This window comes from Salminus brasiliensis, chromosome 17, assembly GCF_030463535.1.
Source record: "Salminus brasiliensis chromosome 17, fSalBra1.hap2, whole genome shotgun sequence".
NCBI lineage: Eukaryota > Metazoa > Chordata > Actinopteri > Characiformes > Bryconidae > Salminus > Salminus brasiliensis.
Window position 1 is genome coordinate 18,150,516 of NC_132894.1, and position 144,179 is coordinate 18,294,694.

A 144,179-nucleotide genomic window follows, 5' to 3' on the forward strand; every position below is an offset into this window, starting at 1 on the left:
TGCTCCTATAGATCCAGTGGGGGTGGGGAGGGAAACTCCAGACAAGCAGCTCCAGACAGGGAGCTCAGGACACGAGGGGAGAGAGAGAAAAAGATGACGATTAGAACAAGCTTTACGTTTAGTGAGAGACCTGTAGCAGAAATAGTTAGAGACACAACCACAATAATAGTGATAAAAAGCCTGTAATCAGAGCAGGACAGAACAGTGGTGAAATGTAATCAGAGCAGGACAGAACACAGAACTGGAGAGTTCTCTGAAAGCTGGTGTTAGAGAGAGAAGTTTTTCATCTAGATTTAAAGACTGAGAGTGTGTCTGATTCCCGGATATTAACAGGGAGCTTGTTCCAAAGTTGGGGGCTTTGTAAAAGAACGCTCTTCCTCCTGCACTGTTTTTTCTAATACGTGGGACTGATAATAGGCCAGCATCTTGCGAGCGGAGTGTACGTGGAGGGCTGTAAGGTGTAAGAAGTTCCTCCAGATAATGTGGGGTCAAGACCATTGAGAGATTAATATTTTAGAAGTATTTTATGATCTGTACTGAATTTAACAGGTAATCAGTGTAAGGATGAAAGAATTTGACTAATATGATCAAATGTCCTAGCTCTAGTTCGTACCCTGGCAGCAGCATTCTGAACAAGCTGGAGCTTATGAAGAGATTTACCTGAACTTCCAGCCTACAGCACTGCAGTAGTCCAGCCTTGAGGTTCTGAGGGTGCCCACATTTATGCACCTGCCTAATTTTGTTTGAATAATTATTGCACACTTTCTATAAATCCTATAAACTTCATTTCTCTTCTCAAATATCACTGTGTTCATAGGCTTCATGATATATTTAACTGAAATTACTGATCAGCACAACCAATGATTTATAAAGGAAAATCATCAAAATGATCAGGGGTGCCCAAACTTTTTCATACCACTGAAAAAGGTATTACCCAATTTCACCTTCACAGGACTGCAGAAATGTTCTCTGAGTGGTAAGCCTGAATCCGGGATCCGGGTTAAAGTAACCTCAAGGTCTAAGAATATGGCGACCCGTAATTCCTAAGACAAGCGGTCTAATTAATTTACTTAAGGTCACCTCGGGTACAGAGTCTCAGAGTCAGTAGAGCGCCTGAATTGACTCAGAATCACTCATTGGGATGACGGCGGCCGCCTCTGTCGCTTTCTGATCCTGTCTCTGAAAACTCTGGACCCAGAGGAATATTGGGATCTCGGTGGAACCTCAAACTGTGGTAGTCTGATTTGCTTCTCTGCGCATTGTTTCAAAGTAACAAAACGTACAAGACAAGAAAAGCAGATTCACCATTTGACATTTTTTGACTGATGGAATTTGGCTTCCCTCTGTAACCCAGCTGTGCTGTGAACACACGTGCCTGGAGCGGTGGGCAAAAGTACGTAAAGGTCTTGCTCAAGAGTGGCAGTTTGCCGAGCCCAGGGATCGAACACACAACACTGTCAAATAGCCAGGAGCTCTAAACGCGGAGCCACCACTGGCCCCTACAAAATCTAATAATATTTTTAAAGCAGATTTTCCAACGTTACAACTACAAACCATGACAGTCTTGATACTGCAGGATTTGTCTGAAATATTATGAGTGACACTGATATTACTTTTTAATACAAGCAGAAAAGTGACTGAATAAATGGGTGGAATCAAGTAAATCATGTAAATCACTTACCTGCCAACTACGCAGTTCACTAACCTGACAGTGTGAATGGGAAGGGTCAGTCAGTCCAGGCCTTAAACCTTCTTGATGTTCCCGGAGAGAACGATGGACCATCTCTGTGTTAGAGGACCGGACGCAGCCGAAAGCTCTTCCAGTTCTCTACAAAGTCAGTGCAGACGGACCTATCCCACAGCCAGCAGTGGCCCGAAGCCGATGGTCCGAGTGTCTGTTTTTTTCCGAAAAGAGGACAGAAGAGTACTGCAGTGCTTTTTCAGGGCCACGCTGCATCAGATGGAGAATAGTGGAGAACAATGGTGCCAAAGCCACCTGGCGACATCCAGGTGAAAACAGCTGTGGTGGTGGAAGAGTCCTCCAGACTTTTCCCAGCCACACTGACATTTCCAGGCCCTTTCAGGTGCAGGAGAGGAAATGATGACCTTCTGTGTCTGCCTCGCTGGTAGAGCTGGAATTAAGATGGTCACACCTCGTCTTCAGTCGGTGGAATTTGGACTGCCTCTACAACAGCAGCTGGGTCTGCCGCACAAGCTTGACAACCTCCTGGGTAGCTTATTCCTCTGTGGTTGCCTCTGTGTAAAAACACAGACAAAAACGCAAACAATGGTCAGTGAGAGAATACTGTACAGTAACAGGGAGCAGAGAGCACAAGCATCACAACAACTGGCTCAAATAAAGAAGACAAAGCCACAAAAGTGGTACCAAGTTCACCATTAAAGAGTACAATAGGCTTTATTACCTGATGAAGCATGAAGATCAAGGGTAAGATTGATGAACTGAACTGTGAAGTCTGCAGACAAGACAAATCTGCTCAGAGTAGAAACAGAACCTGATGCATGAGCAAAAGCAGTACTTGAACTAATACATACTGACCTAGCTGCTCCTATAGATCCAGTGGGGGTGGGGAGGGAAACTCCAGACAAGCAGCTCCAGACAGGGAGCTCAGGACATGAGGGGAGAGAGAGAAAAAGATGACGATTAGAACAAGCTTTACGTTTAGTGAGAGACCTGTAGCAGAAATAGTTAGAGACACAACCACAATAATAGTGATAAAAAGCCTGTAATCAGAGCAGGACAGAACAGTGGTGAAATGTAATCAGAGCAGGACAGAACACAGAACTGGAGAGTTCTCTGAAAGCTGGTGTTAAAGAGAGAAGTTTATCATCTAGATTTAAAGACTGAGAGTGTGTCTGATTCCCGGATATTAACAGGGAGCTTGTTCCAAAGTTGGGGGCTTTGTAAAAGAACGCTCTTCCTCCTGCACTGTTTTTTCTAATACGTGGGACTGATAATAGGCCAGCATCTTGCGAGCGAAGTGTACGTGGAGGGCTGTAAGGTGTAAGAAGTTCCTCCAGATAATGTGGGGTTTAGAAGTATTTTATGATCTGTACTGAATTTAACAGGTAACCAGTGTAAGGATGAAAGAATTGGACTAATATGATCAGATTTCCTAGCTCAAGTTCGTACCCTGGCAGCAGCATTCTGAACAAGCTGGAGCTTATGAAGAGATTTACCTGAACTTCCTGCAGAAATGTTCTGTGAGTGGTAAGCCTGAAACATCCACTGTTAGAATTGTGTCCCTACTGACGGATAGGGGTACTGAAATTTAAGTGTTTCTTTGCTGCTTTGGACATCTTCGTCCTTTGAGTCCGGATCACGTCAAAAAGTCAATGGTCTAAAACAAATATGAAACTTAAAATATCAAAAGGGATCCGGGTTAAAGTAACCTCAAGGTCTAAGAATATGGCGACCCGTAATTCCTAAGACAAGCGGTCTAATTAATTTACTTAAGGTCACCTCAGGTACAGAGTCTCAGAGTCAGTAGAGCGCCTGAATTGACTCAGAATCACTCATTGGGATGACGGCGGCCGCCTCTGTCAGTTTCTGATCCTGTCTCTGAAAACTCTGGACCCAGAGGAATATTGGGATCTCGGTGGAACCTCCAAAACTGTGATAGTGGGATTTGCTTCTCTGCGCATTGTTTCAAAGTAACAAAACGTACAAGACAAGAACACCAGATTCACCATTTGACATTTTTTGACTGATGGAATTTGGCTTCCCTCTGTAACCCAGCTGTGCTGTGAACACACGTGCCTGGAGCGGTGGGCAAAAGTACGTAAAGGTCTTGCTCAAGACCTGTACTGCTACAGGGTCTGTAATGAACCACAGAGCTTTAGAGAGATTCAGCTAAATCAACATTCTGGGTTGAGGCTATGAAAGAGGAGAGGACTTCCCTCATTGAATATGACACATTTACTCTGACCCCTCTCCCAGAAGCTGAGCATGCAGTGAGGGGAAGGAGGGTCTAAGATTAAAAACTGTAGATGGAGCAGAAACGTTCTCTAGATGAAAATGGCTTTACACTGAAATCAGGAGGATAACACTGATAATCTGGGTCCATGATCATTTACCAGTTTTCCTACTCTTAGGATGGAGGCAGCAGCAGCACAATCCCTGAATATCATTAAGAGCAGTAGTATTGAATGATGGTGTAGCAAAAGAATTTATATCAATTCTAATAAGATTTTTAAAGCAGATTTTCTGAAGCTCCAGTTATAAACCATGTGGAGGACAGACAGTCTCCATACTGCAGGGTTAGTCTGAGACACTATGAGGGACACTGATTTATTACTTTTTAAAACAAGCAGAGAAATGACAGAATAAATGATGATTAAATCCAGTAAATCATGTAAATCACTCACCTGCCCACTGTCCAGCTCACTAACCTGAACGCCGGTCGGAGGGCCGGTCGCTCGACGCTCTGTGAAGAATCACAGCTCGAGCTTCTAAAGCAGAACCGCGTCCAAACACGCGCGCAAACATACCGGAGATCACGTGAACGCCGGAAGTGACGCTTCGTTACGCAATCACGTTTCAAGGCGCGTCGGTTCCCCGGTCCCGCTGCAGACCCGAGCAACGAGCTAGCAGTGTGAAGCTAGCAACACTTGGACAGAGTAGCGAACGAAATCCTGTCAAAATAAAAGTCCCTCCTAAACCTGAATACAAATATTTCTGACTCTCTAAACTGAAAATGATAAACTAGTTTAAGAAAACAGTGTTTACAACTATTTAAAAGATTATTAAAAGTAACTCTAATTAATAACTGTAAATAATAACAGATATAAAGGAAAATTGCTTCTATACTGAGTGTTGCTGGGAATAGTTTTTCTTTCTCTGGCATTTTATTAATATAATCTTAATCAGGAAACATAAATCTTTAATAAAAGTGGCATTATGAAGGAAAATATACAGCTTTAGACACTGGCACCATGTTTATCCCGCAATGACAAAGTGAAAACAGAGTTTTCTAATAAATTTCTGCAAATTTATTTAAAAAAAGAAAAACTAAAATGTTGCAGTGACATAAGTATTCAGACCCTTTACTTAGTACTTAGGTGAAGCACCTTTGGCAGTGATTACAGCCTCCAGTCTTCTTGGGTATGATGCCGCAAGGTTTGCTCACCTGGATTTGGGGATTTTCGGCCTTTCTTCTCTGCAGATCCTCTCCGTAAGGTTGGATGAGGGCGTCGGTGGACAGCTATTCTCAGGGCTCTTCAAAGATTTTAATAGGGTGTAAAGCAGGGCTCTAGTTGTCCACTCTGGAGCATTCACAGGGTCGTCTCTAAGCCACTCCTGTGTTGTGTTGAGTCACTGTCTCGTTGGAAGGTGATCCTTTGCCCCGTCTGAGGTCCTGAGTGCTCTGGACCAGGTTTCCTTTAAGAATATATCTGTACTCCATTCAGCTTTCCCTCAACCCTGACCCAGTCTCCCTGTCCCAGACCCTGAAAAATACCCCCACAGCCTGAAGCTTCACTGAAAGAATGGTGTTGGGCAGGTGAGGAGCAGGGCCTGGTTTCCACCAGACATGACTCTTAGAACTGAGGCCAAAAAGTTCAATCCTGGTTGCATCAGACCAGAGAACCTTGTTTCTTATAGTCTGAGGGTCCTTTAGGGGCTCTCCTGTATCTGACCACTCTGCCATAAAGCCCAGATTGGTGGAGAGCTGCAGTGATGGTTGCGCTTCTGGACGTTTCTGTAAACTGGATCTTTTTGAACCAGAGTGACCGTTTGGGTTCTTGGTCACCTCTCTTACCAAGGCCCTTCTCCCCTGATTACTTAGTTTGGTGGGAGGTCAGCGCTAGGAAAAGTGCTGCTTATTCCAGACTCCTTCATTTAAGAGTTGTGTGATAATTATTCAAGCTTATTTAACTTTAAATATCTAATCTACTGAGAATGAGGCCACAGTGTGGGAGTTCACTTCATTTGACAGTAATGGACCCAAAAGAGGAAAAGACAGACACAGATCAGATTTCATTTGAAGGATTAACTAAAAATATTTTATGTACACAAATAAAATATTCATCAAATAACTCCTCACATTCTTTCAATCTTTTTTAAACAAGGACAGAAGTGTTCATGTTGAGCCTCCTCTCGTTGAGCTCTGGCAGCTTCCTCTCTCAGAAACTCCAGCACCTCTGCAGAGTCAGTACGCCTTCTCCTTTTAGCTGCTGGACTTCCTGAGGGGGGACAGGAGGCACTCCTGCTGGTGGAGGGGACTGACTGGCTCACAGGGTCGGACTTGGCACAGGAGGGCGCGTCATCTTCCCCTTTGTAGGCCCCCTCTGTGTCTGAGCCTTTACTGGTTGAGGCCACTGAAGGTTTGCCTCCCAGGATGGCATGCACTGCCCCAAACCAGCGCCATGTGGTTGCTGTGGCCTCACCCTGCTCAGTGTCCATCCCTGTAGGGGGACGTCTTAGCTCCTAAAAGACATACATGTGATGGTACAGTGTTGTCCCTATTAGCTGCCTTATGAGGGGTTCAGTGTCCTCATCTGTCCCCAAGTAAAATATATATATAATGAGAACAGCTTGTTAGAAATAGGGTGATTAATAAAGCTGAACTGAGCAGACAGTGCTTGCGGTTGTTCACTGAATAAAGATCATTTCAGCTCAGTTCCAGTAAATAAGCCAGGTGTAGAGAAGCAGGGGAGCGGGTTCGTCTCTCTAAACTCTACATTTCTAGGACTGCTTTACTGCTCATTGGATCAGATCAGTAATATTAGTGAATCTGAGCGTTTAGGACTTGTGTGCTGCTTCCTCTATTTGCCGTGGTCTCTGGGAGCACTCAGTGATCTCACTCCTAAATCTTTAACACTCTTCCTGGGTGGGATCCTCTCATGTCTCCTCCGCTGGAAGCCGCTTCTTTCGTCTCCTCCGGTTTTTGGACAGGCGGCATGATGGAGCCACAAACCCAGTTTCCGGGTCCCGGAGGAGAGGAGGAGGATCAGTAGGAAAAAGCAGTAAATTTGGGGGTTTCTGGAAGCAGCCCGAGGCTTTTTAACACAGTTAAGGTCAAAGTGCTTCTCAGCTCCTCAGCTCTACTGCGCCACCTGCTGTTCTAATAAAACACTACACCTCCATCGCCTGATTCACTTGTGTTCATCAGCTTCGTCCAGACTGAGACGGGAGCTCCATACAGTGATGTCTGCCTGCGTTTCTTCTCTTCACTGAATGTCATTTTATCTACATTTAACTGCATGTATTTGATCTGAGTGTGTAACTGCTTTGTTCTCCTCGTAAATAAAAATAGTCACGTTTGATAATATTTGATGATGTGAAAAACCCCCCTGTTTAATCTGCATGTAGACTGAACATCTGCTGAACACAGAAATAAACAGAAACACTTCAGTGTTTTATTAGAGCTCATTTCACATCGTCTCCAGTTAAAACCCTCCAATACGGAGGAGCTTTATCAAGCACTTTTATACTCTTTAGTCGGTTTGGAAACAACACCTGACCTTCAGAGAGAAACTGCTGCATGTTTTGTTGTGTTTTTAAATGAAAGTCCAGCAGATTCACACAGTTTCTACATTTCTGTTTCATTTCAGTTCATATTTCAGTTCATATTCAGCTCGTTGCTCCCGGGAAAGTGACGCGCCTTGGACGTCATTACGTTCAGTGACGTGCGAAGCGTCACTTCGGGCGATCACGTGATCTCCGGTATTTTGAGCGAGACTCTGAACCGCTGTTTGGATTCGGTTCTTCTTTAGAAGCTCGACTCGTAACAACCTGATTAAATCAACATTAGCGCTTCGTGTTTCCCGCATTAAGTTTGGGCTGTTAAATGTAGGATCTCTAGAAGCTAAAGCAGTCCCTGTCACTGAGATTATTACTGAAAACCTCCTCAGTTCACTGTGTCTTTGTGAAACGGGGGTTAAACCTAATGAATCATTGCTTTGAATGAATCGACTCCCCCAGGCTTGAACTCCTGCAGTTCTCCTCGCAGGTCTGGTCACAGCAGTGGAGTAGCCTCGGTCTCTGATCCAGTTCTGGACATAAACCCAAAACTCAGGTTCTGAAGTGAAATCGTTTCTAGCGCTGAGTCTGAAAGTGGCAGACTCTTCCCCGGCTTCTAAAAAGCAGCTCTCTCTTCTGTTTATTACAGTCTGTCGTCCTCCTGGACTTCATACACATTTACTGAGTGAATTTGCTGACTTCTTATCAGAGGGAGCTTTCTCTACTGATAAGACTTTAAATGTTGGAGATTTCAATATTCACTTGGAGACTCAGGACCCCTCAGAACTGGTTTAATCAATCTTAGATGTCCAACTCCGAGATGCAACCATACACACCTAGTTCTGACCCTGGGTATTGAGACAGTCAGCATAGTCAGCATCTCTCAGCCTGACTCCATCTCTGACCACTACCTAACCATGTAGTCTTAAACCAGGAGATCCTCCTGCAGCCTCGCTTTATGAGCAAGCGTACCATAGCAACCTCTACAGCCAGTGTATTTATTAATAACCCTCCAGATTTAACCATCTCCTGCCCATCTCCTCCTCTAGATCCTGAGCATGAAACAGATGATCTGCTGTCTGTGCTCCGCTCTAATCTTGACCATGTTGCATTAATTAGGAAAAGGTCAGTGTCTTGGTATGATGACCGCCTGCGTCCTCTAAAACAGAGAACTCGAATTTACTCTTTATTTGCTGCAGCTGGGCAACATAATCTGTAAAAGTGGCATTGACTTGACTTTCATTGCCACCCAGCTCTACTTATCCACCTTAATAAAATAACAGCCTGTCTGAAAGACATAGAGAGGTCTTACTTATTGATCCAAACATGCAAATATTGCTGTAGATTTAGATGGATTCTCAGTCTTACCCAGTAGCACTGTAAAAAGCCTAGGAGCTGTTTCTGACTCTGTCCTCTCGTTTGATGCACACATCTGTTACATGGTTAAAACTGCCTTCTTCCACCTACGTAATATTGCTAAACTGGGTAATGTACTCTCCTTACATCACGCAGAGAAGCTGGTGCAGCATTCATAACTTCTAGATTGGATGACTGTAAAGCTCTTCTGGTTGGAAGTTCATGTAAACCATTAAAAAAAAGCTCCAACTAGTTCAGAATGCAGCTGCTAGAGAGCTCACTAGGGCTCAGAGATTTGACCATATTAGTCCCATTCTCTCGTCCCTGCACTGGTTACCAGTTCAATTCTGCACTGATTATAAAATACTCCTTCTGACCTATAAGTCACTAGACGGTTTGGCCCTACAATATCTTGGGGAACTTCTTAAACCTACAAGCGGTCACGTACACTTTGCTCGCAGGACGCTGGCCTTCTGTCAGTTCCTCGCCTCAGGAGAATCAACGCTGGAGGAGGAGCTTTCTCTTATCAGGCTCCTCAACTCTGGAATAAACCTCCTGCTGCTGTTCGGGACTCAGACACACTGTGTTTAAATCCAGATTAAAAACCTACCTTTAAGCTCAAGCTTTCAGAGAATCCATCAGTGCACTGGACTGTTCTCCTTGCTGATGTAGCTTATATGAACACTAACAGGTTTGGACTGTTCTGCTCTCTGTTCACAGGTTCCTGATCAGTTCTGCAGTCTCTCTAATCTCCTTCCTTTACAGGCCGGACATCAGTCTGATCTGACCTCTCCTGAACACCCCTCCTCCTGTAACCTTTTCCTGTGCTCCTCCTAACCCTCTGTGTTTTCCCTCCTTTCTGTTTTCTGTCTCTTTCACATGTACTGAGAAGCCCGGGGCCAACTGCTCCATCCTGGTACCGCCTGACCTGACCTGGCTCTCCACTGCCCTCCTGCCCGCGGTCCTGCTCTGGAGCCTCACATTGACTCATCCTCACCTCCCTGCATGACTCTGCTTCTGACTGTTTACCTGCATGGACTTTATCTCTCTCTCACTCACATTCTCATCTTGTTTGTCTTGATGCAAAATTGACCTTTTTGTTTTGTTATTGTTTTTATTCCTGTTTTGATTTTTATTATGATCCAGTGTCGACTGGAGGAGGATGGGTTCCCCCTTTCAGTCTTGGTTTCTCATCAGAGAGCATTGAGCTGTTAGATTAGCTGTACGAATAACGTCCTCATCAGAGAGCTTCGGCCATGATATCTGTGTGTGTTTCTGTTCTGTACCACAGTGGGAAAGACGTGAGCAGGATTGTGCTTTCCAGGTTAAACTGATGAACTTCTACAAAAGCAGACATTCAGAGCTGTGGGAACGTCAGTGTAAATGGACTTGGTCTAAAATGAAGATCCTGATCCTGCTTCTGGACTCACAGCACTGCACATTTTAACCTGACCAGCAAACTGATGGACAGTGACTGCTGGCATGTTTCAGGGCTTGTGAATGATAATTGTCGGCTCTTCACACCCAGTTTCTGAAAGTTTCACTCGTATCTTTTTCCTCCTGAACCTTTTATTTAAGAAAGGACCGACCGTGTTACTTCTACAATTAAGAGTCACAGAACTGCACCAAAGGTAGCAGGGTAGGAGGCTGTGGATCATTGAGGCTGGTAAGAGATGCTCATTTAGGTTCTTTAGAAAACTCCTTCTACATTAAACAGCATTAATTACTGCTTTAGTTTATCACCTCAACATATAACTTAAAGCCCACTGACAGCCGTAGATTAGCTACAACTGCTTTCTGAAACCTGGGCTGATTTATTTGCAACATTAAAAGTGAACTTCTGACCCCGTTCATCACACCCTTTATAATATAGTGAAGTTGAGGTCTAGAGCTTTGGGGAGAGAAATAAAGGAACCAGCACAACAGATCTGATGCTCAAGTGAAATCTTTTATTATTTTCAACACAAACAAACAACATCAAATGAACATCATAAAACCTCAGGGTGAGAGAAGACCAAAATAAACAGAACCTCACATCCCATCTTACTAAATAACCTAGAAAAAGAGAAAACACTAAACACAGCGGTCTTACCTCCTCCCTCATATAACACAGCAGAAAAGACAAATAATAATAATAATAAACAAATAAATGACCCTCACCGCGACACTGATGTGACCAGAGCTAGACTACTGACCATCACCATATTTACAGGAAAATAACACAATTACCAGCTAAAAGACTGTCAGAGCAGCAGGAAATCCTCAGAGTCCCAAGCTGCCTCAGCGTGACCGCCATTGGCGTGGTTAGGTAAGGAAAGCAGCTGTTGACCGTCCTAAAGGTCGCTAGACGTCGCTAAATGACATCATCTCCTAATTTGTATGATTTGCATAATTGTGTACAAATGAACTCTGAATAAATGAACTTCTTAAGTTGATTCCTTTTTTTTTTTTGCTTTTGAAATAGGTCAAATGTCCCACATTACATAAATCATTTTACATAAATGACATAAATCAATGGAAAAGGAAGGAAGGAAACAAACTGGTCACCAGATGGCAGCACTAACTGTTTTAGCCATACAACACTAGATGAAACAGATCTTGAAGGAATCTTGAACTTGGGGGTTCATCACCACAATGAGTCTAAACGAGCTCAAACACTGTGTGATGTGAATCAGTGCATGACAGCTAATCATTTCTGAAAGATTGAGAATCTTGGTAATGGGCATGGGCGAGCTCTCTAGCTAGAACCTCCCTCCCTGTTGTGTTGTTGTGGTGTGTTTTGGTGTTGTGTTGTTGTGGTGTGTTTTGGTGTGTGTCCTCACAGTGCTGCCGGGCTTCTCCAGGTGAGAAAGAGCTCTGTGTAGAAGACAGATGACAGCATCATCCACCCCGACACCAGACTGGTAGGCAAACTGAAGAGAGTCCATGGATGGGCTCACCAGAGGGCGGATGTGGTTAAAAGACCAGCCTCTCCAGTGATTTCATCAGATGAGAAGCCAGTGCCACCGGCCTGAAGCTGTTTAGGTCCTTTGGGTGCAGTGTTTTACGCACAGGTACCACACAAGATGAGGGAAGAACGGCCTTGTAGCGTCTCCTCAGGGCGCAACAAAGAGCTGAGGACCTCGCAGCAGTTAGTAGATGTGAAAACTGGCTGTGGTGGTGGAGGAGCCCTCTGCTTTTCCAGGTCCTCTCCGGTGCGGGAGTGGAGATGATAACCCTCTGTGTCCGCTACGTTGGTAGTGCTGGATTTAAGATGGCCAGCGTTAGAGGAGTCTCCAGCCTCGTCTTCCGTTGGTGGAGTCTGGACTGCCTCTACAACAATAGCAGTAAAGCTTGATGACCTCCTTGCAGAGCGCCTGGAGATCTCACTCCTCCGCAGTCACCAAGTACCTCCAGAGTAAACACAGAGCAACGCAAACGACGATCAGTGAGACAGTACTGTACAATAACACAGGGAGCAGAGCACAAGCATCACAACAACTGTCTAAGATGAAGACAGAGCTGATACAGGAGAGAATAAGACACACTCCTGAACTGATTCTTTTTTTTTTTTTTTTTTTTTTTTTTAGACAAAAACGATCCTTCCTTTAGTGAGTACTTGTGAGTATCAGGCAATATTAATATCTGATCATCAGACTGCTGCAAAACAATTCCATCATTTGATGATGAAGATATGTCAAGTCTGAAATATCCACATCGTACACATCCTCATTTTTCTTACACTGCTGTTGTGATGTTGTGGAAACCATCTGAAGCACTACTGCATTTCCTGACATAGCTGTTTCTAGCCACCTGATCTGAGAATGAATTCACAGCAGGGCTTTTCTCAGAGGGCTATTCACCAGTGAAGATTCACATGCAACCATGGTTTCATTTTCCAAAAGGAAATTTATCCTTGTGGATAACCCTTCTTCTGCTTCCTGGGACATGGGACATTGAGCATGATGAGGCCTATCAGCTGTTTTGCTTGCAGCACTTTAACCAGAGATGCCCCCTTTATTGACCCAATATCATTCATTCTGAGACTGAGAAATGTTTTGGAATATCAACAAAAACTGGTAAGTCATTAGTTTCAGTCTCATTATTCTCACTTGGCTACAAACTAAATCTGGATCCCTGAAAAATTCTCTGCTTTAAACAACACTGAGAATCAAAATATCCCAAGACAATATCTTAGTTGTCTTCACTGGGATCCAGATTTGTTTTAAATTGGAAAATTCTGTGAGACTGAAATTATTTTAAGGCTTTGGACATCTTCGTCCTTTCAGTCCGGATCACTGCAAAAGGTCAGTGCTAGAAAAACACATTTGAAAATGAAAATATCAAAGGGATCCGGGTTAAAGTAACCTGAAGGTCTAAGAATACGGCGTCTCGTCTCCTCCCGTTTATTCTAAATTCGTAAGGCAAGTGGTCTCACTTTGGGTACAGAGTGTCGGAGTCAGTAGAGCGCCTGAATTGACTCAGAATCACTCATTGGGATGACGGCGGCCGCCTCTGTCTGTTTCTGATCCTGTCTCTGAAAACTCTGGACCCAGAGGAATATTGGGATCTTGCTGGAACTTAAATAGACAATATGGACTCTGAGGATTAATTGGCTGGTTAGCACCCAGTCTGAAATCTATTTCACTATTTAAAATTCTGCAGTCATTTACATTTACTCTTACCCTTTGTGTTTCTTTGGACACTTGTATGAGCTTTTATAACTTCATATTCAGAAATGACCTGTATTTTTACAGTTAGAGATTTAAGTTCATCATAAATACAGAAACACTCGGCTTCCAGGAGACTCTGTGTGAACCGATTTTATGACCCCCACCAATGTAATAAATAGACCTACACCCTTGATTTAGTTTCACAGAGAGAGCATCTTAAAGAAGTTACAGGTCTGTGAGAGCCAGAAATCTTGTTTGTGGGTGACCAAATACTTATTTTCCACCATAATTTACAAATACATTCTTTAAAAATCCTACCATGTGATTTCCTGTTTTTTTTTTTAATGAAAATTACAGACCTCTCTCATCTTTCTAAGTAAGAGAACTTGCAATCAGTGGCTGACTGAATACTTTTTTGCCACACTGTATATTTAACAGCCCAAACACAATGCAGAACTGCTTGTACTCTGAAAGATGGAAGAATTTATATAAATTCTATTAAAACGTTTAAAGCAGATTTTCCGACGTTACAATTACAAACCATGGAAGTCTCAATATTGCAGCTTGACGAACTCCTGAAGAGCTTGTTCCTCCGTGGTCACCTCTGAGTAAAAACACAGACAGAAATGCAAACTGCACAGTAACACAGGGAGCAGAGAGCACAAAAGGATCACAAAAGCTGACTATAATCTTTCATATCAGCTTTGTCTTCTTTATCTTAAAGTAGGGATGGTCGCTCGACCAAACTGATACCACTCGACTCAGATTTCTAATTCTGTTCTGCAGTTCAATTCAGCAGTGATCGGTTTCAGAGTACATATCTGTTCATTAAACCACAGTGCTAGGCTTTTCTACCAAATTTGTTGTGGAACAACACTGCCAAGGCTAGAACGGATCACAGTCTGCAGATCATCTGTTACATGCTCTAGATCTTTAGGGTGAAATTGAAAGGAGGTGGAGAAACCTGGAAGGTTAATAAGACACTAGCTGTCGAGTATTTAGCTTCAGAACCTGAGATTTGGGTTGCGCATAGAAGTGAACTGAATTGCGGGGACTCCGCCACGACCACTTCCACATGAGTAACTGCAATAGCTAAACCTTGAGGAGTTCAGAAGGAAACGGCGACAGCCTCTGAACTCTCACCAAGGACGTGATGAACAGCCAAAAATACGGTACCAAGTACAATAGGCTTTATTACCTGAATGTGGCCAATGATCACAGTGCTGATGGTTGCAGTGTGTTACAATATTCAAACAGCATGAAATCCTTGTTCACTGTAATTATGATGTTTCACATTATGCAGTAGAGAGCATGAAGATCAAGGGTAGGATTGATTAACTGAACTGTGAAGTCTGCAGACAAGAGAAATCTGCTCAGAGTAGTAACAACCTGATGCACGAGCAAAAGCAGTACTTGAACTAGTACAGGCTGACCTAGCTGCTCCTATAGATCCAGTAAAGGGGGGGAGGCTAAAGCATGGAGCACTGGGCATTAGAAATATGACAGCGTTATGGGTGAAGGATGAATAAGTGAGGAAGAATTGAGAACAGACTGATGAATAAAGACTCTGAAATAAACAGAATAAGAGCAGTAGTATTAAATGATGGTGTAGTAAAATAATTTATATCAATTCTAATAAGATTTTTAAAGCAAATTTTCTGAAGCTCTAATTATAAACCATGTGAAGGACAGAATCTCCATACTGCAGGGTTAGTCTGAGACACTATGAGGGACACTGATTTATTACTTTTTAAAACAAGCAGAGAAATGACAGAAATATTATTACCTGCCCACTATCCAGCTGCCTAATCTAGGGTCCTGTCTTTTTCCGAGTGGTGTCCAGAAGTGTGTGGCAGTGCTTCTTAAGGGCCTCACTGCATCGGGTAGAGAAAAAGTGGAGAAAGTTGGCAATGTCCAGGACTCCTGGAGGGAAAAAAAAAAAAAAAAACATTTTAAGGAAAAAGGTGAAGTTGAAGAACTGATAACCTCACGCCAGTACATTTAGATGAAAAGCAGCTGTGGTGGTGGAGGAGCCCTCTGCTTTTCCAGGCCACGACGACGGCCCCAGGCCCTCTCTGGTGCAGGAGTGGAGACAACAACCCTCTGTGTCCGCCATGCCGGTAGTGCTGGATTTAAGATGACCATCGTTGGAGGAGTCACGAACAGACTCCAGCCTCGTCTTCCGTTGGAGTTTGGACTGCCTCTACAGCAGCAGCAGCAGTCAAGCTTGATGACCTCCTTGCAGAGCATCTGGAGATCTCGCTCCTCCGCGGTCACCAAGTTACTCCAGAGTAAACACAGACAAACGCAAACAACGGTCAGCGAGACAGAGTACTGTACAGTAACACAGTACATCACAACAACTGTCTCAGATAAAGACAACAGCTGATATTAAAGACTATAAAGTAGGCCCTCAACTGTTCGTGTCAAATCAGTTTTAAAAGCAGATAGAATAGGATAGAATTACTGGGTTTATATGTCAATTATTTTAGGCATTCAACATGGTCACAGGTAGACACAGGACATTGAGCATGGTAAGGCCCATCAGCTGTTTTGCTTGCTGGGGGGGGGGATAAATATATCTCTATCTATAGCAGATACCTTTATGCTTAATAAAGCGCTACTAATCATAACTGTAACTATGTATTAATGTCACGTGTATAGTCTAAACTCTTTGGGTATTATAAACCCCCTTGTCTTAGAACCCTCAAAATGTCTAATTTGAACAGCCCTGAAAAACATTTATTTCCAAAACCTTGCTTCAGAATCTTTCAATTTTCTAAAAAATAAGTGCAGATCCCTTTACAAAATTCTCTAGGTTGAACAGTAATGAATAATTAAATGTCCTAAAAACTTAATTTGTAATAAATTTGGATCCCTGAAAAATTTAAACTGAGAATAAAACTATTTCAAGACAATATCTTAGAATCTTTCTAGAATCTTAGAATTTAAAACAAATCTGGATCCCGAGAAATTCCCAGTTCAGACCACTATGAGACTGAAATGATCTTAAGGCAATGCTTTGGACATCTTCATCCTTTGAGTCCGGATAGCTGCAAAAAGTCAGTGGCCTAAAACGAATGTTAAAATTAAAATATCAAAAGGGATTCGGGTTAAAGTAACCTGAAGGTCTAAGAATACAGCGTCCGTCTCCTCCCGTTTATTCTAAATTCGTAAGGCCTAATTAATTTACACAGTCACCTCGGGTACAGAGTCTCGGAGTCAGTAGAGCGCCTGAACGGACTCAGAATCACTCATTGGGATGACGGCGGCCGCCTCTGTCGGTTTTTGATCCTGTCTCTGAAAACTCTGGACCCAGAGGAATATTGGGATCTCTGTGGAACCTCCAAAACTGTGGTAGTGGGATTTACTTCTCCGTGCTTAAAGAATCAACTCGATCAGTCAGTCTTAGGAATGTAGAGAAACACTTTAATCCTGCAGTAAACGTAACACCGGAGGAAGACTTCAGGACTTCGTCTGAAAAACCTTGCTGTACAGTCAGTTACACTGAAATCTTGTTCAAAAGGTGCTGGCTAAGACTGCTTAGATTACTTAAAGGGAAAGAGGAAAAACCCAAAAAAACAGTCCAGCATGCCTAGTCTAATATCCAGACACAGGGAAAGTGCTTAAACACAGGCTTGCGAAATTTCATACAAAGGGTGTTAAAGAACAACAAACCCAGACTGACCAGTCAATGGCATCTGATGATCCCAAGGTGAGAGGGGTGTACCCCCCATTCCAACAGCCAACAGTGTTGATCAGACTCCAGAAGAGGTTCAAGAGTCTAAACCTGATGCTCAAGATGGTGCTCAGAGGGAGACAGACATAGTACACACTTTTCAAAGAGAGAGGAAAGCACCTCAGTACTTAGCTGACTGGGTGCGAGATACTGAAGATACAGACACTGACCAAATTAATTATTAATACAAGCAGAGAAATGACAGAATAAATGGTTATTAAAATAGAAAAAATGATGTAAAATTACTTACCTGCCAACTATTCAGTTCACCAACGTCAGGAACTCGCTGCGAACAGTAGAGAATGATTGTGCCAAAGGCATCTCGCTGTCGCAGTGTGAAGGGAAGCCGCCTGACGAAGTCCAGAACATCTGGAAAACAGGAGACTGTGGTGTTACTCTTTGGGCTCGATGCTTAAGTGGTTTCAGTAGAATCTCCATCAATGAGAACACTGCCCTGAGGGGTTGTCCTTGAGGGATGAAGCAGGTGAAGGCAAAGTAGAAGAGCTGAGGTGGTGACGCTTCGGTTTAAGAAGTCAAGCGCCTCAATTCCCCGGTCCCACTGTAGACCTGAGCATAACGAGCTGAATATAAACAGACATATGAGAGATTACATAAAAAAACTAACGTTCAATTAAGAGAACAAACACAGGCAGACATCACTGTATGGTGCTCCTGTTTCAGTTTGGACAAAGCTTATAGAAACACAAGTGACTCAGGCAATGGAGGTGAAGCTGAGAAGCCTCGACCAAGAAGCTCCCATAAAAGACTGAAATTTAGCGCTGTACAACATCAGAAAGTTTTCAGAGGATCACTAATTTGGATCTACAGCCAAAAACTCACTGGTTTATATAATGGCTAAAAATCTCAATTTCTATACAAGAGAAGAAACACTGCAAACAGCTTAGATGGCGAGGTTGATCTGCTAGGCCTAACAGACATGGAGGGATGAGGAGGTTCTCTGTGTTTTGAAACGAACATCTCCGAGCTTCTCGGTTCAGAACTCAAGTCCACACTCGCTGAAGAGTTCAAAGGCATAGAAGCAAAACCGCAGACGTAGTGAATAACAGAACTCTGCTCCGCTCCAACTTCAAGCACTGTGTAATAATCAGAAAAGGAATAACAATATACAGTTATGAAGAAGGAGTGTGAGTAGGTGCTGGACAGAGAGATAATGAAGGTCTGATTCCGGAACATAGACGAATGGACACCTCCAGACTGGACAGCAGGGCATCTCAGTACATGTAAAAGAGAGAGAGAGAGGGGTTAGGATGGTTGTGTTGGAACTCTGCTGAGTAGTGGGACAGGCCTGATACCAAGACACCGGAACTGAACCAAAAAAGGGCAACTCCAGGCAGGCAGCTCAGGACATGAGGAGAGAAAAAGATGAAGTTTAGAACAAGCTTTACGTTTAGTGAGAGACCTGTAGCAGAAATAGTTAGAGACACAACCACAATAATAGTAATAAAAAGCCTGTAATCAGAGCATGACAGAACACAGAACTGGAGAGAAGTTGTTCATCTAGATTTAAAGACTGAGTGTGTGTCTGATTCCCAGATATCAACAGGAAGCTTGTTCCAAAGTTGGGGGCTTTATAAAAGAACGCTCTTCCTCCTGCACTGTTTTTTCTAATACGTGGGACTGATAATAGGCCAGCATCTTGTGAGCGGAGTGTACGTGGAGGGTTGTAAGGTGTAAGAAGTTCCTCCAGATAATGTGGGGTCAAGACCATTGAGAGATTAATATTTTAGAAGTATTTTATGATCTGTACTGAATTTAACAGCTAATTAGTGTAAGGATAAAAGAACTGGACTAATATGATCAGATTTCCTAGCTCTAGTTCGTACCCTGGCAGCAGCATTCTGAACAAGCTGGAGCTTATGAAGAGATTTACCTGGACTTCCAGCCTACAAAAAGCTCTCAGATTTCAGCTGTCAGTCTTCACTGTGAGGAACATGGTGAGGAAACTGAAGACCATAGGCACAGTTCTAGTTACGGCCCGAAGTGGCAGGTCAAGAAAAATCTCAGATAGGCAGAGGTGAAGGATGGTAAGTACAGTCATAGTCAACCCACAGACCAGCTCCAAAGACCTACATCATCTTGCTGCAGATGGAGTCACTGCGCATCGTTCAACTACTCAGCGCACTTTACACAAGGAGAGGCTGTATGGGAGAGTAATGCAGAAGCAGCCTTTTCTGCACACGCCACAAAAAGAGTCGCTGGAGGTCTGCTAAAGCACATTTGGACAAGCCAGCTTCATTTTAGAATAAGGTGCTGTGGACTGATGAAAGTAAAATTGAGTAATTTGGACATTAGGGGTGGTATACATTGAGGAAAAAGAACAGCATTCCATGACTAACACTTGCTACCCACAGTACAGTCTGGTGTCTGTGTGGCCAGTGCAGAATTAAATGTCCTGAATATTTAGATTCTCAGGGTTGTTTAAACCAGAGAATTTTTCAGGGATCCAAATTTATTAAAATTTGCCAACAAGAGGTTGCCAAGTCAACCGTGAGACTGAAATGAATACGGCGTCCCGTCTCTTCTAAATGTATAAGGCAAGCGGTCTACTTCATTTACTTACAGTCACCTCGGGTACAGAGTCTCAGAGTCAGTAGAGCGCCTGAATTGACTCAGAATCACTCATTGGGATGACGGCGGCCGCCTCTGTCGCTTTCTGATCCTGTCTCTGAAAACTCTGGACCCAGAGGAATATTGGGATCTTGGTGGAACCTCCAAAACTGAGGTAGTGGGATTTGCATCTCTGCGCTTAAATAATCAACTCGATTGGTCAGTCTTAGGAATGTAGGGAAACACTTTAATCCTGCAGTAAACGTAACGCCGGAGGAAGACTTCAGAACTGAGTCTGATCAAGAAAAACCTTGTCGAACTGTCAGTTACACTGAAATCTTGTTCAAATGGTTCTGGCTAAGACTGCTTCGATTACTTAAAGGGAAAGAGAAAACCCTCCTACCTAAAATTGGGTGCAGTGGTAAATTTAATACTACTTGGCAACCTGTCTTGACTTAAATAGACAATATGGACTCTGAGGATTAATTGGCTGGTTAGCACACAGTCTGAAATCTATTTCACTATTTAAAATTCTGCAGTCATTTACATTTACTCTCTTACCCTATGTGTTTCTTTGGACACTTGTATGTGCTTTTATAACTTCATATTCAGAAATTACCTGTAGTTTTAGTTAGAGTTTTAAGGTCATCATAAATACAGAAACACTCAGCTTCCAGGAGACCCTGTGTGAACTGATTTTATGACCCCCACCAATGTAATTAACAGACCTACACCCTTGATTTAGTTTCACAGAGATCTAGTGAATTAAGGTGGTTCACGTCAGACGGGTCTGGACATGTACTGGCTTAAGCAGGTTGGAGGTTTGGAGTCTGACTGTTTGAGGCTGTGGACAGGTGTGCTATACAGATAACGAGGTCAAACAGGTGCCATTAATACAGGTAACAAGTGGAGGACAGAAGAGCTTCAATCAAGTCAGTGAGAGCCAGAAACCTTGACTAGTCCAGAAAAACTTACCATAATTTACAAATAAATTCTTCATAAATCCTACAATGTGATTTCCTGGATTTTTTTTATTTTTTGTTTTGTCTCTCAAAGTTGAAATGAACCTATGATAAATTACAGACCTCTCATATCTTTCTAAGTAAGAGAACTTGCACAATCAGTGGCTGACTAAATACTTTTTTGCCCCACTGTATATTTAACAGCCCAAACTCAATGCAGAACTGCTTGTACTCGGAAAGATGGAAGAATTTATATAAATTCTAATAAGATTTATAAAGCAGATTTTCCAACGTTACAATTACAAACCATGACCGTCTCAACACTGCAGAATTTGTCTGAAATACTATGAGTGACACTGACATTACTTTTTAATACAAGCAGAAAAGTGATAGAATAAATGGGTGGAATCAAGTAAATCACCTACCTGCCAACTATGCAGTTCACTAACCTGACAGTGTGACTGGGAAGGGCCAGTCAGTCCTGGCCTGGCACCTTCTTGATGCTCCTGGAGAGAACGATGGACCCCAGGCGGCACAGGTGAAGTATCATCTCTGAGGTAGAGGACCAGGCGCAGCCAAAAGCTCTCCCAGCTGTCCACAAAGACAGAGCAGACGGACCTGTCCCACAGCCAGCAGTGGAGCGAGAAGAGCTGAGGAAACGGCTCCCTTACTGGTCTATAAGTGGTCAGGGGGCTGAAGACGATGATCCTGATGTCTGGCTTTTCCCGAACAGTGTCCAGAAGCGTACGGCAGTGCTTCTTCAGGACCATGCTGCATCAGGAGGAGAACAGTGTAGAACGATGGTGCCAAACCCACCTGGCAACATCCAGGAAGCGAGCACCTGGTAAAAAAGGAGAACGTGGCGTTACTCTTTAGGGTCAATACTTTGAGGGTTTTACAGAAGAATCTTCAACAGTGAGAACACCGCCCTAAGGAGTCTTCCTCTGTGCCGGAGCAGGTGAAGAGCTGAGGTCCTTGAACCAGTTAGCAGAGGTGAGAACTTGCTGTGGTGGAAGAGCCCTCTGCTTTTTCCAGCCACACAGACAGTTCCAGGCTCTCTCAGATGCGGGAGTGGAGATGACGACCCTCTGTGTCTGTGGCGCCGGTAGTGTTGGAATTAAGATGGTCGCGTTAGAGGAGTCACGGGCAGCCTCCAGCCTCGTCAGCGAAGTTTGACTGCCTCTAAAACAGCAGCTGGATCGACCGTACAAGCTTGACGACCTCCTGGAGAGCTCGTACCTGAGCAGGCGGACAGAAACAGACAGAAACGCAATAACAGGTTTAGGATTACAACAACTGGCTCAGATGAAGACAAAGCCACAAAAGTTGTACCAAGTTACCCATTAAAGAGAACAACAGGCTTTATTACCTGAATGTGGTCAATGATCACAGTGGTGATGGTTGCAGTGTGTTACAATATTCAAACAGCATGAAATCCTTGTTCACTGTAATTATGATGTTTTATGCATCATTATGCAGTAGAGAGCATGAAAATCAAGGGTAAGATTGATAAACTGAACTGTGAAGTCTGCAGACAAGACAAATCTGCTCAGAGTAGAAACAGAACCTGATGCTCGAGCAAAAGCAGTACTTGAACTAGTACATACTGACCTATCTGCTCCTATAGATCCAGTGGGGGTGGGGAGGGAAACTCCAGACAAGCAGCTCCAGACAGGGAGCTCAGGACATGAGGGGAGAGAGAGAAAAAGATGACGATTAGAACAAGCTTTACGTTTAGTGAGAGACCTGTAGCAGAAATAGACACAACCACAATAATAGTGATAAAAAGCCTGTAATCAGAGCAGGACAGAACACAGAACTGGAGAGTTCTCTGAAAGCTGGTGTTAAAGAGAGAAGTTTTTCATCTAGATTTAAAGACAGAGAGTGTGTCTGATTCCCGGATATTAACAGGGAGCTTGTTCCAAAGTTGGGGGCTTTGTAAAAGAACGCTCTTCCTCCTGCACTGTTTTTTCCTAATACGTGGGACTGATAATAGGCCAGCATCTTGCGAGCGGAGTGTACGTGGAGGGCTGTAAGGTGTAAGAAGTTCCTCCAGATAATGTGGGGTCAAGACCATTGAGAGATTAATATTTTAGAAGTATTTTATGATCTGTACTGAATTTAACAGGTAATCAGTGTAAGGATGAAAGAATTTGACTAATATGATCAAATGTCCTAGCTCTAGTTCGTACCCTGGCAGCAGCATTCTGAACAAGCTGGAGCTTATGAAGAGATTTACCTGAACTTCCAGCCTACAGCACTGCAGTAGTCCAGCCTTGAGGTTCTGAGGGTGCCCACATTTATGCACCTGCCTAATTTTGTTTGAATAATTATTGCACACTTTCTATAAATCCTATAAACTTCATTTCTCTTCTCAAATATCACTGTGTTCATAGGCTTTATGATATATTTAACTGAAATTACTGATCAGCACAACCAATGATTTATAAAGGAAAATCATCAAAATTATCAGGGGTGCCCAAACTTTTTCATACCACTGAAAAAGGTATTACCCAATTTCACCTTCACAGGACTGCAGAAATGTTCTCCGAGTGGTAAGCCTGAATCCGGGATCCGGGTTAAAGTAACCTCAAGGTCTAAGAATATGGCGACCCGTAATTCCTAAGACAAGCGGTCTAATTAATTTACTTAAGGTCACCTCGGGTACAGAGTCTCAGAGTCAGTAGAGCGCCTGAATTGACTCAGAATCACTCATTGGGATGACGGCGGCCGCCTCTGTCGCTTTCTGATCCTGTCTCTGAAAACTCTGGACCCAGAGGAATATTGGGATCTCGGTGGAACCTCCAAAACTGTGGTAGTCTGATTTGCTTCTCTGCGCATTGTTTCAAAGTAACAAAACGTACAAGACAAGAAAAGCAGATTCACCATTTGACATTTTTTGACTGATGGAATTTGGCTTCCCTCTGTAACCCAGCTGTGCTGTGAACACACGTGCCTGGAGCGGTGGGCAAAAGTACGTAAAGGTCTTGCTCAAGAGTGGCAGTTTGCCGAGCCCAGGGATCGAACACACAACACTGTCAAATAGCCAGGAGCTCTAAACGCGGAGCCACCACTGGCCCCTACAGCCACCACTGGCCCCTACAAATTCTAATAATATTTTTAAAGCAGATTTTCCAACGTTACAACTACAAACCATGACAGTCTTGATACTGCAGGATTTGTCTGAAATATTATGAGTGACGCTGATATTACTTTTTAATACAAGCAGAAAAGTGACTGAATAAATGGGTGGAATCAAGTAAATCATGTAAATCACTTACCTGCCAACTACGCAGTTCACTAACCTGACAGTGTGAATGGGAAGGGTCAGTCAGTCCAGGCCTTAAACCTTCTTGATGTTCCCGGAGAGAACGATGGACCATCTCTGTGTTAGAGGACCGGACGCAGCCGAAAGCTCTTCCAGTTCTCTACAAAGTCAGTGCAGACGGACCTATCCCACAGCCAGCAGTGGCCCGAAGCCGATGGTCCGAGTGTCTGTTTTTTTCCGAAAAGAGGACAGAAGAGTACTGCAGTGCTTTTTCAGGGCCACGCTGCATCAGATGGAGAATAGTGGAGAACAATGGTGCCAAAGCCACCTGGCGACATCCAGGTGAAAACAGCTGTGGTGGTGGAAGAGTCCTCCAGACTTTTCCCAGCCACACTGACATTTCCAGGCCCTTTCAGGTGCAGGAGAGGAAATGATGACCTTCTGTGTCTGCCTCGTTGGTAGAGCTGGAATTAAGACGGTCACACCTCGTCTTCAGTCGGTGGAATTTGGACTGCCTCTACAACAGCAGCTGGGTCTGCCGCACAAGCTTGACAACCTCCTGGGTAGCTTATTCCTCTGTGGTTGCCTCTGTGTAAAAACACAGACAAAAACGCAAACAATGGTCAGTGAGAGAATACTGTACAGTAACAGGGAGCAGAGAGCACAAGCATCACAACAACTGGCTCAAATAAAGAAGACAAAGCCACAAAAGTGGTACCAAGTTCACCATTAAAGAGTACAATAGGCTTTATTACCTGATGAAGCATGAAGATCAAGGGTAAGATTGATGAACTGAACTGTGAAGTCTGCAGACAAGACAAATCTGCTCAGAGTAGAAACAGAACCTGATGCTCGAGCAAAAGCAGTACTTGAACTAGTACATACTGACCTAGCTGCTCCTATAGATCCAGTGGGGGTGGGGAGGGAAACTCCAGACAAGCAGCTCCAGACAGGGAGCTCAGGACATGAGGGGAGAGAGAGAAAAAGATGACGATTAGAACAAGCTTTACGTTTAGTGAGAGACCTGTAGCAGAAATAGTTAGAGACACAACCACAATAATAGTGATAAAAAGCCTGTAATCAGAGCAGGACAGAACACAGAACTGGAGAGTTCTCTGAAAGCTGGTGTTAGAGAGAGAAGTTTTTCATCTAGATTTAAAGACAGAGAGTGTGTCTGATTCCTGGATATTAACAGGGAGCTTGTTCCAAAGTTGTGGGCTTTATAAAAAGAAGGCTCTTCCTCCTGCACTGTTTTTTCTAATACGTGGGACTGATAATAGGCCAGTATCTTGCGAGCGGAGTGTACGTGGAGGGCTGTAAGGTGTAAGAAGTTCCTCCAGATAATGTGGGGTCAGACCATTGAGAGATTAATATTTTAGAAGTATTTTATGATCTGTACTGAATTTAACAGGTAATCAGTGTAAGGATGAAAGAATTTGACTAATATGATCAAATTTCCTAGCTCTAGTTCGTACCCTGGCAGCAGCATTCTGAAAAAGCTGGAGCTTATGAAGAGATTTACCTGAACTTCCTGCAGAAATGTTCTGTGAGTGGTAAGCCTGAAACATCCACTGTTAGAATTGTGTCCCTACTGAGGGATAGGGGTACTGAAATTTAAGTGTTTCTTTGCTGCTTTGGACATCTGCGTCCTTTGAGTCCGGATCACGTCAAAAAGTCAATGGTCTAAAACAAATATAAAAATTAAAATATCAAAAGGGATCCGGGTTAAAGTAACCTGAAGGTCTAAGAATATGGCGACCCGTAATTCCTAAGACAAGCGGTCTAATTAATTTACTTAAGGTCACCTCGGGTACAGAGTCTCAGAGTCAGTAGAGCGCCTGAATTGACTCAGAATCACTCATTGGGATGACGGCGGCCGCCTCTGTCGCTTTCTGATCCTGTCTCTGAAAACTCCGGACCCAGAGGAATGTTGGGATCTCGGTGGAACCTCCAAAACCGTGGTAGTCTGATTTGCTTCTCTGCGCATTGTTTCAAAGTAACAAAACGTACAAGACAAGAAAACCAGATTCACCATTTGACATTTTTTGACTGATGGAATTTGGCTTCCCTCTGTAACCCAGCTGTGCTGTGAACACACGTGCCTGGAGCGGTGGGCAAAAGTACGTAAAGGTCTTGCTCAAGACCTGTACTGCTACAGGGTCTGTAATGAACCACAGAGCTTTAAAGAGATTCAGCTAAATCAACATTCTGGGTTGAGGCTATGAAAGAGGAGAGGACTTCCCTCATTGAAAATGACACATTTACTCTGACCCCTCTCCCAGAAGCTGAGCATGCAGTGAGGGGAAGGAGGGTCTAAGATTAAAAACTGTAGATGGAGCAGAAACGTTCTCTAGATGAAATTGGCTTTACACTGAAATCAGGAGGATAACACTGATAATCTGGGTCGATGATCATTTACCAGTTTTCCTACTCTTAGGATGGAGGCAGCAGCAGCACAATCCCTGAATATCATTAAGAGTAGTAGTACTGAATGATGGTGTAGTAAAATAATTTATATCAATTCTAATAAGATTTTTAAAGCAGATTTTCTGAAGCTCCAGTTATAAACCATGTGGAGGACAGAGACAGTCTCCACACTGCAGGGTTAGTCTGAGACACTATGAGGGACACTGATTTATTACTTTTTAAAACAAGCAGAGAAATGACAGAATAAATGATGATTAAATCCAGTAAATCATGTAAATCACTCACCTGCCCACTGTCCAGCTCACTAACCTGAACGCCGGACCTCTTTGGGCTCCGAGGACCTCGAACCGGTCAGCAGAGGTGAAAACCGGCGGTGGAGGTGGAGGAGTCCTCGGCTTTTTCAAGGCCACGCGGACGCCCCCACAGGCCCTCTCCGGTGCGGGAGAGGAGACGACGACCCTCCGTGAGACAGAGGACTGTACAGCAGCACAGGGAGCAGAGAGCTCCAGGACCACAGCAGCTGTCTCAGAGGAAGGAGACAGAGCTGAGAGTAAAGGCTGTAAAGGAGGGCCGGCCGGTCGCTCGACGCTCTGTGAAGAATCACAGCTCGAGCTTCTAAAGCAGAACCGCGTCCAAACACGCGCTCAAACATACCGGAGATCACGTGAACGCCGGAAGTGACGCTTCGTTACGCAATCACGTTTCAAGGCGCGTCAGTTCCCCGGTCCCGCTGCAGACCCGAGCAACGAGCTAGCAGTGTGAAGCTAGCAACACTTGGACAGAGTAGCGAACGAAATCCTGTCAAAATAAAAGTCCCTCCTAAACCGGAATAAAAATATTTCTGACTCTCTAAACTGAAAATGATAAACTAGTTTAAGAAAGCAGTGTTTACAACTATTTAACAGCTTATTAAAAGTAACTCAAATTAATAACTGTAAATAATAACAGATATAAAGTTGAATTGTTTCTATACTGAGTGTTGCTGGGAATAGTTTTTCTTTCTCTGGCACTTTATTAATATAATCTTAATCAGGAAACATAAATCTTTAATAAAAGTGGCATTATGAAGGAAAATATACAGCTTTAGACACTGGCACCATGTTGATCCCGCAATGACAAAGTGAAAACAGAGTTTTCTAATAGATTTCTGCAAATTTATTTAAAAAAAGAAAAACTAAAATGTTGCAGTGACATAAGTATTCAGACCCTTTACTTAGTACTTAGTTGAAGCACCTTTGGCAGTGATTACAGACTCCAGTCTTCTTGGGTATGATGCCGCAAGGTTTGCTCACCTGGATTTAGCTGCTGGACTTCCTGAGGGGGACAGGAGGCACTCCTGCTGGTGGAGGGGACTGACTGCCACACAGGGTCAGACTTGGCACAGGAGGGCGCGTCATCTTCCCCTTTGTAGGCCCCCTCTGTGTCTGAGTCTTTACTGGTTAAGGTCACTGAAGGTTTGCCTCCCAGGATGGCATGCACTGCCCCAAACCAGCGCCATGTGGCTGCTGTGGCCTCACCCTGCTCAGTGTCCATCCCTGTAGGGGGACTTCTTAGCTCCTAAAAGACATACATGTGATGGTACAGTGTTGTCCCTATTAGCTGCTCGTACAGAAAAGATACCTCATCATTCTGTGCTCACCCTTTGCCCAGCACCAGTAAAAAGTTGGGAATCTCTGAAAACACACTTTCTAAACACTGTTTTTCTGGTTAGGACGATGGAACATAACAGACACCAGCGCAAGCCCTTATACCTACAGTCATTATCATTATGTGGAACATGACATGCACCTTATATATATTTAAGTTGTCCCTTTTTTTGGTCATTTGCTCAGGAGAACCCTTATTCTCCAGGCCTAAGTCTCTGTGAATTGTCCTGTAAACCAGGCACCCTGAGTCCGACATGAATAAAGATGCAGGTTATTTTTGGACAGGCGGCATGATGGAGCCACAAACCCAGTTTCTGGGACTCGGAGGAGAGGAGGAGGTTTGGGGGTTTCTGGATGCAGCCCAGTAGCAGCAGTGAGGAGACCGGCCTTAAGCAGAGTGGCTGACGTTTCCCTCATAATGCCGCTAAAATCATTTTCCATAGTGAATTACTTCTGCTCCACTTTATGAAAATAAACTGAAATGAAATAGAAATATAGAAAATGTGTGAATCTGCTGGACTTTCATTTAAAAAGACAAAACATGCAGCAGTTTCTCTCTGAAGGTCAGGTGTTGTTTCCAAACCGACTAAAGAGAATAAAAGTGCTTGATAAAGCTCCTCCGTATTGGAGGGTTTTAACTGGAGACGATGTGAAATGAGCTCTAATAAAACACTGAAGTGTTTCTGTTTATTTCTGTGTTCAGCAGATGTTCAGTCTACATGCAGATTAAACAGGGGGATTTTTCACATCATCAAATATTATCAAACGTGACTATTTTTATTTACGAGGAGAACAAAGCAGTTACACACTCAGATCAAACACATGCAGTTAAATGTAGATAAAATGACATTCAGTGAAGAGAAGAAACACAGGCAGACATCACTGTATGGAGCTCCCGTCTCAGTCTGGACGAAGCTGATGAACACAAGTGAATCAGGCGATGGAGGTGTAGTGTTTTATTAGAACAGCAGGTGGCGCAGTAGAGCTGAGGAGCTGAGAAGCACTTTGACTTCAACTGTGTTAAAAAGCCTGAAAGGGAGTTTTTACACTGTTTTTACACTGTTTTTACACTGTAACCGGACACACACACACACACACACACACACACACACACACACACACCATATAAAATGCTAAAACTAACATTTTTAAGAAACTGCTTCACCACTAAACATGGGATCAACATACAAACTCCAAATGTTGCATCATGATAATTTATCTTCAGACCTAGAAAAGATACAATTACACAGAGGATGATGATGGTGATGATGATGATGATGATGGTGGTGATGGTGATGATGATGATAATGGTGAGGATGATGGTGATAATGATGATGGTGATGATGGTGGTGATGATGATGATGGTGGTGATGATGATGATGATGATGGTGGTGGTGGTGGTGATGATGATGATGATGATGGTGAGGATGAGGATGATGATGATGATGATGGTGAGGATGATGATGATGATAATGATGGTGATGATGAGGATGAAAGGATGGTGATGATGATAATGATGGTGATGGTGATGGTGATGATGATGATGATGGTGTTGATGATGATGATGATGATGGTGAGGATGGTGGTGATGATGATGATGGTGATGATGATAATGATGATGGTGGTGATGGTGATGATGATGTTGATGATGGTGATGCTGATCAGGAACTGATCAGGAACCTGTGAACAGAGAGCAGAACAGTCCAAACCTGTTAGTGTTTATATAAGCTACATCAGCAAGGAGCTTCCTCTCCCCTTTAGATGATCTAGACTGAGATTCATTTTTAAAGTATGTGAGATATTTCCTCTGATTGATCATCAGTGTGACCTTCATTTTAAAACACAGTCTGAGAGAAAGCTCTATCCTCACGCTGCTCAAATACTCGTGTTACTTTCATATCAGTGCAGCAATATTTTCATTTCTGCTCCAATACTTCTGCAGCATTTTGTTCAAAAAGTCCACACAAAGCCTGCTATTGGGGGACATCTGCAATAGCGCCACCTTCAGCTGAGTTGTTAATAAACTGTACAGTTAGCCGTTGCTGTTTTGTAGAAAAGTGTTATTGTTTGTGTGCAGTGTGTAGAGTACAGCCTAAATAACCCTCATGGTTGGAGATGAAAGTGTATAAAGTGTTTAATATGTGTGTGTGTGTGTGTGTGTGTGTGTGTGTGTTTTCCATTGTAGGAAGAAAAGGGGCTGAGATCCAAACTGGAGAAAAGTGTTTTCCTCCTTTTCATCACAACTCGTCCACAGAAAAGCTCACAACTAATCAGTGAATCAGTTTCTGTCCCGCCTGTCCTGGTCTCCTCTGTTCTGGTCTTACCCTGCCTGTTTTATTTCTAGCTGTGCCGTTTCAGTTGTTCTAGCCTGACCTTGTTTTGCCCTGCCTCGTGCTTTTGTCTCTCGTCAGTTCTGGTCCCTCCTGTGCCTAAGTGTTCACACCTGTACCCCGTTCCTCGCCACGCCCTCGTCCTCGCTTGTGTATATCTACCCCTGTGTTTCACGCTGGCCTTTGTCTGTCTTTGCACATGGTGCACGTGTTTGTTTGCCCTGTCCTTGATGTGTTCCTGTCAGTCAGCGGTTTGTTAGTTCATTGTCCAGTGGTTGTCCAGTGGTTCCTTACCACTATCCCTATACCTTATATATATATATATAATGAGAACAGCTTGTTAGAAATAGGGTGATTAATAAAGCTGAACTGAGCAGACAGTGCTTGCGGTTGTTCACTGAAAATGAGCAGTAAATGTTGGAGTTTCTGGAAGCAGCCCGAGGCTTTTTAACACAGTTAAGGTCAAAGTGCTTCTCAGCTCCTCAGCTCTACTGCGCCACCTGCTGTTCTAATAAAACACTACACCTCCATCGCCTGATTCACTTGTGTTCATCAGCTTCGTCCAGACTGAGACGGGAGCTCCATACAGTGATGTCTGCCTGTGTTTCTTCTCTTCACTGAATGTCATTTTATCTACATTTAACTGCATGTGTTTGATCTGAGTGTGTAACTGCTTTGTTCTCCTCGTAAATAAAAATAGTGACGTTTATTAATATTTGATGATGTGAAAAATCCCCCTGTTTAATCTGCATGTAGACTGAACATCTGCTGAACACAGAAATAAACAGAAACACTTCAGTGTTTTATTAGAGCTCATTTCACATCGTCTCCAGTTAAAACCCTCCAATACGGAGGAGCTTTATCAAGCACTTTTATTCTCTTTAGTCGGTTTGGAAACAACACCTGACCTTCAGAGAGAAACTGCTGCATGTTTTGTTGTGTTTTTAAATGAAAGTCCAGCAGATTCACACAGTTTCTACATTTCTATTTCATTTCAGTTCATATTTCAGTTCATATTCAGCTCGTTGCTCCCGGGAAAGTGACGCGCCTTGAACGTAATTACGTTCAGTGACGTGCGAAGCGTCACTTCGGGCGATCACGTGATCTCCGGTATTTTGAGCGAGACTCTGAACCGCTGTTTGGATTCGGTTCTTCTTTAGAAGCTCGACTCGTAACAACCTGATTAAATCAACATTAGCGCTTCGTGTTTCCCGCATTAAGTTTGGGCTGTTAAATGTAGGATCTCTAGAAGCTAAAGCAGTCCCTGTCACTGAGATTATTACTGAAAACCTCCTCAGTTCACTGTGTCTTTGTGAAACGGGGGTTAAACCTAATGAATCATTGCTTTGAATGAATCGACTCCCCCAGGCTTGAACTCCTGCAGTTCTCCTCGCAGGTCTGGTCACAGCAGTGGAGTAGCCTCGATCTCTGATCCAGTTCTGGACATAAACCCAAAACTCAGGTTCTGAAGTGAAATCGTTTCTAGTGCTGAGTCTGAAAGTGGCAGACTCTTCCCCGGCTTCTAAAAAGCAGCTCTCTCTTCTGTTTATTACAGTCTGTCGTCCTCCTGGACTTCATACACATTTACTGAGTGGATTTGCTGACTTCTTATCAGAGGGAGCTTTCTCTACTGATAAGACTTTAAATGTTGGAGATTTCAATATTCACTTGGAGACTCAGGACCCCTCAGAACTGGTTTAATCAATCTTAGATGTCCAACTCCGAGATGCAACCATACACACCTAGTTCTGACCCTGGGTATTGAGACAGTCAGCATAGTCAGCATCTCTCAGCCTGACTCCATCTCTGACCACTACCTAACCATGTAGTCTTAAACCAGGAGATCCCCCTGCAGCCTCGCTTTATGAGCAAGCATACCATAACAACCTCTACAGCTAGTGTCTTTATTAATAACCCTCCAGATTTAACCATCTCCTGCCCATCTCCTCCTCTAGATCCTGAGCATGAAACAGATGATCTGCTGTCTGTGCTCCGCTCTAATCTTGACCATGTTGCATTAATTAGGAAAAGGTCAGTGTCTTGGTATGATGACCGCCTGCGGTATTTACTCTTTATGGCATTGACTTGACTTTCATTGCCACCCAGCTCTACTTATCCACCTTAATAAAATAACAGCCTGTCTGAAAGACATAGAGAGGTCTTACTTATTGATCCATACATGCAAATATTGCTGTAGATTTAGATGGATTCTCAGTCTTACCCAGTAGCACTGTAAAAAGCCCAGGAGCTGTTTCTGACTGTCCAGTTCAATTCTGCACTGATTATAAAATACTCCTTCTGACCTATAAGTCACTAAACGGTTTGGCCCTACAATATCTTGGGGAACTTCTTAAACCTACAAGCAGTCACGTACACTTCGCTCGCAGGACGCTGGCCTTCTGTCAGTTCCTCGCCTCAGGAGAATCAACGCTGGAGGAGGAGCTTTCTCTTATCAGGCTCCTCAACTCTGGAATAAACCTCCTGCTGCTGTTCGGGACTCAGACACACTGTGTTTAAATCCAGATTAAAAACCTACCTTTAAGCTCAAGCTTTCAGAGAATCCATCAGTGCACTGGACTGTTCTCCTTGCTGATGTAGCTTATATGAACACTAACAGGTTTGGACTGTTCTGCTCTCTGTTCACAGGTTCCTGATCAGTTCTGCAGTCTCTCTAATCTCCTTCCTTTACAGGCCGGACATCAGTCTGATCTGACCTCTCCTGAACACCCCTCCTCCTGTAACCTTTTCCTGTGCTCCTCCTAACCCTCTGTGTTTTCCCTCCTTTCTGTTTTCTGTCTCTTTCACATGTACTGAGAAGCCCGGGGCCAACTGCTCCATCCTGGTACCGCCTGACCTGACCTGGCTCTCCACTGCCCTCCTGCCCGCGGTCCTGCTCTGGAGCCTCACATTGACTCATCCTCACCTCCCTGCATGACTCTGCTTCTGACTGTTTACCTGCATGGACTTTATCTCTCTCACTCACGTTCTCATCTTGTTTGTCTTGATGCAAAATTGACCTTTTTGTTTTGTTATTGTTTTTATTCCTGTTTTGTTTTTATTATGATCCAGTGTCGACTGGAGGAGGATGGGTTCCCCCTTTCAGTCTTGGTTCCTCATCAGAGAGCATTGAGCTGTTAGATTAGCTGTACGAATAACGTCCTCATCAGAGAGCTTCGGCCATGATATCTGTGTGTTTCTGTTCTGTACCACAGTGGGAAAGACGTGAGCAGGATTGTGCTTTCCAGGTTAAACTGATGAACTTCTACAAAAGCAGACATTCAGAGCTGTGGGAACGTCAGTGTAAATGGACTTGGTCTAAAATGAAGATCCTGATCCTGCTTCTGGACTCACAGCACTGCACATTTTAACCTGACCAGCAAACTGATGGACAGTGACTGCTGGCATGTTTCAGGGCTTGTGAATGATAATTGTCGGCTCTTCACACCCACTTTCTGAAAGTTTCACTTGTATCTTTTTCCTTCTGAACCTTTTATTTAAGAAAGGACCGACCGTGTTACTTCTACAATTAAGAGTCACAGAACTGCACCAAAGGTAGCAGGGTAGGAGGCTGTGGATCATTGAGGCTGGTAAGAGATGCTCATTTAGGTTCTTTAGAAAACTCCTTCTACATTAAACAGCATTAATTACTGCTTTAGTTTATCACCTCAACATATAACTTAAAGCCCACTGACAGCCGTAGATTAGCTACAACTGCTTTCTGAAACCTGGGCTGATTTATTTGCAACATTAAAAGTGAACTTCTGACCCCGTTCATCACACCCTTTATAATATAGTGAAGTTGAGGTCTAGAGCTTTGGGGAGAGAAATAAAGGAACCAGCACAACAGATCTGATGCTCAAGTGAAATCTTTTATTATTTTCAACACAAACAAACAACATCAAATGAACATCATAAAACTTCAGGGTGAGAGAAGACCAAAATAAACAGAACCTCACATCCCATCTTACTAAATAACCTAGAAAAAGAGAAAACACTAAACACAGCGGTCTTACCTCCTCCCTCATATAACACAGCAGAAAAGACAAATAATAATAATAATAAACAAATAAATGACCCTCACCGCGACACTGATGTGACCAGAGCTAGACTACTGACCATCACCATATTTACAGGAAAATAACACAATTACCAGCTAAAAGACTGTCAGAGCAGCAGGAAATCCTCAGAGTCCCAAGCTGCCTCAGCGTGACCGCCATTGGCGTGGTTAGGTAAGGAAAGCAGCTGTTGACCGTCCTAAAGGTCGCTAGACGTCGCTAAATGACATCATCTCCTAATTTGTATGATTTGCATAATTGTGTACAAATGAACTCTGAATAAATGAACTTAAGTTGAAATAGGTCAAATGTCCCACATTACATAAATCATTTTACATAAATGACATAAATCAATGTAGCTCTGTGTTGTTAAAAGTTAGCATATCAAATTTAATCAGAAGACTGTTCTGTGGGGAGGAGCTGCTACTCTACGCTCAGCCCTCCTCCTTTATCTTGCCTTTGGACCCACAAAGTGACCCTAAAACAGACAGTTTGGCAGAGATACTTCGTTTTTTTGGTTTATTAATTTATTTATTTTGTGTCTCTCTGAAGACGCATTTATATTTACATCCCTCTCTGTAAACAGGGGGCGGGGTCAGCGGCGGAGAGAGAGAGAGAGAGAGAGAGAGAGAGAGAGAGAGAGAGAGAGAGGACACAAACTGGTCACCAGATGGCAGCACTAACTGTTTTAGCCATACAACACTAGATGAAACAGATCTTGAAGGAATCTTGAAGTTGGGGGTTCATCACCACAATGAGTCTAAACGAGCTCAAACACTGTGTGATGTGAATCAGTGCATGACAGCTAATCATTTCTGAAAGATTGAGAATCTTGGTAATGGGCATGGGCGAGCTCTCTAGCTAGAACCTCCCTCCCTGTTGTGTTGTTGTGGTGTGTTTTGGTGTGTGTCCTCACAGTGCTGCCGGGCTTCTCCAGGTGAGAAAGAGCTCTGTGTAGAAGACAGATGACAGCATCATCCACCCCGACACCAGACTGGTAGGCAAACTGAAGAGAGTCCATGGATGGGCTCACCAGAGGGCGGATGTGGTTAAAAGACCAGCCTCTCCAGTGATTTCATCAGATGAGAAGCCAGTGCCACCGGCCTGAAGCTGTTTAGGTCCTTTGGGTGCAGTGTTTTACGCACAGGTACCACACAAGATGAGGGAAGAACGGCCTTGTAGCGTCTCCTCAGGGCGCAACAAAGAGCTGAGGACCTCGCAGCAGTTAGTAGATGTGAAAACTGGCTGTGGTGGTGGAGGAGCCCTCTGCTTTTCCAGGTCCTCTCCGGTGCGGGAGTGGAGATGATAACCCTCTGTGTCCGCTACGTTGGTAGTGCTGGATTTAAGATGGCCAGCGTTAGAGGAGTCTCCAGCCTCGTCTTCCGTTGGTGGAGTCTGGACTGCCTCTACAACAATAGCAGTAAAGCTTGATGACCTCCTTGCAGAGCGCCTGGAGATCTCACTCCTCCGCAGTCACCAAGTACCTCCAGAGTAAACACAGAGCAACGCAAACGACGATCAGTGAGACAGTACTGTACAATAACACAGGGAGCAGAGCACAAGCATCACAACAACTGTCTAAGATGAAGACAGAGCTGATACAGGAGAGAATAAGACACACTCCTGAACTGATTCTTTTTTTTAGACAAAAACGATCCTTCCTTTAGTGAGTACTTGTGAGTATCAGACAATATTAATATCTGATCATCAGACTGCTGCAAAACAATTCCATCATTTGATGATGAAGATATGTCAAGTCTGAAATATCCACATCGTACACATCCTCATTTTTCTTACACTGCTGTTGTGATGTTGTGGAAACCATCTGAAGCACTACTGCATTTCCTGACATAGCTGTTTCTAGCCACCTGATCTAAGAATGAATTCACAGCAGGGCTTTTCTCAGAGGGCTATTCACCAGTGAAGATTCACATGCAACCATGGTTTCATTTTCCAAAAGGGAATTTATCCTTGTGGATAACCCTTCTTCTGCTTCCTGGGACATGGGACATTGAGCATGATGAGGCCTATCAGCTGTTTTGCTTGCAGCACTTTAACCAGAGATGCCCCCTTTATTCACCCAATATCATTCATTCTGAGACTGAGAAATGTTTTGGAATATCAACAAAAACTGGTAAGTCATTAGTTTCAGTCTCATTATTCTCACTTGGCTACAAACTAAATTTGGATCCCTGAAAAATTCTCTGCTTTAAACAACACTGAGAATCAAAATATTCCAAGACAATATCTTAGTTGTCTTCACTGGGATCCAGATTTGTTTTAAATTGGAAAATTCTGTGAGACTGAAATTATTTTAAGGCTTTGGACATCTTCGTCCTTTCAGTCCGGATCACTGCAAAAGGTCAGTGGTAGAAAAACACATTTGAAAATGAAAATATCAAAGGGATCCGGGTTAAAGTAACCTGAAGGTCTAAGAATACGGCGTCTCGTCTCCTCCCGTTTATTCTAAATTCGTAAGGCAAGTGGTCTAATTAATTTACTTAGTCACCTCGGGTACAGAGTGTCGGAGTCAGTAGAGCGCCCGAATTGACTCAGAATCACTCATTGGGATGACGGCGGCCGCCTCTGTCTGTTTCTGATCCTGTCTCTGAAAACTCTGGACCCAGAGGAATATTGGGATCTTGCTGGAACTTAAATAGACAATATGGACTCTGAGGATTAATTGGCTGGTTAGCACCCAGTCTGAAATCTATTTCACTATTTAAAATTCTGCAGTCATTTACATTTACTCTCTTACCCTTTGTGTTTCTTTGGACACTTGTATGAGCTTTTATAACTTCATATTCAGAAATTACCTGTATTTTTACAGTTAGAGATTTAAAGTTCATCATAAATACAGAAACACTCGGCTTCCAGGAGACTCTGTGTGATCCGATTTTATGACCCCCACCAATGTAATAAATAGACCTACACCCTTGATTTAGTTTCACAGAGAGAGCATCTTAAAAAAGTTACAGGTCTGTGAGAGCCAGAAATCTTGTTTGTGGGTGACCAAATACTTATTTTCCACCATAATTTACAAATACATTCTTTAAAAATCCTACCATGCGATTTCCTGTTTTTTTTTAAATAAAATTACAGACCTCTCTCATCTTTCTAAGTAAGAGAACTTGCAATCAGTGGCTGACTGAATACTTTTTTGCCACACTGTATATTTAACAGCCCAAACACAATGCAGAACTGCTTGTACCCTGAAAGATGGAAGAATTTATATAAATTCTATTAAAACGTTTAAAGCAGATTTTCCGACGTTACAATTACAAACCATGGAAGTCTCAATATTGCAGCTTGACGAACTCCTGAAGAGCTTGTTCCTCCGTGGTCACCTCTGAGTAAAAACACAGACAGAAATGCAAACTGCACAGTAACACAGGGAGCAGAGAGCACAAAAGGATCACAAAAGCTGACTATAATCTTTCATATCAGCTTTGTCTTCTTTATCTTAAAGTAGGGATGGTCGCTCGACCAAACTGATACCACTCGACTCAGATTTCTAATTCTGTTCTGCAGTTCAATTCAGCAGTGATCGGTTTCAGAGTACATATCTGTTCATTAAACCACAGTGCTAGGCTTTTCTACCAAATTTGTTGTGGAACAACACTGCCAAGGCTAGAACGGATCACAGTCTGCAGATCATCTGTTACATGCTCTAGATCTTTAGGGTGAAATTGAAAGGAGGTGGAGAAATCTGGAAGGTTAATAAGACACTAGCTGTCGAGTATTTAGCTTCAGAACCTGAGATTTGGGTTGTGCATAGAAGTGAACTGAATTGCGGGGACTCCGCCACGACCACTTCCACATGAGTAACTGCAATAGCTAAACCTTGAGGAGTCGATGCATTCAGAAGGAAACGGCGACAGCCTCTGAACTCTCACCAAGGACGTGATGAACAGCCAAAAATACGGTACCAAGTACAATAGGCTTTATTACCTGAATGTGGCCAATGATCACAGTGCTGATGGTTGCAGTGTGTTACAATATTCAAACAGCATGAAATCCTTGTTCACTGTAATTATGATGTTTCACATTATGCAGTAGAGAGCATGAAGATCAAGGGTAGGATTGATTAACTGAACTGTGAAGTCTGCATACAAGAGAAATCTGCTCAGAGTAGTAACAACCTGATGCACGAGCAAAAGCAGTACTTGAACTAGTACAGGCTGACCTAGCTGCTCCTATAGATCCAGTAAAGGGGGGGAGGCTAAAGCATGGAGCACTGGGCATTAGAAATATGACAGCGTTATGGGTGAAGGATGAATAAGTGAGGAAGAATTGAGAACAGACTGATGAATAAAGACTCTGAAATAAACAGAATAAGAGCAGTAGTATTAAATGATGGTGTAGTAAAATAATTTATATCAATTCTAATAAGATTTTTAAAGCAAATTTTCTGAAGCTCTAATTATAAACCATGTGAAGGACAGAATCTCCATACTGCAGGGTTAGTCTGAGACACTATGAGGGACACTGATTTATTACTTTTTAAAACAAGCAGAGAAATGACAGAAATATTATTACCTGCCCACTATCCAGCTGCCTAATCTAGGGTCCTGTCTTTTTCCGAGTGGTGTCCAGAAGTGTGTGGCAGTGCTCCTTAAGGGCCTCACTGCATCGGGTAGAGAAAAAGTGGAGAAAGTTGGCAATGTCCAGGACTCCTGGAGGGAAAAAAAAAAAAAAAAAAAAACATTTTAAGGAAAAATGTGAAGTTGAAGAACTGATAACCTCACGCCAGTACATTTAGATGAAAAGCAGCTGTGGTGGTGGAGGAGCCCTCTGCTTTTCCAGGCCACGACGACGGCCCCAGGCCCTCTCTGGTGCAGGAGTGGAGACAACAACCCTCTGTGTCCGCCATGCCGGTAGTGCTGGATTTAAGATGACCATCGTTGGAGGAGTCACGAACAGACTCCAGCCTCGTCTTCCGTTGGAGTTTGGACTGCCTCTACAGCAGCAGCAGCAGTCAAGCTTGATGACCTCCTTGCAGAGCATCTGGAGATCTCGCTCCTCCGCGGTCACCAAGTTACTCCAGAGTAAACACAGACAAACGCAAACAACGGTCAGCGAGACAGAGTACTGTACAGTAACACAGTACATCACAACAACTGTCTCAGATAAAGACAACAGCTGATATTAAAGACTATAAAGTAGGCCCTCAACTGTTCGTGTCAAATCAGTTTTAAAAGCAGATAGAATAGGATAGAATTACTGGGTTTATATGTCAATTATTTTAGGCATTCAACATGGTCACAGGTAGACACAGGACATTGAGCATGGTAAGGCCCATCAGCTGTTTTGCTTGCTGGGGGGGGGGGGGGGGGATAAATATATCTCTATCTATAGCAGATACCTTTATGCTTAATAAAGCGCTACTAATCATAACTGTAACTATGTATTAATGTCACGTGTATAGTCTAAACTCTTTGGGTATTATAAACCCCCTTGTCTTAGAACCCTCAAAATGTCTAATTTGAACAGCCCTGAAAAACATTTATTTCCAAAACCTTGCTTCAGAATCTTTCAATTTTCTAAAAAATAAGTGCAGATCCCTTTACAAAATTCTCTAGGTTGAACAGTAATGAATAATTAAATGTCCTAAAAACTTAATTTGTAATAAATTTGGATCCCTGAAAAATTTAAACTGAGAATAAAACTATTTCAAGACAATATCTTAGAATCTTTCTAGAATCTTAGAATTTAAAACAAATCTGGATCCCGAGAAATTCCCAGTTCAGACCACTATGAGACTGAAATGATCTTAAGGCAATGCTTTGGACATCTTCATCCTTTGAGTCCGGATAGCTGCAAAAAGTCAGTGGCCTAAAACGAATGTTAAAATTAAAATATCAAAAGGGATTCGGGTTAAAGTAACCTGAAGGTCTAAGAATACAGCGTCCGTCTCCTCCTGTTTATTCTAAATTCGTAAGGCCTAATTAATTTACACAGTCACCTCGGGTACAGAGTCTCGGAGTCAGTAGAGCGCCTGAACGGACTCAGAATCACTCATTGGGATGACGGCGGCCGCCTCTGTCGGTTTTTGATCCTGTCTCTGAAAACTCTGGACCCAGAGGAATATTGGGATCTCTGTGGAACCTCCAAAACTGTGGTAGTGGGATTTACTTCTCCGTGCTTAAAGAATCAACTCGATCAGTCAGTCTTAGGAATGTAGAGAAACACTTTAATCCTAACACCGGAGGAAGACTTCAGGACTTCGTCTGAAAAACCTTGCTGTACAGTCAGTTACACTGAAATCTTGTTCAAAAGGTGCTGGCTAAGACTGCTTAGATTACTTAAAGGGAAAGAGGAAAAACCCAAAAAAACAGTCCAGCATGCCTAGTCTAATATCCAGACACAGGGAAAGTGCTTAAACACAGGCTTGCGAAATTTCATACAAAGGGTGTTAAAGAACAACAAACCCAGACTGACCAGTCAATGGCAGCTGATGATCCCAAGGTGAGAGGGGTGTACCCCCCATTCCAACAGCCAACAGTGTTGATCAGACTCCAGAAGAGGTTCAAGAGTCTAAACCTGATGCTCAAGATGGTGCTCAGAGGGAGACAGACATAGTACACACTTTTCAAAGAGAGAGGAAAGCACCTCAGTACTTAGCTGACTGGGTGCGAGATACTGAAGATACAGACACTGACCAAATTAATTATTAATACAAGCAGAGAAATGACAGAATAAATGGTTATTAAAATAGAAAAAATGATGTAAAATTACTTACCTGCCAACTATTCAGTTCACCAACGTCAGGAACTCGCTGCGAACAGTAGAGAATGATTGTGCCAAAGGCATCTCGCTGTCGCAGTGTGAAGGGAAGCCGCCTGACGAAGTCCAGAACACGGCATCTGGAAAACAGGAGACTGTGGTGTTACTCTTTGGGCTCGATGCTTAAGTGGTTTCAGTAGAATCTCCATCAATGAGAACACTGCCCTGAGGGGTTGTCCTTGAGGGATGAAGCAGGTGAAGGCAAAGTAGAAGAGCTGAGGTGGTGACGCTTCGGTTTAAGAAGTCACGTTTCAAGCGCCTCAATTCCCCGGTCCCACTGTAGACCTGAGCATAACGAGCTGAATATAAACAGACATATGAGAGATTACATAAAAAAACTAACGTTCAATTAAGAGAACAAACACAGGCAGACATCACTGTATGGTGCTCCTGTTTCAGTTTGGACAAAGCTTATAGAAACACAAGTGACTCAGGCAATGGAGGTGAAGCTGAGAAGCCTCGACCAAGAAGCTCCCATAAAAGACTGAAATTTAGCGCTGTACAACATCAGAAAGTTTTCAGAGGATCACTAATTTGGATCTACAGCCAAAAACTCACTGGTTTATATAATGGCTAAAAATCTCAATTTCTATACAAGAGAAGAAACACTGCAAACAGCTTAGATGGCGAGGTTGATCTGCTAGGCCTAACAGACATGGAGGGATGAGGAGGTTCTCTGTGTTTTGAAATGAACATCTCCGAGCTTCTCGGTTCAGAACTCAAGTCCACACTCGCTGAAGAGTTCAAAGGCATAGAAGCAAAACCGCAGACGTAGTGAATAACAGAACTCTGCTCCGCTCCAACTTCAAGCACTGTGTAATAATCAGAAAAGGAATAACAATATACAGTTATGAAGAAGGAGTGTGAGTAGGTGCTGGACAGAGAGATAATGAAGGTCTGATTCCGGAACATAGACGAATGGACACCTCCAGACTGGACAGCAGGGCATCTCAGTACATGTAAAAGAGAGAGAGAGAGAGGGGTTAGGATGGTTGTGTTGGAACTCTGCTGAGTAGTGGGACAGGCCTGATACCAAGACACCGGAACTGAACCAAAAAAGGGCAACTCCAGGCAGGCAGCTCAGGACATGAGGAGAGAAAAAGATGAAGATTAGAACAAGCTTTACGTTTAGTGAGAGACCTGTAGCAGAAATAGTTAGAGACACAACCACAATAATAGTAATAAAAAGCCTGTAATCAGAGCAGGACAGAACAGTGGTGAAATGTAATCAGAGCATGACAGAACACAGAACTGGAGAGAAGTTGTTCATCTAGATTTAAAGACCGAGTGTGTGTCTGATTCCCAGATATCAACAGGAAGCTTGTTCAAAAGTTGGGGGCTTCATAAAAGAACGCTCTTCCTCCTGCACTGTTTTTTCTAATACGTGGGACTGATAATAGGCCAGCATCTTGTGAGCGGAGTGTACGTGGAGGGTTGTAAGGTGTAAGAAGTTCCTCCAGATAATGTGGGGTCAGACCATTGAAAGATTAATATTTTAGAAGTATTTTATGATCTGTACTGAATTTAACAGCTAATTAGTGTGAGGATAAAAGAACTGGACTAATATGATCAGATTTCCTAGCTCTAGTTCGTACCCTGGCAGCAGCATTCTGAACAAGCTGGAGCTTATGAAGAGATTTACCTGGACTTCCAGCCTACAAAAAGCTCTCAGATTTCAGCTGTCAGTCTTCACTGTGAGGAACATGGTGAGGAAACTGAAGACCATAGGCACAGTTCTAGTTACGGCCCGAAGTGGCAGGTCAAGAAAAATCTCAGATAGGCAGAGGTGAAGGATGGTAAGTACAGTCATAGTCAACCCACAGACCAGCTCCAAAGACCTACATCATCATGCTGCAGATGGAGTCACTGCGCATCGTTCAACTACTCAGCGCACTTTACACAAGGAGAGGCTGTATGGGAGAGTAATGCAGAAGCAGCCTTTTCTGCACACGCCACAAACAGAGTCGCTGGAGGTCTGCTAAAGCACAGTTGGACAAGCCAGCTTCATTTTAGAATAAGGTGCTGTGGACTGATGAAAGTAAAATTGAGTAATTTGGACATTAGGGGTGGTATACATGGAGGAAAAAGAACAGCATTCCAAGACTAACACTTGCTACCCACAGTACAGTCTGGTGTCTGTGTGGCCAGTGCAGAATTAAATGTCCTGAATATTTAGATTCTCAGGGTTGTTTAAACCAGAGAATTTTTCAGGGATCCAAATTTATTACAATTTGCCAACAAGAGGTTGCCAAGTCAACTGCGAGACTGAAATGAATACGGCGTCCCGTCTCTTCTAAATGTATAAGGCAAGCGGTCTAATTCATTTACTTACAGTCACCTCGGGTACAGAGTCTCAGAGTCAGTAGAGCGCCTGAATTGACTCAGAATCACTCATTGGGATGACGGCGGCCGCCTCTGTCGCTTTCTGATCCTGTCTCTGAAAACTCTGGACCCAGAGGAATATTGGGATCTTGGTGGAACCTCCAAAACTGCGGTAGTGGGATTTGCATCTCTGCGCTTAAATAATCAACTCGATCGGTCAGTCTTAGGAATGTAGGGAAACACTTTAATCCTGCAGTAAACGTAACGCCGGAGGAAGACTTCAGAACTGAGTCTGATCAAGAAAAACCTTGTCGAACTGTCAGTTACACTGAAATCTTGTTCAAATGGTTCTGGCTAAGACTGCTTAGATTACTTAAAGGGAAAGAGAAAACCCTCCTACCTAAAATTGGGTGCAGTGGTAAATTTAATACTACTTGGCAACCTGTCTTGACTTAAATAGACAATATGGACTCTGAGGATTAATTGGCTGGTTAGCACACAGTCTGAAATCTATTTCACTATTTAAAATTCTGCAGTCATTTACATTTACTCTCTTACCCTATGTGTTTCTTTGGACACTTGTATGTGCTTTTATAACTTCATATTCAGAAATTACCTGTAGTTTTAGTTAGAGTTTTAAGGTCATCATAAATACAGAAACACTCAGCTTCCAGGAGACCCTGTGTGAACTGATTTTATGACCCCCACCAATGTAATTAACAGACCTACACCCTTGATTTAGTTTCACAGAGATCTAGTGAATTAAGGTGGTTCACTTCAGACGGGTCTGGACATGTACTGGCTTAAGCAGGTTGGAGGTTTGGAGTCTGACTGTTTGAGGCTGTGGACAGGTGCCTTTTATACAGATAACGAGGTCAAACAGGTGCCATTAATACAGGTAACAAGTGGAGGACAGAAGAGCTTCAGGTCAGTAAGAGCCAGAAACCTTGACTAGTCCAGAAAAACTTATTTACCATAATTTACAAATAAATTCTTCATAAATCCTACAATGTGATTTCCTGGATTTTTTTGATTTTTTGTTTTGTCTCTCATAGTTGAAATGAACCTATGATAAATTACAGACCTCTCATATCTTTCTAAGTAAGAGAACTTGCACAATCAGTGGCTGACTAAATACTTTTTTGCCCCACTGTATATTTAACAGCCCAAACTCAATGCAGAACTGCTTGTACTCGGAAAGATGGAAGAATTTATATCAATTCTAATAAGATTTATAAAGCAGATTTTCCAACGTTACAATTACAAACCATGACCGTCTCAACACTGCAGAATTTGTCTGAAATACTACGAGTGACACTGATATTACTTTTTAATACAAGCAGAAAAGTGATAGAATAAATGGGTGGAATCAAATAAATCACTTACCTGCCAACTATGCAGTTCACTAACCTGACAGTGTGACTGGGAAGGGCCAGTCAGTCCTGGCCTGGCACCTTCTTGATGCTCCTGGAGAGAACGATGGACCCCAGGCGGCACAGGTGAAGTATCATCTCTGAGGTAGAGGACCAGACGCAGCCAAAAGCTCTCCCAGCTGTCCACAAAGACAGAGCAGACGGACCTGTCCCACAGCCAGCAGTGGAGCGAGAAGAGCTGAGGAAACGGCTCCCTTACTGGTCTATAAGTGGTCAGGGGGCTGAAGACGATGATCTGGCTTTTCCCGAACAGTGTCCAGAAGCGTACGGCAGTGCTTCTTCAGGACCATGCTGCATCAGGAGGAGAACAGTGTAGAACGATGGTGCCAAACCCACCTGGCAACATCCAGGAAGCGAGCACCTGGTAAAAAGGAGAACGTGGCGTTACTCTTTAGGGTCAATACTTTGAGGGTTTTACAGAAGAATCTTCAACAGTGAGAACACCGCCCTAAGGAGTCTTCCTCTGTGCCGGAGCAGGTGAAGAGCTGAGGTCCTTGAACCAGTTAGCAGAGGTGAGAACTTGCTGTGGTGGAAGAGCCCTCAGCTTTTTCCAGCCACACAGACAGTTCCAGGCTCTCTCAGATGCGGGAGTGGAGATGACGACCCTCTGTGTCTGTGGCGCCGGTAGTGTTGGAATTAAGATGGTCACGTTAGAGGAGTCACGGGCAGCCTCCAGCCTCGTCAGCGAAGTTTGACTGCCTCTAAAACAGCAGCTGGATCGACCGTACAAGCTTGACGACCTCCTGGAGAGCTCGTACCTGAGCAGGCGGACAGAAACAGACAGAAACGCAATAACAGGGAGCAGAGAGCACAAGGATTACAACTGGCTCAGATGAAGACAAAGCCACAAAAGTTGTACCAAGTTACCCATTAAAGAGAACAACAGGCTTTATTACCTGAATGTGGTCAATGATCACAGTGGTGATGGTTGCAGTGTGTTACAATATTCAAACAGCATGAAATCCTTGTTCACTGTAATTATGATGTTTTATGCATCATTATGCAGTAGAGAGCATGAAAATCAAGGGTAAGATTGATAAAATGAACTGTGAAGTCTGCAGACAAGACAAATCTGCTCAGAGTAGAAACAGAACCTGATGTTCGAGCAAAAGCAGTACTTGAACTAGTACATACTGACCTAGCTGCTCCTATAGATCCAGTGGGGGTGGGGAGGGAAACTCCAGACAAGCAGCTCCAGACAGGGAGCTCAGGACATGAGGAGAGAGAGAGAAAAAGATGACGGTTAGAACAAGCTTTACGTTTAGTGAGAGACCTGTAGCAGAAATAGTTAGAGACACAACCACAATAATAGTGATAAAAAAGCCTGTAATCAGAGCAGGACAGAACAGTGGTGAAATGTAATCAGAGCAGGACAGAACACAGAACTGGAGAGTTCTCTGAAAGCTGGTGTTAGAGAGAGAAGTTTTTCATCTAGATTTAAAGACTGAGAGTGTGTCTGATTCCCGGATATTAACAGGGAGCTTGTTCCAAAGTTGGGGGCTTTGTAAAAAGAAGGCTCTTCCTCCTGCACTGTTTTTTCTAATACGTGGGACTGATAATAGGCCAGTATCTTGCGAGCGGAGTGTACGTGGAGGGCTGTAAGGTGTAAGAAGTTCCTCCAGATAATGTGGGGTCAAGACCATTGAGAGATTAATATTTTAGAAGTATTTTATGATCTGTACTGAATTTAACAGGTAATCAGTGTAAGGATGAAAGAATTTGACTAATATGATCAAATGTCCTAGCTCTAGTTCGTACCCTGGCAGCAGCATTCTGAACAAGCTGGAGCTTATGAAGAGATTTACCTGAACTTCCAGCCTACAGCACTGCAGTAGTCCAGCCTTGAGGTTCTGAGGGTGCCCACATTTATGCACCTGCCTAATTTTGTTTGAATAATTATTGCACACTTTCTATAAATCCTATAAACTTCATTTCTCTTCTCAAATATCACTGTGTTCATAGGCTTTATGATATATTTAACTGAAATTACTGATCAGCACAACCAATGATTTATAAAGGAAAATCATCAAAATTATCAGGGGTGCCCAAACTTTTTCATACCACTGAAAAAGGTATTACCCAATTTCACCTTCACAGGACTGCAGAAATGTTCTCCGAGTGGTAAGCCTGAATCCGGGATCCGGGTTAAAGTAACCTCAAGGTCTAAGAATATGGCGACCCGTAATTCCTAAGACAAGCGGTCTAATTAATTTACTTAAGGTCACCTCGGGTACAGAGTCTCAGAGTCAGTAGAGCGCCTGAATTGACTCAGAATCACTCATTGGGATGACGGCGGCCGCCTCTGTCGCTTTCTGATCCTGTCTCTGAAAACTCTGGACCCAGAGGAATATTGGGATCTCGGTGGAACCTCCAAAACTGTGGTAGTCTGATTTGCTTCTCTGCGCATTGTTTCAAAGTAACAAAACGTACAAGACAAGAAAAGCAGATTCACCATTTGACATTTTTTGACTGATGGAATTTGGCTTCCCTCTGTAACCCAGCTGTGCTGTGAACACACGTGCCTGGAGCGGTGGGCAAAAGTACGTAAAAGGTCTTGCTCAAGAGTGGCAGTTTGCCGAGCCCAGGGATCGAACACACAACACTGTCAAATAGCCAGGAGCTCTAAATGCGGAGCCACCACTGGCCCCTACAGCCACCACTGGCCCCTACAAAATCTAATAATATTTTTAAAGCAGATTTTCCAACGTTACAACTACAAACCATGACAGTCTTGATACTGCAGGATTTGTCTGAAATATTATGAGTGACGCTGATATTACTTTTTAATACAAGCAGAAAAGTGACTGAATAAATGGGTGGAATCAAGTAAATCATGTAAATCACTTACCTGCCAACTACGCAGTTCACTAACCTGACAGTGTGAATGGGAAGGATCAGTCAGTCCAGGCCTTAAACCTTCTTGATGTTCCCGGAGAGAACGATGGACCATCTCTGTGTTAGAGGACCGGACGCAGCCGAAAGCTCTTCCAGTTCTCTACAAAGTCAGTGCAGACGGACCTATCCCACAGCCAGCAGTGGCCCGAAGCCGATGGTCCGAGTGTCTGTTTTTTTCCGAAAAGAGGACAGAAGAGTACTGCAGTGCTTTTTCAGGGCCACGCTGCATCAGATGGAGAATAGTGGAGAACAATGGTGCCAAAGCCACCTGGTGACATCCAGGTGAAAACAGCTGTGGTGGTGGAAGAGTCCTCCAGACTTTTCCCAGCCACACTGACATTTCCAGGCCCTTTCAGGTGCAGGAGAGGAAATGATGACCTTCTGTGTCTGCCTCGTTGGTAGAGCTGGAATTAAGACGGTCACACCTCGTCTTCAGTCGGTGGAATTTGGACTGCCTCTACAACAGCAGCTGGGTCTGCCGCACAAGCTTGACAACCTCCTGGGTAGCTTATTCCTCTGTGGTTGCCTCTGTGTAAAAACACAGACAAAAACGCAAACAATGGTCAGTGAGAGAATACTGTACAGTAACAGGGAGCAGAGAGCACAAGCATCACAACAACTGGCTCAAATAAAGAAGACAAAGCCACAAAAGTGGTACCAAGTTCACCATTAAAGAGTACAATAGGCTTTATTACCTGATGAAGCATGAAGATCAAGGGTAAGATTGATGAACTGAACTGTGAAGTCTGCAGACAAGACAAATCTGCTCAGAGTAGAAACAGAACCTGATGCTCGAGCAAAAGCAGTACTTGAACTAGTACATACTGACCTAGCTGCTCCTATAGATCCAGTGGGGGTGGGGAGGGAAACTCCAGACAAGCAGCTCCAGACAGGGAGCTCAGGACATGAGGGGAGAAAAAGATGACGATTAGAACAAGCTTTACGTTTAGTGAGAGACCTGTAGCAGAAATAGTTAGAGACACAACCACAATAATAGTGATAAAAAGCCTGTAATCAGAGCAGGACAGAACACAGAACTGGAGAGTTCTCTGAAAGCTGGTGTTAGAGAGAGAAGTTTTTCATCTAGATTTAAAGACAGAGTGTGTCTGATTCCTGGATATTAACAGGAAGCTTGTTCCAAAGTTGTGGGCTTTATAAAAAGAAGGCTCTTCCTCCTGCACTGTTTTTTCTAATACGTGGGACTGATAATAGGCCAGTATCTTGCGAGCGGAGTGTACGTGGAGGGCTGTAAGGTGTAAGAAGTTCCTCCAGATAATGTGGGGTCAGACCATTGAGAGATTAATATTTTAGAAGTATTTTATGATCTGTACTGAATTTAACAGGTAATCAGTGTAAGGATGAAAGAATTTGACTAATATGATCAAATTTCCTAGCTCTAGTTCGTACCCTGGCAGCAGCATTCTGAAAAAGCTGGAGCTTATGAAGACATTTACCTGAACTTCCTGCAGAAATGTTCTGTGAGTGGTAAGCCTGAAACATCCACTGTTAGAATTGTGTCCCTACTGAGGGATAGGGGTACTGAAATTTAAGTGTTTCTTTGCTGCTTTGGACATCTGCGTCCTTTGAGTCCGGATCACGTCAAAAAGTCAATGGTCTAAAACAAATATAAAAATTAAAATATCAAAAGGGATCCGGGTTAAAGTAACCTGAAGGTCTAAGAATATGGCGACCCGTAATTCCTAAGACAAGCGGTCTAATTAATTTACTTAAGGTCACCTCGGGTACAGAGTCTCAGAGTCAGTAGAGCGCCTGAATTGACTCAGAATCACTCATTGGGATGACGGCGGCCGCCTCTGTCGCTTTCTGATCCTGTCTCTGAAAACTCTGGACCCAGAGGAATGTTGGGATCTCGGTGGAACCTCCAAAACCGTGGTAGTCTGATTTGCTTCTCTGCGCATTGTTTCAAAGTAACAAAACGTACAAGACAAGAAAAGCAGATTCACCATTTGACATTTTTTGACTGATGGAATTTGGCTTCCCTCTGTAACCCAGCTGTGCTGTGAACACACGTGCCTGGAGCGGTGGGCAAAAGTACGTAAAGGTCTTCCTCAAGACCTGTACTGCTACAGGGTCTGTAATGAACCACAGAGCTTTAAAGAGATTCAGCTAAATCAACATTCTGGGTTGAGGCTATGAAAGAGGAGACCCCTCTCCCAGAAGCTGAGCATGCAGTGAGGGGAAGGAGGGTCTAAGATTAAAAACTGTAGATGGAGCAGAAACGTTCTCTAGATGAAAATGGCTTTACACTGAAATCAGGAGGATAACACTGATAATCTGGGTCGATGATCATTTACCACTTTTCCTACTCTTAGGATGGAGGCAGCAGCAGCACAATCCCTGAATATCATTAAGAGTAGTAGTACTGAATGATGGTGTAGTAAAATAATTTATATCAATTCTAATAAGATCTTTAAAGCAGATTTTCTGAAGCTCCAGTTATAAACCATGTGGAGGACAGAGACAGTCTCCACACTGCAGGGTTAGTCTGAGACACTATGAGGGACACTGATTTATTACTTTTTAAAACAAGCAGAGAAATGACAGAATAAATGATGATTAAATCCAGTAAATCATGTAAATCACTCACCTGCCCACTGTCCAGCTCACTAACCTGAACGCCGGACCTCTTTGGGCTCCGAGGACCTCGAACCGGTCAGCAGAGGTGAAAACCGGCGGTGGAGGTGGAGGAGTCCTCGGCTTTTTCAAGGCCACGCGGACGCCCCCACAGGCCCTCTCCGGTGCGGGAGAGGAGACGACGACCCTCCGTGAGACAGAGGACTGTACAGCAGCACAGGGAGCAGAGAGCTCCAGGACCACAGCAGCTGTCTCAGAGGAAGGAGACAGAGCTGAGAGTAAAGGCTGTAAAGGAGGGCCGGCCGGTCGCTCGACGCTCTGTGAAGAATCACAGCTCGAGCTTCTAAAGCAGAACCGCGTCCAAACACGCGCTCAAACATACCGGAGATCACGTGAACGCCGGAAGTGACGCTTCGTTACGCAATCACGTTTCAAGGCGCGTCAGTTCCCCGGTCCCGCTGCAGACCCGAGCAACGAGCTAGCAGTGTGAAGCTAGCAACACTTGGACAGAGTGGCGAACGAAATCCTGTCAAAATAAAAGTCCCTCCTAAACCGGAATAAAAATATTTCTGACTCTCTAAACTGAAAATGATAAACTAGTTTAAGAAAGCAGTGTTTACAACTATTTAAAAGATTATTAAAAGTAACTCAAATTAATAACGGTAAATAAAAACATATATAAAGGAAAATTGTTTCTATACTGAGTGTTGCTGGGAATAGTTTTTCTTTCTCTGGCACTTTATTAATATAATCTTAATCAGGAAACATAAATCTTTAATAAAAGTGGCATTTTGAAGGAAAATATACAGCTTTAGACACTGGCACCATGTTGATCCCGCAATGACAAAGTGAAAACAGAGTTTTCTAATAAATTTCTGCAAATTTATTTAAAAAAAGAAAAACTAAAATGTTGCAGTGACATAAGTATTCAGACCCTTTACTTAGTACTTAGTTGAAGCACCTTTGGCAGTGATTACAGACTCCAGTCTTCTTGGGTATGATGCCGCAAGGTTTGCTCACCTGGATTTAGCTGCTGGACTTCCTGAGGGGGACAGGAGGCACTCCTGCTGGTGGAGGGGACTGACTGCCACACAGGGTCAGACTTGGCACAGGAGGGCGCGTCATCTTCCCCTTTGTAGGCCCCCTCTGTGTCTGAGTCTTTACTGGTTAAGGTCACTGAAGGTTTGCCTCCCAGGATGGCATGCACTGCCCCAAACCAGCGCCATGTGGCTGCTGTGGCCTCACCCTGCTCAGTGTCCATCCCTGTAGGGGGACTTCTTAGCTCCTAAAAGACATACATGTGATGGTACAGTGTTGTCCCTATTAGCTGCTCGTACAGAAAAGATACCTCATCATTCTGTGCTCACCCTTTGCCCAGCACCAGTAAAAAGTTGGGAATCTCTGAAAACACACTTTCTAAACACTGTTTTTCTGGTTAGGACGATGGAACATAACAGACACCAGTGCAAGCCCTTATACCTACAGTCATTATCATTATGTGGAACATGACATGCACCTTATATATATTTAAGTTGTCCCTTTTTTTGGTCATTTGCTCAGGAGAACCCTTATTCTCCAGGCCTAAGTCTCTGTGAATTGTCCTGTAAACCAGGCACCCTGAGTCCGACATGAATAAAGATGCAGGTTATTTTTGGACAGGCGGCATGATGGAGCCACAAACCCAGTTTCCGGGACTGGGAGGAGAGGAGGAGGTTTGGGGGTTTCTGGGTGCAGCCCAAGTAGCAGCAGTGAGGAGACCGGCCTTAAGCAGTGTGGCTGACCTTTCCCTCATAATGCCGCTAAAATCATTTTCCATAGTGAATTACTTCTGCTCCACTTTATGAAAATAAACTGAAATGAAATAGAAATATAGAAAATGTGTGAATCTGCTGGACTTTCATTTAAAAAGACAACAAAACATGCAGCAGTTTCTCTCTGAAGGTCAGGTGTTGTTTCCAAACCGACTAAAGAGAATAAAAGTGCTTGATAAAGCTCCTCCGTATTGGAGGGTTTTTAACTGGAGACGATGTGAAATGAGCTCTAATAAAACACTGAAGTGTTTCTGTTTATTTCTGTGTTCAGCAGATGTTCAGTCTACATGCAGATTAAACAGGGGGATTTTTCACATCATCAAATATTATCAAACGTGACTATTTTTATTTACGAGGAGAACAAAGCAGTTACACACTCAGATCAAACACATGCAGTTAAATGTAGATAAAATGACATTCAGTGAAGAGAAGAAACACAGGCAGACATCACTGTATGGAGCTCCCGTCTCAGTCTGGACGAAGCTGATGAACACAAGTGAATCAGGCGATGGAGGTGTAGTGTTTTATTAGAACAGCAGGTGGCGCAGTAGAGCTGAGGAGCTGAGAAGCACTTTGACTTCAACTGTGTTAAAAAGCCTGAAAGGGAGTTTTTACACTGTTTTTACACTGTTTTTACACTGTAACCGGACACACACACACACACACACACACACCATATAAAATGCTAAAACTAACATTTTTAAGAAACTGCTTCACCACTAAACATGGGATCAACATACAAACTCCAAATGTTGCATCATGATAATTTATCTTCAGACCTAGAAAAGATACAATTACACAGAGGATGATGATGGTGATGATGATGGTGATGGTGATGATGATGATAATGGTGAGGATGATGGTGATAATGATGATGGTGATGGTGATGATGGTGGTGATGATGATGATGGTGATGATGGTGATGATGATGATGATGATGGTGGTGGTGATGATGATGATGATGATGATGATGGTGAGGATGAGGATGAGGATGATGATGGTGAGAATAATGGTGATGATGATGATAATGATGGTGATGATGAGGATGAAAGGATGGTGATGATAATGATGATGGTGATGGTGATGATGATGATGATGATGGTGAGGATGGTGGTGATGATGATGATGGTGATGATGATAATGATGATGGTGGTGATGATGATGATGATGGTGGTGATGGTGATGATGATGATGATGTTGATGATGGTGATGCTGATCAGGAACTGATCAGGAACCTGTGAACAGAGAGCAGAACAGTCCAAACCTGTTAGTGTTCATATAAGCTACATCAGCAAGGAGCTTCCTCTCCCCTTTAGATGATCTAGACTGAGATTCATTTTTAAAGTATGTGAGATATTTCCTCTGATTGATCATCAGTGTGACCTTCATTTTAAAACACAGTCTGTGAGAAAGCTCTATCCTCACGCTGCTCAAATACTCGTGTTACTTTCATATCAGTGCAGCAATATTTTCATTTCTGCTCCAATACTTCTGCAGCATTTTGTTCAAAAAGTCCACACAAAGCCTGCTATTGGGGGACATCTGCAATAGCGCCACCTTCAGCTGAGTTGTTAATAAACTGTACAGTTAGCCGTTGCTGTTTTGTAGAAAAGTGTTATTGTTTGTGTGCAGTGTGTAGAGTACAGCCTAAATAACCCTCATGGTTGGAGATGAAAGTGTATAAAGTGTTTAATATGTGTGTGTGTGTGATTGTGTGTGTGTGTGTGTGTGTTTTCCATTGTAGGAAGAAAAGGGGCTGAGATCCAAACTGGAGAAAAGTGTTTTCCTCCTTTTCATCACAACTCGTCCACAGAAAAGCTCACAACTAATCAGTGAATCAGTTTCTGTCCCGCCTGTCCTGGTCTCCTCTGTTCTGGTCTTACCCTGCCTGTTTTATTTCTAGCTGTGCCGTTTCAGTTGTTCTAGCCTGACCTTGTTTTGCCCTGCCTCGTGCTTTTGTCTCTCGTCAGTTCTGGTCCCTCCTGTGCCTAAGTGTTCACACCTGTACCCCGTTCCTCGCCACGCCCTCGTCCTCGCTTGTGTATATCTACCCCTGTGTTTCACGCTGGCCTTTGTCTGTCTTTGCACATGGTGCACGTGTTTGTTTGCCCTGTCCTTGATGTGTTCCTGTCAGTCAGCGGTTTGTTAGTTCATTGTCCAGTGGTTGTCCAGTGGTTCCTTACCACTATCCCTATACCTTATATATATATATATATAATGAGAACAGCTTGTTAGAAATAGGGTGATTAATAAAGCTGAACTGAGCAGACAGTGCTTGCGGCTGTTCACTGAAAATGAGCAGTAAATGTTGGAGTTTCTGGAAGCAGCCCGAGGCTTTTTAACACAGTTAAGGTCAAAGTGCTTCTCAGCTCCTCAGCTCTACTGCGCCACCTGCTGTTCTAATAAAACACTACACCTCCATCGCCTGATTCACTTGTGTTCATCAGCTTCGTCCAGACTGAGACGGGAGCTCCATACAGTGATGTCTGCCTGTGTTTCTTCTCTTCACTGAATGTCATTTTATCTACATTTAACTGCATGTGTTTGATCTGAGTGTGTAACTGCTTTGTTCTCCTCGTAAATAAAATAGTCACGTTTATTAATATTTGATGATGTGAAAAATCCCCCTGTTTAATCTGCATGTAGACTGAACATCTGCTGAACACAGAAATAAACAGAAACACTTCAGTGTTTTATTAGAGCTCATTTCACATCGTCTCCAGTTAAAACCCTCCAATACGGAGGAGCTTTATCAAGCACTTTTATTCTCTTTAGTCGGTTTGGAAACAACACCTGACCTTCAGAGAGAAACGGCTGCATGTTTTGTTGTGTTTTTAAATAAAAAGTCCAGCAGATTCACACAGTTTCTACATTTCTATTTCATTTCAGTTCATATTTCAGTTCATATTCAGCTCGTTGCTCCCGGGAAAGTGACGCGCCTTGAACGTAATTACGTTCAGTGACGTGCGAAGCGTCACTTCGGGCGATCACGTGATCTCCGGTATTTCGTGCGAGACTCTGAACCGCTGTTTGGATTCGGTTCTTCTTTAGAAGCTCGACTCGTAACAACCTGATTAAATCAACATTAGCGCTTCGTGTTTCCCGCATTAAGTTTGGGCTGTTAAATGTAGGATCTCTAGAAGCTAAAGCAGTCCCTGTCACTGAGATTATTACTGAAAACCTCCTCAGTTCACTGTGTCTTTGTGAAACGGGGGTTAAACCTAATGAATCATTGCTTTGAATGAATCGACTCCCCCAGGCTTGAACTCCTGCAGTTCTCCTCGCAGGTCTGGTCACAGCAGTGGAGTAGCCTCGATCTCTGATCCAGTTCTGGACATAAACCCAAAACTCAGGTTCTGAAGTGAAATCGTTTCTAGTGCTGAGTCTGAAAGTGGCAGACTCTTCCCCGGCTTCTAAAAAGCAGCTCTCTCTTCTGTTTATTACAGTCTGTCGTCCTCCTGGACTTCATACACATTTACTGAGTGGATTTGCTGACTTCTTATCAGAGGGAGCTTTCTCTACTGATAAGACTTTAAATGTTTTCCCTCCTTTCTGTTTTCTGTCTCTTTCACATGTACTGAGAAGCCCGGGGCCAACTGCTCCATCCTGGTACCGCCTGACCTGACCTGGCTCTCCACTGCCCTCCTGCCCGCGGTCCTGCTCTGGAGCCTCACATTGACTCATCCTCACCTCCCTGCATGACTCTGCTTCTGACTGTTTACCTGCATGGACTTTATCTCTCTCACTCACGTTCTCATCTTGTTTGTCTTGATGCAAAATTGACCTTTTTGTTTTGTTATTGTTTTTATTCCTGTTTTGTTTTTATTATGATCCAGTGTCGACTGGAGGAGGATGGGTTCCCCCTTTCAGTCTTGGTTCCTCATCAGAGAGCATTGAGCTGTTAGATTAGCTGTACGAATAACGTCCTCATCAGAGAGCTTCGGCCATGATATCTGTGTGTTTCTGTTCTGTACCACAGTGGGAAAGACGTGAGCAGGATTGTGCTTTCCAGGTTAAACTGATGAACTTCTACAAAAGCAGACATTCAGAGCTGTGGGAACGTCAGTGTAAATGGACTTGGTCTAAAATGAAGATCCTGATCCTGCTTCTGGACTCACAGCACTGCACATTTTAACCTGACCAGCAAACTGATGGACAGTGACTGCTGGCATGTTTCAGGGCTTGTGAATGATAATTGTCGGCTCTTCACACCCACTTTCTGAAAGTTTCACTTGTATCTTTTTCCTTCTGAACCTTTTATTTAAGAAAGGACCGACCGTGTTACTTCTACAATTAAGAGTCACAGAACTGCACCAAAGGTAGCAGGGTAGGAGGCTGTGGATCATTGAGGCTGGTAAGAGATGCTCATTTAGGTTCTTTAGAAAACTCCTTCTACATTAAACAGCATTAATTACTGCTTTAGTTTATCACCTCAACATATAACTTAAAGCCCACTGACAGCCGTAGATTAGCTACAACTGCTTTCTGAAACCTGGGCTGATTTATTTGCAACATTAAAAGTGAACTTCTGACCCCGTTCATCACACCCTTTATAATATAGTGAAGTTGAGGTCTAGAGCTTTGGGGAGAGAAATAAAGGAACCAGCACAACAGATCTGATGCTCAAGTGAAATCTTTTATTATTTTCAACACAAACAAACAACATCAAATGAACATCATAAAACTTCAGGGTGAGAGAAGACCAAAATAAACAGAACCTCACATCCCATCTTACTAAATAACCTAGAAAAAGAGAAAACACTAAACACAGCGGTCTTACCTCCTCCCTCATATAACACAGCAGAAAAGACAAATAATAATAATAATAAACAAATAAATGACCCTCACCGCGACACTGATGTGACCAGAGCTAGACTACTGACCATCACCATATTTACAGGAAAATAACACAATTACCAGCTAAAAGACTGTCAGAGCAGCAGGAAATCCTCAGAGTCCCAAGCTGCCTCAGCGTGACCGCCATTGGCGTGGTTAGGTAAGGAAAGCAGCTGTTGACCGTCCTAAAGGTCGCTAGACGTCGCTAAATGACATCATCTCCTAATTTGTATGATTTGCATAATTGTGTACAAATGAACTCTGAATAAATGAACTTAAGTTGAAATAGGTCAAATGTCCCACATTACATAAATCATTTTACATAAATGACATAAATCAATGTAGCTCTGTGTTGTTAAAAGTTAGCATATCAAATTTAATCAGAAGACTGTTCTGTGGGGAGGAGCTGCTACTCTACGCTCAGCCCTCCTCCTTTATCTTGCCTTTGGACCCACAAAGTGACCCTAAAACAGACAGTTTGGCAGAGATACTTCGTTTTTTTGGTTTATTAATTTATTTATTTTGTGTCTCTCTGAAGACGCATTTATATTTACATCCCTCTCTGTAAACAGGGGGCGGGGTCAGCGGCGGAGAGAGAGAGAGAGAGAGAGAGAGAGAGAGAGAGAGAGAGGACACAAACTGGTCACCAGATGGCAGCACTAACTGTTTTAGCCATACAACACTAGATGAAACAGATCTTGAAGGAATCTTGAAGTTGGGGGTTCATCACCACAATGAGTCTAAACGAGCTCAAACACTGTGTGATGTGAATCAGTGCATGACAGCTAATCATTTCTGAAAGATTGAGAATCTTGGTAATGGGCATGGGCGAGCTCTCTAGCTAGAACCTCCCTCCCTGTTGTGTTGTTGTGGTGTGTTTTGGTGTGTGTCCTCACAGTGCTGCCGGGCTTCTCCAGGTGAGAAAGAGCTCTGTGTAGAAGACAGATGACAGCATCATCCACCCCGACACCAGACTGGTAGGCAAACTGAAGAGAGTCCATGGATGGGCTCACCAGAGGGCGGATGTGGTTAAAAGACCAGCCTCTCCAGTGATTTCATCAGATGAGAAGCCAGTGCCACCGGCCTGAAGCTGTTTAGGTCCTTTGGGTGCAGTGTTTTACGCACAGGTACCACACAAGATGAGGGAAGAACGGCCTTGTAGCGTCTCCTCAGGGCGCAACAAAGAGCTGAGGACCTCGCAGCAGTTAGTAGATGTGAAAACTGGCTGTGGTGGTGGAGGAGCCCTCTGCTTTTCCAGGTCCTCTCCGGTGCGGGAGTGGAGATGATAACCCTCTGTGTCCGCTACGTTGGTAGTGCTGGATTTAAGATGGCCAGCGTTAGAGGAGTCTCCAGCCTCGTCTTCCGTTGGTGGAGTCTGGACTGCCTCTACAACAATAGCAGTAAAGCTTGATGACCTCCTTGCAGAGCGCCTGGAGATCTCACTCCTCCGCAGTCACCAAGTACCTCCAGAGTAAACACAGAGCAACGCAAACGACGATCAGTGAGACAGTACTGTACAATAACACAGGGAGCAGAGCACAAGCATCACAACAACTGTCTAAGATGAAGACAGAGCTGATACAGGAGAGAATAAGACACACTCCTGAACTGATTCTTTTTTTTAGACAAAAACGATCCTTCCTTTAGTGAGTACTTGTGAGTATCAGACAATATTAATATCTGATCATCAGACTGCTGCAAAACAATTCCATCATTTGATGATGAAGATATGTCAAGTCTGAAATATCCACATCGTACACATCCTCATTTTTCTTACACTGCTGTTGTGATGTTGTGGAAACCATCTGAAGCACTACTGCATTTCCTGACATAGCTGTTTCTAGCCACCTGATCTAAGAATGAATTCACAGCAGGGCTTTTCTCAGAGGGCTATTCACCAGTGAAGATTCACATGCAACCATGGTTTCATTTTCCAAAAGGGAATTTATCCTTGTGGATAACCCTTCTTCTGCTTCCTGGGACATGGGACATTGAGCATGATGAGGCCTATCAGCTGTTTTGCTTGCAGCACTTTAACCAGAGATGCCCCCTTTATTCACCCAATATCATTCATTCTGAGACTGAGAAATGTTTTGGAATATCAACAAAAACTGGTAAGTCATTAGTTTCAGTCTCATTATTCTCACTTGGCTACAAACTAAATTTGGATCCCTGAAAAATTCTCTGCTTTAAACAACACTGAGAATCAAAATATTCCAAGACAATATCTTAGTTGTCTTCACTGGGATCCAGATTTGTTTTAAATTGGAAAATTCTGTGAGACTGAAATTATTTTAAGGCTTTGGACATCTTCGTCCTTTCAGTCCGGATCACTGCAAAAGGTCAGTGGTAGAAAAACACATTTGAAAATGAAAATATCAAAGGGATCCGGGTTAAAGTAACCTGAAGGTCTAAGAATACGGCGTCTCGTCTCCTCCCGTTTATTCTAAATTCGTAAGGCAAGTGGTCTAATTAATTTACTTAGTCACCTCGGGTACAGAGTGTCGGAGTCAGTAGAGCGCCCGAATTGACTCAGAATCACTCATTGGGATGACGGCGGCCGCCTCTGTCTGTTTCTGATCCTGTCTCTGAAAACTCTGGACCCAGAGGAATATTGGGATCTTGCTGGAACTTAAATAGACAATATGGACTCTGAGGATTAATTGGCTGGTTAGCACCCAGTCTGAAATCTATTTCACTATTTAAAATTCTGCAGTCATTTACATTTACTCTCTTACCCTTTGTGTTTCTTTGGACACTTGTATGAGCTTTTATAACTTCATATTCAGAAATTACCTGTATTTTTACAGTTAGAGATTTAAAGTTCATCATAAATACAGAAACACTCGGCTTCCAGGAGACTCTGTGTGATCCGATTTTATGACCCCCACCAATGTAATAAATAGACCTACACCCTTGATTTAGTTTCACAGAGAGAGCATCTTAAAAAAGTTACAGGTCTGTGAGAGCCAGAAATCTTGTTTGTGGGTGACCAAATACTTATTTTCCACCATAATTTACAAATACATTCTTTAAAAATCCTACCATGCGATTTCCTGTTTTTTTTTAAATAAAATTACAGACCTCTCTCATCTTTCTAAGTAAGAGAACTTGCAATCAGTGGCTGACTGAATACTTTTTTGCCACACTGTATATTTAACAGCCCAAACACAATGCAGAACTGCTTGTACCCTGAAAGATGGAAGAATTTATATAAATTCTATTAAAACGTTTAAAGCAGATTTTCCGACGTTACAATTACAAACCATGGAAGTCTCAATATTGCAGCTTGACGAACTCCTGAAGAGCTTGTTCCTCCGTGGTCACCTCTGAGTAAAAACACAGACAGAAATGCAAACTGCACAGTAACACAGGGAGCAGAGAGCACAAAAGGATCACAAAAGCTGACTATAATCTTTCATATCAGCTTTGTCTTCTTTATCTTAAAGTAGGGATGGTCGCTCGACCAAACTGATACCACTCGACTCAGATTTCTAATTCTGTTCTGCAGTTCAATTCAGCAGTGATCGGTTTCAGAGTACATATCTGTTCATTAAACCACAGTGCTAGGCTTTTCTACCAAATTTGTTGTGGAACAACACTGCCAAGGCTAGAACGGATCACAGTCTGCAGATCATCTGTTACATGCTCTAGATCTTTAGGGTGAAATTGAAAGGAGGTGGAGAAATCTGGAAGGTTAATAAGACACTAGCTGTCGAGTATTTAGCTTCAGAACCTGAGATTTGGGTTGTGCATAGAAGTGAACTGAATTGCGGGGACTCCGCCACGACCACTTCCACATGAGTAACTGCAATAGCTAAACCTTGAGGAGTCGATGCATTCAGAAGGAAACGGCGACAGCCTCTGAACTCTCACCAAGGACGTGATGAACAGCCAAAAATACGGTACCAAGTACAATAGGCTTTATTACCTGAATGTGGCCAATGATCACAGTGCTGATGGTTGCAGTGTGTTACAATATTCAAACAGCATGAAATCCTTGTTCACTGTAATTATGATGTTTCACATTATGCAGTAGAGAGCATGAAGATCAAGGGTAGGATTGATTAACTGAACTGTGAAGTCTGCATACAAGAGAAATCTGCTCAGAGTAGTAACAACCTGATGCACGAGCAAAAGCAGTACTTGAACTAGTACAGGCTGACCTAGCTGCTCCTATAGATCCAGTAAAGGGGGGGAGGCTAAAGCATGGAGCACTGGGCATTAGAAATATGACAGCGTTATGGGTGAAGGATGAATAAGTGAGGAAGAATTGAGAACAGACTGATGAATAAAGACTCTGAAATAAACAGAATAAGAGCAGTAGTATTAAATGATGGTGTAGTAAAATAATTTATATCAATTCTAATAAGATTTTTAAAGCAAATTTTCTGAAGCTCTAATTATAAACCATGTGAAGGACAGAATCTCCATACTGCAGGGTTAGTCTGAGACACTATGAGGGACACTGATTTATTACTTTTTAAAACAAGCAGAGAAATGACAGAAATATTATTACCTGCCCACTATCCAGCTGCCTAATCTAGGGTCCTGTCTTTTTCCGAGTGGTGTCCAGAAGTGTGTGGCAGTGCTCCTTAAGGGCCTCACTGCATCGGGTAGAGAAAAAGTGGAGAAAGTTGGCAATGTCCAGGACTCCTGGAGGGAAAAAAAAAAAAAAAAAAAAACATTTTAAGGAAAAATGTGAAGTTGAAGAACTGATAACCTCACGCCAGTACATTTAGATGAAAAGCAGCTGTGGTGGTGGAGGAGCCCTCTGCTTTTCCAGGCCACGACGACGGCCCCAGGCCCTCTCTGGTGCAGGAGTGGAGACAACAACCCTCTGTGTCCGCCATGCCGGTAGTGCTGGATTTAAGATGACCATCGTTGGAGGAGCCACGAACAGACTCCAGCCTCGTCTTCCGTTGGAGTTTGGACTGCCTCTACAGCAGCAGCAGCAGTCAAGCTTGATGACCTCCTTGCAGAGCATCTGGAGATCTCGCTCCTCCGCGGTCACCAAGTTACTCCAGAGTAAACACAGACAAACGCAAACAACGGTCAGCGAGACAGAGTACTGTACAGTAACACAGTACATCACAACAACTGTCTCAGATAAAGACAACAGCTGATATTAAAGACTATAAAGTAGGCCCTCAACTGTTCGTGTCAAATCAGTTTTAAAAGCAGATAGAATAGGATAGAATTACTGGGTTTATATGTCAATTATTTTAGGCATTCAACATGGTCACAGGTAGACACAGGACATTGAGCATGGTAAGGCCCATCAGCTGTTTTGCTTGCTGGGGGGGGGGGGATAAATATATCTCTATCTATAGCAGATACCTTTATGCTTAATAAAGCGCTACTAATCATAACTGTAACTATGTATTAATGTCACGTGTATAGTCTAAACTCTTTGGGTATTATAAACCCCCTTGTCTTAGAACCCTCAAAATGTCTAATTTGAACAGCCCTGAAAAACATTTATTTCCAAAACCTTGCTTCAGAATCTTTCAATTTTCTAAAAAATAAGTGCAGATCCCTTTACAAAATTCTCTAGGTTGAACAGTAATGAATAATTAAATGTCCTAAAAACTTAATTTGTAATAAATTTGGATCCCTGAAAAATTTAAACTGAGAATAAAACTATTTCAAGACAATATCTTAGAATCTTTCTAGAATCTTAGAATTTAAAACAAATCTGGATCCCGAGAAATTCCCAGTTCAGACCACTATGAGACTGAAATGATCTTAAGGCAATGCTTTGGACATCTTCATCCTTTGAGTCCGGATAGCTGCAAAAAGTCAGTGGCCTAAAACGAATGTTAAAATTAAAATATCAAAAGGGATTCGGGTTAAAGTAACCTGAAGGTCTAAGAATACAGCGTCCGTCTCCTCCTGTTTATTCTAAATTCGTAAGGCCTAATTAATTTACACAGTCACCTCGGGTACAGAGTCTCGGAGTCAGTAGAGCGCCTGAACGGACTCAGAATCACTCATTGGGATGACGGCGGCCGCCTCTGTCGGTTTTTGATCCTGTCTCTGAAAACTCTGGACCCAGAGGAATATTGGGATCTCTGTGGAACCTCCAAAACTGTGGTAGTGGGATTTACTTCTCCGTGCTTAAAGAATCAACTCGATCAGTCAGTCTTAGGAATGTAGAGAAACACTTTAATCCTAACACCGGAGGAAGACTTCAGGACTTCGTCTGAAAAACCTTGCTGTACAGTCAGTTACACTGAAATCTTGTTCAAAAGGTGCTGGCTAAGACTGCTTAGATTACTTAAAGGGAAAGAGGAAAAACCCAAAAAAACAGTCCAGCATGCCTAGTCTAATATCCAGACACAGGGAAAGTGCTTAAACACAGGCTTGCGAAATTTCATACAAAGGGTGTTAAAGAACAACAAACCCAGACTGACCAGTCAATGGCAGCTGATGATCCCAAGGTGAGAGGGGTGTACCCCCCATTCCAACAGCCAACAGTGTTGATCAGACTCCAGAAGAGGTTCAAGAGTCTAAACCTGATGCTCAAGATGGTGCTCAGAGGGAGACAGACATAGTACACACTTTTCAAAGAGAGAGGAAAGCACCTCAGTACTTAGCTGACTGGGTGCGAGATACTGAAGATACAGACACTGACCAAATTAATTATTAATACAAGCAGAGAAATGACAGAATAAATGGTTATTAAAATAGAAAAAATGATGTAAAATTACTTACCTGCCAACTATTCAGTTCACCAACGTCAGGAACTCGCTGCGAACAGTAGAGAATGATTGTGCCAAAGGCATCTCGCTGTCGCAGTGTGAAGGGAAGCCGCCTGACGAAGTCCAGAACACGGCATCTGGAAAACAGGAGACTGTGGTGTTACTCTTTGGGCTCGATGCTTAAGTGGTTTCAGTAGAATCTCCATCAATGAGAACACTGCCCTGAGGGGTTGTCCTTGAGGGATGAAGCAGGTGAAGGCAAAGTAGAAGAGCTGAGGTGGTGACGCTTCGGTTTAAGAAGTCACGTTTCAAGCGCCTCAATTCCCCGGTCCCACTGTAGACCTGAGCATAACGAGCTGAATATAAACAGACATATGAGAGATTACATAAAAAAACTAACGTTCAATTAAGAGAACAAACACAGGCAGACATCACTGTATGGTGCTCCTGTTTCAGTTTGGACAAAGCTTATAGAAACACAAGTGACTCAGGCAATGGAGGTGAAGCTGAGAAGCCTCGACCAAGAAGCTCCCATAAAAGACTGAAATTTAGCGCTGTACAACATCAGAAAGTTTTCAGAGGATCACTAATTTGGATCTACAGCCAAAAACTCACTGGTTTATATAATGGCTAAAAATCTCAATTTCTATACAAGAGAAGAAACACTGCAAACAGCTTAGATGGCGAGGTTGATCTGCTAGGCCTAACAGACATGGAGGGATGAGGAGGTTCTCTGTGTTTTGAAATGAACATCTCCGAGCTTCTCGGTTCAGAACTCAAGTCCACACTCGCTGAAGAGTTCAAAGGCATAGAAGCAAAACCGCAGACGTAGTGAATAACAGAACTCTGCTCCGCTCCAACTTCAAGCACTGTGTAATAATCAGAAAAGGAATAACAATATACAGTTATGAAGAAGGAGTGTGAGTAGGTGCTGGACAGAGAGATAATGAAGGTCTGATTCCGGAACATAGACGAATGGACACCTCCAGACTGGACAGCAGGGCATCTCAGTACATGTAAAAGAGAGAGAGAGAGAGGGGTTAGGATGGTTGTGTTGGAACTCTGCTGAGTAGTGGGACAGGCCTGATACCAAGACACCGGAACTGAACCAAAAAAGGGCAACTCCAGGCAGGCAGCTCAGGACATGAGGAGAGAAAAAGATGAAGATTAGAACAAGCTTTACGTTTAGTGAGAGACCTGTAGCAGAAATAGTTAGAGACACAACCACAATAATAGTAATAAAAAGCCTGTAATCAGAGCAGGACAGAACAGTGGTGAAATGTAATCAGAGCATGACAGAACACAGAACTGGAGAGAAGTTGTTCATCTAGATTTAAAGACCGAGTGTGTGTCTGATTCCCAGATATCAACAGGAAGCTTGTTCAAAAGTTGGGGGCTTCATAAAAGAACGCTCTTCCTCCTGCACTGTTTTTTCTAATACGTGGGACTGATAATAGGCCAGCATCTTGTGAGCGGAGTGTACGTGGAGGGTTGTAAGGTGTAAGAAGTTCCTCCAGATAATGTGGGGTCAGACCATTGAAAGATTAATATTTTAGAAGTATTTTATGATCTGTACTGAATTTAACAGCTAATTAGTGTGAGGATAAAAGAACTGGACTAATATGATCAGATTTCCTAGCTCTAGTTCGTACCCTGGCAGCAGCATTCTGAACAAGCTGGAGCTTATGAAGAGATTTACCTGGACTTCCAGCCTACAAAAAGCTCTCAGATTTCAGCTGTCAGTCTTCACTGTGAGGAACATGGTGAGGAAACTGAAGACCATAGGCACAGTTCTAGTTACGGCCCGAAGTGGCAGGTCAAGAAAAATCTCAGATAGGCAGAGGTGAAGGATGGTAAGTACAGTCATAGTCAACCCACAGACCAGCTCCAAAGACCTACATCATCATGCTGCAGATGGAGTCACTGCGCATCGTTCAACTACTCAGCGCACTTTACACAAGGAGAGGCTGTATGGGAGAGTAATGCAGAAGCAGCCTTTTCTGCACACGCCACAAACAGAGTCGCTGGAGGTCTGCTAAAGCACAGTTGGACAAGCCAGCTTCATTTTAGAATAAGGTGCTGTGGACTGATGAAAGTAAAATTGAGTAATTTGGACATTAGGGGTGGTATACATGGAGGAAAAAGAACAGCATTCCAAGACTAACACTTGCTACCCACAGTACAGTCTGGTGTCTGTGTGGCCAGTGCAGAATTAAATGTCCTGAATATTTAGATTCTCAGGGTTGTTTAAACCAGAGAATTTTTCAGGGATCCAAATTTATTACAATTTGCCAACAAGAGGTTGCCAAGTCAACTGCGAGACTGAAATGAATACGGCGTCCCGTCTCTTCTAAATGTATAAGGCAAGCGGTCTAATTCATTTACTTACAGTCACCTCGGGTACAGAGTCTCAGAGTCAGTAGAGCGCCTGAATTGACTCAGAATCACTCATTGGGATGACGGCGGCCGCCTCTGTCGCTTTCTGATCCTGTCTCTGAAAACTCTGGACCCAGAGGAATATTGGGATCTTGGTGGAACCTCCAAAACTGCGGTAGTGGGATTTGCATCTCTGCGCTTAAATAATCAACTCGATCGGTCAGTCTTAGGAATGTAGGGAAACACTTTAATCCTGCAGTAAACGTAACGCCGGAGGAAGACTTCAGAACTGAGTCTGATCAAGAAAAACCTTGTCGAACTGTCAGTTACACTGAAATCTTGTTCAAATGGTTCTGGCTAAGACTGCTTAGATTACTTAAAGGGAAAGAGAAAACCCTCCTACCTAAAATTGGGTGCAGTGGTAAATTTAATACTACTTGGCAACCTGTCTTGACTTAAATAGACAATATGGACTCTGAGGATTAATTGGCTGGTTAGCACACAGTCTGAAATCTATTTCACTATTTAAAATTCTGCAGTCATTTACATTTACTCTCTTACCCTATGTGTTTCTTTGGACACTTGTATGTGCTTTTATAACTTCATATTCAGAAATTACCTGTAGTTTTAGTTAGAGTTTTAAGGTCATCATAAATACAGAAACACTCAGCTTCCAGGAGACCCTGTGTGAACTGATTTTATGACCCCCACCAATGTAATTAACAGACCTACACCCTTGATTTAGTTTCACAGAGATCTAGTGAATTAAGGTGGTTCACTTCAGACGGGTCTGGACATGTACTGGCTTAAGCAGGTTGGAGGTTTGGAGTCTGACTGTTTGAGGCTGTGGACAGGTGCCTTTTATACAGATAACGAGGTCAAACAGGTGCCATTAATACAGGTAACAAGTGGAGGACAGAAGAGCTTCAGGTCAGTAAGAGCCAGAAACCTTGACTAGTCCAGAAAAACTTATTTACCATAATTTACAAATAAATTCTTCATAAATCCTACAATGTGATTTCCTGGATTTTTTTGATTTTTTGTTTTGTCTCTCATAGTTGAAATGAACCTATGATAAATTACAGACCTCTCATATCTTTCTAAGTAAGAGAACTTGCACAATCAGTGGCTGACTAAATACTTTTTTGCCCCACTGTATATTTAACAGCCCAAACTCAATGCAGAACTGCTTGTACTCGGAAAGATGGAAGAATTTATATCAATTCTAATAAGATTTATAAAGCAGATTTTCCAACGTTACAATTACAAACCATGACCGTCTCAACACTGCAGAATTTGTCTGAAATACTACGAGTGACACTGATATTACTTTTTAATACAAGCAGAAAAGTGATAGAATAAATGGGTGGAATCAAATAAATCACTTACCTGCCAACTATGCAGTTCACTAACCTGACAGTGTGACTGGGAAGGGCCAGTCAGTCCTGGCCTGGCACCTTCTTGATGCTCCTGGAGAGAACGATGGACCCCAGGCGGCACAGGTGAAGTATCATCTCTGAGGTAGAGGACCAGACGCAGCCAAAAGCTCTCCCAGCTGTCCACAAAGACAGAGCAGACGGACCTGTCCCACAGCCAGCAGTGGAGCGAGAAGAGCTGAGGAAACGGCTCCCTTACTGGTCTATAAGTGGTCAGGGGGCTGAAGACGATGATCTGGCTTTTCCCGAACAGTGTCCAGAAGCGTACGGCAGTGCTTCTTCAGGACCATGCTGCATCAGGAGGAGAACAGTGTAGAACGATGGTGCCAAACCCACCTGGCAACATCCAGGAAGCGAGCACCTGGTAAAAAGGAGAACGTGGCGTTACTCTTTAGGGTCAATACTTTGAGGGTTTTACAGAAGAATCTTCAACAGTGAGAACACCGCCCTAAGGAGTCTTCCTCTGTGCCGGAGCAGGTGAAGAGCTGAGGTCCTTGAACCAGTTAGCAGAGGTGAGAACTTGCTGTGGTGGAAGAGCCCTCAGCTTTTTCCAGCCACACAGACAGTTCCAGGCTCTCTCAGATGCGGGAGTGGAGATGACGACCCTCTGTGTCTGTGGCGCCGGTAGTGTTGGAATTAAGATGGTCACGTTAGAGGAGTCACGGGCAGCCTCCAGCCTCGTCAGCGAAGTTTGACTGCCTCTAAAACAGCAGCTGGATCGACCGTACAAGCTTGACGACCTCCTGGAGAGCTCGTACCTGAGCAGGCGGACAGAAACAGACAGAAACGCAATAACAGGGAGCAGAGAGCACAAGGATTACAACTGGCTCAGATGAAGACAAAGCCACAAAAGTTGTACCAAGTTACCCATTAAAGAGAACAACAGGCTTTATTACCTGAATGTGGTCAATGATCACAGTGGTGATGGTTGCAGTGTGTTACAATATTCAAACAGCATGAAATCCTTGTTCACTGTAATTATGATGTTTTATGCATCATTATGCAGTAGAGAGCATGAAAATCAAGGGTAAGATTGATAAAATGAACTGTGAAGTCTGCAGACAAGACAAATCTGCTCAGAGTAGAAACAGAACCTGATGTTCGAGCAAAAGCAGTACTTGAACTAGTACATACTGACCTAGCTGCTCCTATAGATCCAGTGGGGGTGGGGAGGGAAACTCCAGACAAGCAGCTCCAGACAGGGAGCTCAGGACATGAGGAGAGAGAGAGAAAAAGATGACGGTTAGAACAAGCTTTACGTTTAGTGAGAGACCTGTAGCAGAAATAGTTAGAGACACAACCACAATAATAGTGATAAAAAAGCCTGTAATCAGAGCAGGACAGAACAGTGGTGAAATGTAATCAGAGCAGGACAGAACACAGAACTGGAGAGTTCTCTGAAAGCTGGTGTTAGAGAGAGAAGTTTTTCATCTAGATTTAAAGACTGAGAGTGTGTCTGATTCCCGGATATTAACAGGGAGCTTGTTCCAAAGTTGGGGGCTTTGTAAAAAGAAGGCTCTTCCTCCTGCACTGTTTTTTCTAATACGTGGGACTGATAATAGGCCAGTATCTTGCGAGCGGAGTGTACGTGGAGGGCTGTAAGGTGTAAGAAGTTCCTCCAGATAATGTGGGGTCAAGACCATTGAGAGATTAATATTTTAGAAGTATTTTATGATCTGTACTGAATTTAACAGGTAATCAGTGTAAGGATGAAAGAATTTGACTAATATGATCAAATGTCCTAGCTCTAGTTCGTACCCTGGCAGCAGCATTCTGAACAAGCTGGAGCTTATGAAGAGATTTACCTGAACTTCCAGCCTACAGCACTGCAGTAGTCCAGCCTTGAGGTTCTGAGGGTGCCCACATTTATGCACCTGCCTAATTTTGTTTGAATAATTATTGCACACTTTCTATAAATCCTATAAACTTCATTTCTCTTCTCAAATATCACTGTGTTCATAGGCTTTATGATATATTTAACTGAAATTACTGATCAGCACAACCAATGATTTATAAAGGAAAATCATCAAAATTATCAGGGGTGCCCAAACTTTTTCATACCACTGAAAAAGGTATTACCCAATTTCACCTTCACAGGACTGCAGAAATGTTCTCCGAGTGGTAAGCCTGAATCCGGGATCCGGGTTAAAGTAACCTCAAGGTCTAAGAATATGGCGACCCGTAATTCCTAAGACAAGCGGTCTAATTAATTTACTTAAGGTCACCTCGGGTACAGAGTCTCAGAGTCAGTAGAGCGCCTGAATTGACTCAGAATCACTCATTGGGATGACGGCGGCCGCCTCTGTCGCTTTCTGATCCTGTCTCTGAAAACTCTGGACCCAGAGGAATATTGGGATCTCGGTGGAACCTCCAAAACTGTGGTAGTCTGATTTGCTTCTCTGCGCATTGTTTCAAAGTAACAAAACGTACAAGACAAGAAAAGCAGATTCACCATTTGACATTTTTTGACTGATGGAATTTGGCTTCCCTCTGTAACCCAGCTGTGCTGTGAACACACGTGCCTGGAGCGGTGGGCAAAAGTACGTAAAAGGTCTTGCTCAAGAGTGGCAGTTTGCCGAGCCCAGGGATCGAACACACAACACTGTCAAATAGCCAGGAGCTCTAAATGCGGAGCCACCACTGGCCCCTACAGCCACCACTGGCCCCTACAAAATCTAATAATATTTTTAAAGCAGATTTTCCAACGTTACAACTACAAACCATGACAGTCTTGATACTGCAGGATTTGTCTGAAATATTATGAGTGACGCTGATATTACTTTTTAATACAAGCAGAAAAGTGACTGAATAAATGGGTGGAATCAAGTAAATCATGTAAATCACTTACCTGCCAACTACGCAGTTCACTAACCTGACAGTGTGAATGGGAAGGATCAGTCAGTCCAGGCCTTAAACCTTCTTGATGTTCCCGGAGAGAACGATGGACCATCTCTGTGTTAGAGGACCGGACGCAGCCGAAAGCTCTTCCAGTTCTCTACAAAGTCAGTGCAGACGGACCTATCCCACAGCCAGCAGTGGCCCGAAGCCGATGGTCCGAGTGTCTGTTTTTTTCCGAAAAGAGGACAGAAGAGTACTGCAGTGCTTTTTCAGGGCCACGCTGCATCAGATGGAGAATAGTGGAGAACAATGGTGCCAAAGCCACCTGGTGACATCCAGGTGAAAACAGCTGTGGTGGTGGAAGAGTCCTCCAGACTTTTCCCAGCCACACTGACATTTCCAGGCCCTTTCAGGTGCAGGAGAGGAAATGATGACCTTCTGTGTCTGCCTCGTTGGTAGAGCTGGAATTAAGACGGTCACACCTCGTCTTCAGTCGGTGGAATTTGGACTGCCTCTACAACAGCAGCTGGGTCTGCCGCACAAGCTTGACAACCTCCTGGGTAGCTTATTCCTCTGTGGTTGCCTCTGTGTAAAAACACAGACAAAAACGCAAACAATGGTCAGTGAGAGAATACTGTACAGTAACAGGGAGCAGAGAGCACAAGCATCACAACAACTGGCTCAAATAAAGAAGACAAAGCCACAAAAGTGGTACCAAGTTCACCATTAAAGAGTACAATAGGCTTTATTACCTGATGAAGCATGAAGATCAAGGGTAAGATTGATGAACTGAACTGTGAAGTCTGCAGACAAGACAAATCTGCTCAGAGTAGAAACAGAACCTGATGCTCGAGCAAAAGCAGTACTTGAACTAGTACATACTGACCTAGCTGCTCCTATAGATCCAGTGGGGGTGGGGAGGGAAACTCCAGACAAGCAGCTCCAGACAGGGAGCTCAGGACATGAGGGGAGAAAAAGATGACGATTAGAACAAGCTTTACGTTTAGTGAGAGACCTGTAGCAGAAATAGTTAGAGACACAACCACAATAATAGTGATAAAAAGCCTGTAATCAGAGCAGGACAGAACACAGAACTGGAGAGTTCTCTGAAAGCTGGTGTTAGAGAGAGAAGTTTTTCATCTAGATTTAAAGACAGAGTGTGTCTGATTCCTGGATATTAACAGGAAGCTTGTTCCAAAGTTGTGGGCTTTATAAAAAGAAGGCTCTTCCTCCTGCACTGTTTTTTCTAATACGTGGGACTGATAATAGGCCAGTATCTTGCGAGCGGAGTGTACGTGGAGGGCTGTAAGGTGTAAGAAGTTCCTCCAGATAATGTGGGGTCAGACCATTGAGAGATTAATATTTTAGAAGTATTTTATGATCTGTACTGAATTTAACAGGTAATCAGTGTAAGGATGAAAGAATTTGACTAATATGATCAAATTTCCTAGCTCTAGTTCGTACCCTGGCAGCAGCATTCTGAAAAAGCTGGAGCTTATGAAGACATTTACCTGAACTTCCTGCAGAAATGTTCTGTGAGTGGTAAGCCTGAAACATCCACTGTTAGAATTGTGTCCCTACTGAGGGATAGGGGTACTGAAATTTAAGTGTTTCTTTGCTGCTTTGGACATCTGCGTCCTTTGAGTCCGGATCACGTCAAAAAGTCAATGGTCTAAAACAAATATAAAAATTAAAATATCAAAAGGGATCCGGGTTAAAGTAACCTGAAGGTCTAAGAATATGGCGACCCGTAATTCCTAAGACAAGCGGTCTAATTAATTTACTTAAGGTCACCTCGGGTACAGAGTCTCAGAGTCAGTAGAGCGCCTGAATTGACTCAGAATCACTCATTGGGATGACGGCGGCCGCCTCTGTCGCTTTCTGATCCTGTCTCTGAAAACTCTGGACCCAGAGGAATGTTGGGATCTCGGTGGAACCTCCAAAACCGTGGTAGTCTGATTTGCTTCTCTGCGCATTGTTTCAAAGTAACAAAACGTACAAGACAAGAAAAGCAGATTCACCATTTGACATTTTTTGACTGATGGAATTTGGCTTCCCTCTGTAACCCAGCTGTGCTGTGAACACACGTGCCTGGAGCGGTGGGCAAAAGTACGTAAAGGTCTTCCTCAAGACCTGTACTGCTACAGGGTCTGTAATGAACCACAGAGCTTTAAAGAGATTCAGCTAAATCAACATTCTGGGTTGAGGCTATGAAAGAGGAGACCCCTCTCCCAGAAGCTGAGCATGCAGTGAGGGGAAGGAGGGTCTAAGATTAAAAACTGTAGATGGAGCAGAAACGTTCTCTAGATGAAAATGGCTTTACACTGAAATCAGGAGGATAACACTGATAATCTGGGTCGATGATCATTTACCACTTTTCCTACTCTTAGGATGGAGGCAGCAGCAGCACAATCCCTGAATATCATTAAGAGTAGTAGTACTGAATGATGGTGTAGTAAAATAATTTATATCAATTCTAATAAGATCTTTAAAGCAGATTTTCTGAAGCTCCAGTTATAAACCATGTGGAGGACAGAGACAGTCTCCACACTGCAGGGTTAGTCTGAGACACTATGAGGGACACTGATTTATTACTTTTTAAAACAAGCAGAGAAATGACAGAATAAATGATGATTAAATCCAGTAAATCATGTAAATCACTCACCTGCCCACTGTCCAGCTCACTAACCTGAACGCCGGACCTCTTTGGGCTCCGAGGACCTCGAACCGGTCAGCAGAGGTGAAAACCGGCGGTGGAGGTGGAGGAGTCCTCGGCTTTTTCAAGGCCACGCGGACGCCCCCACAGGCCCTCTCCGGTGCGGGAGAGGAGACGACGACCCTCCGTGAGACAGAGGACTGTACAGCAGCACAGGGAGCAGAGAGCTCCAGGACCACAGCAGCTGTCTCAGAGGAAGGAGACAGAGCTGAGAGTAAAGGCTGTAAAGGAGGGCCGGCCGGTCGCTCGACGCTCTGTGAAGAATCACAGCTCGAGCTTCTAAAGCAGAACCGCGTCCAAACACGCGCTCAAACATACCGGAGATCACGTGAACGCCGGAAGTGACGCTTCGTTACGCAATCACGTTTCAAGGCGCGTCAGTTCCCCGGTCCCGCTGCAGACCCGAGCAACGAGCTAGCAGTGTGAAGCTAGCAACACTTGGACAGAGTGGCGAACGAAATCCTGTCAAAATAAAAGTCCCTCCTAAACCGGAATAAAAATATTTCTGACTCTCTAAACTGAAAATGATAAACTAGTTTAAGAAAGCAGTGTTTACAACTATTTAAAAGATTATTAAAAGTAACTCAAATTAATAACGGTAAATAAAAACATATATAAAGGAAAATTGTTTCTATACTGAGTGTTGCTGGGAATAGTTTTTCTTTCTCTGGCACTTTATTAATATAATCTTAATCAGGAAACATAAATCTTTAATAAAAGTGGCATTTTGAAGGAAAATATACAGCTTTAGACACTGGCACCATGTTGATCCCGCAATGACAAAGTGAAAACAGAGTTTTCTAATAAATTTCTGCAAATTTATTTAAAAAAAGAAAAACTAAAATGTTGCAGTGACATAAGTATTCAGACCCTTTACTTAGTACTTAGTTGAAGCACCTTTGGCAGTGATTACAGACTCCAGTCTTCTTGGGTATGATGCCGCAAGGTTTGCTCACCTGGATTTAGCTGCTGGACTTCCTGAGGGGGACAGGAGGCACTCCTGCTGGTGGAGGGGACTGACTGCCACACAGGGTCAGACTTGGCACAGGAGGGCGCGTCATCTTCCCCTTTGTAGGCCCCCTCTGTGTCTGAGTCTTTACTGGTTAAGGTCACTGAAGGTTTGCCTCCCAGGATGGCATGCACTGCCCCAAACCAGCGCCATGTGGCTGCTGTGGCCTCACCCTGCTCAGTGTCCATCCCTGTAGGGGGACTTCTTAGCTCCTAAAAGACATACATGTGATGGTACAGTGTTGTCCCTATTAGCTGCTCGTACAGAAAAGATACCTCATCATTCTGTGCTCACCCTTTGCCCAGCACCAGTAAAAAGTTGGGAATCTCTGAAAACACACTTTCTAAACACTGTTTTTCTGGTTAGGACGATGGAACATAACAGACACCAGTGCAAGCCCTTATACCTACAGTCATTATCATTATGTGGAACATGACATGCACCTTATATATATTTAAGTTGTCCCTTTTTTTGGTCATTTGCTCAGGAGAACCCTTATTCTCCAGGCCTAAGTCTCTGTGAATTGTCCTGTAAACCAGGCACCCTGAGTCCGACATGAATAAAGATGCAGGTTATTTTTGGACAGGCGGCATGATGGAGCCACAAACCCAGTTTCCGGGACTGGGAGGAGAGGAGGAGGTTTGGGGGTTTCTGGGTGCAGCCCAAGTAGCAGCAGTGAGGAGACCGGCCTTAAGCAGTGTGGCTGACCTTTCCCTCATAATGCCGCTAAAATCATTTTCCATAGTGAATTACTTCTGCTCCACTTTATGAAAATAAACTGAAATGAAATAGAAATATAGAAAATGTGTGAATCTGCTGGACTTTCATTTAAAAAGACAACAAAACATGCAGCAGTTTCTCTCTGAAGGTCAGGTGTTGTTTCCAAACCGACTAAAGAGAATAAAAGTGCTTGATAAAGCTCCTCCGTATTGGAGGGTTTTTAACTGGAGACGATGTGAAATGAGCTCTAATAAAACACTGAAGTGTTTCTGTTTATTTCTGTGTTCAGCAGATGTTCAGTCTACATGCAGATTAAACAGGGGGATTTTTCACATCATCAAATATTATCAAACGTGACTATTTTTATTTACGAGGAGAACAAAGCAGTTACACACTCAGATCAAACACATGCAGTTAAATGTAGATAAAATGACATTCAGTGAAGAGAAGAAACACAGGCAGACATCACTGTATGGAGCTCCCGTCTCAGTCTGGACGAAGCTGATGAACACAAGTGAATCAGGCGATGGAGGTGTAGTGTTTTATTAGAACAGCAGGTGGCGCAGTAGAGCTGAGGAGCTGAGAAGCACTTTGACTTCAACTGTGTTAAAAAGCCTGAAAGGGAGTTTTTACACTGTTTTTACACTGTTTTTACACTGTAACCGGACACACACACACACACACACACACACCATATAAAATGCTAAAACTAACATTTTTAAGAAACTGCTTCACCACTAAACATGGGATCAACATACAAACTCCAAATGTTGCATCATGATAATTTATCTTCAGACCTAGAAAAGATACAATTACACAGAGGATGATGATGGTGATGATGATGGTGATGGTGATGATGATGATAATGGTGAGGATGATGGTGATAATGATGATGGTGATGGTGATGATGGTGGTGATGATGATGATGGTGATGATGGTGATGATGATGATGATGATGGTGGTGGTGATGATGATGATGATGATGATGATGGTGAGGATGAGGATGAGGATGATGATGGTGAGAATAATGGTGATGATGATGATAATGATGGTGATGATGAGGATGAAAGGATGGTGATGATAATGATGATGGTGATGGTGATGATGATGATGATGATGGTGAGGATGGTGGTGATGATGATGATGGTGATGATGATAATGATGATGGTGGTGATGATGATGATGATGGTGGTGATGGTGATGATGATGATGATGTTGATGATGGTGATGCTGATCAGGAACTGATCAGGAACCTGTGAACAGAGAGCAGAACAGTCCAAACCTGTTAGTGTTCATATAAGCTACATCAGCAAGGAGCTTCCTCTCCCCTTTAGATGATCTAGACTGAGATTCATTTTTAAAGTATGTGAGATATTTCCTCTGATTGATCATCAGTGTGACCTTCATTTTAAAACACAGTCTGTGAGAAAGCTCTATCCTCACGCTGCTCAAATACTCGTGTTACTTTCATATCAGTGCAGCAATATTTTCATTTCTGCTCCAATACTTCTGCAGCATTTTGTTCAAAAAGTCCACACAAAGCCTGCTATTGGGGGACATCTGCAATAGCGCCACCTTCAGCTGAGTTGTTAATAAACTGTACAGTTAGCCGTTGCTGTTTTGTAGAAAAGTGTTATTGTTTGTGTGCAGTGTGTAGAGTACAGCCTAAATAACCCTCATGGTTGGAGATGAAAGTGTATAAAGTGTTTAATATGTGTGTGTGTGTGATTGTGTGTGTGTGTGTGTGTGTTTTCCATTGTAGGAAGAAAAGGGGCTGAGATCCAAACTGGAGAAAAGTGTTTTCCTCCTTTTCATCACAACTCGTCCACAGAAAAGCTCACAACTAATCAGTGAATCAGTTTCTGTCCCGCCTGTCCTGGTCTCCTCTGTTCTGGTCTTACCCTGCCTGTTTTATTTCTAGCTGTGCCGTTTCAGTTGTTCTAGCCTGACCTTGTTTTGCCCTGCCTCGTGCTTTTGTCTCTCGTCAGTTCTGGTCCCTCCTGTGCCTAAGTGTTCACACCTGTACCCCGTTCCTCGCCACGCCCTCGTCCTCGCTTGTGTATATCTACCCCTGTGTTTCACGCTGGCCTTTGTCTGTCTTTGCACATGGTGCACGTGTTTGTTTGCCCTGTCCTTGATGTGTTCCTGTCAGTCAGCGGTTTGTTAGTTCATTGTCCAGTGGTTGTCCAGTGGTTCCTTACCACTATCCCTATACCTTATATATATATATATATAATGAGAACAGCTTGTTAGAAATAGGGTGATTAATAAAGCTGAACTGAGCAGACAGTGCTTGCGGCTGTTCACTGAAAATGAGCAGTAAATGTTGGAGTTTCTGGAAGCAGCCCGAGGCTTTTTAACACAGTTAAGGTCAAAGTGCTTCTCAGCTCCTCAGCTCTACTGCGCCACCTGCTGTTCTAATAAAACACTACACCTCCATCGCCTGATTCACTTGTGTTCATCAGCTTCGTCCAGACTGAGACGGGAGCTCCATACAGTGATGTCTGCCTGTGTTTCTTCTCTTCACTGAATGTCATTTTATCTACATTTAACTGCATGTGTTTGATCTGAGTGTGTAACTGCTTTGTTCTCCTCGTAAATAAAATAGTCACGTTTATTAATATTTGATGATGTGAAAAATCCCCCTGTTTAATCTGCATGTAGACTGAACATCTGCTGAACACAGAAATAAACAGAAACACTTCAGTGTTTTATTAGAGCTCATTTCACATCGTCTCCAGTTAAAACCCTCCAATACGGAGGAGCTTTATCAAGCACTTTTATTCTCTTTAGTCGGTTTGGAAACAACACCTGACCTTCAGAGAGAAACGGCTGCATGTTTTGTTGTGTTTTTAAATAAAAAGTCCAGCAGATTCACACAGTTTCTACATTTCTATTTCATTTCAGTTCATATTTCAGTTCATATTCAGCTCGTTGCTCCCGGGAAAGTGACGCGCCTTGAACGTAATTACGTTCAGTGACGTGCGAAGCGTCACTTCGGGCGATCACGTGATCTCCGGTATTTCGTGCGAGACTCTGAACCGCTGTTTGGATTCGGTTCTTCTTTAGAAGCTCGACTCGTAACAACCTGATTAAATCAACATTAGCGCTTCGTGTTTCCCGCATTAAGTTTGGGCTGTTAAATGTAGGATCTCTAGAAGCTAAAGCAGTCCCTGTCACTGAGATTATTACTGAAAACCTCCTCAGTTCACTGTGTCTTTGTGAAACGGGGGTTAAACCTAATGAATCATTGCTTTGAATGAATCGACTCCCCCAGGCTTGAACTCCTGCAGTTCTCCTCGCAGGTCTGGTCACAGCAGTGGAGTAGCCTCGATCTCTGATCCAGTTCTGGACATAAACCCAAAACTCAGGTTCTGAAGTGAAATCGTTTCTAGTGCTGAGTCTGAAAGTGGCAGACTCTTCCCCGGCTTCTAAAAAGCAGCTCTCTCTTCTGTTTATTACAGTCTGTCGTCCTCCTGGACTTCATACACATTTACTGAGTGGATTTGCTGACTTCTTATCAGAGGGAGCTTTCTCTACTGATAAGACTTTAAATGTTTTCCCTCCTTTCTGTTTTCTGTCTCTTTCACATGTACTGAGAAGCCCGGGGCCAACTGCTCCATCCTGGTACCGCCTGACCTGACCTGGCTCTCCACTGCCCTCCTGCCCGCGGTCCTGCTCTGGAGCCTCACATTGACTCATCCTCACCTCCCTGCATGACTCTGCTTCTGACTGTTTACCTGCATGGACTTTATCTCTCTCACTCACGTTCTCATCTTGTTTGTCTTGATGCAAAATTGACCTTTTTGTTTTGTTATTGTTTTTATTCCTGTTTTGTTTTTATTATGATCCAGTGTCGACTGGAGGAGGATGGGTTCCCCCTTTCAGTCTTGGTTCCTCATCAGAGAGCATTGAGCTGTTAGATTAGCTGTACGAATAACGTCCTCATCAGAGAGCTTCGGCCATGATATCTGTGTGTTTCTGTTCTGTACCACAGTGGGAAAGACGTGAGCAGGATTGTGCTTTCCAGGTTAAACTGATGAACTTCTACAAAAGCAGACATTCAGAGCTGTGGGAACGTCAGTGTAAATGGACTTGGTCTAAAATGAAGATCCTGATCCTGCTTCTGGACTCACAGCACTGCACATTTTAACCTGACCAGCAAACTGATGGACAGTGACTGCTGGCATGTTTCAGGGCTTGTGAATGATAATTGTCGGCTCTTCACACCCACTTTCTGAAAGTTTCACTTGTATCTTTTTCCTTCTGAACCTTTTATTTAAGAAAGGACCGACCGTGTTACTTCTACAATTAAGAGTCACAGAACTGCACCAAAGGTAGCAGGGTAGGAGGCTGTGGATCATTGAGGCTGGTAAGAGATGCTCATTTAGGTTCTTTAGAAAACTCCTTCTACATTAAACAGCATTAATTACTGCTTTAGTTTATCACCTCAACATATAACTTAAAGCCCACTGACAGCCGTAGATTAGCTACAACTGCTTTCTGAAACCTGGGCTGATTTATTTGCAACATTAAAAGTGAACTTCTGACCCCGTTCATCACACCCTTTATAATATAGTGAAGTTGAGGTCTAGAGCTTTGGGGAGAGAAATAAAGGAACCAGCACAACAGATCTGATGCTCAAGTGAAATCTTTTATTATTTTCAACACAAACAAACAACATCAAATGAACATCATAAAACTTCAGGGTGAGAGAAGACCAAAATAAACAGAACCTCACATCCCATCTTACTAAATAACCTAGAAAAAGAGAAAACACTAAACACAGCGGTCTTACCTCCTCCCTCATATAACACAGCAGAAAAGACAAATAATAATAATAATAAACAAATAAATGACCCTCACCGCGACACTGATGTGACCAGAGCTAGACTACTGACCATCACCATATTTACAGGAAAATAACACAATTACCAGCTAAAAGACTGTCAGAGCAGCAGGAAATCCTCAGAGTCCCAAGCTGCCTCAGCGTGACCGCCATTGGCGTGGTTAGGTAAGGAAAGCAGCTGTTGACCGTCCTAAAGGTCGCTAGACGTCGCTAAATGACATCATCTCCTAATTTGTATGATTTGCATAATTGTGTACAAATGAACTCTGAATAAATGAACTTAAGTTGAAATAGGTCAAATGTCCCACATTACATAAATCATTTTACATAAATGACATAAATCAATGTAGCTCTGTGTTGTTAAAAGTTAGCATATCAAATTTAATCAGAAGACTGTTCTGTGGGGAGGAGCTGCTACTCTACGCTCAGCCCTCCTCCTTTATCTTGCCTTTGGACCCACAAAGTGACCCTAAAACAGACAGTTTGGCAGAGATACTTCGTTTTTTTGGTTTATTAATTTATTTATTTTGTGTCTCTCTGAAGACGCATTTATATTTACATCCCTCTCTGTAAACAGGGGGCGGGGTCAGCGGCGGAGAGAGAGAGAGAGAGAGAGAGAGAGAGAGAGAGAGAGAGGACACAAACTGGTCACCAGATGGCAGCACTAACTGTTTTAGCCATACAACACTAGATGAAACAGATCTTGAAGGAATCTTGAAGTTGGGGGTTCATCACCACAATGAGTCTAAACGAGCTCAAACACTGTGTGATGTGAATCAGTGCATGACAGCTAATCATTTCTGAAAGATTGAGAATCTTGGTAATGGGCATGGGCGAGCTCTCTAGCTAGAACCTCCCTCCCTGTTGTGTTGTTGTGGTGTGTTTTGGTGTGTGTCCTCACAGTGCTGCCGGGCTTCTCCAGGTGAGAAAGAGCTCTGTGTAGAAGACAGATGACAGCATCATCCACCCCGACACCAGACTGGTAGGCAAACTGAAGAGAGTCCATGGATGGGCTCACCAGAGGGCGGATGTGGTTAAAAGACCAGCCTCTCCAGTGATTTCATCAGATGAGAAGCCAGTGCCACCGGCCTGAAGCTGTTTAGGTCCTTTGGGTGCAGTGTTTTACGCACAGGTACCACACAAGATGAGGGAAGAACGGCCTTGTAGCGTCTCCTCAGGGCGCAACAAAGAGCTGAGGACCTCGCAGCAGTTAGTAGATGTGAAAACTGGCTGTGGTGGTGGAGGAGCCCTCTGCTTTTCCAGGTCCTCTCCGGTGCGGGAGTGGAGATGATAACCCTCTGTGTCCGCTACGTTGGTAGTGCTGGATTTAAGATGGCCAGCGTTAGAGGAGTCTCCAGCCTCGTCTTCCGTTGGTGGAGTCTGGACTGCCTCTACAACAATAGCAGTAAAGCTTGATGACCTCCTTGCAGAGCGCCTGGAGATCTCACTCCTCCGCAGTCACCAAGTACCTCCAGAGTAAACACAGAGCAACGCAAACGACGATCAGTGAGACAGTACTGTACAATAACACAGGGAGCAGAGCACAAGCATCACAACAACTGTCTAAGATGAAGACAGAGCTGATACAGGAGAGAATAAGACACACTCCTGAACTGATTCTTTTTTTTAGACAAAAACGATCCTTCCTTTAGTGAGTACTTGTGAGTATCAGACAATATTAATATCTGATCATCAGACTGCTGCAAAACAATTCCATCATTTGATGATGAAGATATGTCAAGTCTGAAATATCCACATCGTACACATCCTCATTTTTCTTACACTGCTGTTGTGATGTTGTGGAAACCATCTGAAGCACTACTGCATTTCCTGACATAGCTGTTTCTAGCCACCTGATCTAAGAATGAATTCACAGCAGGGCTTTTCTCAGAGGGCTATTCACCAGTGAAGATTCACATGCAACCATGGTTTCATTTTCCAAAAGGGAATTTATCCTTGTGGATAACCCTTCTTCTGCTTCCTGGGACATGGGACATTGAGCATGATGAGGCCTATCAGCTGTTTTGCTTGCAGCACTTTAACCAGAGATGCCCCCTTTATTCACCCAATATCATTCATTCTGAGACTGAGAAATGTTTTGGAATATCAACAAAAACTGGTAAGTCATTAGTTTCAGTCTCATTATTCTCACTTGGCTACAAACTAAATTTGGATCCCTGAAAAATTCTCTGCTTTAAACAACACTGAGAATCAAAATATTCCAAGACAATATCTTAGTTGTCTTCACTGGGATCCAGATTTGTTTTAAATTGGAAAATTCTGTGAGACTGAAATTATTTTAAGGCTTTGGACATCTTCGTCCTTTCAGTCCGGATCACTGCAAAAGGTCAGTGGTAGAAAAACACATTTGAAAATGAAAATATCAAAGGGATCCGGGTTAAAGTAACCTGAAGGTCTAAGAATACGGCGTCTCGTCTCCTCCCGTTTATTCTAAATTCGTAAGGCAAGTGGTCTAATTAATTTACTTAGTCACCTCGGGTACAGAGTGTCGGAGTCAGTAGAGCGCCCGAATTGACTCAGAATCACTCATTGGGATGACGGCGGCCGCCTCTGTCTGTTTCTGATCCTGTCTCTGAAAACTCTGGACCCAGAGGAATATTGGGATCTTGCTGGAACTTAAATAGACAATATGGACTCTGAGGATTAATTGGCTGGTTAGCACCCAGTCTGAAATCTATTTCACTATTTAAAATTCTGCAGTCATTTACATTTACTCTCTTACCCTTTGTGTTTCTTTGGACACTTGTATGAGCTTTTATAACTTCATATTCAGAAATTACCTGTATTTTTACAGTTAGAGATTTAAAGTTCATCATAAATACAGAAACACTCGGCTTCCAGGAGACTCTGTGTGATCCGATTTTATGACCCCCACCAATGTAATAAATAGACCTACACCCTTGATTTAGTTTCACAGAGAGAGCATCTTAAAAAAGTTACAGGTCTGTGAGAGCCAGAAATCTTGTTTGTGGGTGACCAAATACTTATTTTCCACCATAATTTACAAATACATTCTTTAAAAATCCTACCATGCGATTTCCTGTTTTTTTTTAAATAAAATTACAGACCTCTCTCATCTTTCTAAGTAAGAGAACTTGCAATCAGTGGCTGACTGAATACTTTTTTGCCACACTGTATATTTAACAGCCCAAACACAATGCAGAACTGCTTGTACCCTGAAAGATGGAAGAATTTATATAAATTCTATTAAAACGTTTAAAGCAGATTTTCCGACGTTACAATTACAAACCATGGAAGTCTCAATATTGCAGCTTGACGAACTCCTGAAGAGCTTGTTCCTCCGTGGTCACCTCTGAGTAAAAACACAGACAGAAATGCAAACTGCACAGTAACACAGGGAGCAGAGAGCACAAAAGGATCACAAAAGCTGACTATAATCTTTCATATCAGCTTTGTCTTCTTTATCTTAAAGTAGGGATGGTCGCTCGACCAAACTGATACCACTCGACTCAGATTTCTAATTCTGTTCTGCAGTTCAATTCAGCAGTGATCGGTTTCAGAGTACATATCTGTTCATTAAACCACAGTGCTAGGCTTTTCTACCAAATTTGTTGTGGAACAACACTGCCAAGGCTAGAACGGATCACAGTCTGCAGATCATCTGTTACATGCTCTAGATCTTTAGGGTGAAATTGAAAGGAGGTGGAGAAATCTGGAAGGTTAATAAGACACTAGCTGTCGAGTATTTAGCTTCAGAACCTGAGATTTGGGTTGTGCATAGAAGTGAACTGAATTGCGGGGACTCCGCCACGACCACTTCCACATGAGTAACTGCAATAGCTAAACCTTGAGGAGTCGATGCATTCAGAAGGAAACGGCGACAGCCTCTGAACTCTCACCAAGGACGTGATGAACAGCCAAAAATACGGTACCAAGTACAATAGGCTTTATTACCTGAATGTGGCCAATGATCACAGTGCTGATGGTTGCAGTGTGTTACAATATTCAAACAGCATGAAATCCTTGTTCACTGTAATTATGATGTTTCACATTATGCAGTAGAGAGCATGAAGATCAAGGGTAGGATTGATTAACTGAACTGTGAAGTCTGCATACAAGAGAAATCTGCTCAGAGTAGTAACAACCTGATGCACGAGCAAAAGCAGTACTTGAACTAGTACAGGCTGACCTAGCTGCTCCTATAGATCCAGTAAAGGGGGGGAGGCTAAAGCATGGAGCACTGGGCATTAGAAATATGACAGCGTTATGGGTGAAGGATGAATAAGTGAGGAAGAATTGAGAACAGACTGATGAATAAAGACTCTGAAATAAACAGAATAAGAGCAGTAGTATTAAATGATGGTGTAGTAAAATAATTTATATCAATTCTAATAAGATTTTTAAAGCAAATTTTCTGAAGCTCTAATTATAAACCATGTGAAGGACAGAATCTCCATACTGCAGGGTTAGTCTGAGACACTATGAGGGACACTGATTTATTACTTTTTAAAACAAGCAGAGAAATGACAGAAATATTATTACCTGCCCACTATCCAGCTGCCTAATCTAGGGTCCTGTCTTTTTCCGAGTGGTGTCCAGAAGTGTGTGGCAGTGCTCCTTAAGGGCCTCACTGCATCGGGTAGAGAAAAAGTGGAGAAAGTTGGCAATGTCCAGGACTCCTGGAGGGAAAAAAAAAAAAAAAAAAAAACATTTTAAGGAAAAATGTGAAGTTGAAGAACTGATAACCTCACGCCAGTACATTTAGATGAAAAGCAGCTGTGGTGGTGGAGGAGCCCTCTGCTTTTCCAGGCCACGACGACGGCCCCAGGCCCTCTCTGGTGCAGGAGTGGAGACAACAACCCTCTGTGTCCGCCATGCCGGTAGTGCTGGATTTAAGATGACCATCGTTGGAGGAGCCACGAACAGACTCCAGCCTCGTCTTCCGTTGGAGTTTGGACTGCCTCTACAGCAGCAGCAGCAGTCAAGCTTGATGACCTCCTTGCAGAGCATCTGGAGATCTCGCTCCTCCGCGGTCACCAAGTTACTCCAGAGTAAACACAGACAAACGCAAACAACGGTCAGCGAGACAGAGTACTGTACAGTAACACAGTACATCACAACAACTGTCTCAGATAAAGACAACAGCTGATATTAAAGACTATAAAGTAGGCCCTCAACTGTTCGTGTCAAATCAGTTTTAAAAGCAGATAGAATAGGATAGAATTACTGGGTTTATATGTCAATTATTTTAGGCATTCAACATGGTCACAGGTAGACACAGGACATTGAGCATGGTAAGGCCCATCAGCTGTTTTGCTTGCTGGGGGGGGGGGGATAAATATATCTCTATCTATAGCAGATACCTTTATGCTTAATAAAGCGCTACTAATCATAACTGTAACTATGTATTAATGTCACGTGTATAGTCTAAACTCTTTGGGTATTATAAACCCCCTTGTCTTAGAACCCTCAAAATGTCTAATTTGAACAGCCCTGAAAAACATTTATTTCCAAAACCTTGCTTCAGAATCTTTCAATTTTCTAAAAAATAAGTGCAGATCCCTTTACAAAATTCTCTAGGTTGAACAGTAATGAATAATTAAATGTCCTAAAAACTTAATTTGTAATAAATTTGGATCCCTGAAAAATTTAAACTGAGAATAAAACTATTTCAAGACAATATCTTAGAATCTTTCTAGAATCTTAGAATTTAAAACAAATCTGGATCCCGAGAAATTCCCAGTTCAGACCACTATGAGACTGAAATGATCTTAAGGCAATGCTTTGGACATCTTCATCCTTTGAGTCCGGATAGCTGCAAAAAGTCAGTGGCCTAAAACGAATGTTAAAATTAAAATATCAAAAGGGATTCGGGTTAAAGTAACCTGAAGGTCTAAGAATACAGCGTCCGTCTCCTCCTGTTTATTCTAAATTCGTAAGGCCTAATTAATTTACACAGTCACCTCGGGTACAGAGTCTCGGAGTCAGTAGAGCGCCTGAACGGACTCAGAATCACTCATTGGGATGACGGCGGCCGCCTCTGTCGGTTTTTGATCCTGTCTCTGAAAACTCTGGACCCAGAGGAATATTGGGATCTCTGTGGAACCTCCAAAACTGTGGTAGTGGGATTTACTTCTCCGTGCTTAAAGAATCAACTCGATCAGTCAGTCTTAGGAATGTAGAGAAACACTTTAATCCTAACACCGGAGGAAGACTTCAGGACTTCGTCTGAAAAACCTTGCTGTACAGTCAGTTACACTGAAATCTTGTTCAAAAGGTGCTGGCTAAGACTGCTTAGATTACTTAAAGGGAAAGAGGAAAAACCCAAAAAAACAGTCCAGCATGCCTAGTCTAATATCCAGACACAGGGAAAGTGCTTAAACACAGGCTTGCGAAATTTCATACAAAGGGTGTTAAAGAACAACAAACCCAGACTGACCAGTCAATGGCAGCTGATGATCCCAAGGTGAGAGGGGTGTACCCCCCATTCCAACAGCCAACAGTGTTGATCAGACTCCAGAAGAGGTTCAAGAGTCTAAACCTGATGCTCAAGATGGTGCTCAGAGGGAGACAGACATAGTACACACTTTTCAAAGAGAGAGGAAAGCACCTCAGTACTTAGCTGACTGGGTGCGAGATACTGAAGATACAGACACTGACCAAATTAATTATTAATACAAGCAGAGAAATGACAGAATAAATGGTTATTAAAATAGAAAAAATGATGTAAAATTACTTACCTGCCAACTATTCAGTTCACCAACGTCAGGAACTCGCTGCGAACAGTAGAGAATGATTGTGCCAAAGGCATCTCGCTGTCGCAGTGTGAAGGGAAGCCGCCTGACGAAGTCCAGAACACGGCATCTGGAAAACAGGAGACTGTGGTGTTACTCTTTGGGCTCGATGCTTAAGTGGTTTCAGTAGAATCTCCATCAATGAGAACACTGCCCTGAGGGGTTGTCCTTGAGGGATGAAGCAGGTGAAGGCAAAGTAGAAGAGCTGAGGTGGTGACGCTTCGGTTTAAGAAGTCACGTTTCAAGCGCCTCAATTCCCCGGTCCCACTGTAGACCTGAGCATAACGAGCTGAATATAAACAGACATATGAGAGATTACATAAAAAAACTAACGTTCAATTAAGAGAACAAACACAGGCAGACATCACTGTATGGTGCTCCTGTTTCAGTTTGGACAAAGCTTATAGAAACACAAGTGACTCAGGCAATGGAGGTGAAGCTGAGAAGCCTCGACCAAGAAGCTCCCATAAAAGACTGAAATTTAGCGCTGTACAACATCAGAAAGTTTTCAGAGGATCACTAATTTGGATCTACAGCCAAAAACTCACTGGTTTATATAATGGCTAAAAATCTCAATTTCTATACAAGAGAAGAAACACTGCAAACAGCTTAGATGGCGAGGTTGATCTGCTAGGCCTAACAGACATGGAGGGATGAGGAGGTTCTCTGTGTTTTGAAATGAACATCTCCGAGCTTCTCGGTTCAGAACTCAAGTCCACACTCGCTGAAGAGTTCAAAGGCATAGAAGCAAAACCGCAGACGTAGTGAATAACAGAACTCTGCTCCGCTCCAACTTCAAGCACTGTGTAATAATCAGAAAAGGAATAACAATATACAGTTATGAAGAAGGAGTGTGAGTAGGTGCTGGACAGAGAGATAATGAAGGTCTGATTCCGGAACATAGACGAATGGACACCTCCAGACTGGACAGCAGGGCATCTCAGTACATGTAAAAGAGAGAGAGAGAGAGGGGTTAGGATGGTTGTGTTGGAACTCTGCTGAGTAGTGGGACAGGCCTGATACCAAGACACCGGAACTGAACCAAAAAAGGGCAACTCCAGGCAGGCAGCTCAGGACATGAGGAGAGAAAAAGATGAAGATTAGAACAAGCTTTACGTTTAGTGAGAGACCTGTAGCAGAAATAGTTAGAGACACAACCACAATAATAGTAATAAAAAGCCTGTAATCAGAGCAGGACAGAACAGTGGTGAAATGTAATCAGAGCATGACAGAACACAGAACTGGAGAGAAGTTGTTCATCTAGATTTAAAGACCGAGTGTGTGTCTGATTCCCAGATATCAACAGGAAGCTTGTTCAAAAGTTGGGGGCTTCATAAAAGAACGCTCTTCCTCCTGCACTGTTTTTTCTAATACGTGGGACTGATAATAGGCCAGCATCTTGTGAGCGGAGTGTACGTGGAGGGTTGTAAGGTGTAAGAAGTTCCTCCAGATAATGTGGGGTCAGACCATTGAAAGATTAATATTTTAGAAGTATTTTATGATCTGTACTGAATTTAACAGCTAATTAGTGTGAGGATAAAAGAACTGGACTAATATGATCAGATTTCCTAGCTCTAGTTCGTACCCTGGCAGCAGCATTCTGAACAAGCTGGAGCTTATGAAGAGATTTACCTGGACTTCCAGCCTACAAAAAGCTCTCAGATTTCAGCTGTCAGTCTTCACTGTGAGGAACATGGTGAGGAAACTGAAGACCATAGGCACAGTTCTAGTTACGGCCCGAAGTGGCAGGTCAAGAAAAATCTCAGATAGGCAGAGGTGAAGGATGGTAAGTACAGTCATAGTCAACCCACAGACCAGCTCCAAAGACCTACATCATCTTGCTGCAGATGGAGTCACTGCGCATCGTTCAACTACTCAGCGCACTTTACACAAGGAGAGGCTGTATGGGAGAGTAATGCAGAAGCAGCCTTTTCTGCACACGCCACAAACAGAGTCGCTGGAGGTCTGCTAAAGCACAGTTGGACAAGCCAGCTTCATTTTAGAATAAGGTGCTGTGGACTGATGAAAGTAAAATTGAGTAATTTGGACATTAGGGGTGGTATACATGGAGGAAAAAGAACAGCATTCCAAGACTAACACTTGCTACCCACAGTACAGTCTGGTGTCTGTGTGGCCAGTGCAGAATTAAATGTCCTGAATATTTAGATTCTCAGGGTTGTTTAAACCAGAGAATTTTTCAGGGATCCAAATTTATTACAATTTGCCAACAAGAGGTTGCCAAGTCAACTGCGAGACTGAAATGAATACGGCGTCCCGTCTCTTCTAAATGTATAAGGCAAGCGGTCTAATTCATTTACTTACAGTCACCTCGGGTACAGAGTCTCAGAGTCAGTAGAGCGCCTGAATTGACTCAGAATCACTCATTGGGATGACGGCGGCCGCCTCTGTCGCTTTCTGATCCTGTCTCTGAAAACTCTGGACCCAGAGGAATATTGGGATCTTGGTGGAACCTCCAAAACTGCGGTAGTGGGATTTGCATCTCTGCGCTTAAATAATCAACTCGATCGGTCAGTCTTAGGAATGTAGGGAAACACTTTAATCCTGCAGTAAACGTAACGCCGGAGGAAGACTTCAGAACTGAGTCTGATCAAGAAAAACCTTGTCGAACTGTCAGTTACACTGAAATCTTGTTCAAATGGTTCTGGCTAAGACTGCTTAGATTACTTAAAGGGAAAGAGAAAACCCTCCTACCTAAAATTGGGTGCAGTGGTAAATTTAATACTACTTGGCAACCTGTCTTGACTTAAATAGACAATATGGACTCTGAGGATTAATTGGCTGGTTAGCACACAGTCTGAAATCTATTTCACTATTTAAAATTCTGCAGTCATTTACATTTACTCTCTTACCCTATGTGTTTCTTTGGACACTTGTATGTGCTTTTATAACTTCATATTCAGAAATTACCTGTAGTTTTAGTTAGAGTTTTAAGGTCATCATAAATACAGAAACACTCAGCTTCCAGGAGACCCTGTGTGAACTGATTTTATGACCCCCACCAATGTAATTAACAGACCTACACCCTTGATTTAGTTTCACAGAGATCTAGTGAATTAAGGTGGTTCACTTCAGACGGGTCTGGACATGTACTGGCTTAAGCAGGTTGGAGGTTTGGAGTCTGACTGTTTGAGGCTGTGGACAGGTGCCTTTTATACAGATAACGAGGTCAAACAGGTGCCATTAATACAGGTAACAAGTGGAGGACAGAAGAGCTTCAGGTCAGTAAGAGCCAGAAACCTTGACTAGTCCAGAAAAACTTATTTACCATAATTTACAAATAAATTCTTCATAAATCCTACAATGTGATTTCCTGGATTTTTTTGATTTTTTGTTTTGTCTCTCATAGTTGAAATGAACCTATGATAAATTACAGACCTCTCATATCTTTCTAAGTAAGAGAACTTGCACAATCAGTGGCTGACTAAATACTTTTTTGCCCCACTGTATATTTAACAGCCCAAACTCAATGCAGAACTGCTTGTACTCGGAAAGATGGAAGAATTTATATCAATTCTAATAAGATTTATAAAGCAGATTTTCCAACGTTACAATTACAAACCATGACCGTCTCAACACTGCAGAATTTGTCTGAAATACTACGAGTGACACTGATATTACTTTTTAATACAAGCAGAAAAGTGATAGAATAAATGGGTGGAATCAAATAAATCACTTACCTGCCAACTATGCAGTTCACTAACCTGACAGTGTGACTGGGAAGGGCCAGTCAGTCCTGGCCTGGCACCTTCTTGATGCTCCTGGAGAGAACGATGGACCCCAGGCGGCACAGGTGAAGTATCATCTCTGAGGTAGAGGACCAGACGCAGCCAAAAGCTCTCCCAGCTGTCCACAAAGACAGAGCAGACGGACCTGTCCCACAGCCAGCAGTGGAGCGAGAAGAGCTGAGGAAACGGCTCCCTTACTGGTCTATAAGTGGTCAGGGGGCTGAAGACGATGATCTGGCTTTTCCCGAACAGTGTCCAGAAGCGTACGGCAGTGCTTCTTCAGGACCATGCTGCATCAGGAGGAGAACAGTGTAGAACGATGGTGCCAAACCCACCTGGCAACATCCAGGAAGCGAGCACCTGGTAAAAAGGAGAACGTGGCGTTACTCTTTAGGGTCAATACTTTGAGGGTTTTACAGAAGAATCTTCAACAGTGAGAACACCGCCCTAAGGAGTCTTCCTCTGTGCCGGAGCAGGTGAAGAGCTGAGGTCCTTGAACCAGTTAGCAGAGGTGAGAACTTGCTGTGGTGGAAGAGCCCTCAGCTTTTTCCAGCCACACAGACAGTTCCAGGCTCTCTCAGATGCGGGAGTGGAGATGACGACCCTCTGTGTCTGTGGCGCCGGTAGTGTTGGAATTAAGATGGTCACGTTAGAGGAGTCACGGGCAGCCTCCAGCCTCGTCAGCGAAGTTTGACTGCCTCTAAAACAGCAGCTGGATCGACCGTACAAGCTTGACGACCTCCTGGAGAGCTCGTACCTGAGCAGGCGGACAGAAACAGACAGAAACGCAATAACAGGGAGCAGAGAGCACAAGGATTACAACTGGCTCAGATGAAGACAAAGCCACAAAAGTTGTACCAAGTTACCCATTAAAGAGAACAACAGGCTTTATTACCTGAATGTGGTCAATGATCACAGTGGTGATGGTTGCAGTGTGTTACAATATTCAAACAGCATGAAATCCTTGTTCACTGTAATTATGATGTTTTATGCATCATTATGCAGTAGAGAGCATGAAAATCAAGGGTAAGATTGATAAAATGAACTGTGAAGTCTGCAGACAAGACAAATCTGCTCAGAGTAGAAACAGAACCTGATGTTCGAGCAAAAGCAGTACTTGAACTAGTACATACTGACCTAGCTGCTCCTATAGATCCAGTGGGGGTGGGGAGGGAAACTCCAGACAAGCAGCTCCAGACAGGGAGCTCAGGACATGAGGAGAGAGAGAGAAAAAGATGACGGTTAGAACAAGCTTTACGTTTAGTGAGAGACCTGTAGCAGAAATAGTTAGAGACACAACCACAATAATAGTGATAAAAAAGCCTGTAATCAGAGCAGGACAGAACAGTGGTGAAATGTAATCAGAGCAGGACAGAACACAGAACTGGAGAGTTCTCTGAAAGCTGGTGTTAGAGAGAGAAGTTTTTCATCTAGATTTAAAGACTGAGAGTGTGTCTGATTCCCGGATATTAACAGGGAGCTTGTTCCAAAGTTGGGGGCTTTGTAAAAAGAAGGCTCTTCCTCCTGCACTGTTTTTTCTAATACGTGGGACTGATAATAGGCCAGTATCTTGCGAGCGGAGTGTACGTGGAGGGCTGTAAGGTGTAAGAAGTTCCTCCAGATAATGTGGGGTCAAGACCATTGAGAGATTAATATTTTAGAAGTATTTTATGATCTGTACTGAATTTAACAGGTAATCAGTGTAAGGATGAAAGAATTTGACTAATATGATCAAATGTCCTAGCTCTAGTTCGTACCCTGGCAGCAGCATTCTGAACAAGCTGGAGCTTATGAAGAGATTTACCTGAACTTCCAGCCTACAGCACTGCAGTAGTCCAGCCTTGAGGTTCTGAGGGTGCCCACATTTATGCACCTGCCTAATTTTGTTTGAATAATTATTGCACACTTTCTATAAATCCTATAAACTTCATTTCTCTTCTCAAATATCACTGTGTTCATAGGCTTTATGATATATTTAACTGAAATTACTGATCAGCACAACCAATGATTTATAAAGGAAAATCATCAAAATTATCAGGGGTGCCCAAACTTTTTCATACCACTGAAAAAGGTATTACCCAATTTCACCTTCACAGGACTGCAGAAATGTTCTCCGAGTGGTAAGCCTGAATCCGGGATCCGGGTTAAAGTAACCTCAAGGTCTAAGAATATGGCGACCCGTAATTCCTAAGACAAGCGGTCTAATTAATTTACTTAAGGTCACCTCGGGTACAGAGTCTCAGAGTCAGTAGAGCGCCTGAATTGACTCAGAATCACTCATTGGGATGACGGCGGCCGCCTCTGTCGCTTTCTGATCCTGTCTCTGAAAACTCTGGACCCAGAGGAATATTGGGATCTCGGTGGAACCTCCAAAACTGTGGTAGTCTGATTTGCTTCTCTGCGCATTGTTTCAAAGTAACAAAACGTACAAGACAAGAAAAGCAGATTCACCATTTGACATTTTTTGACTGATGGAATTTGGCTTCCCTCTGTAACCCAGCTGTGCTGTGAACACACGTGCCTGGAGCGGTGGGCAAAAGTACGTAAAAGGTCTTGCTCAAGAGTGGCAGTTTGCCGAGCCCAGGGATCGAACACACAACACTGTCAAATAGCCAGGAGCTCTAAATGCGGAGCCACCACTGGCCCCTACAGCCACCACTGGCCCCTACAAAATCTAATAATATTTTTAAAGCAGATTTTCCAACGTTACAACTACAAACCATGACAGTCTTGATACTGCAGGATTTGTCTGAAATATTATGAGTGACGCTGATATTACTTTTTAATACAAGCAGAAAAGTGACTGAATAAATGGGTGGAATCAAGTAAATCATGTAAATCACTTACCTGCCAACTACGCAGTTCACTAACCTGACAGTGTGAATGGGAAGGGTCAGTCAGTCCAGGCCTTAAACCTTCTTGATGTTCCCGGAGAGAACGATGGACCATCTCTGTGTTAGAGGACCGGACGCAGCCGAAAGCTCTTCCAGTTCTCTACAAAGTCAGTGCAGACGGACCTATCCCACAGCCAGCAGTGGCCCGAAGCCGATGGTCCGAGTGTCTGTTTTTTTCCGAAAAGAGGACAGAAGAGTACTGCAGTGCTTTTTCAGGGCCACGCTGCATCAGATGGAGAATAGTGGAGAACAATGGTGCCAAAGCCACCTGGTGACATCCAGGTGAAAACAGCTGTGGTGGTGGAAGAGTCCTCCAGACTTTTCCCAGCCACACTGACATTTCCAGGCCCTTTCAGGTGCAGGAGAGGAAATGATGACCTTCTGTGTCTGCCTCGTTGGTAGAGCTGGAATTAAGACGGTCACACCTCGTCTTCAGTCGGTGGAATTTGGACTGCCTCTACAACAGCAGCTGGGTCTGCCGCACAAGCTTGACAACCTCCTGGGTAGCTTATTCCTCTGTGGTTGCCTCTGTGTAAAAACACAGACAAAAACGCAAACAATGGTCAGTGAGAGAATACTGTACAGTAACAGGGAGCAGAGAGCACAAGCATCACAACAACTGGCTCAAATAAAGAAGACAAAGCCACAAAAGTGGTACCAAGTTCACCATTAAAGAGTACAATAGGCTTTATTACCTGATGAAGCATGAAGATCAAGGGTAAGATTGATGAACTGAACTGTGAAGTCTGCAGACAAGACAAATCTGCTCAGAGTAGAAACAGAACCTGATGCTCGAGCAAAAGCAGTACTTGAACTAGTACATACTGACCTAGCTGCTCCTATAGATCCAGTGGGGGTGGGGAGGGAAACTCCAGACAAGCAGCTCCAGGCAGGGAGCTCAGGACATGAGGGGAGAAAAAGATGACGATTAGAACAAGCTTTACGTTTAGTGAGAGACCTGTAGCAGAAATAGTTAGAGACACAACCACAATAATAGTGATAAAAAGCCTGTAATCAGAGCAGGACAGAACACAGAACTGGAGAGTTCTCTGAAAGCTGGTGTTAGAGAGAGAAGTTTTTCATCTAGATTTAAAGACAGAGTGTGTCTGATTCCTGGATATTAACAGGAAGCTTGTTCCAAAGTTGTGGGCTTTATAAAAAGAAGGCTCTTCCTCCTGCACTGTTTTTTCTAATACGTGGGACTGATAATAGGCCAGTATCTTGCGAGCGGAGTGTACGTGGAGGGCTGTAAGGTGTAAGAAGTTCCTCCAGATAATGTGGGGTCAGACCATTGAGAGATTAATATTTTAGAAGTATTTTATGATCTGTACTGAATTTAACAGGTAATCAGTGTAAGGATGAAAGAATTTGACTAATATGATCAAATTTCCTAGCTCTAGTTCGTACCCTGGCAGCAGCATTCTGAAAAAGCTGGAGCTTATGAAGACATTTACCTGAACTTCCTGCAGAAATGTTCTGTGAGTGGTAAGCCTGAAACATCCACTGTTAGAATTGTGTCCCTACTGAGGGATAGGGGTACTGAAATTTAAGTGTTTCTTTGCTGCTTTGGACATCTGCGTCCTTTGAGTCCGGATCACGTCAAAAAGTCAATGGTCTAAAACAAATATAAAAATTAAAATATCAAAAGGGATCCGGGTTAAAGTAACCTGAAGGTCTAAGAATATGGCGACCCGTAATTCCTAAGACAAGCGGTCTAATTAATTTACTTAAGGTCACCTCGGGTACAGAGTCTCAGAGTCAGTAGAGCGCCTGAATTGACTCAGAATCACTCATTGGGATGACGGCGGCCGCCTCTGTCGCTTTCTGATCCTGTCTCTGAAAACTCTGGACCCAGAGGAATGTTGGGATCTCGGTGGAACCTCCAAAACCGTGGTAGTCTGATTTGCTTCTCTGCGCATTGTTTCAAAGTAACAAAACGTACAAGACAAGAAAAGCAGATTCACCATTTGACATTTTTTGACTGATGGAATTTGGCTTCCCTCTGTAACCCAGCTGTGCTGTGAACACACGTGCCTGGAGCGGTGGGCAAAAGTACGTAAAGGTCTTCCTCAAGACCTGTACTGCTACAGGGTCTGTAATGAACCACAGAGCTTTAAAGAGATTCAGCTAAATCAACATTCTGGGTTGAGGCTATGAAAGAGGAGACCCCTCTCCCAGAAGCTGAGCATGCAGTGAGGGGAAGGAGGGTCTAAGATTAAAAACTGTAGATGGAGCAGAAACGTTCTCTAGATGAAAATGGCTTTACACTGAAATCAGGAGGATAACACTGATAATCTGGGTCGATGATCATTTACCACTTTTCCTACTCTTAGGATGGAGGCAGCAGCAGCACAATCCCTGAATATCATTAAGAGTAGTAGTACTGAATGATGGTGTAGTAAAATAATTTATATCAATTCTAATAAGATCTTTAAAGCAGATTTTCTGAAGCTCCAGTTATAAACCATGTGGAGGACAGAGACAGTCTCCACACTGCAGGGTTAGTCTGAGACACTATGAGGGACACTGATTTATTACTTTTTAAAACAAGCAGAGAAATGACAGAATAAATGATGATTAAATCCAGTAAATCATGTAAATCACTCACCTGCCCACTGTCCAGCTCACTAACCTGAACGCCGGACCTCTTTGGGCTCCGAGGACCTCGAACCGGTCAGCAGAGGTGAAAACCGGCGGTGGAGGTGGAGGAGTCCTCGGCTTTTTCAAGGCCACGCGGACGCCCCCACAGGCCCTCTCCGGTGCGGGAGAGGAGACGACGACCCTCCGTGAGACAGAGGACTGTACAGCAGCACAGGGAGCAGAGAGCTCCAGGACCACAGCAGCTGTCTCAGAGGAAGGAGACAGAGCTGAGAGTAAAGGCTGTAAAGGAGGGCCGGCCGGTCGCTCGACGCTCTGTGAAGAATCACAGCTCGAGCTTCTAAAGCAGAACCGCGTCCAAACACGCGCTCAAACATACCGGAGATCACGTGAACGCCGGAAGTGACGCTTCGTTACGCAATCACGTTTCAAGGCGCGTCAGTTCCCCGGTCCCGCTGCAGACCCGAGCAACGAGCTAGCAGTGTGAAGCTAGCAACACTTGGACAGAGTGGCGAACGAAATCCTGTCAAAATAAAAGTCCCTCCTAAACCGGAATAAAAATATTTCTGACTCTCTAAACTGAAAATGATAAACTAGTTTAAGAAAGCAGTGTTTACAACTATTTAAAAGATTATTAAAAGTAACTCAAATTAATAACGGTAAATAAAAACATATATAAAGGAAAATTGTTTCTATACTGAGTGTTGCTGGGAATAGTTTTTCTTTCTCTGGCACTTTATTAATATAATCTTAATCAGGAAACATAAATCTTTAATAAAAGTGGCATTTTGAAGGAAAATATACAGCTTTAGACACTGGCACCATGTTGATCCCGCAATGACAAAGTGAAAACAGAGTTTTCTAATAAATTTCTGCAAATTTATTTAAAAAAAGAAAAACTAAAATGTTGCAGTGACATAAGTATTCAGACCCTTTACTTAGTACTTAGTTGAAGCACCTTTGGCAGTGATTACAGACTCCAGTCTTCTTGGGTATGATGCCGCAAGGTTTGCTCACCTGGATTTAGCTGCTGGACTTCCTGAGGGGGACAGGAGGCACTCCTGCTGGTGGAGGGGACTGACTGCCACACAGGGTCAGACTTGGCACAGGAGGGCGCGTCATCTTCCCCTTTGTAGGCCCCCTCTGTGTCTGAGTCTTTACTGGTTAAGGTCACTGAAGGTTTGCCTCCCAGGATGGCATGCACTGCCCCAAACCAGCGCCATGTGGCTGCTGTGGCCTCACCCTGCTCAGTGTCCATCCCTGTAGGGGGACTTCTTAGCTCCTAAAAGACATACATGTGATGGTACAGTGTTGTCCCTATTAGCTGCTCGTACAGAAAAGATACCTCATCATTCTGTGCTCACCCTTTGCCCAGCACCAGTAAAAAGTTGGGAATCTCTGAAAACACACTTTCTAAACACTGTTTTTCTGGTTAGGACGATGGAACATAACAGACACCAGTGCAAGCCCTTATACCTACAGTCATTATCATTATGTGGAACATGACATGCACCTTATATATATTTAAGTTGTCCCTTTTTTTGGTCATTTGCTCAGGAGAACCCTTATTCTCCAGGCCTAAGTCTCTGTGAATTGTCCTGTAAACCAGGCACCCTGAGTCCGACATGAATAAAGATGCAGGTTATTTTTGGACAGGCGGCATGATGGAGCCACAAACCCAGTTTCCGGGACTGGGAGGAGAGGAGGAGGTTTGGGGGTTTCTGGGTGCAGCCCAAGTAGCAGCAGTGAGGAGACCGGCCTTAAGCAGTGTGGCTGACCTTTCCCTCATAATGCCGCTAAAATCATTTTCCATAGTGAATTACTTCTGCTCCACTTTATGAAAATAAACTGAAATGAAATAGAAATATAGAAAATGTGTGAATCTGCTGGACTTTCATTTAAAAAGACAACAAAACATGCAGCAGTTTCTCTCTGAAGGTCAGGTGTTGTTTCCAAACCGACTAAAGAGAATAAAAGTGCTTGATAAAGCTCCTCCGTATTGGAGGGTTTTTAACTGGAGACGATGTGAAATGAGCTCTAATAAAACACTGAAGTGTTTCTGTTTATTTCTGTGTTCAGCAGATGTTCAGTCTACATGCAGATTAAACAGGGGGATTTTTCACATCATCAAATATTATCAAACGTGACTATTTTTATTTACGAGGAGAACAAAGCAGTTACACACTCAGATCAAACACATGCAGTTAAATGTAGATAAAATGACATTCAGTGAAGAGAAGAAACACAGGCAGACATCACTGTATGGAGCTCCCGTCTCAGTCTGGACGAAGCTGATGAACACAAGTGAATCAGGCGATGGAGGTGTAGTGTTTTATTAGAACAGCAGGTGGCGCAGTAGAGCTGAGGAGCTGAGAAGCACTTTGACTTCAACTGTGTTAAAAAGCCTGAAAGGGAGTTTTTACACTGTTTTTACACTGTTTTTACACTGTAACCGGACACACACACACACACACACACACACCATATAAAATGCTAAAACTAACATTTTTAAGAAACTGCTTCACCACTAAACATGGGATCAACATACAAACTCCAAATGTTGCATCATGATAATTTATCTTCAGACCTAGAAAAGATACAATTACACAGAGGATGATGATGGTGATGATGATGGTGATGGTGATGATGATGATAATGGTGAGGATGATGGTGATAATGATGATGGTGATGGTGATGATGGTGGTGATGATGATGATGGTGATGATGGTGATGATGATGATGATGATGGTGGTGGTGATGATGATGATGATGATGATGATGGTGAGGATGAGGATGAGGATGATGATGGTGAGAATAATGGTGATGATGATGATAATGATGGTGATGATGAGGATGAAAGGATGGTGATGATAATGATGATGGTGATGGTGATGATGATGATGATGATGATGATGGTGAGGATGGTGGTGATGATGATGATGGTGATGATGATAATGATGATGGTGGTGATGATGATGATGATGGTGGTGATGGTGATGATGATGATGATGTTGATGATGGTGATGCTGATCAGGAACTGATCAGGAACCTGTGAACAGAGAGCAGAACAGTCCAAACCTGTTAGTGTTCATATAAGCTACATCAGCAAGGAGCTTCCTCTCCCCTTTAGATGATCTAGACTGAGATTCATTTTTAAAGTATGTGAGATATTTCCTCTGATTGATCATCAGTGTGACCTTCATTTTAAAACACAGTCTGTGAGAAAGCTCTATCCTCACGCTGCTCAAATACTCGTGTTACTTTCATATCAGTGCAGCAATATTTTCATTTCTGCTCCAATACTTCTGCAGCATTTTGTTCAAAAAGTCCACACAAAGCCTGCTATTGGGGGACATCTGCAATAGCGCCACCTTCAGCTGAGTTGTTAATAAACTGTACAGTTAGCCGTTGCTGTTTTGTAGAAAAGTGTTATTGTTTGTGTGCAGTGTGTAGAGTACAGCCTAAATAACCCTCATGGTTGGAGATGAAAGTGTATAAAGTGTTTAATATGTGTGTGTGTGTGATTGTGTGTGTGTGTGTGTGTGTTTTCCATTGTAGGAAGAAAAGGGGCTGAGATCCAAACTGGAGAAAAGTGTTTTCCTCCTTTTCATCACAACTCGTCCACAGAAAAGCTCACAACTAATCAGTGAATCAGTTTCTGTCCCGCCTGTCCTGGTCTCCTCTGTTCTGGTCTTACCCTGCCTGTTTTATTTCTAGCTGTGCCGTTTCAGTTGTTCTAGCCTGACCTTGTTTTGCCCTGCCTCGTGCTTTTGTCTCTCGTCAGTTCTGGTCCCTCCTGTGCCTAAGTGTTCACACCTGTACCCCGTTCCTCGCCACGCCCTCGTCCTCGCTTGTGTATATCTACCCCTGTGTTTCACGCTGGCCTTTGTCTGTCTTTGCACATGGTGCACGTGTTTGTTTGCCCTGTCCTTGATGTGTTCCTGTCAGTCAGCGGTTTGTTAGTTCATTGTCCAGTGGTTGTCCAGTGGTTCCTTACCACTATCCCTATACCTTATATATATATATATATAATGAGAACAGCTTGTTAGAAATAGGGTGATTAATAAAGCTGAACTGAGCAGACAGTGCTTGCGGCTGTTCACTGAAAATGAGCAGTAAATGTTGGAGTTTCTGGAAGCAGCCCGAGGCTTTTTAACACAGTTAAGGTCAAAGTGCTTCTCAGCTCCTCAGCTCTACTGCGCCACCTGCTGTTCTAATAAAACACTACACCTCCATCGCCTGATTCACTTGTGTTCATCAGCTTCGTCCAGACTGAGACGGGAGCTCCATACAGTGATGTCTGCCTGTGTTTCTTCTCTTCACTGAATGTCATTTTATCTACATTTAACTGCATGTGTTTGATCTGAGTGTGTAACTGCTTTGTTCTCCTCGTAAATAAAATAGTCACGTTTATTAATATTTGATGATGTGAAAAATCCCCCTGTTTAATCTGCATGTAGACTGAACATCTGCTGAACACAGAAATAAACAGAAACACTTCAGTGTTTTATTAGAGCTCATTTCACATCGTCTCCAGTTAAAACCCTCCAATACGGAGGAGCTTTATCAAGCACTTTTATTCTCTTTAGTCGGTTTGGAAACAACACCTGACCTTCAGAGAGAAACGGCTGCATGTTTTGTTGTGTTTTTAAATAAAAAGTCCAGCAGATTCACACAGTTTCTACATTTCTATTTCATTTCAGTTCATATTTCAGTTCATATTCAGCTCGTTGCTCCCGGGAAAGTGACGCGCCTTGAACGTAATTACGTTCAGTGACGTGCGAAGCGTCACTTCGGGCGATCACGTGATCTCCGGTATTTCGTGCGAGACTCTGAACCGCTGTTTGGATTCGGTTCTTCTTTAGAAGCTCGACTCGTAACAACCTGATTAAATCAACATTAGCGCTTCGTGTTTCCCGCATTAAGTTTGGGCTGTTAAATGTAGGATCTCTAGAAGCTAAAGCAGTCCCTGTCACTGAGATTATTACTGAAAACCTCCTCAGTTCACTGTGTCTTTGTGAAACGGGGGTTAAACCTAATGAATCATTGCTTTGAATGAATCGACTCCCCCAGGCTTGAACTCCTGCAGTTCTCCTCGCAGGTCTGGTCACAGCAGTGGAGTAGCCTCGATCTCTGATCCAGTTCTGGACATAAACCCAAAACTCAGGTTCTGAAGTGAAATCGTTTCTAGTGCTGAGTCTGAAAGTGGCAGACTCTTCCCCGGCTTCTAAAAAGCAGCTCTCTCTTCTGTTTATTACAGTCTGTCGTCCTCCTGGACTTCATACACATTTACTGAGTGAATTTGCTGACTTCTTATCAGAGGGAGCTTTCTCTACTGATAAGACTTTAAATGTTGGAGATTTCAATATTCACTTGGAGACTCAGGACCCCTCAGAACTGGTTTAATCAATCTTAGATGTCCAACTCCGAGATGCAACCATACACACCTAGTTCTGACCCTGGGTATTGAGACAGTCAGCATAGTCAGCATCTCTCAGCCTGACTCCATCTCTGACCACTACCTAACCATGTAGTCTTAAACCAGGAGATCCTCCTGCAGCCTCGCTTTATGAGCAAGCGTACCATAACAACCTCTACAGCCAGTGTATTTATTAATAACCCTCCAGATTTAACCATCTCCTGCCCATCTCCTCCTCTAGATCCTGAGCATGAAACAGATGATCTGCTGTCTGTGCTCCGCTCTGATCTTGACCATGTTGCATTAATTAGGAAAAGGTCAGTGTCTTGGTATGATGACCGCCTGCGTCCTCTAAAACAGAGAACTCGTATTTACTCTTTATTTGCTGCAGCTGGGCAACATAATCTGTAAACATGGCATTGACTTGACTTTCATTGCCACCCAGCTCTACTTATCCACCTTAATAAAATAACAGCCTGTCTGAAAGACATAGAGAGGTCTTACTTATTGATCCAAACATGCAAATATTGCTGTAGATTTAGATGGATTCTCAGTCAAACCCAGCAGCTCTGTAAAAAGCCTAGGAGCTGTTTCTGACTCTGTCCTCTCGTTTGATGCACACATCTGTTACATGGTTAAAACTGCCTTCTTCCACCTACGTAATATTGCTAAACTGGGTAATGTACTCTCCTTACATCACGCAGAGAAGCTGGTGCAGCATTCATAACTTCTAGATTGGATGACTGTAAAGCTCTTCTGGTTGGAAGTTCATGTAAACCATTAAAAAAAGCTCCAACTAGTTCAGAATGCAGCTGCTAGAGAGCTCACTAGGGCTCAGAGATTTGACCATAGTAGTCCCATTCTCTCGTCCCTGCAATGGTTACCAGTTCAATTCTGCACTGATTATAAAATACTCCTTCTGACCTATAAGTCACTAGACGGTTTGGCCCTACAATATCTTGGGGAACTTCTTAAACCTACAAGCAGTCACGTACACTTCGCTCGCAGGACGCTGGCCTTCTGTCAGTTCCTCGCCTCAGGAGAATCAACGCTGGAGGAGGAGCTTTCTCTCATCAGGCTTCTCAACTCTGGAATAAACCTCCTGCTGCTGTTCGGGACTCAGACACACTGTGTTTAAATCCAGATTAAAAACCTACCTTTAAGCTCAAGCTTTCAGAGAATCCATCAGTGCACTGGACTGTTCTCCTTGCTGATGTAGCTTATATGAACACTAACAGGTTTGGACTGTTCTGCTCTCTGTTCACAGGTTCCTGATCAGTTCTGCAGTCTCTCTAATCTCCTTCCTTTACAGGCCGGACATCAGTCTGATCTGACCTCTCCTGAACACCCCTCCTCCTGTAACCTTTTCCTGTGCTCCTCCTAACCCTCTGTGTTTTCCCTCCTTTCTGTTTTCTGTCTCTTTCACATGTACTGAGAAGCCCGGGGCCAACTGCTCCATCCTGGTACCGCCTGACCTGACCTGGCTCTCCACTGCCCTCCTGCCCGCGGTCCTGCTCTGGAGCCTCACATTGAGTCATCCTCACCTCCCTGCATGACTCTGCTTCTGACTGTTTACCTGCATGGACTTTATCTCTCTCACTCACATTCTCATCTTGTTTGTCTTGATGCAAAATTGACCTTTTTGTTTTGTTATTGTTTTTATTCCTGTTTTGATTTTTATTATTATCCAGTGTCGACTGGAGGAGGATGGGTTCCCCCTTTCAGTCTTGGTTCCTCATCAGAGAGCATTGAGCTGTTAGATTAGCTGTACGAATAACGTCCTCATCAGAGAGCTTCGGCCATGATATCTGTGTGTGTTTCTGTTCTGTACCACAGTGGGAAAGACGTGAGCAGGATTGCGCTTTCCAGGTTAAACTGATGAACTTCTACAAAAGCAGACATTCAGAGCTGTGGGAACGTCAGTGTAAATGGACTTGGTCTAAAATGAAGATCCTGATCCTGCTTCTGGACTCACAGCACTGCACATTTTAACCTGACCAGCAAACTGATGGACAGTGACTGCTGGCATGTTTCAGGGCTTGTGAATGATAATTGTCGGCTCTTCACACCCAGTTTCTGAAAGTTTCACTCGTATCTTTTTCCTCCTGAACCTTTTATTTAAGAAAGGACCGACCGTGTTACTTCTACAATTAAGAGTCACAGAACTGCACCAAAGGTAGCAGGGTAGGAGGCTGTGGATCATTGAGGCTGGTAAGAGATGCTCATTTAGGTTCTTTAGAAAACTCCTTCTACATTAAACAGCATTAATTACTGCTTTAGTTTATCACCTCAACATATAACTTAAAGCCCACTGACAGCCGTAGATTAGCTACAACTGCTTTCTGAAACCTGGGCTGATTTATTTGCAACATTAAAAGTGAACTTCTGACCCCGTTCATCACACCCTTTATAATATAGTGAAGTTGAGGTCTAGCGCTTTGGGGAGAGAAATAAAGGAACCAGCACAACAGATCTGATGCTCAAGTGAAATCTTTTATTATTTTCAACACAAACAAACATCAAATGAACATCATAAAACTTCAGGGTGAGAGAAGACCAAAATAAACAGAACCTCACATCCCATCTTACTAAATAACCTAGAAAAAGAGAAAACACTAAACACAGCGGTCTTACCTCCTCCCTCATATAACACAGCAGAAAAGACAAATAATAATAATAAACAAATAAATGACCCTCACCGCGACACTGATGTGACCAGAGCTAGACTACTGACCATCACCATATTTACAGGAAAATAACACAATTACCAGCTAAAAGACTGTCAGAGCAGCAGGAAATCCTCAGAGTCCCAAGCTGCCTCAGCGTGACCGCCACTGGCGTGGTTAGGTAAGGAAAGCAGCTGTTGACCGTCCTAAAGGTCGCTAGACGTCGCTAAATGACATCATCTCCTAATTTGTATGATTGACCAAATTTGCATAATTGTGTACAAATGAACTCTGAATAAATGAACTTAAGTTGAAATAGGTCAAATGTCCCACATTACATAAATCATTTTTTACATAAATGACATAAATCAATGTAGCTCTGTGTTGTTAAATGTTAGCATAGCAAATTTAATCAGAAGACTGTTCTGTGGGGAGGAACGGCTACTTTACGCTCAGCCCTCCTCCTTTATCTGGCCTTCAGACCCACAAAGTGACCCTAAAACAGACAGTTTGGCAGAGATACTTAGTTTTTTCTGTTTATTAATTCATTTATTTCGTGTCTCTCTGAAGACGCATTTATATTTACACCCCTCTCTGTAAACAGGGGGCGGGGTCAGCGGCGGCTCTGGGCATGCTAGTAGCTAGATTTAGGGATAAAGTGTACAACACTGAACACCGCAGGCGACTGGATCAACGTCACCGGCAGAGAGGCAGAGAGAGAGAGAGAGAGAGAGAGAGAGAGAGAGAGAGAGAGAGAGAGAGAGAGAGAGAAAGAAAGAAACAAGACACAAACTGGTCACCAGATGGCAGCACTAACTGTTTCAGCCATACAACACTAGATGAAACAGATCTTGAAGGAATCTTGAACTTGGGGGTTCATCACCACAATGAGTCTAAACGAGCTCAAACTGCTGTGTGATGTGAATCAGTGCATGACAGCTAATTATTTCTGAAAGATTGAGAATCTTGGTAATGGGCATGGGCGAGCTCTCTAGCTAGAACCTCCCTCCCTTTTGTTTTTTGGTGTTGTGTTGTGTTATTTTGTGTTGTGGTGTGTTTTGGTGTTGTGTTGTTGTGTTTTGGTGTGTTGTGTGTCCTCACAGTGCTGCCGGGCTTCTCCAGGTGAGAAAGAGCTCTGTGTAGAAGACAGACGACAGCATCATCCACCTTGACACCAGACTGGTAGGCAAACTGAAGAGAGTCCATGGATGGGCTCACCAGAGGGCGGATGTGGTTAAAAGACCAGCCTCTCCAGTGATTTCATCAGATGAGAAGCCAGTGCCACCGGCCTGAAGCTGTTTAGGTCCTTTGGGTGCTGTGTTTTACGCACAGGTACCACACAAGATGAGGGAAGAACGGCCTTGTAGCGTCTCCTCAGGGCGCAACAAAGAGCTGAGGACCTCGCAGCAGTTAGTAGATGTGAAAACTGGCTGTGGTGGTGGAGGAGCCCTCAGCTTTTCCAGGTCCTCTCCGGTGCGGGAGTGGAGATGATAACCCTCTGTGTCCGCTACGTTGGTAGTGCTGAATTTAAGATGGCCAGCGTTAGAGGAGTCTCCAGCCTCGTCTTCCGTTGGTAGAGTCTGGACTGCCTCTACAACAATAGCAGCAAAGCTTGATGACCTCCTTGAGGAGCGCCTGGAGATCTCACTCCTCCGCGGTCACCAAGTACCTCCAGAGTAAACACAGAGCAACGCAAACGACGATCAGTGAGACAGTACTGTACAATAACACAGGGAGCAGAGCACAAGCATCACAACAACTGTCTAAGATGAAGACAGAGCTGATACAGGAGAGAATAAGACACACTCCTGAACTGATTCTTTTTTTTTTTTTTTTTTTTTTTAGACAAAAACGATCCTTCCTTTAGTGAGTACTTGTGAGTATCAGACAATATTAATACCTGATCATCAGACTGCTGCAAAACAATTCCATCATTTGATGATGAAGATATGTCAAGTGTCAAGTCTGAAATATCCACATCGTACACATCCTCATTTTTCTTACACTGCTGTTGTGATGTTGTGGAAACCATCTGAAGCACTACTGCATTTCCTGACATAGCTGTTTCTAGCCACCTGATCTGAGAATGAATTCACAGCAGGGCTTTTCTCAGAGGGCTATTCACCAGTGAAGATTCACATGCAACCATGGTTTCATTTTCCAAAAGGGAATTTATCCTTGTGGATAACCCTTCTTCTGCTTCCTGGGACATGGGACATTGAGCATGATGAGGCCTATCAGCTGTTTTGCTTGCAGCACTTTAACCAGAGATGCCCCCTTTATTCACCCAATATCATTCATTCTGAGACTGAGAAATGTTTTGGAATATCAACAAAAACTGGTAAGTCATTAGTTTCAGTCTCATTATTCTCACTTGGCTACAAACTAAATTTGGATCCCTGAAAAATTCTCTGCTTTAAACAACACTGAGAATCAAAATATTCCAAGACAATATCTTAGTTGTCTTCACTGGGATCCAGATTTGTTTTAAATTGGAAAATTCTGTGAGACTGAAATTATTTTAAGGCTTTGGACATCTTCGTCCTTTCAGTCCGGATCACTGCAAAAGGTCAGTGGTAGAAAAACACATTTGAAAATGAAAATATCAAAGGGATCCGGGTTAAAGTAACCTGAAGGTCTAAGAATACGGCGTCTCGTCTCCTCCCGTTTATTCTAAATTCGTAAGGCAAGTGGTCTAATTAATTTACTTAGTCACCTCGGGTACAGAGTGTCGGAGTCAGTAGAGCGCCCGAATTGACTCAGAATCACTCATTGGGATGACGGCGGCCGCCTCTGTCTGTTTCTGATCCTGTCTCTGAAAACTCTGGACCCAGAGGAATATTGGGATCTTGCTGGAACTTAAATAGACAATATGGACTCTGAGGATTAATTGGCTGGTTAGCACCCAGTCTGAAATCTATTTCACTATTTAAAATTCTGCAGTCATTTACATTTACTCTCTTACCCTTTGTGTTTCTTTGGACACTTGTATGAGCTTTTATAACTTCATATTCAGAAATTACCTGTATTTTTACAGTTAGAGATTTAAGTTCATCATAAATACAGAAACACTCGGCTTCCAGGAGACTCTGTGTGAACCGATTTTATGACCCCCACCAATGTAATAAATAGACCTACACCCTTGATTTAGTTTCACAGAGAGAGCGTCTTAAAAAAGTTACAGGTCTGTGAGAGCCAGAAATCTTGTTTGTGGGTGACCAAATACTTATTTTCCACCATAATTTACAAATACATTCTTTAAAAATCCTACCATGTGATTTCCTGTTTTTTTTAAATGAAAATTACAGACCTCTCTCATCTTTCTAAGTAAGAGAACTTGCAATCAGTGGCTGACTGAATACTTTTTTGCCACACTGTATATTTAACAGCCCAAACACAATGCAGAAATGCTTGTACTCTGAAAGATGGAAGAATTTATATAAATTCTATTAAAACGTTTAAAGCAGATTTTCCGACGTTACAATTACAAACCATGGAAGTCTCAATATTGCAGCTTGACGAACTCCTGAAGAGCTTGTTCCTCCGTGGTCACCTCTGAGTAAAAACACAGACAGAAATGCAAACTGCACAGTAACACAGGGAGCAGAGAGCACAAAAGGATCACAAAAGCTGACTATAATCTTTCATATCAGCTTTGTCTTCTTTATCTTAAAGTAGGGATGGTCGCTCGACCAAACTGATACCACTCGACTCAGATTTCTAATTCTGTTCTGCAGTTCAATTCAGCAGTGATCGGTTTCAGAGTACATATCTGTTCATTAAACCACAGTGCTAGGCTTTTCTACCAAATTTGTTGTGGAACAACACTGCCAAGGCTAGAACGGATCACAGTCTGCAGATCATCTGTTACATGCTCTAGATCTTTAGGGTGAAATTGAAAGGAGGTGGAGAAATCTGGAAGGTTAATAAGACACTAGCTGTCGAGTATTTAGCTTCAGAACCTGAGATTTGGGTTGTGCATAGAAGTGAACTGAATTGCGGGGACTCCGCCACGACCACTTCCACATGAGTAACTGCAATAGCTAAACCTTGAGGAGTTCAGAAGGAAACGGCGACAGCCTCTGAACTCTCACCAAGGACGTGATGAACAGCCAAAAATACGGTACCAAGTACAATAGGCTTTATTACCTGAATGTGGCCAATGATCACAGTGCTGATGGTTGCAGTGTGTTACAATATTCAAACAGCATGAAATCCTTGTTCACTGTAATTATGATGTTTCACATTATGCAGTAGAGAGCATGAAGATCAAGGGTAGGATTGATTAACTGAACTGTGAAGTCTGCATACAAGAGAAATCTGCTCAGAGTAGTAACAACCTGAGGCACGAGCAAAAGCAGTACTTGAACTAGTACAGGCTGACCTAGCTGCTCCTATAGATCCAGTAAAGGGGGGGAGGCTAAAGCATGGAGCACTGGGCATTAGAAATATGACAGCGTTATGGGTGAAGGATGAATAAGTGAGGAAGAATTGAGAACAGACTGATGAATAAAGACTCTGAAATAAACAGAATAAGAGCAGTAGTATTAAATGATGGTGTAGTAAAATAATTTATATCGATTCTAATAAGATTTTTAAAGCAAATTTTCTGAAGCTCTAATTATAAACCATGTGAAGGACAGAATCTCCATACTGCAGGGTTAGTCTGAGACACTATGAGGGACACTGATTTATTACTTTTTAAAACAAGCAGAGAAATGACAGAAATATTATTACCTGCCCACTATCCAGCTGCCTAATCTAGGGTCCTGTCTTTTTCCGAGTGGTGTCCAGAAGTGTGTGGCAGTGCTCCTTAAGGGCCTCACTGCATCGGGTAGAGAAAAAGTGGAGAAAGTCCAGGACTCCTGGAGGGAAAAAAAAAAAAAAAAAAACATTTTAAGGAAAAAGGTGAAGTTGAAGAACTGATAACCTCACGCCAGTACATTTAGATGAAAAGCAGCTGTGGTGGTGGAGGAGCCCTCTGCGACGGCCCCAGGCCCTCTCTGGTGCAGGAGTGGAGACAACAACCCTCTGTGTCCGCCATGCCGGTAGTGCTGGATTTAAGATGACCATCGTTGGAGGAGTCACGAACAGACTCCAGCCTCGTCTTCCGTTGGAGTTTGGACTGCCTCTACAGCAGCAGCAGCAGTCAAGCTTGATGACCTCCTTGCAGAGCATCTGGAGATCTCGCTCCTCCGCGGTCACCAAGTTACTCCAGAGTAAACACAGACAAACGCAAACAACCGTCAGCGAGACAGAGTACTGTACAGTAACACAGTACATCACAACAACTGTCTCAGATAAAGACAACAGCTGATATTAAAGACTATAAAGTAGGCCCTCAACTGTTCGTGTCAAATCAGTTTTAAAAGCAGATAGAATAGGATAGAATTACTGGGTTTATATGTCAATTATTTTAGGCATTCAACATGGTCACAGGTAGACACAGGACATTGAGCATGGTAAGGCCCATCAGCTGTTTTGCTTGCTGGGGGGGATAAATATATCTCTATCTATAGCAGATACCTTTATGCTTAATAAAGCGCTACTAATCATAACTGTAACTATGTATTAATGTCACGTTTATAGTCTAAACTCTTTGGGTATTATAAACCCCCTTGTCTTAGAACCCTCAAAATGTCTAATTTGAACAGCCCTGAAAAACATTTATTTCCAAAACCTTGCTTCAGAATCTTTCAATTTTCTAAAAAATAAGTGCAGATCCCTTTACAAAATTCTCTAGGTTAAACAGTAATGAATAATTAAATGTCCTAAAAACTTAATTTGTAATAAATTTGGATCCCTGAAAAATTTAAACTGAGAATAAATCTATTTCAAGACAATATTTTAGAATCTTTCTAGAATCTTAGAATTTAAAACAAATCTGGATCCCGAGAAATTCCCAGTTCAGACCACTGTGAGACTGAAATGATCTTAAGGCAATGCTTTGGACATCTTCATCCTTTGAGTCCGGATAGCTGCAAAAAGTCAGTGGCCTAAAACGAATGTTAAAATTAAAATATCAAAAGGGATTCGGGTTAAAGTAACCTGAAGGTCTAAGAATACAGCGTCCGTCTCCTCCTGTTTATTCTAAATTCGTAAGGCCTAATTAATTTACACAGTCACCTCGGGTACAGAGTCTCGGAGTCAGTAGAGCGCCTGAATGGACTCAGAATCACTCATTGGGATGACGGCGGCCGCCTCTGTCGGTTTTTGATCCTGTCTCTGAAAACTCTGGACCCAGAGGAATATTGGGATCTCTGTGGAACCTCCAAAACTGTGGTAGTGGGATTTACTTCTCCGTGCTTAAAGAATCAACTCGATCAGTCAGTCTTAGGAATGTAGAGAAACACTTTAATCCTGCAGTAAACATAACACCGGAGGAAGACTTCAGGACTTCGTCTGAAAAACCTTGCTGTACAGTCAGTTACGCTGAAATCTTGTTCAAAAGGTGCTGGCTAAGACTGCTTAGATTACTTAAAGGGAAAGAGGAAAAACCCTCCTACTTAAAATTGGGTGCAGTGGTAAATTTAATACTACTTGGCAACCTGTCTTGACTTAAATAGACAATATGGACTGAGGATTAATTGGCTGGTTAGCTCCCAGTCTGAAATCTATTTCACTATTTAAAATTCAGAAAGCAGATTTTCCAATGTTATAATTACAAACCATGACAGTCTCAATATTGCAGGATTCATCTGAAATACTATGAGTGACACTGATCTATTACTTTTTAATACAAGCAGAAAAGTGACAGAATAAATGTGTGGAATCAAGTAAATCATGTAAATCACTCACCTGCCAACTATGCAGTTCTCCAACCTGACAGTGTGACTGCGAAGGGTCAGTCAGTCCTGGCCTGGCACCTTCTTGATGTTTCTGGAGAGAACGATGGACCCCATGCGGCTCAGGTGAAGCGTATCTCTGTGTTAGAGGACCGGACACAGTTAAAAGCTCTGCCAGTTCTCTACGAACTCAGCGCAGACGGACCTGTCCCGCAGCCAGTAGTGGAGCGAGAGGAGCTGAGGAAATGGCTCTCTCTCACTCGTCTGTAAGTGGGCAGGGAGCCAAAGACTATGACCCTGATGTCTGGCTTTTTCTGAACAGTCTCCAGAAGCGTGCGGCAGTGCTTCTTCAGGGCCACGCTGCATCAGACGGAGAACAATGGTGCCAGAGCCACCCGGTGACGTCCAGGACACTGGCACCTGGAAAACAGGAGACTGTGGCATTACTCTTTAGGGTCGATACTTTTCAGTGTTTTACAGAAGAATCTCCAGCAGTGAGAACACCGCCCTGAGGAGCTGTCCTCGGTGACAGAGCAGGTGAACAGCTGAAGTTCTCGAACCAGTTAGCAGAGGCCAAAACTGGCTTTGGTGGAAGAGTCCTCTGCTTTTCCCAGCCACGCTGACACTTCCAGGTCCTCTCAGGTGCGGGAGAGGAGACGACGACGCAGACAGAAGCGCAAAGGTCAGTGAGAGAGTACTGTACAGTAACAGGGAGCAGAGAGCACAAGCATCACAACAAGCATGGAGTTCTGGGCATTAGAAATATGACCACGTTATGGGTGAATGATGAATAAGTGAGGAAGAATTGAGGACAGGATGAGGAATAAAGACTCTGAAATAAACAGAATACATGAACAATATTAAATAAAAGTTCAGAAAGGTTCCAGGTCTATATCGTAGTGCTACTAAATGACTTCATTCAGAGAGAGATGTGTATACGCTCAACAGGCAGGAGAAACAAAGCTAATAATTACCACTCAAAAGCTTTTAGCAAGACACCACCTTTAACATGCCTCTGACCGTTTCCACAGGTTAAACTATGGGGTTTTAGCGCCCCCAAAAGGACCAAAAGAGGAGCAGCAACAGCCTCTGAGCAGCAGTTTAATAAACACCAGGACGTTGAGTAAGAACACAAATGTAGCACATATCCACAAAATTACACCAGCCATACTAACCTAAAACAGCTCAGTAGCGTGAAACGTGAAGAAATAACAGAAACCATGAAGATTCAGTAATACAAAGGGAAATACTGAAGCTACATTGCTAAGTAGCTAGCTAGCATAGCAACAGGACCAAGCCATTCCCAAGCTTACTTTGTGTCTCAGACTCAAAATTAAAGGCTCCCACAGGCACCCACAGCCACCCAGCTTGAGCAGTTTCTAAAGCTTAGTCTTCCAGAGGAGCTACAGAGCTCGGTCACAACGGCTCTTGATTGGCTGAGACTCCGCGTTATACTGACCAATGCAGCTAAAGCTTCGTGAATATTAAATGAGGTTACTGATTTAAGGAGCTTTTGGACAGATCCAGGGTTGGAGATCCACTCAGACATTTACTGAGGATTACTCAGATGCAGGCTGTGAACTTCCTGAAAACTAAGGGTGAAACAGTTAAAGCTACTGAGCGATGTTTGGCCGATTCTTCTCCATATGGATCAGTAAAATGTTTTTGTTCACGTAATGGTTCAGAGTTCACAGCAACACATTTACAGTCATTGCCCTGTAAGCAGGGGATAAGGTCTGAGACCTCAGCAGCTATATATATGTATTCAATGACTACGTTGACAGAGAGAAAGCCTAACCTTTCAAAGAGGAGAGTATTTGGAGCAGCATGCTACACTTAAACATGACAGATAGAAGCTAGAGTCAAAATGTGAAATAGAGTCTTTGTAGGAACGACAAGAACAGTCCAGCATGCCCAGTCTAATATCCAGACACAGGGAAAGTGCTTAAACACAGGCTTGCGAAATTTCATACAAAGGGTGTTAAAGAACAACAAACCCAGACTGACCAGTCAATGGCAGCTGATGATCCCAAGGTGAGAGGGGTGTACCCCCCATTCCAACAGCCAACAGTGTTGATCAGACTCCAGAAGAGGTTCAAGAGTAAACCTGATGCTCAAGATGGTGCTCAGAGGGAGACAGACATAGTACACACTTTTCAAAGAGAGAGGAAAGCACCTCAGTACTTAGCTGACTGGGTGCGAGATACTGAAGATACAGACACTGACCAAATTAATTATTAATACAAGCAGAGAAATGACAGAATAAATGGTTATTAAAATAGAAAAAAATGATGTAAAATTACTTACCTGCCAACTATTCAGTTCACCAACGTCAGGAACTCGCTGCGAACAGTAGAGAATGATTGTGCCAAAGGCATCTCGCTGTCGCAGTGTGAAGGGAAGCCGCCTGGCGAAGTCCAGAACACGGCATCTGGAAAACAGGAGACTGTGGTGTTACTCTTTGGGCTCGATGCTTAAGTGGTTTCAGTAGAATCTCCATCAATGAGAACACTGCCCTGAGGGGTTGTCCTTGAGGGATGAAGCAGGTGAAGGCAAAGTAGAAGAGCTGAGGTGGTGACGCTTCGGTTTAAGAAGTCACGTTTCAAGCGCCTCAATTCCCCGGTCCCACTGTAGACCTGAGCATAACGAGCTGAATATAAACAGACATATGAGAGATTACATAAAAAACTAACGTTCAATTAAGAGAAAAAAAACACAGGCAGACATCACTGTATGGTGCTCCTGTTTCAGTTTGGACAAAGCTTATAGAAACACAAGTGACTCAGGCAATGGAGGTGAAGCTGAGAAGCCTCGACCAAGAAGCTCCCATAAAAGACTGAAATTTAGTGCTGTACAACATCAGAAAGTTTTCAGAGGATCACTAATTTGGATCTACAGCCAAAAACTCACTGGATTATATAATGGCTAAAAATCTCAATTTCTATACAAGAGAAGAAACACTGCAAACAGCTTAGATGGCGAGGTTGATCTGCTAGGCCTAACAGACATGGAGGGATGAGGAGGTTCTCTGTGTTTTGAAATGAACATCTCCGAGCTTCTCGGTTCAGAACTCAAGTCCACACTCGCTGAAGAGTTCAAAGGCATAGAAGCAAAACCGCAGACGTAGTGAATAACAGAACTCTGCTCCGCTCCAACTTCAAGCACTGTGTAATAATCAGAAAAGGAATAACAATATACAGTTATGAAGAAGGAGTGTGAGTAGGTGCTGGACAGAGAGATAATGAAGGTCTGATTCCGGAACATAGACGAATGGACACCTCCAGACTGGACAGCAGGGCATCTCAGTACATGTAAAAGAGAGAGAGACAGAGAGGGGTTAGGATGGTTGTGTTGGAACTCTGCTGAGTAGTGGGACAGGCCTGATACCAAGACACCGGAACTGAACCAAAAAAGGGCAACTCCAGGCAGGCAGCTCAGGACATGAGGAGAGAAAAAGATGAAGATTAGAACAAGCTTTACGTTTAGTGAGAGACCTGTAGCAGAAATAGTTAGAGACACAACCACAATAATAGTAATAAAAAGCCTGTAATCAGAGCAGGACAGAACAGTGGTGAAATGTAATCAGAGCATGACAGAACACAGAACTGGAGAGAAGTTGTTCATCTAGATTTAAAGACCGAGTGTGTGTCTGATTCCCAGATATCAACAGGAAGCTTGTTCCAAAGTTGGGGGCTTTATAAAAGAACGCTCTTCCTCCTGCACTGTTTTTTCTAATACGTGGGACTGATAATAGGCCAGCATCTTGTGAGCGGAGTGTACGTGGAGGGTTGTAAGGTGTAAGAAGTTCCTCCAGATAATGTGGGGTCAGACCATTGAGAGATTAATATTTTAGAAGTATTTTATGATCTGTACTGAATTTAACAGCTAATTAGTGTAAGGATAAAAGAACTGGACTAATATGATCAGATTTCCTAGCTCTAGTTCGTACCCTGGCAGCAGCATTCTGAACAAGCTGGAGCTTATGAAGAGATTTACCTGGACTTCCAGCCTACAAAAAGCTCTCAGATTTCAGCTGTCAGTCTTCACTGTGAGGAACATGGTGAGGAAACTGAAGACCATAGGCACAGTTCTAGTGGCAGGTCAAGAAAAATCTCAGATAGGCAGAGGTGAAGGATGGTAAGTACAGTCATAGTCAACCCACAGACCAGCTCCAAAGACCTACATCATCATGCTGCAGATGGAGTCACTGCGCATCGTTCAACTACTCAGCGCACTTTACACAAGGAGAGGCTGTATGGGAGAGTAATGCAGAAGCAGCCTTTTCTGCACACGCCACAAACAGAGTCGCTGGAGGTCTGCTAAAGCACAGTTGGACAAGCCAGCTTCATTTTAGAATAAGGTGCTGTGGACTGATGAAAGTAAAATTGAGTAATTTGGACATTAGGGGTGGTATACATGGAGGAAAAAGAACAGCATTCCAAGACTAACACTTGCTACCCACAGTACAGTCTGGTGTCTGTGTGGCCAGTGCAGAATTAAATGTCCTGAATATTTAGATTCTCAGGGTTGTTTAAACCAGAGAATTTTTCAGGGATCCAAATTTATTACAATTTGCCAACAAGAGGTTGCCAAGTCAACTGTGAGACTGAAATGAATACGGCGTCCCGTCTCTTCTAAATGTATAAGGCAAGCGGTCTAATTCATTTACTTACAGTCACCTCGGGTACAGAGTCTCAGAGTCAGTAGAGCGCCTGAATTGACTCAGAATCACTCATTGGGATGACGGCGGCCGCCTCTGTCGCTTTCTGATCCTGTCTCTGAAAACTCTGGACCCAGAGGAATATTGGGATCTTGGTGGAACCTCCAAAACTGAGGTAGTGGGATTTGCATCTCTGCGCTTAAATAATCAACTCGATCGGTCAGTCTTAGGAATGTAGGGAAACACTTTAATCCTGCAGTAAACGTAACGCCGGAGGAAGACTTCAGAACTGAGTCTGATCAAGAAACTATCAGTTACACTGAAATCTTGTTCAAATGGTTCTGGCTAAGACTACTTAGATTACTTAAAGGGAAAGAGAAAACCCTCCTACCTAAAATTGGGTGCAGTGGTAAATTTAATACTACTTGGCAACCTGTCTTGACTTAAATAGACAATATGGACTCTGAGGATTAATTGGCTGGTTAGCACACAGTCTGAAATCTATTTCACTATTTAAAATTCTGCAGTCATTTACATTTACTCTCTTACCCTATGTGTTTCTTTGGACACTTGTATGAGCTTTTATAACTTCATATTCAGAAATTACCTGTATTTTTAGTTAGAGTTTTAAGGTCATCATAAATACAGAAACACTCAGCTTCCAGGAGACCCTGTGTGAACTGATTTTATGACCCCCACCAATGTAATTAACAGACCTACACCCTTGATTTAGTTTCACAGAGATCTAGTGAATTAAGGTGGTTCACTTCAGACGGGTCTGGACATGTACTGGCTTAAGCAGGTTGGAGGTTTGGAGTCTGACTGTTTGAGGCTGTGGACAGGTGCCTTTTATACAGATAACGAGGTCAAACAGGTGCCATTAATACAGGTAACAAGTGGAGGACAGAAGAGCTTCAGGTCAGTGAGAGCCAGAAACCTTGACTAGTCCAGAAAAACTTATTTACCATAATTTACAAATAAATTCTTCATAAATCCTACAATGTGATTTCCTGGATTTTTTTGATTTTTTGTTTTGTCTCTCAAAGTTGAAATGAACCTATGATAAATTACAGACCTCTCATATCTTTCTAAGTAAGAGAACTTGCACAATCAGTGGCTGACTAAATACTTTTTTGCCCCACTGTATATTTAACAGCCCAAACTCAATGCAGAACTGCTTGTACTCGGAAAGATGGAAGAATTTATATAAATTCTAATAAGATTTATAAAGCAGATTTTCCAACATTACAATTACAAACCATGACCGTCTCAACACTGCAGAATTTGTCTGAAATACTACGAGTGACACTGATATTACTTTTTAATACAAGCAGAAAAGTGATAGAATAAATGGGTGGAATCAAGTAAATCACTTACCTGCCAACTATGCAGTTCACTAACCTGACAGTGTGACTGGGAAGGGCCAGTCAGTCCTGGCCTGGCACCTTCTTGATGCTCCTGGAGAGAACGATGGACCCCAGGCGGCACAGGTGAAGTATCATCTCTGAGGTAGAGGACCAGACGCAGCCAAAAGCTCTCCCAGCTGTCCACAAAGACAGAGCAGACGGACCTGTCCCACAGCCAGCAGTGGAGCGAGAAGAGCTGAGGAAACGGCTCCCTTACTGGTCTATAAGTGGTCAGGGGGCTGAAGACGATGATCCTGATGTCTGGCTTTTCCCGAAAAGTGTCCAGAAGCGTACGGCAGTGCTTCTTCAGGACCATGCTGCATCAGGAGGAGAACAGTGTAGAACGATGGTGCCAAAGCCACCTGGCAACATCCAGGAAGCGAGCACCTGGTAAAAAGGAGAACGTGGCGTTACTCTTTAGGGTCGATACTTTGAGGGTTTTACAGAAGAATCTTCAACAGTGAGAACACCGCCCTAAGGAGTCTTCCTCTGTGCAGGAGCAGGTGAAGAGCTGAGGTCCTTGAACCAGTTAGCAGAGCTGAGAACTTGCTGTGGTGGAAGAGCCCTCTGCTTTTTCCAGCCACACAGACCGTTCCAGGCTCTCTCAGATGCGGGAGTGGAGATGACGACCCTCTGTGTCTGTGGCGCCGGTTGTGTTGGAATTAAGATGGTCACGTTAGAGGAGTCACGGGCAGCCTCCAACCTCGTCATCGAAGTTTGACCGCCTCTAGAGCAGCAGCTACAAGCTTGACGACCTCCTGGAGAGCTCGTACCTGAGCAGGCGGACAGAAACAGACAGAAACGCAATAACAGGGAGCAGAGAGCACAAGGATTACAACAACTGGCTCAGATGAAGACAAAGCCACAAAAGTGGTACCAAGTTCCCCATTAAAGAGAACAACAGGCTTTATTACCTGAATGTGGTCAATGATCACAGTGGTGATGGTTGCAGTGTGTTACAATATTCAAACAGCATGAAATCCTTGTTCACTGTAATTATGATGTTTCACAATATGCAGTAGAGAGCATGAAAATCAAGGGTAAGATTGATGAACTGAACTGTGAAGTCTGCAGACAAGACAAATCTGCTCAGAGTAGAAACAGAACCTGATGCATGAGCAAAAGCAGTACTTGAACTAGTACATACTGACCTATCTGCTCCTATAGATCCAGTGGGGGTGGGGAGGGAAACTCCAGACAAGCAGCTCCAGACAGGGAGCTCAGGACATGAGGGGAGAGAGAGAAAAAGATGACGATTAGAACAAGCTTTACGTTTAGTGAGAGACCTGTAGCAGAAATAGTTAGAGACACAACCACAATAATAGTGATAAAAAGCCTGTAATCAGAGCAGGACAGAACAGTGGTGAAATGTAATCAGAGCAGGACAGAACACAGAACTGGAGAGTTCTCTGAAAGCTGGTGTTAGAGAGAGAAGTTTTTCATCTAGATTTAAAGACTGAGAGTGTGTCTGATTCCCGGATATTAACAGGGAGCTTGTTCCAAAGTTGGGGGCTTTGTAAAAGAAGGCTCTTCCTCCTGCACTGTTTTTTCTAATACGTGGGACTGATAATAGGCCAGCATCTTGCGAGCGGAGTGTACGTGGAGGGCTGTAAGGTGTAAGACGTTCCTCCAGATAATGTGGGGTCAAGACCATTGAGAGATTAATATTTTAGAAGTATTTTATGATCTGTACTGAATTTAACAGGTAATCAGTGTAAGGATGAAAGAATTTGACTAATATGATCAAATGTCCTAGCTCTAGTTCGTACCCTGGCAGCAGCATTCTGAACAAGCTGGAGCTTATGAAGAGATTTACCTGAACTTCCAGCCTACAGCACTGCAGTAGTCCAGCCTTGAGGTTCTGAGGGTGCCCACATTTATGCACCTGCCTAATTTTGTTTGAATAATTATTGCACACTTTCTATAAATCCTATAAACTTCATTTCTCTTCTCAAATATCACTGTGTTCATAGGCTTTATGATATATTTAACTGAAATTACTGATCAGCACAACCAATGATTTATAAAGGAAAATCATCAAAATGATCAGGGGTGCCCAAACTTTTTCATACCACTGAAAAAGGTATTACCCAATTTCACCTTCACAGGACTGCAGAAATGTTCTCCGAGTGGTAAGCCTGAATCCGGGATCCGGGTTAAAGTAACCTCAAGGTCTAAGAATATGGCGACCCGTAATTCCTAAGACAAGCGGTCTAATTAATTTACTTAAGGTCACCTCGGGTACAGAGTCTCAGAGTCAGTAGAGCGCCTGAATTGACTCAGAATCACTCATTGGGATGACGGCGGCCGCCTCTGTCGCTTTCTGATCCTGTCTCTGAAAACTCTGGACCCAGAGGAATGTTGGGATCTCGGTGGAACCTCCAAAACCGTGGTAGTCTGATTTGCTTCTCTGCGCATTGTTTCAAAGTAACAAAACGTACAAGACAAGAAAACCAGATTCACCATTTAACATTTTTTGACTGATGGAATTTGGCTTCCCTCTGTAACCCAGCTGTGCTGTGAACACACGTGCCTGGAGCGGTGGGCAAAAGTACGTAAAGGTCTTGCTCAAGACCTGTACTGCTACAGGGGTCTGTAATGAACCACAGAGCTTTAAAGAGATTCAGCTAAATCAACATTCTGGGTTGAGGCTATGAAAGAGGAGAGGACTTCCCTCATTGAATATTACACATTTACTCTGACCCCTCTCCCAGAAGCTGAGCATGCAGTGAGGGGAAGGAGGGTCTAAGATTAAAAACTGTAGATGGAGCAGAAACGTTCTCTAGATGAAAATGGCTTTACACTGAAATCAGGAGGATAACACTGATAATCTGGGTCGATGATCATTTACCACTTTTCCTACTCTTAGGATGGAGGCAGCAGCAGCAGCACAATCCCTGAATATCATTAAGAGTAGTAGTACTGAATGATGGTGTAGTAAAATAATTTATATCAATTCTAATAAGATTTTTAAAGCAGATTTTCTGAAGCTCCAGTTATAAACCATGTGGAGGACAGACAGTCTCCACACTGCAGGGTCTGTCTGAGACACTATGAGGGACACTGATTTATTACTTTTTAAAACAAGCAGAGAAATGACAGAATAAATGATGATTAAATCCAGTAAATCATGTAAATCACTCACCTGCCCACTGTCCAGCTCACTAACCTGAACGCCGGACCTCTTTGGGCTCCGAGGACCTCGAACCGGTCAGCAGAGGTGAAAACCGGCGGTGGAGGTGGAGGAGTCCTCGGCTTTTTCAAGGCCACGCGGACGCCCCCACAGGCCCTCTCCGGTGCGGGAGAGGAGACGACGACCCTCCGTGAGACAGAGGACTGTACAGCAGCACAGGGAGCAGAGAGCTCCAGGACCACAGCAGCTGTCTCAGAGGAAGGAGACAGAGCTGAGAGTAAAGGCTGTAAAGGAGGGCCGGCCGGTCGCTCGACGCTCTGTGAAGAATCACAGCTCGAGCTTCTAAAGCAGAACCGCGTCCAAACACGCGCTCAAACATACCGGAGATCACGTGAACGCCGGAAGTGACGCTTCGTTACGCAATTACGTTTCAAGGCGCGTCAGTTCCCCGGTCCCGCTGCAGACCCGAGCAACGAGCTAGCAGTGTGAAGCTAGCAACACTTGGACAGAGTAGCGAACGAAATCCTGTCAAAATAAAAGTCCCTCCTAAACCGGAATAAAAATATTTCTGACTCTCTAAACTGAAAATGATAAACTAGTTTAAGAAAGCAGTGTTTACAACTATTTAAAAGATTATTAAAAGTAACTCAAATTAATAACGGTAAATAAAAACATATATAAAGGAAAATTGTTTCTATACTGAGTGTTGCTGGGAATAGTTTTTCTTTCTCTGGCACTTTATTAATATAATCTTAATCAGGAAACATAAATCTTTAATAAAAGTGGCATTATGAAGGAAAATATACAGCTTTAGACACTGGCACCATGTTGATCCCGCAATGACAAAGTGAAAACAGAGTTTTCTAATAAATTTCTGCAAATTTATTTAAAAAAAGGAAACACTAAAATGTTGCAGTGACATAAGTATTCAGACCCTTTACTTAGTACTTAGTTGAAGCACCTTTGGCAGTGATTACAGCCTCCAGTCTTCTTGGGTATGAGGCTGCAAGGTTTGCTCACCTGGATTTGGGGATTTTCGGCCTTTCTTCTCTGCAGATCCTCTCCGTAAGGTTGGATGGGGACGTCAGCGGACAGCAATTCTCAGGGCTCTTCAGAGATTTTTAATAGGGTGTAAAGCAGGGCTTTGAGAATGAGGCCACAGTGTGGAGTTCACTTCATTTCACAGTATTGGACCCAAAAGAGGAAAAGACAGACACAGATCAGAATTCATTTGAAGGATTAACTAAAAATAGTTTATGTAAACAAATAAAATATTCACCAAATAACTCCTCACATTCTTTCAATTTTTTTTTAAACAAGGACAGAAGTGTTCTCCTTTTAGCTGCTGGATTTCCTGAGGGGGGGACAGGAGGCACTCCTGCTGGTGGAGGGGACTGACTGGCTCACAGGGTCAGACTTGGCACAGGAGGGCGCGTCATCTTCCCCTTTCTGCTGTGGCCTCACCCTGCTCAGTGTCCATCCCTGTAGGGGGACTTCTTAGCTCCTAAAAGACATACATGTGATGGTACAGTGTTGTCCCTATTAGCTGCTCGTACAGAAAAGACACCTCATCATTCTGTGCTCACCTTTTGCCCAGCACCAGTGGAAAGTTGGGAATCTCTGAAAACACACTTTCTAAACACTGTTTTTCTGGTTAGGACGATGGAACATAACAGACACCAGCGCAAGCCCTTATACCTACAGTCATTATCATTATGTGGAACATGACATGCACCTTATATATATTTAAGTTGTCCCTTTTTTTGGTCATTTGCTCAGGAGAACCCTTATTCTCCAGGCCTAAGTCTCTGTGAATTGTCCTGTAAACCAGGCACCCTGAGTCCGACATGAATAAAGATGCAGGTTATTTTTGGACAGGCGGCATGATGGAGCCACAAACCCAGTTTCCGGGACTGGGAGGAGAGGAGGAGGTTTGGGGGTTTCTGGGTGCAGCCCAAGTAGCAGCAGTGAGGAGACCGGCCTTAAGCAGTGTGGCTGACCTTTCCCTCATAATGCCGCTAAAATCATTTTCCACAGTGAATTACTTCTGCTCCACTTTATGAAAATAAACTGAAATGAAATAGAAATGTAGAAAATGTGTGAATCTGCTGGACTTTCATTTAAAAAGACAAAACATGAAGCAGTTTCTCTCTGAAGGTCAGGTGTTGTTTCCAAACCGACTAAAGAGAATAAAAGTGCTTGATAAAGCTCCTCCGTATTGGAGGGTTTTAACTGGAGACGATGTGAAATGAGCTCTAATAAAACACTGAAGTGTTTCTGTTTATTTCTGTGTTCAGCAGATGTTCAGTCTACATGCAGATTAAACAGGGGGATTTTTCACATCATCAAATATTATCAAACGTGACTATTTTTATTTACGAGGAGAACAAAGCAGTTACACACTCAGATCAAATACATGCAGTTAAATGTAGATAAAATGACATTCAGTGAAGAGAAGAAACACAGGCAGACATCACTGTATGGAGCTCCCGTCTCAGTCTGGACGAAGCTGATGAACACAAGTGAATCAGGCGATGGAGGTGTAGTGTTTTATTAGAACAGCAGGTGGCGCAGTAGAGCTGAGGAGCTGAGAAGCCCTTTGACTTCAACTGTGTTAAAAAGCCTGAAAGGGAGTTTTTACACTGTTTTTACACTGTTTTTACACTGTAACCGGACACACACACACACACACACACCATATAAAATGCTAAAACTAACATTTTTAAGAAACTGCTTCACCACTAAACATGGGATCAACATACAAACTCCAAATGTTGCATCATGATAATTTATCTTCAGACCTAGAAAAGATACAATTACACAGAGGATGATGATGGTGATGATGATGATGATGATGATGGTGATGGTGATGATGATGATGGTGGTGATGATGATGATGATGATGATGGTGGTGATGGTGATGATGATGATGATGTTGATGATGGTGATGCTGATCAGGAACTGATCAGGAACCTGTGAACAGAGAGCAGAACAGTCCAAACCTGTTAGTGTTCATATAAGCTACATCAGCAAGGAGCTTCCTCTCCCCTTTAGATGATCTAGACTGAGATTCATTTTTAAAGTATGTGAGATATTTCCTCTGATTGATCATCAGTGTGACCTTCATTTTAAAACACAGTCTGAGAGAAAGCTCTATCCTCACGCTGCTCAAATACTCGTGTTACTTTCATATCAGTGCAGCAATATTTTCATTTCTGCTCCAATACTTCTGCAGCATTTTGTTCAAAAAGTCCACACAAAGCCTGCTATTGGGGGACATCTGCAATAGCGCCACCTTCAGCTGAGTTGTTAATAAACTGTACAGTTAGCCGTTGCTGTTTTGTAGAAAAGTGTTATTGTTTGTGTGCAGTGTGTAGAGTACAGCCTAAATAACCCTCATGGTTGGAGATGAAAGTGTATAAAGTGTTTAATATGTGTGTGTGTGTGTGTGTGTGTGTGTGTGTTTTCCATTTTAGGAAGAAAAGGGGCTGAGATCCAAACTGGAGAAAAGTGTTTTCCTCCTTTTCATCACAACTCGTCCACAGAAAAGCTCACAACTAATCAGTGAATCAGTTTCTGTCCCGCCTGTCCTGGTCTCCTCTGTTCTGGTCTTACCCTGCCTGTTTTATTTCTAGCTGTGCCGTTTCAGTTGTTCTAGCCTGACCTTGTTTTGCCCTGCCTCGTGCTTTTGTCTCTCGTCAGTTCTGGTCCCTCCTGTGCCTAAGTGTTCACACCTGTACCCTGTTCCTCGCCACGCCCTCGTCCTCGCTTGTGTATATCTACCCCTGTGTTTCACGCTGGCCTTTGTCTGTCTTTGCACATGGTGCACGTGTTTGTTTGCCCTGTCCTTGATGTGTTCCTGTCAGTCAGCGGTTTGTTAGTTCATTGTCCAGTGGTTCCTTACCTTAGTTATCTTGTCTGGTTGTACCAATGGTTCAGTTTATTTCTGTGTTTCTAGTCAGTGTGTCATTGTTGCCTCCCTCAGTTTGTGTTCTTAATGTTTCATCTTCTCCAAACAACTGTGAAGTTTATAATATTCGTATCATGTTCAGGAACAGAGCCTGAATGAACAGCTGACCTGCATTACTGATGTGTTCTGGATGTTTCTTTGTTTTGAACTTCTCTCTGTATCTTGATGTGAAACACTGAGTCTGAGCTCTGAGGAGAAAACTCATTAGTGTAGCAGTAATTGGGGAAATGGGACAGCTGATCTCTTTTAGATATGATGTTGACTACTGATGAACTGAGCCAATCACAACTCTCGCTTTCAGCACACCCCTAGTACTGCCCAGCCAATCACAGCTGCTGCACAGAGCAGCACATATACAGCAATTCTGTCCATTTAACTTTTAACTGTGAATTATTTATTTATATATATATATAATGAGAACAGCTTGTTAGAAATAGGGTGATTAATAAAGCTGAACTGAGCAGACAGTGCTTGCGGTTGTTCACTGAAAATGAGCAGTAAATGTTGGAGTTTCTGGAAGCAGCCCGAGGCTTTTTAACACAGTTAAGGTCAAAGTGCTTCTCAGCTCCTCAGCTCTACTGCGCCACCTGCTGTTCTAATAAAACACTACACCTCCATCGCCTGATTCACTTGTGTTCATCAGCTTCGTCCAGACTGAGACGGGAGCTCCATACAGTGATGTCTGCCTGTGTTTCTTCTCTTCACTGAATGTCATTTTATCTACATTTAACTGCATGTGTTTGATCTGAGTGTGTAACTGCTTTGTTCTCCTCGTAAATAAAATAGTCACGTTTATTAATATTTGATGATGTGAAAAATCCCCGTTTAATCTGCATGTAGACTGAACATCTGCTGAACACAGAAATAAACAGAAACACTTCAGTGTTTTATTAGAGCTCATTTCACATCGTCTCCAGTTTTATTCTCTTTAGTCGGTTTGGAAACAACACCTGACCTTCAGAGAGAAACTGCTGCATGTTTTGTTGTGTTTTTAAATGAAAGTCCAGCAGATTCACACAGTTTCTACATTTCTATTTCATTTCAGTTCATATTTCAGTTCATATTCAGCTCGTTGCTCCCGGGAAAGTGACGCGCCTTGAACGTAATTACGTTCAGTGACGTGCGAAGCGTCACTTCGGGCGATCACGTGATCTCCGCTATTTTGAGCGAGACTCTGAACCGCTGTTTGGATTCGGTTCTTCTTTAGAAGCTCGACTCGTAACAACCTGATTAAATCAACATTAGCGCTTCGTGTTTCCCGCATTAAGTTTGGGCTGTTAAATGTAGGATCTCTAGAAGCTAAAGCAGTCCCTGTCACTGAGATTATTACTGAAAACCTCCTCAGTTCACTGTGTCTTTGTGAAACGGGGGTTAAACCTAATGAATCATTGCTTTGAATGAATCGACTCCCCCAGGCTTGAACTCCTGCAGTTCTCCTCGCAGGTCTGGTCACAGCAGTGGAGTAGCCTCGATCTCTGATCCAGTTCTGGACATAAACCCAAAACTCAGGTTCTGAAGTGAAATCGTTTCTAGTGCTGAGTCTGAAAGTGGCAGACTCTTCCCCGGCTTCTAAAAAGCAGCTCTCTCTTCTGTTTATTACAGTCTGTCGTCCTCCTGGACTTTATACACATTTACTGAGTGAATTTGCTGACTTCTTATCAGAGGGAGCTTTCTCTACTGATAAGACTTTAAATGTTGGAGATTTCAATATTCACTTGGAGACTCAGGACCCCTCAGAACTGGTTTAATCAATCTTAGATGTCCAACTCCGAGATGCAACCATACACACCTAGTTCTGACCCTGGGTATTGAGACAGTCAGCATAGTCAGCATCTCTCAGCCTGACTCTATCTCTGACCACTACCTAACCATGTAGTCTTAAACCAGGAGATCCTCCTGCAGCCTCGCTTTATGAGCAAGCGTACCATAGCAACCTCTACAGCCAGTGTATTTATTAATAACCCTCCAGATTTAACCATCTCCTGCCCATCTCCTCCTCTAGATCCTGAGCATGAAACAGATGATCTGCTGTCTGTGCTCCGCTCTGATCTTGACCATGTTGCATTAATTAGGAAAAGGTCAGTGTCTTGGTATGATGACCGCCTGCGTCCTCTAAAACAGAGAACTCGAATTTACTCTTTATTTGCTGCAGCTGGGCAACATAATCTGTAAACATGGCATTGACTTGACTTTCATTGCCACCCAGCTCTACTTATCCACCTTAATAAAATAACAGCCTGTCTGAAAGACATAGAGAGGTCTTACTTATTGATCCAAACATGCAAATATTGCTGTAGATTTAGATGGATTCTCAGTCAAACCCAGCAGCTCTGTAAAAAGCCTAGGAGCTGTTTCTGACTCTGTCCTCTGTTACATGGTTAAAACTGCCTTCTTCCACCTACGTAATATTGCTAAACTGGGTAATGTACTCTCCTTACATCACGCAGAGAAGCTGATGCAGCATCCATAACTTCTAGATTGGATGACTCTAAAGCTCTTCTGGTTGGAAGTTCATGTAAACCATTAAAAAAAAGCTCCAGCTAGTTCAGAATGCAGCTGCTAGAGAGCTCACTAGGGCTCAGAGATTTGACCATATTAGTCCCGTTCTCTCGTCCCTGCACTGGTTACCAGTTCAATTCTGCACTGATTATAAAATACTCCTTCTGACCTATAAGTCACTAAACGGTTTGGCCCTACAATATCTTGGGGAACTTCTTAAACCTACAAGCAGTCACGTACACTTCGCTCGCAGGACGCTGGCCTTCTGTCAGTTCCTCGCCTCAGGAGAATCAACGCTGGAGGAGGAGCTTTCTCTTATCAGGCTCCTCAACTCTGGAATAAACCTCCTGCTGCTGTTCGGGACTCAGACACACTGTGTTTAAATCCAGATTAAAAACCTACCTTTAAGCTCAAGCTTTCAGAGAATCCATCAGTGCACTGGACTGTTCTCCTTGCTGATGTAGCTTATATGAACACTAACAGGTTTGGACTGTTCTGCTCTCTGTTCACAGGTTCCTGATCAGTTCTGCAGTCTCTCTAATCTCCTTCCTTTACAGGCCGGACATCAGTCTGATCTGACCTCTCCTGAACACCCCTCCTCCTGTAACCTTTTCCTGTGCTCCTCCTAACCCTCTGTGTTTTCCCTCCTTTCTGTTTTCTGTCTCTTTCACATGTACTGAGAAGCCCGGGGCCAACTGCTCCATCCTGGTACCGCCTGACCTGACCTGGCTCTCCACTGCCCTCCTGCCCGCGGTCCTGCTCTGGAGCCTCACATTGAGTCATCCTCACCTCCCTGCATGACTCTGCTTCTGACTGTTTACCTGCATGGACTTTATCTCTCTCACTCACATTCTCATCTTGTTTGTCTTGATGCAAAATTGACCTTTTTGTTTTGTTATTGTTTTTATTCCTGTTTTGATTTTTATTATTATCCAGTGTCGACTGGAGGAGGATGGGTTCCCCCTTTCAGTCTTGGTTCCTCATCAGAGAGCATTGAGCTGTTAGATTAGCTGTACGAATAACGTCCTCATCAGAGAGCTTCGGCCATGATATCTGTGTGTGTTTCTGTTCTGTACCACAGTGGGAAAGACGTGAGCAGGATTGCGCTTTCCAGGTTAAACTGATGAACTTCTACAAAAGCAGACATTCAGAGCTGTGGGAACGTCAGTGTAAATGGACTTGGTCTAAAATGAAGATCCTGATCCTGCTTCTGGACTCACAGCACTGCACATTTTAACCTGACCAGCAAACTGATGGACAGTGACTGCTGGCATGTTTCAGGGCTTGTGAATGATAATTGTCGGCTCTTCACACCCAGTTTCTGAAAGTTTCACTCGTATCTTTTTCCTCCTGAACCTTTTATTTAAGAAAGGACCGACCGTGTTACTTCTACAATTAAGAGTCACAGAACTGCACCAAAGGTAGCAGGGTAGGAGGCTGTGGATCATTGAGGCTGGTAAGAGATGCTCATTTAGGTTCTTTAGAAAACTCCTTCTACATTAAACAGCATTAATTACTGCTTTAGTTTATCACCTCAACATATAACTTAAAGCCCACTGACAGCCGTAGATTAGCTACAACTGCTTTCTGAAACCTGGGCTGATTTATTTGCAACATTAAAAGTGAACTTCTGACCCCGTTCATCACACCCTTTATAATATAGTGAAGTTGAGGTCTAGCGCTTTGGGGAGAGAAATAAAGGAACCAGCACAACAGATCTGATGCTCAAGTGAAATCTTTTATTATTTTCAACACAAACAAACATCAAATGAACATCATAAAACTTCAGGGTGAGAGAAGACCAAAATAAACAGAACCTCACATCCCATCTTACTAAATAACCTAGAAAAAGAGAAAACACTAAACACAGCGGTCTTACCTCCTCCCTCATATAACACAGCAGAAAAGACAAATAATAATAATAAACAAATAAATGACCCTCACCGCGACACTGATGTGACCAGAGCTAGACTACTGACCATCACCATATTTACAGGAAAATAACACAATTACCAGCTAAAAGACTGTCAGAGCAGCAGGAAATCCTCAGAGTCCCAAGCTGCCTCAGCGTGACCGCCACTGGCGTGGTTAGGTAAGGAAAGCAGCTGTTGACCGTCCTAAAGGTCGCTAGACGTCGCTAAATGACATCATCTCCTAATTTGTATGATTGACCAAATTTGCATAATTGTGTACAAATGAACTCTGAATAAATGAACTTAAGTTGAAATAGGTCAAATGTCCCACATTACATAAATAATTTTTACATAAATGACATAAATCAATGTAGCTCTGTGTTGTTAAATGTTAGCATAGCAAATTTAATCAGAAGACTGTTCTGTGGGGAGGAACGGCTACTTTACGCTCAGCCCTCCTCCTTTATCTGGCCTTCAGACCCACAAAGTGACCCTAAAACAGACAGTTTGGCAGAGATACTTAGTTTTTTCTGTTTATTAATTCATTTATTTCGTGTCTCTCTGAAGACGCATTTATATTTACACCCCTCTCTGTAAACAGGGGGCGGGGTCAGCGGCGGCTCTGGGCATGCGCAGTTCATTTGCAGCGTGGCCGTGGAGCGGTGTGGGTCTGCTCGGACTGAGAGGCTGAGCGCTGTGAGGGTTGTGGGACGGGGCTCTAAGCAGCACCTGCTGCTGAGGACAGGAACTGAAGAACATGTGTGTTCATCTCCAAAAGTGTCAAATAACAGCAGAAAAAGTCACTTGATTTGTCGCTAGTCGCCTTAAAAAAAAAAAGTAGCTAGATTTAGGGATAAAGTGTACAACACTGAACACCGCAGGCGACTGGATCAACGTCACCGGCAGAGAGGCAGAGAGAGAGAGAGAGAGAGAGAGAGAGAGAGAGAGAGAGAGAGAGAGAGAGAAAGAAAGAAACAAGACACAAACTGGTCACCAGATGGCAGCACTAACTGTTTCAGCCATACAACACTAGATGAAACAGATCTTGAAGGAATCTTGAACTTGGGGGTTCATCACCACAATGAGTCTAAACGAGCTCAAACGCTGTGTGATGTGAATCAGTGCATGACAGCTAATTATTTCTGAAAGATTGAGAATCTTGGTAATGGGCATGGGCGAGCTCTCTAGCTAGAACCTCCCTCCCTTTTGTTTTTTGGTGTTGTGTTGTGTTATTTTGTGTTGTGGTGTGTTTTGGTGTTGTGTTGTTGTGTTTTGGTGTGTTGTGTGTCCTCACAGTGCTGCCGGGCTTCTCCAGGTGAGAAAGAGCTCTGTGTAGAAGACAGACGACAGCATCATCCACCTTGACACCAGACTGGTAGGCAAACTGAAGAGAGTCCATGGATGGGCTCACCAGAGGGCGGATGTGGTTAAAAGACCAGCCTCTCCAGTGATTTCCATCAGATGAGAAGCCAGTGCCACCGGCCTGAAGCTGTTTAGGTCCTTTGGGTGCTGTGTTTTACGCACAGGTACCACACAAGATGAGGGAAGAACGGCCTTGTAGCGTCTCCAACAAAGAGCTGAGGACCTCGCAGCAGTTAGTAGATGTGAAAACTGGCTGTGGTGGTGGAGGAGCCCTCAGCTTTTCCAGGTCCTCTCCGGTGCGGGAGTGGAGATGATAACCCTCTGTGTCCGCTACGTTGGTAGTGCTGGATTTAAGATGGCCAGCGTTAGAGGAGTCTCCAGCCTCGTCTTCCGTTGGTGGAGTCTGGACTGCCTCTACAACAATAGCAGCAAAGCTTGATGACCTCCTTGAGGAGCGCCTGGAGATCTCACTCCTCCGCAGTCACCAAGTACCTCCAGAGTAAACACAGAGCAACGCAAACGACGATCAGTGAGACAGTACTGTACAATAACACAGGGAGCAGAGCACAAGCATCACAACAACTGTCTAAGATGAAGACAGAGCTGAAACAGGAGAGAATAAGACACACTCCTGAACTGATTCTTTTTTTTTTTTTTTTAGACAAAAAGATCCTTCCTTTAGTGAGTACTTGTGAGTATCAGACAATATTAATATCTGATCATCAGACTGCTGCAAAACAATTCCATCATTTGATGATGAAGATATGTCAAGTGTCAAGTCTGAAATATCCACATCGTACACATCCTCATTTTTCTTACACTGCTGTTGTGATGTTGTGGAAACCATCTGAAGCACTACTGCATTTCCTGACATAGCTGTTTCTAGCCACCTGATCTGAGAATGAATTCACAGCAGGGCTTTTCTCAGAGGGCTATTCACCAGTGAAGATTCACATGCAACCATGGTTTCATTTTCCAAAAGGAAATTTATCCTTGTGGATAACCCTTCTTCTGCTTCCTGGGACATGGGACATTGAGCATGATGAGGCCTATCAGCTGTTTTGCTTGCAGCACTTTAACCAGAGATGCCCCCTTTATTGACCCAATATCATTCATTCTGAGACTGAGAAATGTTTTGGAATATCAACAAAAACTGGTAAGTCATTAGTTTCAGTCTCATTATTCTCACTTGGCTACAAACTAAATTTGGATCCCTGAAAAATTCTCTGCTTTAAACAACACTGAGAATCAAAATATTCCAAGACAATATCTTAGTTGTCTTCACTGGGATCCAGATTTGTTTTAAATTGGAAAATTCTGTGAGACCGAAATTATTTTAAGGCTTTGGACATCTTCGTCCTTTCAGTCCGGATCACTGCAAAAGGTCAGTGGTAGAAAAACACATTTGAAAATGAAAATATCCGGGTTAAAGTAACCTGAAGGTCTAAGAATACGGCGTCTCGTCTCCTCCCGTTTATTCTAAATTCGTAAGGCAAGTGGTCTAATTAATTTACTTAGTCACCTCGGGTACAGAGTGTCGGAGTCAGTAGAGCGCCCGAATTGACTCAGAATCACTCATTGGGATGACGGCGGCCGCCTCTGTCTGTTTCTGATCCTGTCTCTGAAAACTCTGGACCCAGAGGAATATTGGGATCTTGCTGGAACTTAAATAGACAATATGGACTCTGAGGATTAATTGGCTGGTTAGCACCCAGTCTGAAATCTATTTCACTATTTAAAATTCTGCAGTCATTTACATTTACTCTCTTACCCTTTGTGTTTCTTTGGACACTTGTATGAGCTTTTATAACTTCATATTCAGAAATTACCTGTATTTTTACAGTTAGAGATTTAAAGTTCATCATAAATACAGAAACACTCGGCTTCCAGGAGACTCTGTGTGATCCGATTTTATGACCCCCACCAATGTAATAAATAGACCTACACCCTTGATTTAGTTTCACAGAGAGAGCATCTTAAAAAAGTTACAGGTCTGTGAGAGCCAGAAATCTTGTTTGTGGGTGACCAAATACTTATTTTCCACCATAATTTACAAATACATTCTTTAAAAATCCTACCATGTGATTTCCTGTTTTTTTTTTTTTTATGAAAATTACAGACCTCTCTCATCTTTCTAAGTAAGAGAACTTGCAATCAGTGGCTGACTGAATACTTTTTTGCCACACTGTATATTTAACAGCCCAAACACAATGCAGAACTGCTTGTACTCTGAAAGATGGAAGAATTTATATAAATTCTATTAAAACGTTTAAAGCAGATTTTCCGACGTTACAATTACAAACCATGGAAGTCTCAATATTGCAGCTTGACGAACTCCTGAAGAGCTTGTTCCTCCGTGGTCACCTCTGAGTAAAAACACAGACAGAAATGCAAACTGCACAGTAACACAGGGAGCAGAGAGCACAAAAGGATCACAAAAGCTGACTATAATCTTTCATATCAGCTTTGTCTTCTTTATCTTAAAGTAGGGATGGTCGCTCGACCAAACTGATACCACTCGACTCAGATTTCTAATTCTGTTCTGCAGTTCAATTCAGCAGTGATCGGTTTCAGAGTACATATCTGTTCATTAAACCACAGTGCTAGGCTTTTCTACCAAATTTGTTGTGGAACAACACCGCCAAGGCTAGAACGGATCACAGTCTGCAGATCATCTGTTACATGCTCTAGATCTTTAGGGTGAAATTGAAAGGAGGTGGAGAAATCTGGAAGGTTAATAAGACACTAGCTGTCGAGTATTTAGCTTCAGAACCTGAGATTTGGGTTGTGCATAGAAGTGAACTGAATTGCGGGGACTCCGCCACGACCACTTCCACATGAGTAACTGCAATAGCTAAACCTTGAGGAGTCGATGCATTCAGAAGGAAACGGCGACAGCCTCTGAACTCTCACCAAGGACGTGATGAACAGCCAAAAATACGGTACCAAGTACAATAGGCTTTATTACCTGAATGTGGCCAATGATCACAGTGCTGATGGTTGCAGTGTGTTACAATATTCAAACAGCATGAAATCCTTGTTCACTGTAATTATGATGTTTCACATTATGCAGTAGAGAGCATGAAGATCAAGGGTAGGATTGATTAACTGAACTGTGAAGTCTGCATACAAGAGAAATCTGCTCAGAGTAGTAACAACCTGATGCACGAGCAAAAGCAGTACTTGAACTAGTACAGGCTGACCTAGCTGCTCCTATAGATCCAGTAAAGGGGGGGAGGCTAAAGCATGGAGCACTGGGCATTAGAAATATGACAGCGTTATGGGTGAAGGATGAATAAGTGAGGAAGAATTGAGAACAGACTGATGAATAAAGACTCTGAAATAAACAGAATAAGAGCAGTAGTATTAAATGATGGTGTAGTAAAATAATTTATATCGATTCTAATAAGATTTTTAAAGCAAATTTTCTGAAGCTCTAATTATAAACCATGTGAAGGACAGAATCTCCATACTGCAGGGTTAGTCTGAGACACTATGAGGGACACTGATTTATTACTTTTTAAAACAAGCAGAGAAATGACAGAAATATTATTACCTGCCCACTATCCAGCTGCCTAATCTAGGGTCCTGTCTTTTTCCGAGTGGTGTCCAGAAGTGTGTGGCAGTGCTCCTTAAGGGCCTCACTGCATCGGGTAGAGAAAAAGTGGAGAAAGTCCAGGACTCCTGGAGGGAAAAAAAAAAAAAAAAAAACATTTTAAGGAAAAAGGTGAAGTTGAAGAACTGATAACCTCACGCCAGTACATTTAGATGAAAAGCAGCTGTGGTGGTGGAGGAGCCCTCTGCGACGGCCCCAGGCCCTCTCTGGTGCAGGAGTGGAGACAACAACCCTCTGTGTCCGCCATGCCGGTAGTGCTGGATTTAAGATGACCATCGTTGGAGGAGTCACGAACAGACTCCAGCCTCGTCTTCCGTTGGAGTTTGGACTGCCTCTACAGCAGCAGCAGCAGTCAAGCTTGATGACCTCCTTGCAGAGCATCTGGAGATCTCGCTCCTCCGCGGTCACCAAGTTACTCCAGAGTAAACACAGACAAACGCAAACAACCGTCAGCGAGACAGAGTACTGTACAGTAACACAGTACATCACAACAACTGTCTCAGATAAAGACAACAGCTGATATTAAAGACTATAAAGTAGGCCCTCAACTGTTCGTGTCAAATCAGTTTTAAAAGCAGATAGAATAGGATAGAATTACTGGGTTTATATGTCAATTATTTTAGGCATTCAACATGGTCACAGGTAGACACAGGACATTGAGCATGGTAAGGCCCATCAGCTGTTTTGCTTGCTGGGGGGGATAAATATATCTCTATCTATAGCAGATACCTTTATGCTTAATAAAGCGCTACTAATCATAACTGTAACTATGTATTAATGTCACGTTTATAGTCTAAACTCTTTGGGTATTATAAACCCCCTTGTCTTAGAACCCTCAAAATGTCTAATTTGAACAGCCCTGAAAAACATTTATTTCCAAAACCTTGCTTCAGAATCTTTCAATTTTCTAAAAAATAAGTGCAGATCCCTTTACAAAATTCTCTAGGTTAAACAGTAATGAATAATTAAATGTCCTAAAAACTTAATTTGTAATAAATTTGGATCCCTGAAAAATTTAAACTGAGAATAAATCTATTTCAAGACAATATTTTAGAATCTTTCTAGAATCTTAGAATTTAAAACAAATCTGGATCCCGAGAAATTCCCAGTTCAGACCACTGTGAGACTGAAATGATCTTAAGGCAATGCTTTGGACATCTTCATCCTTTGAGTCCGGATAGCTGCAAAAAGTCAGTGGCCTAAAACGAATGTTAAAATTAAAATATCAAAAGGGATTCGGGTTAAAGTAACCTGAAGGTCTAAGAATACAGCGTCCGTCTCCTCCTGTTTATTCTAAATTCGTAAGGCCTAATTAATTTACACAGTCACCTCGGGTACAGAGTCTCGGAGTCAGTAGAGCGCCTGAATGGACTCAGAATCACTCATTGGGATGACGGCGGCCGCCTCTGTCGGTTTTTGATCCTGTCTCTGAAAACTCTGGACCCAGAGGAATATTGGGATCTCTGTGGAACCTCCAAAACTGTGGTAGTGGGATTTACTTCTCCGTGCTTAAAGAATCAACTCGATCAGTCAGTCTTAGGAATGTAGAGAAACACTTTAATCCTGCAGTAAACATAACACCGGAGGAAGACTTCAGGACTTCGTCTGAAAAACCTTGCTGTACAGTCAGTTACGCTGAAATCTTGTTCAAAAGGTGCTGGCTAAGACTGCTTAGATTACTTAAAGGGAAAGAGGAAAAACCCTCCTACTTAAAATTGGGTGCAGTGGTAAATTTAATACTACTTGGCAACCTGTCTTGACTTAAATAGACAATATGGACTGAGGATTAATTGGCTGGTTAGCTCCCAGTCTGAAATCTATTTCACTATTTAAAATTCAGAAAGCAGATTTTCCAATGTTATAATTACAAACCATGACAGTCTCAATATTGCAGGATTCATCTGAAATACTATGAGTGACACTGATCTATTACTTTTTAATACAAGCAGAAAAGTGACAGAATAAATGTGTGGAATCAAGTAAATCATGTAAATCACTCACCTGCCAACTATGCAGTTCTCCAACCTGACAGTGTGACTGCGAAGGGTCAGTCAGTCCTGGCCTGGCACCTTCTTGATGTTTCTGGAGAGAACGATGGACCCCATGCGGCTCAGGTGAAGCGTATCTCTGTGTTAGAGGACCGGACACAGTTAAAAGCTCTGCCAGTTCTCTACGAACTCAGCGCAGACGGACCTGTCCCGCAGCCAGTAGTGGAGCGAGAGGAGCTGAGGAAATGGCTCTCTCTCACTCGTCTGTAAGTGGGCAGGGAGCCAAAGACTATGACCCTGATGTCTGGCTTTTTCTGAACAGTCTCCAGAAGCGTGCGGCAGTGCTTCTTCAGGGCCACGCTGCATCAGACGGAGAACAATGGTGCCAGAGCCACCCGGTGACGTCCAGGACACTGGCACCTGGAAAACAGGAGACTGTGGCATTACTCTTTAGGGTCGATACTTTTCAGTGTTTTACAGAAGAATCTCCAGCAGTGAGAACACCGCCCTGAGGAGCTGTCCTCGGTGACAGAGCAGGTGAACAGCTGAAGTTCTCGAACCAGTTAGCAGAGGCCAAAACTGGCTTTGGTGGAAGAGTCCTCTGCTTTTCCCAGCCACGCTGACACTTCCAGGTCCTCTCAGGTGCGGGAGAGGAGACGACGACGCAGACAGAAGCGCAAAGGTCAGTGAGAGAGTACTGTACAGTAACAGGGAGCAGAGAGCACAAGCATCACAACAAGCATGGAGTTCTGGGCATTAGAAATATGACCACGTTATGGGTGAATGATGAATAAGTGAGGAAGAATTGAGGACAGGATGAGGAATAAAGACTCTGAAATAAACAGAATACATGAACAATATTAAATAAAAGTTCAGAAAGGTTCCAGGTCTATATCGTAGTGCTACTAAATGACTTCATTCAGAGAGAGATGTGTATACGCTCAACAGGCAGGAGAAACAAAGCTAATAATTACCACTCAAAAGCTTTTAGCAAGACACCACCTTTAACATGCCTCTGACCGTTTCCACAGGTTAAACTATGGGGTTTTAGCGCCCCCAAAAGGACCAAAAGAGGAGCAGCAACAGCCTCTGAGCAGCAGTTTAATAAACACCAGGACGTTGAGTAAGAACACAAATGTAGCACATATCCACAAAATTACACCAGCCATACTAACCTAAAACAGCTCAGTAGCGTGAAACGTGAAGAAATAACAGAAACCATGAAGATTCAGTAATACAAAGGGAAATACTGAAGCTACATTGCTAAGTAGCTAGCTAGCATAGCAACAGGACCAAGCCATTCCCAAGCTTACTTTGTGTCTCAGACTCAAAATTAAAGGCTCCCACAGGCACCCACAGCCACCCAGCTTGAGCAGTTTCTAAAGCTTAGTCTTCCAGAGGAGCTACAGAGCTCGGTCACAACGGCTCTTGATTGGCTGAGACTCCGCGTTATACTGACCAATGCAGCTAAAGCTTCGTGAATATTAAATGAGGTTACTGATTTAAGGAGCTTTTGGACAGATCCAGGGTTGGAGATCCACTCAGACATTTACTGAGGATTACTCAGATGCAGGCTGTGAACTTCCTGAAAACTAAGGGTGAAACAGTTAAAGCTACTGAGCGATGTTTGGCCGATTCTTCTCCATATGGATCAGTAAAATGTTTTTGTTCACGTAATGGTTCAGAGTTCACAGCAACACATTTACAGTCATTGCCCTGTAAGCAGGGGATAAGGTCTGAGACCTCAGCAGCTATATATATGTATTCAATGACTACGTTGACAGAGAGAAAGCCTAACCTTTCAAAGAGGAGAGTATTTGGAGCAGCATGCTACACTTAAACATGACAGATAGAAGCTAGAGTCAAAATGTGAAATAGAGTCTTTGTAGGAACGACAAGAACAGTCCAGCATGCCCAGTCTAATATCCAGACACAGGGAAAGTGCTTAAACACAGGCTTGCGAAATTTCATACAAAGGGTGTTAAAGAACAACAAACCCAGACTGACCAGTCAATGGCAGCTGATGATCCCAAGGTGAGAGGGGTGTACCCCCCATTCCAACAGCCAACAGTGTTGATCAGACTCCAGAAGAGGTTCAAGAGTAAACCTGATGCTCAAGATGGTGCTCAGAGGGAGACAGACATAGTACACACTTTTCAAAGAGAGAGGAAAGCACCTCAGTACTTAGCTGACTGGGTGCGAGATACTGAAGATACAGACACTGACCAAATTAATTATTAATACAAGCAGAGAAATGACAGAATAAATGGTTATTAAAATAGAAAAAAATGATGTAAAATTACTTACCTGCCAACTATTCAGTTCACCAACGTCAGGAACTCGCTGCGAACAGTAGAGAATGATTGTGCCAAAGGCATCTCGCTGTCGCAGTGTGAAGGGAAGCCGCCTGGCGAAGTCCAGAACACGGCATCTGGAAAACAGGAGACTGTGGTGTTACTCTTTGGGCTCGATGCTTAAGTGGTTTCAGTAGAATCTCCATCAATGAGAACACTGCCCTGAGGGGTTGTCCTTGAGGGATGAAGCAGGTGAAGGCAAAGTAGAAGAGCTGAGGTGGTGACGCTTCGGTTTAAGAAGTCACGTTTCAAGCGCCTCAATTCCCCGGTCCCACTGTAGACCTGAGCATAACGAGCTGAATATAAACAGACATATGAGAGATTACATAAAAAACTAACGTTCAATTAAGAGAAAAAAACACAGGCAGACATCACTGTATGGTGCTCCTGTTTCAGTTTGGACAAAGCTTATAGAAACACAAGTGACTCAGGCAATGGAGGTGAAGCTGAGAAGCCTCGACCAAGAAGCTCCCATAAAAGACTGAAATTTAGTGCTGTACAACATCAGAAAGTTTTCAGAGGATCACTAATTTGGATCTACAGCCAAAAACTCACTGGATTATATAATGGCTAAAAATCTCAATTTCTATACAAGAGAAGAAACACTGCAAACAGCTTAGATGGCGAGGTTGATCTGCTAGGCCTAACAGACATGGAGGGATGAGGAGGTTCTCTGTGTTTTGAAATGAACATCTCCGAGCTTCTCGGTTCAGAACTCAAGTCCACACTCGCTGAAGAGTTCAAAGGCATAGAAGCAAAACCGCAGACGTAGTGAATAACAGAACTCTGCTCCGCTCCAACTTCAAGCACTGTGTAATAATCAGAAAAGGAATAACAATATACAGTTATGAAGAAGGAGTGTGAGTAGGTGCTGGACAGAGAGATAATGAAGGTCTGATTCCGGAACATAGACGAATGGACACCTCCAGACTGGACAGCAGGGCATCTCAGTACATGTAAAAGAGAGAGAGACAGAGAGGGGTTAGGATGGTTGTGTTGGAACTCTGCTGAGTAGTGGGACAGGCCTGATACCAAGACACCGGAACTGAACCAAAAAAAGGGCAACTCCAGGCAGGCAGCTCAGGACATGAGGAGAGAAAAAGATGAAGATTAGAACAAGCTTTACGTTTAGTGAGAGACCTGTAGCAGAAATAGTTAGAGACACAACCACAATAATAGTAATAAAAAGCCTGTAATCAGAGCAGGACAGAACAGTGGTGAAATGTAATCAGAGCATGACAGAACACAGAACTGGAGAGAAGTTGTTCATCTAGATTTAAAGACTGAGTGTGTGTCTGATTCCCAGATATCAACAGGAAGCTTGTTCCAAAGTTGGGGGCTTTATAAAAGAACGCTCTTCCTCCTGCACTGTTTTTTCTAATACGTGGGACTGATAATAGGCCAGCATCTTGTGAGCGGAGTGTACGTGGAGGGTTGTAAGGTGTAAGAAGTTCCTCCAGATAATGTGGGGTCAGACCATTGAGAGATTAATATTTTAGAAGTATTTTATGATCTGTACTGAATTTAACAGCTAATTAGTGTAAGGATAAAAGAACTGGACTAATATGATCAGATTTCCTAGCTCTAGTTCGTACCCTGGCAGCAGCATTCTGAACAAGCTGGAGCTTATGAAGAGATTTACCTGGACTTCCAGCCTACAAAAAGCTCTCAGATTTCAGCTGTCAGTCTTCACTGTGAGGAACATGGTGAGGAAACTGAAGACCATAGGCACAGTTCTAGTGGCAGGTCAAGAAAAATCTCAGATAGGCAGAGGTGAAGGATGGTAAGTACAGTCATAGTCAACCCACAGACCAGCTCCAAAGACCTACATCATCATGCTGCAGATGGAGTCACTGCGCATCGTTCAACTACTCAGCGCACTTTACACAAGGAGAGGCTGTATGGGAGAGTAATGCAGAAGCAGCCTTTTCTGCACACGCCACAAACAGAGTCGCTGGAGGTCTGCTAAAGCACAGTTGGACAAGCCAGCTTCATTTTAGAATAAGGTGCTGTGGACTGATGAAAGTAAAATTGAGTAATTTGGACATTAGGGGTGGTATACATGGAGGAAAAAGAACAGCATTCCAAGACTAACACTTGCTACCCACAGTACAGTCTGGTGTCTGTGTGGCCAGTGCAGAATTAAATGTCCTGAATATTTAGATTCTCAGGGTTGTTTAAACCAGAGAATTTTTCAGGGATCCAAATTTATTACAATTTGCCAACAAGAGGTTGCCAAGTCAACTGTGAGACTGAAATGAATACGGCGTCCCGTCTCTTCTAAACGTATAAGGCAAGCGGTCTAATTCATTTACTTACAGTCACCTCGGGTACAGAGTCTCAGAGTCAGTAGAGCGCCTGAATTGACTCAGAATCACTCATTGGGATGACGGCGGCCGCCTCTGTCGCTTTCTGATCCTGTCTCTGAAAACTCTGGACCCAGAGGAATATTGGGATCTTGGTGGAACCTCCAAAACTGAGGTAGTGGGATTTGCATCTCTGCGCTTAAATAATCAACTCGATCGGTCAGTCTTAGGAATGTAGGGAAACACTTTAATCCTGCAGTAAACGTAACGCCGGAGGAAGACTTCAGAACTGAGTCTGATCAAGAAACTATCAGTTACACTGAAATCTTGTTCAAATGGTTCTGGCTAAGACTACTTAGATTACTTAAAGGGAAAGAGAAAACCCTCCTACCTAAAATTGGGTGCAGTGGTAAATTTAATACTACTTGGCAACCTGTCTTGACTTAAATAGACAATATGGACTCTGAGGATTAATTGGCTGGTTAGCACACAGTCTGAAATCTATTTCACTATTTAAAATTCTGCAGTCATTTACATTTACTCTCTTACCCTATGTGTTTCTTTGGACACTTGTATGAGCTTTTATAACTTCATATTCAGAAATTACCTGTATTTTTAGTTAGAGTTTTAAGGTCATCATAAATACAGAAACACTCAGCTTCCAGGAGACCCTGTGTGAACTGATTTTATGACCCCCACCAATGTAATTAACAGACCTACACCCTTGATTTAGTTTCACAGAGATCTAGTGAATTAAGGTGGTTCACTTCAGACGGGTCTGGACATGTACTGGCTTAAGCAGGTTGGAGGTTTGGAGTCTGACTGTTTGAGGCTGTGGACAGGTGCCTTTTATACAGATAACGAGGTCAAACAGGTGCCATTAATACAGGTAACAAGTGGAGGACAGAAGAGCTTCAGGTCAGTGAGAGCCAGAAACCTTGACTAGTCCAGAAAAACTTATTTACCATAATTTACAAATAAATTCTTCATAAATCCTACAATGTGATTTCCTGGATTTTTTTGATTTTTTGTTTTGTCTCTCAAAGTTGAAATGAACCTATGATAAATTACAGACCTCTCATATCTTTCTAAGTAAGAGAACTTGCACAATCAGTGGCTGACTAAATACTTTTTTGCCCCACTGTATATTTAACAGCCCAAACTCAATGCAGAACTGCTTGTACTCGGAAAGATGGAAGAATTTATATAAATTCTAATAAGATTTATAAAGCAGATTTTCCAACATTACAATTACAAACCATGACCGTCTCAACACTGCAGAATTTGTCTGAAATACTACGAGTGACACTGATATTACTTTTTAATACAAGCAGAAAAGTGATAGAATAAATGGGTGGAATCAAGTAAATCACTTACCTGCCAACTATGCAGTTCACTAACCTGACAGTGTGACTGGGAAGGGCCAGTCAGTCCTGGCCTGGCACCTTCTTGATGCTCCTGGAGAGAACGATGGACCCCAGGCGGCACAGGTGAAGTATCATCTCTGAGGTAGAGGACCAGACGCAGCCAAAAGCTCTCCCAGCTGTCCACAAAGACAGAGCAGACGGACCTGTCCCACAGCCAGCAGTGGAGCGAGAAGAGCTGAGGAAACGGCTCCCTTACTGGTCTATAAGTGGTCAGGGGGCTGAAGACGATGATCCTGATGTCTGGCTTTTCCCGAAAAGTGTCCAGAAGCGTACGGCAGTGCTTCTTCAGGACCATGCTGCATCAGGAGGAGAACAGTGTAGAACGATGGTGCCAAAGCCACCTGGCAACATCCAGGAAGCGAGCACCTGGTAAAAAGGAGAACGTGGCGTTACTCTTTAGGGTCGATACTTTGAGGGTTTTACAGAAGAATCTTCAACAGTGAGAACACCGCCCTAAGGAGTCTTCCTCTGTGCAGGAGCAGGTGAAGAGCTGAGGTCCTTGAACCAGTTAGCAGAGCTGAGAACTTGCTGTGGTGGAAGAGCCCTCTGCTTTTTCCAGCCACACAGACCGTTCCAGGCTCTCTCAGATGCGGGAGTGGAGATGACGACCCTCTGTGTCTGTGGCGCCGGTTGTGTTGGAATTAAGATGGTCACGTTAGAGGAGTCACGGGCAGCCTCCAACCTCGTCATCGAAGTTTGACCGCCTCTAGAGCAGCAGCTACAAGCTTGACGACCTCCTGGAGAGCTCGTACCTGAGCAGGCGGACAGAAACAGACAGAAACGCAATAACAGGGAGCAGAGAGCACAAGGATTACAACAACTGGCTCAGATGAAGACAAAGCCACAAAAGTGGTACCAAGTTCCCCATTAAAGAGAACAACAGGCTTTATTACCTGAATGTGGTCAATGATCACAGTGGTGATGGTTGCAGTGTGTTACAATATTCAAACAGCATGAAATCCTTGTTCACTGTAATTATGATGTTTCACAATATGCAGTAGAGAGCATGAAAATCAAGGGTAAGATTGATGAACTGAACTGTGAAGTCTGCAGACAAGACAAATCTGCTCAGAGTAGAAACAGAACCTGATGCATGAGCAAAAGCAGTACTTGAACTAGTACATACTGACCTATCTGCTCCTATAGATCCAGTGGGGGTGGGGAGGGAAACTCCAGACAAGCAGCTCCAGACAGGGAGCTCAGGACATGAGGGGAGAGAGAGAAAAAGATGACGATTAGAACAAGCTTTACGTTTAGTGAGAGACCTGTAGCAGAAATAGTTAGAGACACAACCACAATAATAGTGATAAAAAGCCTGTAATCAGAGCAGGACAGAACAGTGGTGAAATGTAATCAGAGCAGGACAGAACACAGAACTGGAGAGTTCTCTGAAAGCTGGTGTTAGAGAGAGAAGTTTTTCATCTAGATTTAAAGACTGAGAGTGTGTCTGATTCCCGGATATTAACAGGGAGCTTGTTCCAAAGTTGGGGGCTTTGTAAAAGAAGGCTCTTCCTCCTGCACTGTTTTTTCTAATACGTGGGACTGATAATAGGCCAGCATCTTGCGAGCGGAGTGTACGTGGAGGGCTGTAAGGTGTAAGACGTTCCTCCAGATAATGTGGGGTCAAGACCATTGAGAGATTAATATTTTAGAAGTATTTTATGATCTGTACTGAATTTAACAGGTAATCAGTGTAAGGATGAAAGAATTTGACTAATATGATCAAATGTCCTAGCTCTAGTTCGTACCCTGGCAGCAGCATTCTGAACAAGCTGGAGCTTATGAAGAGATTTACCTGAACTTCCAGCCTACAGCACTGCAGTAGTCCAGCCTTGAGGTTCTGAGGGTGCCCACATTTATGCACCTGCCTAATTTTGTTTGAATAATTATTGCACACTTTCTATAAATCCTATAAACTTCATTTCTCTTCTCAAATATCACTGTGTTCATAGGCTTTATGATATATTTAACTGAAATTACTGATCAGCACAACCAATGATTTATAAAGGAAAATCATCAAAATGATCAGGGGTGCCCAAACTTTTTCATACCACTGAAAAAGGTATTACCCAATTTCACCTTCACAGGACTGCAGAAATGTTCTCCGAGTGGTAAGCCTGAATCCGGGATCCGGGTTAAAGTAACCTCAAGGTCTAAGAATATGGCGACCCGTAATTCCTAAGACAAGCGGTCTAATTAATTTACTTAAGGTCACCTCGGGTACAGAGTCTCAGAGTCAGTAGAGCGCCTGAATTGACTCAGAATCACTCATTGGGATGACGGCGGCCGCCTCTGTCGCTTTCTGATCCTGTCTCTGAAAACTCTGGACCCAGAGGAATGTTGGGATCTCGGTGGAACCTCCAAAACCGTGGTAGTCTGATTTGCTTCTCTGCGCATTGTTTCAAAGTAACAAAACGTACAAGACAAGAAAACCAGATTCACCATTTAACATTTTTTGACTGATGGAATTTGGCTTCCCTCTGTAACCCAGCTGTGCTGTGAACACACGTGCCTGGAGCGGTGGGCAAAAGTACGTAAAGGTCTTGCTCAAGACCTGTACTGCTACAGGGGTCTGTAATGAACCACAGAGCTTTAAAGAGATTCAGCTAAATCAACATTCTGGGTTGAGGCTATGAAAGAGGAGAGGACTTCCCTCATTGAATATTACACATTTACTCTGACCCCTCTCCCAGAAGCTGAGCATGCAGTGAGGGGAAGGAGGGTCTAAGATTAAAAACTGTAGATGGAGCAGAAACGTTCTCTAGATGAAAATGGCTTTACACTGAAATCAGGAGGATAACACTGATAATCTGGGTCGATGATCATTTACCAGTTTTCCTACTCTTAGGATG